Genomic DNA, 116,323 nt, shown 5'->3' on the forward strand with positions numbered 1-116,323 from the left:
CCAAATGAGGTTTCAGATGTTCGACTAGGAAGTTCCCTCCACCCGAATGGCATTCTCTCCTGCAACTCCATCCATCTGTCCTTCAAGTTTCAGTTTGAGGGTCCCTTCTGCAGTTCGGGAGCCTCAGTTATACCAAGATCCTGTTATCCATTCTCATCTCACCCAATACTCCCTTGTGAACAGTTTCCACAATTGTATTACATAGTTTTGCACAGTTTTTTTGTTTTGTTTTGTTTTGTTTTGCTCTCCCCCTTCTTCTTTTTTTTTTTTTTAAAGATTTTATTTATTTCTTTAACAGAGAGAGATAGCAAGAGCAGGAACACAAGCAGGGGGAGTGGGAGAGGGAGAAGCAGGCTTCCCGCTGAGCAGGGAGCCCAATGCGGGGCTCGATCCCAGGACCCTGGGATCATGACCTGAGCCGAAGGCAGACGCTTAAGCAACTGAGCCACCCAGGCGCCCCTGCTCTCCCCCTTCTAGAATGTGAGCCTGGGAAGGGCAGAACCCAGGAGATCACTGTGTCCCTTTGTACCTAGTTCAGGCATGGTACACAGTAGGTGCTCAAGAAATATGCCCAGGAGGTTTCCCAACAAATTCCTCTGTCCCAGTGAGGGGCATGCATTGGGCCTCAGACCAGCATCACCCAACCAGACAGGTCACTTGGTGTGTCAGCAGGATGTTCCAGAATCTTCTTACATACACATGCGTGCACGCACATGCATGCACACATACACAGAATGAGGCACCCCCCTCCCCCGACCCCAATTTCTCGACGGAATATTTTTTCCTGGAGCAGAAAATGAACCATTATTAAAACAACACGGCTACCGGAGGGAAAACCCATTTGCAGTGATTTATACCACGTCACCACGGCTGCTGAGAGAGGAAATGGGAGGAGAAGCGCGGGGTTTAAGCACTGGGTGAAGAATCGTGTTCCATCAGAGAGAGAACAGATGGGTGTTTTTTCTCCCCTCTCTCCCCCTGCTTAGGCTCCACATTAGGAATCCATGTCAGCCGTGGGTTTGTTCCTGGTGGTGTGATGGGGTGACAGGGGAGGGGGAGCCGGGCCAGGCTGCTGGGCCCCAGGGGAGGAGGGGACTCCCTGTCCCCCTGCCCAGGGCCCACTTTGTCTGCTTGGCCTGCCGGCAGCACCTGACATGAGACCCTTCCTTTAATGTTTACATTCTCTTATCACCACCTGGGATTCCCCACCCCCCCTTATTTCCTCCCTCATCCACTGGCTGTTTCCTCCAAGGCAGGGCCATGCCCTGTCCCTTCATCCCTGGCATGGGACACACTCCGTTGCTCCCACGTGTGCAGACATGGGCTAACCCACCATGACCCGATGCATCATACCCTGACATTATTGATGCATCCGCCCTCCCCACCAAACTGAGAGCACACTAAAAGAAGGGGGGGCTCTTTCATTTGTTTCACTCGTTTATCCACACCCCACCCCTACCAAAGCCTGATCCACAGCCAGCTTTGGGTGGTGGGGAGTAGAGATGAACACAACTGAGTCATTTAGCTGTTTAAAAACCATCGGTGGCTTCTCTCCTTCCAAGTTGAAACCTGTTAGCTTGGCTCCAATGGCCCTTCCCAGTTTAGACCCCAAATACCTGTTCACTTTCATCCCCCCAACGTCAGGCCCCCCAACCCCCCACTCCAGGCACCTTCTAGTCAAACCCAGCGGTCCATGTGTGGTCCCCATCTCACCCAGAGGCTTTGCGTGACCGCCTCTCTGAACATCCCGATTCCGGCACCTGGAGGCCTTGCTCCCTCCGTGTCCACCTCCTGAGCCCTGGAGTTTGACGCCCAGAGCCCAAACCAGCCCACCAATGTCATGTGTTGGGCCCTTGCAGGGTTTTTAAAAAATGTAATGAGTTGCCAGCTTTTAAATATCAGGCAACTGTTGCATAAAAATCTGTATTCCAGGCTTTCCATCAAAAGATACAGCCGCTGAGGAGCTGAGGTCACATTCCCCGCAGGGGGTGGCACTCAGCAAGGGTGGCCCCCTGAGGAGAGGGCACGGGTTTGCTGGTTCCGGGGTTCTCACGTGGTGAGTGGCTAAGGGGACTCTGGACCCAGACTGCCCAGGTTGGAATCACTCAACCTTCCTGTTCTGGAATCTTCTGTGTGCCCACCTGGAGGGATTCTCCTCACTTCTCCATCCAGCATGGTCTCCCAGGAGACTGGGCTTTGTGGACTTCACCAATGGGCTCCCAGGTCCTCTGGCTTGTGCTGGCTTCAGCCATGGAGAACCCCCGAGGTGGGGAACAGGGGAGCAAGGCTATTCAGTCCCCAGTTTGGCCCCTCACGCTGTGGCCCCTGTGGGCCCGCTGTGTCCTTGTCATAGGTTACAGGCTCTCACCATCCACATCGCCTGTGATGTCTCCAGGTTCTGACAACTCCCTCGCCTCACCTCTCAGTCCTAGGGGTGTTAAGAGCTCCCCAGTTTTATGAGCCCAAGGGGTGGTGCTACTCCTCACGGTTCCCCACATCTGCCCACACTTTGAAAATGTGTTCCTTCATTGAATTCTACTTACATTACCCACTTTGAATGTAGCATGTGTTTCCCACCAGGGCCAGCTGATACAGCCCCTGTGCTTCCGTGAACCCACCTGGTCAATGGGGACAAGCATAATACCCGCCTCTCGAGCTGATGTGAGGGTTACATGAGTTAATATTGCACAAGGAGGGCGCCTGGGTGGCTCAGTTGGTTAAGCGACTGCCTTCGGCTCAGGTCATGATCCCGGAGTCCTGGGATTGAGTCCCGCATCAGGCTCCCGGCTCGGTGGGGAGCCTGCTTCTCCCTCTGACCCTATCCCCTCTCGTGCTGTTTCTCTCTCTCTCTCTCTCTCAAATAAATAAAATCTTTAAAAAAAAAATATTGTACAAGGAAAGGTCTTCGCAAGTGTTGATAAATATTAACAATTATCATCAGTCTTCACTATGGTCCCTACCCCCCCTTACTCGCCCCCCAGCACGGAAGCTGAGGGCCACCTGCACCATTGCTGATATGGTTGGTCTTGACTTGGCTGTTTGGTGTGTCTGTATTACCTGCTGTCGCCTATGGGATGTGGCTCAGCTCTGTGTCATTGCCTCTGCTGTGAGGGCTTCCCTCCACCCCACCGCATACCCGTCCCTGACACTCTTCTCCACTGACGGTGATCCCAGCACACTGGAATGATGGAGTCCTGGGCTCGCCTTCCCCACGGTCCCTCACGGCCCTGCAGGGGCTTCATACGTGTTTGTGGCATTGAATATTAGGGCCTGTATTACTTGCCTAGGGCTACTGTACCAAAGTACCACAGACGGCGCTGCTTAAAACGAGGAATTGATTCTCTCTGTTCTGGAGACCGGAAGGTTTTCTTTTGTTTGTTGATTTTTGTTTTTTAAAGATTTTATTTATTTGAGAGAGAGAGAGAAAGAGAGCAAGCACAAGCAGGAAGGAAGGGCAGAGGGAGAGGGAGAAGCAGACTCCCCGCTGAGCAGGGAGCCCTACGTGGGGCTTGATCCCAGGACCCCGGGGTCATGACCTGAGCCGAATGCAGATGCTTAACCAACTGAACCACCCAGGCGCCCCTGGAGGTTGATATCCAGGGGTCCACAGGGTTGCGCTCCCTCCATCAGCTCTAGGGGAAGATCCTTCCTTGCCCTTCCCAGCTTCTGGTGGTTCTTGGCTTGTGACCACATCATTCCAAGCTCTACCTCTGCCTCCATGTGGACTTCTCTGCATCCTCTCTCCTTCTCTTTTCTTCTCAGGACACCTGTCATTAGATTCAGGTCCCACTCTGATCCAGGATGATCTCATCGAAACATCCTTAACCTAGTTACATCTACAAAGACCCCTTTTTCCCAATAAGGTCACACTCACAGGTTCTGGGTGGACATATCCTGTGGGGGCCACCATTCAGTGCAGGAGAGGTTCCACAGCTTTCTGGAGTCCTGCCTTGCTTTCTTCTCTCTTCACTGACTCGATCTTTGGAAGCCAGTGGATAACCGCACCCTGGACACCCACTCCTTGCCCCTGGCCCACAGTGGGGGATGAACGGGCGGTTTCCTTGCCAGGAGGGGAGACATAGGCCCAAGTGCCATCTAATGGCCCTCTGTTTCCAACACAGGCCGAGAGCCCTCAGGAAGGCTGCTTCTCTGCAGGCTGCTAAAGAGCTGGGGTGAGCCCCCTACCTTCCCCCGAGCTTGCAGAGAGCACTGGGCAAGCACCACGGATGGTCCCTTCGGCGGGAGGCTGGGCTGAGTGGCTGTCATCCCTCCTTCGTATGCCAGAACTCTCTGTTCCCTTCAACAGTCTGCCAGCCGGCCTCTGACCTGCAGCCCATTTCTTTTCAGGCCTGACAGGTTGGGTTCAGAGGGGGCGCTCCCCTGAGCTGAGGCAGACTTCTTTGCCTCTGAGCTGTAGCCCCCACTCCCCAAGAATGCCTACAGCTCCCGATCTGCTTTCCTTCAGACAAAATGGCCAGCTGGCCCGGGGCCCTGTCTCTTACAGGCTATGTGAGTTAACATTTTTTTTTCTCATAATTTCTTTTTAAGGTATCATTCACCCAACATAAGATTAGCCGTTTTAAAGTGTACGACTCAATGCGTTTTTGTATACTCAGGTGTTGCGCAACTATTACCGGTACCTAGATCCAGAACGTTCTCATCACCCCAAAGGAAACTCTATACCCATGAGCAGTCACTCCCCACTCCCCCTCCTCCAGCCCTGGTCAACCTCTGATCTAATTTCTGTCTCTCTGAATTTGCCTATTCTGGACATTTCTTGTAAATGGAGTCATACAATCTGTGGCCTTTTGTGTCTGGCTTCTTTCACTTGGCATAATGTTTTCAAGGGTCACTCATGTTTTTATGTGAAGCACATACTTCTTAAGAATATAACTTAAGAAGACAGAATTTAAAAAATAATGTTCCATCCTTGTCACCACCACCTGGCTCAAGATATAGAATATTCCAGCCTCTTGGAGGCTCCCTGAGGCCACTACCCAGTGAATGGCCCCACCCCAAAGTATCACTTTCCCAGCGGCCCTCCCCTGAAGGTGATTGTACTCAATCACACAAGGGACAGAGGTCACAACTGGCATCTAGTGGGGAGAGACGAGGGATGCTTTTTCAACATCCTCCAATGCAGAGAACAGGTCTCCCACAAGAGAGAATCATCCAGCCCTAAATGTCAGTGGGTCTACAGTCAGAAAAACTTAGGGTCCCCAGACTCCACAGATTACTTCTGCCTGTCCTTGAATGTCATGGGATCATGCAGCGCATCCTCACTGTGTCTTGTACTTTCGCTCAACATTATGTCTTGAGATTCATCAGGCACCAAGACTCTCCACGCATTCCTAGTTCGTTCCTTTTCATCACGGCATCATATTCCATTGTGTAAATATATAATTATTTTCCATCTGCCAGTCGGTGGCCACTTGGCTGGTGCTCAGGGGCGTCCAGGGTCTGACGATGATGAATGTGTGCCTTTGGGTGGGAATAAGTGCCCATTCCCACTGGGAATAAACCCAGGAATGGAATTGCTAGGTTGGAGCAATTGAACCTTAGTCGATCAGTCGGTGCTAGTTAAAGCTCAGGGAAGTTTGCACAAAAATCCTGACTTCTGGCTTCTCTTGAAGAATCTATTCTGGCATCTCCGAGCCTGACTTTGCACATGGTAGCACTCAGCTGGAGTTAAGTAGTAGCAAGTGGCTGCTGGCTTAAAAGGGGGGTGCGTCTCCAGCTCCCCACAGCTGCCACCCTCCCTCCTCGCTGCCTCACACCTGCCTCATTTCTATGTTTTTGTTCCCTGGTTGGCATCTGGCTTTGTGGCACCTGTCCTGGACCCGTGCAAGGTCAGGAATCGATTCCCACCTTCCTGTGGCCATGGCCTTGACCTTCATGGGACCCTCACCTCCCTTTTCAATACCCTTCCCAATTCTACTCCATCTCACAGAGCCTGCAGTCCCTTTAGACCTCTATGTTTCAGCCTGTGGGATCTTGCTGTCTGATTACAGGTCACTTCCCCAGAGCAGCCTTCTCTGAGCCCTCTGGCTGGGGAGGGCGTCCCAGGGGTACTCTCCCACAGTCCCTCACATTTGCATTGACAAGTCCTTGCCAGCTCCCAGCCAACTGCGACTGCATCTGTCTTATCGCCATTTGCCCACCATTGGCTCAATGCACGGGGAATACTGGCCATGGGGCATGGGGCACAAAGGGGAGAGAGGGAGAGCCCTTGTGCCAGGTGCAATATACCACTTACCTGGCCGTACCCTCTACAGAAGGGCTGGGCAGGCACACCTCACCCTCATAAGCTCCTTCCCTGGGACTGGCCCAAGAGGTCAGGGCCTGAGAAGTCTCCCCCAGCCCCGCCCCCCCGCCTCCAGTCCATAACGGTCAAGCCTGGTAAACCACAGGGCCCCTTCCCTGAGGTCCTGAACTTCCCACAGGTCGGCCCACCCCCAACCATCCCAGCCGTCCCTAAACACTGTCCAAATGTCCCCTCCCCCCACCCCCCGGTCAAGTCCCCAAGGCAATTCCTTCACCTCTAGGACTCTCCCTGACTCCTCACCTGCTCACCTGTCTTCCTTCCCCCAGCTTTGCTCTGTGCCCTCGGTGGTCTCCTCCCAACTCCGCTCTCTCATCAGAGCCCTCAGCTCTCCCCTGCTCACAACTCCTCTCCCCCAAGCATTCTGCTGACTCCTCCTTCCTCATCTTTTCACACCTCCAACCTCCCCTTGGCTTTCTCCTTCCTCTCAGCAGCCCCCACCTCAGACACGCTCCCTTCGTTCCCACTTTGTCCCCTCACCCTCCAGCCCCTCCGCCAGCTCTGCGCTCTTCCCCTTCCTCCCCGGTCCCGGCGGCCGCGCCTCCTGCGCACCTAGGGGGAAAGGGGCGGGGCCTCATCACCTGGAGGCCGCAGAGCAGCGGGGCAGCGGCCCCTAGCGGCCGGGGAGGGAAGCGCATCTGGGCGCCCCCCGCTCCCCCCCCCCCCCCCCCCCGCCCAGTTCGTACCTACCACCATTCTGGAACCAACCACCATTCTGCCTGCCCGCTGCTCAGGCTGCACCCCGTCTGCTTGGACTCTCTTCCTTTTCGGGAGTGAGGGGGATGGGGTGTTTACAGTTCTCAGTGGTGTGTCTGTCAAGAGATGACAGTTGATCAGTCCTGATTGGGGGGGGGGGGGAGTGCAAAATTTGAGCGTTCTATTGGCTCTGCCTCTAGGATATGTCTCAAATCTGACCACTTTGCTCTAGCATCCTGTTCCAGGCCTCTGTAGCCTCTCAACTGGCAGCCACTTTCCTAGTCTCCTGGCTCCTTCTCAAATCCCCCCTGTAATTTTTTAACTGAGGTAAAATCCATATAACAAAATTAACCACTAACCATTTTCAAGTGAACAATTCATTGTCATTTAGTACATCCGCAGTGTTGTGCGACCACCTCTATCTAATTCCAGATCATTCCATCATCCCAAAAGGAAACTTGTACCCATTAGCAGACAGTCCACCTCCCCCCTCCCTCTAGCCCCTGGCAACCATTAATCTGCTTTCTGTCTTTATGGATTTAGCTCTTCTGGATATTTCATATAAACGAAATCATACAATAGCTGGCCTTTTGTGTCTGGCTTCTTTAACTCAGCATAGTGTTTTCAAGAGTCATCCACCTTGTGGTGTGTGTCAAGACTTCATTCCTTTTTATGGCTGAATAGTATTCCCCTGCATGGATACCCAATCTTTTGTTTATCTGTTCACTCTTTGATGGACATTTGGCTTGTTTCCATCTTCCAGCTTTTGTGAATGATGCTGCTGTGAACGTTGGTATACAGGTATCCCTTTGAGTACCTGCTTTCAATTCTTTCAGGTACACATTCGGGGGTGGAATTGCTGGGTCATGTGGTAATTCTATGTTGTATTTATTGGGGAACCACGCCTATAATCTGCTAAACATTTAAATTGGAACATGCCATCCCCCTGCTCATAGCCCTCCCTTGGCTCCCCCTGTCACTGAGAATCCAATCCTGACCCTCCTCATGGCCCTTGAGGCTATGCCTCATGGTCCCACCATGCTGGCCCTTGTGCTCTTCAAATAGTCCGGCCTGTTGCAACTGCAGGGCCTTTGCACTTGCTGTTCACTCTTCTTGGATCACACATGATGGGCTCCTCAGCTTTCAGGTTTCAGCTCAACTGTCTCCTCCTCAGAGAGCTCCCCCCACCCCCTGCATCTGCCCCATCATCTCCCCACCTCATCTTCTTTCCCCCCCACTCCCTCCCTCCAGCCACACAGGCCGTGTCATGGATCCTTTGCCCACCCAGCATGTTTCTGCCTCAGGGCCTTTGCACAGACTGTTGCCCCTGCCCGGAACATCCTTCCCCATGACTCCTCCCTCACTTCTTTAGGTCTTTATCCAAAAATCCCAGCTTCTTACAGAAGGCTTCCCTGACTTCCCCTATCTAAAATTGCAGCCACCAGCATGCCCTCTGTCTTCTTTCCTTAATCTTTTTCATAGCATTTATCATCTGACATCCTGTATCTTTTGCTTGTCTGATTTCTTGTCTGTCTTTCTGATTAGAACGTCAGCCCCAAGAACAGAGAATCTCTTCTGCCTCGTTCACCACTGTGTCCCCAGCACCTGGTACAGTGCCTGGCACATAGTAGGTGCTCAATAGACGTTTGTTGATTAGCTGAACCCTCCCACCCCCGAAGACAGCAGTTGATGTTAATCTCCACCCACACTCTATTCTCCTGGTCCAATTCTGAGATCTTTTCACCTGGTTTTTCACTTGAGTGAAGGCATAGGATGGGATGGGGTTCAAACATTGCCCAAGGTGTGGTACAGGGAGCCCCCAGGAGGGCCAGGGGCACACAGAGCCCCACCTGCTCACCCCTCAAGGCTTGGACACTTCTGCCATCCACTTCCCTATCACCGTGCTCACTTTCCAGAGCTAATTCCATCATGCCTCCTGTGTCTGCCTTACCCACTAGAACCAGAATGCCCCTGAGAGGGCTTCCAGGCTTGTTCTTGGGGCACTAGGGCTTACTTAACGCCTAGCCCCATGCCTGCACTAAGGGCATGTAAGGGGTGCTCTGTGTCTGAGGAATAAACGGAGGGAGTGAATATATGAACCGAGTAGTAAAATGACCTGCAGGATTGTGCATCCTGTGCTGAGTGGGCTCTAGGAAAAGCCCAGCTGGGCGCGTCTGGCAAGTGGTGGAGGTCTGGGCATTGCTCAGTTCCTCCTGAGTCCAGGAACGCGTTTCATCCCCATCCACTTTGTCCCACCCACCTCCACCCCTCGCATGTGTTACGAGGTCTGGCCTGGCGCTCAGGACCTAAGCAGGCACTGAGGACCTAAGGAGCCTGAGGCAGGAGCCTGAGGCCAAGGTCGCAGAGCATTGGGGACTGGGGAGGGTGGAGGGGCGCAGAACCCGGACATGGGAATCTGAGGCAGTGGACACAACACATGGAGGGCACAAGATGGGGACAGAGGGCACGAGTGATTTGAGCCATGTCTGAAGCCGGGGTGCCCGAGGTGCTAAGGAGCGCAACATGCAGGGTCCCCCAGATGGATCAGAACGTGAGTTGCCCTCAGCGCGGGACACCCCGGGTGTGGGGGTTTTCTGGTATAGGGTGCACAGAACGTGGGGTACCCAAGACGCGGGGCACGCTGGGCATGGGAGAACCGCAGCTCACGGTAGGATGCCCGAAGCGAGAGTCACCCTGGGAGTGGAGAGTGGGCGTCCGGTGCGCCGGTACAGACCCGCACGGTGCAGGGCACGCGGCTCCCCGGCAAGACTGCGCGCTCGCGCCGACGCGTTGGTTCCCGGAGCTGAGCAGTTCTCGCAGCCTCCACTGCGGCTGCGCAGCAGAGGGGTGGGGGTGGGGGGGCCGTCAGGGCTCTTTCGCGCCCCCAGTCTCTCCCCATCCTTTGCCTCCTGAGCCCCTCGCCCGCGAGGCCAGAAGACCGGGATGGAATGGCGGCTGGCTGAGAGCAAGAGCAGCAGGAGAAAGAGGAGGGGCTGGGAGGGGGTCCTGGCCGGGATTTTTCCAAACTGAGCCGGGAGTCCCTTAAAGCATGCCACCCCTTCGTTTTATACAAGTAAAAGCCACCCCTTCTCTTAGTCCCTGGAGAACGCAAGTTAGAACCACCTCACCTCCTAGGCAAGCTCATAGATTCCTAGGGTTGCTCTTCTGGAGGAGGTGGGTGGGCTGCTCAAGGCAGGGGAGAGGGGCGGGGAGGAGGCGCGGAGCCAGAGGGCTCTGGAGATGTCCAGCTTTCTCTGAGCTGCACGTTCTTTCCCCCTTCCGATCCTGCTGGGTTTATAGAACGCAGGCACTGCCTCTCCTCCCCCCACCCCCGCCCCCGCCCCCAGCACCAAAACCTTCCATGGGTCCTATCAGGTGCTATTGATATATCTCAAAATGGGAAACTGAGGTGTGGAGAGGTGAGACACGCTCCCCCATCCCCACACCCGACAGACCCGCAGTCAAGGAACCACAGATAGATGGAATCCTTTCTGCATCCACCAACCTCTGCTTCCTTCACGTTTGTTCTCTTAAATGCAGTTGTTGGGCCTCACCACCCATATTCAAGGTCTGAGCTCTACAGCCAGAGTCCTGGTCATGAAAGGGAAGCAAACGTGGTCCACCTACCCTCTCTCCCCTGGGAAGTTTTGGGGCCTGATTGGCCCCCAGGTTCTGGGCTATGAAAATCCCTGCCTAGTCCTGAAATGAAGGCTCTCCATAAAAGGGGGTGGAGGGGAGTAGGTTGCCATGGAGGTTGCCCCTGGTCACCCAGCAGGCCTGGAAGTCTGGTGTCTCTGTTTTTCCCTATGTTCAGCCACCAGGATGCTTCTTGGAAGGGATTCTTAGAGGCCAGGTCAATTTGCTTGCAGATGTTCAATTTGGGCTTTCTTAGATACTCAGAGTTCCCACCCAAGTCTGCCCCAGGTTTTGTGTATTTACCTCCCCAAACCCTCCCACTGCTACTTCCAACCTATTCATCACCCATTCTGCAGAGCCAAGCTGGGGTGGCAATGCATTCTCTTTCCTGGAGACAGAAAAAGAGGTTTGCCCTCCTCCCCTTCCTCAGCTCTTTCCCTTCCTCTATAATCCAGATCCGGATTTGTCTGCCCTACTTCTCCACCAAACCCCACTGTACATATGCCCACTCTGGACCCATCAAGATTCAGCCCGGACTTTGGACCTTGCTTGCGCTGGCTGCTTTACTATTTAGGCCCCGCTTGAATGGATTCCCTTCCCTGAGGATCCAAACCAGGGATTTGCTCCTCCCCATCCAACAGTCCGAGAGTTGCACCCATCTTTCATAAAACGGAGCCGGCAGCCAGGCTTCCAGTGCCCATCTCCTGGAGATCCTAACCGGATCTTACCTCGCAGGACCTTCCAGTAGCCCTCACTCCTCCAGTTTTCCCCCAGCCCCCTCCCCCCCCCCCCCCCCCCGGCACTGAGTTATCTATTCAGATGAAGTGCTTATTCTTGGCCTGGGGCCCGGTTTTATAGCCCCCACTGTGGGTCTTGGCAGTGACAGTCTGGTTCTGGGGATCCAAGCCAGGTTGGACAGCCTTCCCCACCCTGGAGAGGGGGTGCGGGGCTCCCTCTGCAGCTTCAGCCTGAAACCTGCCCCTCACCTCACTCAGCCACATGCCCAGGAACCCTCTGGTTCCTTGCCCTACTTCTTCCAAGTCCACCAGCTGCAGTGTAGTTGCTGGGCTGTGAAATTCCGTACCGGGTTTTTGCTCTTGCCAAGAACATAAAATTCATTTTTTTTCTCTCCACCCTCCCCCGCCCCCCCCCGTCCGTCTCCCCTCCCAAAGCTAGACTTTTGAGGCGTTTATAGATACAACCACCACCTAACACTCCCCTCCCCGCCCCTGCTGCCCTGTCAGCTCCAAGCTCTTGTCCGGTTGCCCAGGATCCTCTCCTGGGGTCTTGTCCTGTGTCGCAGATTCCGGTCCAAGCTTTGCGTCCCTCCCCCGTCTTTTCTTGTAGGTCTAGTCTCCCAGGGTAGCGGCCTCTTCAGTGCATTCCCTTTGCATCGCCTCTCTGGATCCAGAAGCCGCTTTTACCAGCCTGGTTCGTTGCAGCCAGCGCTCCGGATTCCTTCGTGCGGGAGTCCAGCCCTCCTTTTGCCCCTCCCCCTTGCATGTCTCTGCCAGAAAGACTGGGGCAGCCCGTGCCGCCTCAGCCACTAAGCAGACCCTTCCTGAAGCCCCCTGCGAGCCCAGGTCTGGAAATTCTAGGCCAGGTCTTGCTTGCTCCCACTGCATTAGGCATGACGCATTACTCCGTCTCCCGAGGATGAATCCGGCCCCAAATTTGCGTGCCCCGGCTGCATTTGGCCCTGTCGCAGCTACCTCCCCCCGCCCCCCCCCCCACCTTCCTCCCATCTCTGTCTCTTCCGATCCGGGTTTTGCATACCCCTTCCAGAGCTCCTCCATTTCTCCCTTCGCCGGCTCCGCGTCTTTCCTTTACTTAACTGCCGGCGAAATCCTCTCCGGGTCTTCCTTGCGCCCGTCTCCCTTCCCCCACTCCCCGTTCCGACGCGGCGACCCAGCACGTAGCCTTCTCTCTCTCCGCTTTCCAGAGGGGCTGGAGGAGGCAGGGGGAAGGAAAGTCTAGTCCGGGTTTTCGGGTCGGCCCCCTGTGCGCTCGCGCTGGTTGCGGCGGCCGATTCCCGGCCGCGGCTCCGGTCCGGGTTTTGCGCGCGCCCGCCGCCCCCCTCCCGGAGCGGATGCGTCGGGGAGAGGGGCGAGCAGGCGGCTTGTCATTGCTGGTGCCCGGCGCCGGCTCGGTCCGCGCGTCCTGCGGTGCCCACGGGCCCGGCCCCGGCTCCGGCGCCCCCCCTCCGGCCGCCCCGGGGGCGCGACGCCGCCGCTCCCGCCTCCAGCCGCGCCCCCCCAGCTCCGCGCCGCCTGCCCCCAACCCGAGCCCCCCGCGGCCACTGCGGGGAGCCCGAGCCGTCGGCGCGGGAGCTGTTGGCGCTGCGGCGCCTCCGCCCCGCCGTCTGCCGAGGAGGCCCCGGCGGATGGGGCCGCGCGGGCCCCGGAGCGGCGCCGCCGGGCGGCGGGGGGCTGCAGGGGCGCTCCGGCTGGCCCGTTAACCCCTCGGCCACCGCCGACGCCGTCGGAGGGGGCTGGGAAGTCGCCTGGGCGCACACGTGCCGCCTCCGTCGGGGCCGCGGAGCTGCGGGGGAGATGCGGGCCGCTGTCGGCGCCGCCTCGGGGGGCTCCGCCTCGCCCCAGCCCCCGGAGCTCTGACGCCGCCCCCGCCCCGCCGCCTCCGTCGCCTCCCTCCCGGGAGGGGCGCGGACCCGCTCGCCCCCAGCCCCGAGCCTCCGCTGCCGCGAGGGGGCCGCCTCTGGAGCTGTGTAATCCGCTTTTTTTTTTTTTTTTAATTTTTGGTTAGTGGCGGCGGTGCTGGGCCGGGGGGAAGGAGGGGACACGGAGGCCGCCCTCGCCCCGCCACCCCTCACCCTTTCCCCCCCCGCCCCGGTTCCGGGAGATGTGCCGGGCGGGAGGCCGGGGTTCGCGGAGCCGCAGGAGAGACGCGCAGGGCCGACCCCAGAGCTGCGCTGGACAGGTGAGTGTCTGCGGGCCCAGGGCGAGGGGGACACCGCACCTGGGCCAGGTGTGGGGGCCGAGGCGGATGGGGGCAGGACCGGAGCCGAGGCCTGTCCGGGCCGCGAAGGGGGAGGGGATGCTGGAGCCGCGACTCCCCGCACCTGAGCTGGAGGGGAGTCGGGGGCGGCCTGCACTTCATACCCAACGGCTTGGGGGTCAAGAGGGGCGGCCCCCACGGAGCGCCGGGGACGCGGGGGTGCGGATGGGCGGCCGCGGGGTGCCGGCGGGGGGAGGGGACCGCGAGTGTGCCCGCGCGTGGCTGCGTGTGCCCGCGCGCGCGCCAGCCTTTGTGGGGAAGCGGCGCGGCGGTGCCTGCGTGTCCCCGGTGCGTGTGCGCGCGGGTGCTTGGCGCCCTGTTTGTGTAGGTGTCTGGGTGTGAGCGGAGAGGGTGCGTGTGCGCGCCGTGCGCGGGCCCCGGCCCCCGGAGGAGCTGTGTCGGGGGCTGGCACCGCAGGATGCTGGGCCGCGGATTGTTTTTCTCCCGGAGGCAGAGACGCGGTGGATGGGGAGGGGTCTGTCTGGAGGTCCCGCCGGCTGCAGCCCGGGGGGCACCGCTGTCAGGAGGTGTGCAGCCCGGCGGCGTCTTCTCTCTCTCCGCGGTACCCGGTTAAGCATGGGAAGCTGTGGGGTTTGAGCCGCCCCGATTCGGGCTTCGACGGGGAGAGCCCTCCCTCTCCCCCGGGTGTTCACTGGGTAGAGCTATGGGGCTTCGATGCCATCCTCGCCTCTGAGGGTCCTGGGACAGAAGCCCGGACCAGAAGAGGGTGGAGAGTGCTGTGGGTGCTCCAGCCTCGGCCAGAAAATGCCCCTGCAGGCATTGCTCCGGTGCACCCTGGCACCCATCTGAAGACGGCACCCTCCTGGCACAGCCCCCCTACGCACAGCCCTGTCCCTGCCCGTCCGGTCTAGGTCAGCACCCAGCCCCATGCTCGCCCAGCACCTCACTGTACGTCCCTGGGCCATAACCACCGCCCCCCATGACCCTCCCCGGCCGTGGCAGCTGCGTGGGTGTCCCGCCGTCCCAGTCTGGAGGCAGGTTCCCCTTTCCTCCTGGCTTCTGCAGGACCCAGAGCCTGGGTTTGTCTGCCCACATCCAAACATGTGGTGTGCCTGGGGGAGCAGGGGGAGGGGTTCAAAATGGCTGCCAAGATGGCTGGTCGCCTCTCCGCCTCTCTCTGTCTGTTTCTCTTTCTCTCTTTCCCTTTTCTGCTTGCTCTGTTCCCTTAGCTGCTACAGGAGTCACCGCAGAGAAGGGTTTGGACAGTGTGGGGACAGGTGTGGGGGACTCCTAAGGGTGATGTCTGCTCTAGGCCTGTTGACCTCGATGCTGCTTGCTTCTTGGAGAGAGGCTGTGCGTCTCTGCTCTTCTTTCCAGCACCCCAGGGGCCGGCAAGAGCTTGTAACCTGACCCTAGACTCAACCCCTTCAGCCCAGCTAACAGCTTGGGGGCTCCCTGCCCTCCAACCTGCTCTTCTAGGCCTGACACCCTGAACTGATCATTTGGGGTGTTGTGGTGCCCCATGGAGGGTCCCCATCTCTCTTCCCCTCCATTTGCCCCATGGCCAGGGGCTCAGGACTCGGGGTGGGCCTGGGTCAGGCCCCAGCTGTGGGGGGAGGTGACTTCTCCTTCTTCCCGTCTCCCCACCCACTAATACCAAATTTATTACTTAAAAGTAGGATGAAAACAGGGAGAATAAGAGAAGGAATACAACCTTCATTATCATATCGAGAAAATTATCCGTGATTTTCCTAACTAGCAATTTGCCTGCCATGCCGTTCAGAACTGACTTGCCCATTAATTACAGAGATGAAAAATCATCTGGAAAGTGGAAAAGGGAACTAATTCGATCCCTGGGTGGTGGCAGTGGCACCCATGCACTGAGCCACATATGTGTATGGTCACATGTGAGGGCCCGCCTTCCTCCTCTCCCTCAGTGACCCCCCGTGGGGCCTTAGCCTGCCCCATGCTGTGGGGGCTGCCCTCCAAATGCCCCACTAGGCCATCCCTCCACAGCGCACCCAACCCAACCCCCACGGGGAGCTGGCTTAAGGCATGATCACCCCTGCTAATGCCTGATCTTGGGCTTGGAGGCTACGCAGGGTTAGGGAGGGTGGGGAGCTGGGGACCAGCGTACCTGGGCCCTGGTGCCTGTAGGGAGGAGGTGGAAGGGAGACTCATGAAGCCCTGTTTCTATTCCCAGCGTGCCCTGGGGAGCCCCTTCTCCTGAGGGGGCCTAGGAGAACCCACCAGACATGTGGGGGAGGGGCTGGCAGGCTCCCTGGCTGCTCTGGAGTCTGCATCAAGCCGTCTGGACTCCGAGCACCCCCCCCATACCTCCACCTGTGAAAGCCACCTGCGTCTGGAGTTTGCAGCTCCCTGTACCCCTCCCTGTACCCCCCCCACCAGCCTGGCTGGTAGGAGAGCATGAGGTGCTTCAGCCCCAACTTGGGCATCTGGTGTGGGGGGTGCTGGTCCCAGGAGGTTGTGCTGCTGGGCTAGAGTGGGTACCCCAATGAGGAAGAGGAGGAGCGGGATCCCTGCCGTCCCCACCCGCCTGGTCCCCACCCGCCAGCCGTGGGGAGCTGGAGCTGCAGGGCTCTGCTCCCTCCTACCTCTCCAGCCAGCTGTGTGGCCAAGGACAAGGCTCCGGTTTCTATGTGGGCGCCTCTCGGGGATCCGATTTCCAGACGCCAGACACTTCCCCTCTTCCAGACCCCTCTTTGGGGGGTGGGAGGGGTTCCCTGGGTCTGGAAGCGGACTTGGCTGAAGTGACCCTGGAGGTGCCTGGGCTGGGTCTTGGCCACCCCCGTGAAAGAGGAGAGCAGGGTCCCCAGAAGAGGCTGCTGCTGAACAGAGCCATGGGGGCGGGGGTCTCACCACCCCCGGAATCCAGTCCTCCGACCGATGTCTGTGTGTGTTTCGTGTGTGGTTTGGATGGTGACCTGGCTAAGCCTGTGTGTGACCACGTGTCCAGCAGGCCAGCCCTATGCTGGTCGGGCTCTCCTGGGTGCTGGGGCTGTGAGTTTGGCAGAGTGGGCGGCCCGTGCGTGTCCGTGGCCCTGCACAGGAGGAGGGTCTGCGTCTTATGTGCGCTGGCAGCCGTGTGCCCAGGGGTGTGTGCACGGGGCTCCTCGGGACCGGGCTGGGGGCACTTCTTCACGCAGTCTGTGAGCACGTGCCAAGTGTCTTGTCTCTCAGGCGCTGTGCTGGCGATGCCGTGGGGACAGTGCCCTGGTCCTGTCCTCACAGAACTCACAGTCTGGCCACACGTAGCGACTTGAGTCAAGAGGCTTGTATCACAGGAGTTGGGGAGAAAGCTTATGTCTCCTTTCTGGAGTGGCCGGGGTCCCAGCTGGGGAGGGGGCAGCCCCGGAGTCGGAAGGTAGCAGCCCCCGTGTCCAGGCACTGCCACAGGTCAGGCAGTGGGGCATCTTGGGGTTTGGCCCTGCATGATCTTCCCCATCACCTCATCCCCTTCACTCCCTCTTTCCTTGCCGCTCCACCAACATCTAAGCAAGATTCCACCCCAGGGCCTTTGCACTGGCTGTTCTTCCACCTGGGACTCTCACCAGACATCTGCAGGGCTTTTGCTCCTTCACCCGCTTCAGATGTCAGCCCCCCTCCCAGTAACCTTTACCCCCGTGCAGCCTGTTTAAAATCGCAGCCTCCCACCTACCTCCTGACTTTCCCGAGCACGGATGGCTTTTCTCACACTGTAATTTCTTGATTTATTATGCCTGTTTATTTATCATCCCAACCAGGATCCAAGTGCTCAGGAAGTTTGTTACTCAAGGTTTGCTTTTGGATCCAAGATGCCTAGACTCCTCCCTGGCCCACAGTAGGTGTTCAAGGGATCTTACCTGAGTGAATGGGAGGGGGTCTGTCAAAGGACTGGAGACTCCCAGGTGAGTCCTCTGGCTGTGCATAGCAAGGACTCCCCATCCATCCTGCCCCTCTGGGGGGATTGAGGGCTGCCACTGGGGGCCTGACCGGGCCAGCTCTGCACCTGTCCGCCGTGCCCACCTGTGAGTACTCTCTCTGAGGTGGCCTCGTGGGTGCCCCAGTGGGTGAGGGTACGTGTATGGAGCCACCTGCCCATGGAACTGTGTGTGTGCTGTGGGGTTTAGAGCCTGGGGTGGGAAACATAGGGGCCCTCTGCTCAGTCAGGGGCTAGGAAACCCAGGGTCAAGGCCTGAGCAGCCCCTCCTCCTGGGGCACTGACGCAGCCTCTCTCTCTCTCTCTCGTGGGGTGAGACCCTCACGCTTGTTTCAGGCTGCGGGGGCCCTGGCGAAATAGTGGAGCAGAAGCCCTCTGCTTCCCCACCCTGAACTCCAAAATTGGGGGAAGATAAAAATTCAATATATAGACGCTGAGGCTAAAAATAGCCCTGCCCCCCAAAGTTAAAAATAGCCAGGGCCCCTCCCTCAGATGCTCAGAATACCCTGGAAGTCAGGAGTGGGCAAGCTGGGAAGCCAAGCGGGTGCCCGTGTCCCGCCATCGGAGAGGAGGTGCAGGCAGGCCAGGGGCCCGGGGCCGGCTCTCTAGGCCAGGGTCTCCCAGACATGGCAGTCCAGATATTGGGGCCGGTCGTTCTTTGTGAGGGCTGTCCTGGGTATCCTAGGACCTTGGGCAGCATCCCTGGTCTGCACCCTCTAAATACCAGTAGCATCCTTCCCACCCCCAGTTGAGACACCTAAAAAGGTCCCCAGATGTTGCCAAACGGCCTGGAGTAGAGAACAAAATTGTCCCGCGTTGAGGATCACCGCTCAGGACTGGGGTCGGCAGACTTTCTCTGTGAAGAGCCAGACAGTAAATCCCGGAGACGGGCAGGTGGCCTGGCTGCTGTCCTGCATATTCTCCCTCTGCCTCTTCCTCACAACCTTTCAAAAGTGGTGAGAGCGTTCTTAGTCCACTGGCTGTGCAAAAACAGTCAGTCGCTGGGCCCTAGGTGGACAGCTCCTGCCCCAGAGTGCCCCCCAGTTGCCCTTGGTGGTGGAAGTTGGGGGACCTGTGGATGCACCCTCCTCAGCAGAGAAGCAGCCCGTTTGGGGCACGCTTGTGCACTTACGGACTGCCCCACGCTCATGCCACTGGTCACACTGGCTTCCTCACTTGTCCTCAAACATGCATTGGCCAGCCCCAGGACCTTTGCACAAGCTGTGCCCTCTGACAGGAACTCTTTTCTCTTCCTTGGCCACCTGTATGGCTCCTCCCTTTGCGGAGCTTTGCAGGGCTTTGCCGAAGTGTCTGGTCTTTCTAGATCACCCTATTTTAAATTGTACACATGCACACCCCCCCCACAGCCCCCCCCACACACACACCCCAGAGCCCCTGTTCCTCCACAAAACTGTATATCATAGAATTGACTTTTTTAGTGCTCTTTGTGTCTGGCTCATCCACGGATGTCTGTCCAGCTCCTAGGTCAGTGCCTGGTACCTAGGTGCTCTAAAAAGGATATGTGAGGTCGCCTTATATTACTTCTAAGCCCTGTGGCCACCACGGGAGGCTTCCATCCCATTTCCCTGGGGAGAGACAGAATTCAGAGGAAGAACATGGGGGCCTCATCACACAGCCCGAAGTGGGCAGAGCTGGGATTTGAACGTAGGACCCTGGGACTCTTCCCTCTTGCCCTGCTGGGCATCATGTCCGCCTCCCTCTGGTCTCTGTATTTCCCACCCTGCCTCTTCACTGCCAGCATCTGGAGGCCCAGAGGCTCCTGCCACCTCCCACCCTCTGCCTTGGGCCGTGGCTCCTACCACTTCTTTCAGCTGTGCTCTGTCATGCTCAAAGTGCAAGGCTCTGGGATGGGCAGTGAACAGTATGAAGTGGAAACGGACCACAGGCCTCCGTAGTACCAACCTCCTGTGGTAAGGAGCTTAGAGGAGGCACCTGGCCAGTCTATAAGTCAGGGAGGGCTTCCTGGGGGAGGGGGCCTCCCAGCTGCAGCCTGGAGGGGGAAGGAGGGATAAAGTGGAGGGGAGAGAGAGTATGTGAGGAGAGGCCTGCCTGAGATCAGAAAGAAGGTGGTGGCTCAAAGGGGAAAATGTAAGCCGTTTTACGGCCAGGCGTGTAGAAAGGAGGCTGGAGGCTGGTCTTGGCAGAAGAATTGAGTATGTGCCATGAGGTGTGTCCATGGGGCTGGGAAGGCCTATGGAGGGGTCAAGGAGCACCAGACAGGATGGGAATATTCAGCGTGAGTTCTCTCTGGCTCCTGGGAGGGAGAGAACCACAGAGGGAAGCAGGAGGGTCAGGAAGCCAGCAGGAAGAGGAAGCCACTGTGGGCTGTCAAAGTGAAGACTCTGGAAAGGGCCTTGAGACATCAGAGATGGGCTGGTGCGGGGGTTCTCAAGACAGGAGTTGACATGGTTTGCTGGGTGGTTGGTAGGAGGGTGAAGAAAGGAAGCATGGGCTAAATGGCAGGATTCTGGCGTTGACGGCTGAGTGGACAGGGAAAGAAAAGGGGTGGGGGTGGGGCTCACCCACTGCTCTCAGCAGCCCCCACCTCCCCCCAGTGTAATCTCCCTTGGCAGCAGAAGGAGTCTCTGAACTGCTGAGTCAGGCCATGCCCCTCCTCTGTTCAGAACCCTCCTTGGATCCCACCTCACTTGGAGATAAAAGCCTGTCCTACCCTCGACTCACAAGGCCCTGCTAGCTCTGTCCTTTAACCTGCCCTTGCCCTCACCTCTTTCCACTCTCCCCCTTGCTCACTGGGCCGCAGCCACGCGCCAGCAGATTCTGCCTCAGGACCTTTGCACATGCTGTTCCCGCTGCCCAGGATGTTCTTTCCCCAGGTACCTAGATGGCTCACATCCTTGACACTTCTGCTAAAATGTCTCCCTCTGGGAGAGGTGTTCCCTGACCACCCCGTTTACATTTGTACCCACAGATACACCCCCACCCCCATCCTCCCCTTCACGCCTATTTTCCTCCAAAGCACTTGTGACCCAGTCGAAACTAGGTAACTATGCAGTGAATGGATGACCTGTTCTCTGGGTCTGTTTTGTCTCTGTTCATTAAACAAATTAATAAGTACTTGTTCTTGCCCAGGACTGGGCATGCAACAGAGAGCCAGATTGACCGATGATGGAACTTTCCCTGAGGAGTCCCCAGCTGGTGGGAAAGCTAGACGTTCAACAACAGAGCCAAGTCCAATTAGTGGGGACAAACGTGGAGGCCCAGTGTGCCATGAGTGTGGGAGTAGGAGAGACCAACGCAGGCAGTCCTGGGGGCAGAACCTTTTGAAGGAAGAGTGGGGGCAGGGACAGGAGCCCTAGCACTGTGTGTATGGGCAAGGGAGAGGTGTGTGGGGTGGGGGCAGGCACCTTAGGAAGCTAGAGCAGAGAAGGGATTGACAAGGTGGCTGGAGACCAGAGCCTGAGATGCCATGCTAGGGCGTCTGAGACAATAGGTAGCCATGGAGGGTGGTAGGCTGGGAAGGACATGATTGGGTTTTCATTTTACAAAGATCACTTGGGCTGGGTGGAGAGCAGATGGGGTGGGAGTGGCAGATAGATGGGGGAGACCAGGGAGGAGGCCTCGGGGGGAAAAGCGACTGCTTTGAATCGCCCCCACCCCTCTGTCGTCCAGTGCCACTGGGCAGCCAGAGTGACCTTTTAAAACTGACAAATCAGACAAACCCCACCCTGTGGCGCTGACATCTAGTGGGAGAAGGATAACAGACAGTAAAATGCACGGCTGGCATGCCGGTGATGGGTGCCATGGAGAAAAAAGCCAGGATAAGATGGAGGAGTGCTGGGACCAGCAGGGCCGCCCTGAGCAGGCGATGTTGGAGCAAAGAGCTCGAGGAGGCAAGGGCGGAGCTGTGCGGGCATTTGGGGAGGAGAGAAGAGCCTGTGCAAAGGCCCTGAGACGGGACTGTGCCTGATGGCTTCCTCCAGGAACCAGGGGCTGAGTGAGCAAGGAGGAGAGTGGGAGGAGCTGTGGGCAGGGCGTGTGCACCCCAGGGAGGACTTGGGCTTTTGCTCTGAGTGAGGTAGGAGTCATAGAAGGTTCTGAGCCGAGGAGGAATGCGCCCTGACCCAGTACTCACTGGCGCCCTCTGGCTGCTGTGGGAAGAACAGGCTGCGGGCAGCAAGGGCCGGAGACCTGAGAGGAGGCAGCAGGTCTGACCAGGGGGCAGGTGATGGGGCTGGACCAGGGAGGGCCGAGGAGTGGGAGGTAAGCAGATCCTGCAGGAGGGGCTGCAGGAGCTGCTGGGGTTGGATGTGGGGTGAGGAGAGAGGGGTCCAGGAGGAGCACTTGGGGGGACTGAGCTGTCCTCTGGGGGAGATGGAGGGAGATGGGACTGGAGTGGAAGGTTTGGGGAGGACCCTGCCCTCTCTGAGCCCACAGTGCCCTTCCCAGAGAGGGCTGCGTGCTGGGCACTGCCTGGACACTTGCCCCACCTCTGCAAGGTTTATCTGTTAGTCCCCGAGGGGAGCTGGGGAAATGCACTGAGAGAGGCAAAGAGCTAAGCCTGAGGCCACACAGCAGATTCAGACCCGGGAGCCTCTTCCGTGTACCTTCCCCGGGGGCCTGCTGCATCCTTTTTTTTTTAAGATTTTATTTACTTATTTGACAGAGAGAGGGAGAGAGAGCACACAAGCAGGGGGAGTGGCAGGCAGAGGGAGAGGGAGAAGCAGGCTCCCTGCTGAGCAGAGACGCCGATATGGGGCTCAATCCCAGGACCCCAGGATCATGACCTGAGCTGAAGGCAGACACAACCGACTGAGCCACCCAGGTGCCCTGGCCTGCTGGCAGTCCTTGGCATTCCTCTGCCATGCCGGAGGGCTTCGTGGAGGAGGCAGGCTTGTGGTGCTGGGCTCTCAGGCTGCTGGCTTTGCGGCTAGAAGCAGGAGACTCTTATGTGGAGGGGCAGGGCCGTGAGGGGCCCAGAGCCCCCTCCGTTGGTGCCCTCCCCCCCGCCCCCGGGCATTCAAACTCCCACCCACTCGAGCAGAGGGTTGCCATGGCAGCTGCACTCTAGGGCAGACTGGAGGCGCCCCCTCTCCTCCTGTCACCTTCCCCTGCCCCATTTCAGGGCACCTGAGGACAGAGCCTGGGCCATGTCACCCATCCCCAGGACCCCTGCTTCACGCCCCCTTGACTTGACACCGACGTGGGGCTCAGGAGCAAAGAGGCAGGTGTGGGTGAGGCTGGTGGGCTGCGCACGTGACCTGGGGGTTGGACATGCCTGGGGTCTAGTCCCCTTTCATGTGAGGGCAGTAGGCCCAATTTCCCATGCATTCGGTTAGGGTCACCCAAGTCTGCTGAGGCTGAGGTGGGGACAGACGCAGGTGCAGGCGCATCTGGCCCTGTGGCTGCAGCCCCTGTGGGTGTGCCCAGCTCTGAGGGTGCTGTCCTGGCCACCGGGGGCTCCCCAGCCCAACTTGGCGGGGCCAACCTGCCTGGGTTCAAAGTCCCCTTATCACTTGGGTGCCCCTGGGTCCTCACGTTCCTCCGCTGTAAGATGTAGGTGTGTGTCTCTCCCCTAACCACCCCCACCCCATGTACTCAGTGCCTGTGGGTTAAATGAGCTGTGTGTATACAGTGCTTGGAATGGGGCACCGAGGTGTCGGCTGCTGTCCTCGGCATCACGGGAGGTTCTGGGACTGGAGATCCAGCAGGCCTCCCACTCCCAGTTTGTGAAAGGCTCTCCCCAGCTCTGCGTCCCAGCCCACCATGTGTCCTGACCCCCCGTGCGAGTTTCCTAGGGTTGCTGCGACAAAGTACCGCAGACCGGATGGCTTTAACAACAGAAACTCACTGTCCTAGCTCCGGGGGCCCGAAGTCCAAGATTGGAGTGTGGGCCGGGCCAGTTCCTTCCGGAGGCTCTGAGGGAGTCTGCCCTCGCCTCCCGCATGGCTTCTGGGGGTTCGCTGGCAGTCCTTGGCATTCCTTGGCTCGTAGACGCATCGCCCCGACCTCTGCCTCTGTCTTCGCGTGGCATACTCCCCGTGCGGGAGTCTGTGTCTAAGTGTCTCCTTTTTGTAAAGACACCAGTCACGCTGGACGAGGGTTCACCCTAATGACCTCATTTTAACTTGATTACCTTTTTAAAGACCAAATAAGGTCCCATCCTGAGGTGCTGGAGAACAGGACTCCAATGTATCTTTTTTTTGGCAGCGGGGGGGTGGGGGGGTGGGCAATCCATAACACCCCCTCCCAAGGCCTCAGGGGTAGTCGGGCTCAGGCCTCCCAGGATATGGCTCCCACCTCCCCACATCTGACCTTGCCTCCCCACGTAGGTGGGCACCAGGCGGCAGGCAGACCCACCCAGGGCCGGTGGGCACACCGTCTGGCCTGGAAGAGAGGGGAGGAACAGAAGTCACGGTGCCCGGCTCCTCATACCCCAGCCCCGAGCGGGGGACAGGTCTGGGGGCGCTTGGGCCTTTCCGGGCAGAGCTGCTCTGGGGAACGGGCCTTCAGGGAGTGGTGGGCAGCCCAAGGGGAACGCTGTCTACACCGCTGAGCAATGGTGCCCAGGCTGTGTGGGTCGGGCCTGGCCCGCGGGTCACAAACACCTGTCTCCGGCTGCCCCACCCCGGCACCTTGCATTCGTTCAGTAAAGATTGGTCGTTGCCAGGGGCTGGGGTGGGGGAACGGGAGGGACTGGGGTGATCACAAAGTTTTGGAAATAGACCATGGTGGTGGCGGGGGCACAGCATGGAGAATGTAATTAATGCCACTGGATTATACACGTAAAAACGGTTAAAATGACACATTTTATGTGACATAGCTATTACACCATAATTTTTTAAAGGCCTCTCTGGCTGCCGGTGGGGAGCCCGGAGTGCGGGAGCAAGAAGGGTGGGGGGGGGTTGCTGGAAGGAGGCCAGGGCTGTCTGGAGGGCGGTTGCTAGGGACAGACAGACGCCGGGGTGTCCCGGAGGCACAGACCGAGGACCCAATCCTGAACTGGACGTTGGGGTGAGGGAAGGAGGAACCAGGGATTTTGACTCCTGGGGTTGCAGCCCAAGGACCTGCGGGGGGATGCTGGGCCCATGGACTAATATGGGGAGGGGGCCTTTGTTTTAGGCTGTTCAGGCCGAAGGTGCCTCGGAGACCCGAGGATGTAGACGGTGAGGAGAGAAGCAGGGCTGACACTCCAGTGTGGCAGTCATCACAGTCTAGACGACGTCTAAACCATGACACCAGTTAGAGCCCCCGGGAAGGAGTGTGGGTGGGGAAAAGCCTGGGGACTCCACCTGAGGTCACAGCGTCCTGGGTCCGGGTGCAACCCGGAGGAGCGAGGGGCGCCTTGCACTCAGACGCATGCTCCCCATGCCCTGACTCGCGCCGCGCTGTGGACAGCGCCCTCGGATGGGTCCCGGGCTGGCCTGTCACCTGTGCAGACTACTGTCCTTAGCAGAAGCCCGCAGGTTTGAGGCACAGAGGGAACTGGGGTTGGTGACGGGGGGAAGGACTGGCTCAAGTTCACACCACTTGTGAATGGCAGAGTCGGATCCAGACCCGTGTGGGTTGGCTGCCCCCAGGGCCTGGCACCCGGCAGCCTTTCCGGCATTAGCCAGCCACTAGCTAGTTTGAGCCCCCCTGGGGAGAGCCGGGGAGGGCAGTGTCCCTTAGTGTGGGGTCAGTGCCTCTCCTGAGCTTGACCGTGGCTGGGAGCCGAGGTGGGGAGTGGGGGGTGATGAGGAAGCCCCTGCCCCCCACAATGTAACATTGTGAAATGCTGGGAAAGGAGCCCAAAGCACCACAGGCCATGTCTGGTGGGGGAGGGGGCTTCCTGAAGGCTGGGGGCAGGGAGGGCGCCCGTATGCCGGCTGCGCTGTCAGATCACTTCCCATTTCGCGAGAGGAGTCTGAGGCCTGGGAGGGGTGTCCTGCCTAGGAGTGTGCTGTGTCTGCCTTTATTTCCTGAGAAACTGTCCAAGTTCCTGCCCTCAAGGAGCTCATGGTCTGGTAGGGAAGGTTGACCGCAGACCTGCTAATATCCTCCAGGTAACTTCAGGTGCGGTTGAAAGCTGTAAATCAAAAACCGGGCAACAGGATGGCAAGTGGGAACAGCAGGAACGTTTGGGAAGGTCCAGTAGGTTGCCCTGCTGCCATGGCCTTGGAGTTGAGCCCTGACCCGTGAAGCCATAGCAGGTGTACAGGGATCCTGGGAGAGCATTCCAGGCAGAGAGAGCAGCCCTGGCAAAGCGGGGGTGGGGGTGGGCGGGGAGAAGCTAGAGCATCCTAGGAACTGGAGGGGGCTGGTTACAGATCAGGGTGACACCAGGTCACCGGTGGCCTCTAGGCCCTGGTGAGGAAGCAGACCCCAGTGGAGAGCTGAGGGGAAGGTTAACACTCGGATCTGCGTCATTCAGTGATCCCTTAGCACTGAGTGGAGGGCAGGCGTGGAGGCAGGGAGGCCGAGACAAGCATCCAGGCGCGGCAGGCGGCTTGGTCCTGGATGCGGGCACTGGGGGCCACAAGTGGGCAGGTTGGCGAGGTGCTTTGGAGGCAGCTGTCAGGACTTGCTGGTGGAGTTTATGAAGGGGAGAGGTGGTGAAGGGTGAGGAATCGAGGCAGATTCCTAGGTTTGGGGTCTGAGATTCAACAAACACATTGCTGTGTGCCCTACCCGTTCTAGAAGCTGGGGCTAGCTGTGAGCAAAGCAATCCAGTGATCCGTATCTGTGCAGGGGCCATTCCATGCAAGAAATAAATAACTACTTTTTTTTTAAAGATTTTTATTTATTTGAGAGAGAGAGAGCGTGAGCGGGGGGGGGGGGAAGGGAGAAGCAAGCAGGCTCCCTGCTGAGCAAGGAGCCCGACTCGGGACTCGATCCCAGGACTCTGGGATCATGACCTGAGCCTAAGGCAGATGCTTAACCAACTGAGCCACCCAGGCGCCCCTAAATAGTTACATTTGAACAAAGGCCTAAAGGAGGTGAGGGGGAGCAGCCTTGTGGGTAACTGGTGGGCAGAAGATAACACGTGGAGGAACTGGCAAGTGCAAAGGCCCTGGGGCAGGGGCTGGTGTGGTCAAGGAATAGCAGGCGGCAAGAGTGGCCTGAGCAGAAATGGGATCAGGGAGCTGATGGGGCTGGTGGATAGGCTTTCGTTTGGTGGAGGAAAAACAGTAATTCGGGGCTCTGTTGAGAGATTCCAAACAGAAAATAAGAGATACGGAAGGTATTTGTTGGTTAATGGCATTGAAACTATGGGACAGACTGGGGTGGCGGCGAGGGAAGACCGAGTAAGTGGGTGTTCATACTCTGGAGGGCCGGTAAAAAACCCAGAGAATGTGTGTTTGCAGAAGTTCATGGCCATGCTGGCGCCACTGGGTCAGGGCCACTCTTGAGAACCGCGGGGCAGATAAAGCAAAGGGCCGGGGGCAGAGATCTGGATTTGCAATGCAGAGAGCATCCAGGGGAGACCGGAAGGGAGAAGGGAGGAGCAGCTGAGAGGGGAGGAAATGGGCCAGCACGGAGCCCTGTGCCCGCGGAGTTGCAGTGCCCAGGGACGGGCAGATGGGTGAGAGGATTGCAGGGGAGAGCACACAATGCCAGTCCCCCATCCCGGCCCCCTAGGGGACCGCACACCCCTCCCTTACCCCCGCCTGCCTGTCTCCAGCTTACCTCGAGGGTCCCCCCCAGAGGGGAAAGAGAGGACTCAGTTGTCCCTGGTCCCTGATCTGTGGCACCAGCCAGCTGGATTCTAATTAGCTACCAGAGAGGGAGAGACGGGAAGCAAGGGCTGGGGGCGGGGCCTGGACTCTTGCCCAAGACTGGGAGGCTGCCAGTTCAAGGCCAGGATGCCTGGACACCCCCGCCCCGCAGTGCTGGGTGAGGAAGCCAGGTCAGGGAGACAAGTGGGCAGGGTTGGGATTTGGGGATGGAGAAGAGGCTTCCAGAAGGCCTTTATCTCTCGTGAGAGAGGGTCTGAGGCCTGCCTGGATGCGGGCAGGCCTTTCACAGCCATGACATCCTGGTGAGCTGCCCCTACTACCCGAGGAGGCGCTGTGAGACCACGGGAGGAGCTTCCAGGAGGTCCCCTTTGGTCCAACGTGCCCAGATGGGTGGGTCTGTCTGCCAGCTGGGGGTGGGAGTTGGCAGTGTAGGCCAGAGGGCCTGGAGGGGCGGCCAGGGTGCAGCTTCAGTCCCATACAGCTGGCTCGGGGGGAGGTACCTTGACTGGCCCCTCTCGGGGATAAGCCCTCAGCCACCAGGAGGAGGAGAGGGGACCTGCCCAAATGCCTCTCCTCCTGGGCCTGCTGGGGCCTTGCCCCCGCCTCACTCTCCCTGTTCTCCCCAGGCTGGTGGGCCAGGCCGTGGCGCCCACCTGCTGATGCGGGGCAAGGCCCCCAGCACAGGACACTGAGCGCCCCGAACACGCCCCTGGCCGCCGCCATGGCCCGCCTGGCCGCAGTGCTCTGGAGTCTCTGCATCACCGCCGTCCTGGTCACTTCGGCCACCCAAGGTAGGTGCTGCTGGGGCTGGAGAGGAGCCGTGCCTCCAAAATGCAGCTGGGAGGGCAGAGAAAATGTTGAAATACCTCCCATGCACTTGGTGAAGAACCGCAGTCCCCAGCTCGCCCCAGGCCGTGGCGGAACCAAGCCAGAAGGAGACTTGGTAATCGCACCTCCCAGCACCACTGAGGGGTCCCTGGACCAGCCCCTCACCCCCAACACCCGGGGCAGCAGGGCCCATCCTGCCAGGGGTCCTGGAGCCTGGGATGCGGGCTGTGGCCTCCTGGGACCAGGACCGGCCTTCCCGGTGAGCGATACTCCCCTGTCTTATGTGTGTGTCTTTCTCTGTGATTACATCTCTGAGGCTCTCGCTGGGAAGAAGGCTTAATTAAAGCATGCCCGCTGACGTTTATTTAAAAACAACTAATTACGCGGCTCGGCCCTATGCCGGCCCCAGGATCCTGTACATGCAACAATTAGTGCCCCAAGCCTGCCCGCCCACCTCCACCAATCACTCAATTATGGTCCCCGCGGCGGGCCCAGGCGGGGGCAAGGGCAGGGCAAGAGGACAGGCAGAAAGAAGGGGCCTGCTGGCCTTGCCCCTAGCCCTGGGCATGCCCCCAGCCGGCACCCCCCAGCTCTGTCTGGAGAGCACTGTTGGGGGACTCTGCTCCCCAGTGTCCCTTCACTAGCCCAATACTCCCAAAAGCCACAGAGGTGGAGGGGGCATTGCTCTGCCAGGCCCCGGGGCCTTGGCCCTGCTCTGGGCAGCTGACGCCTTCTGCTCCCCCAGTGCCCACGTTCTCTGCCCATCCAGGTCCTGTCCCACTGCCCCAGCTGGGCCGGGAGGGGCCACTTCCACCCCCAGACCCATCTGAGCCAGCCCTCCACCCCCGGCCTCCCTCCCAGGCCCGGGAAGGACTAAAATTAGCTGTGGAAGCAGATGGTGTTAGAGGAACACATGTAATACTTTCCCCCAAGTGAGACTCAACTCACCCCAAAAAACCCCCGGGGCCTAGCTGCCATCCCCCTGGGGCCCCCCACCCGACAGTGGAGGGAGCAGATCTCTGAAAGGGGTCTGCTTGGTACTGCTGCCCTAGGGCACCCCTACTTCTCTGTACCCACAAGCCATAGTCCGCACATCGGAGCCTGTGAGTCCCTCTGCGTGTCCCCGCTCCCCCGCCAGCACCCCGCGAGGCCTGGCTGGGACCAGCGCCTAAGAAGGTGGCTGACCCGGCAGCTGTGGACCACGCGGAGCCCACTCTGTCCTGTAGAGACTGGCTGCCTCAGTCATTTTTTTTTAGGATTTTATTTATTTATTGGAGAGAGAAAGAGGGAGCACGAGCGGGAGAGGGAGAGAATCTCAAGCAGACTCCCCACTGAGCGCGGAGCCCAACACGGGGCTCGATCCCGGAACCCCGAGATCATGACCTGAGCCAAAGGCAGACGCTTAGCCGCCTGAGCCCCCCCCCGGCGCCCCTCGATAACCTTAATGATAGTGGACTCAGCTCCCCTCACCTCACTGTCCCCGTTAGGCCTTTGTCCAGATGTAACTATGGGGGGGCCCTCGCGCCCGCTGCAGCCGTCCCGGTGCTGTGAGGTGGGAGCGGCAGCTCCTGGGAGAAGGAACCGGGGCCACAGGGGTGGTCGGCTACCGGACGAGGCCGCCGGCGGGGGGTTTAAACCCCGGCTGTCTGGCTCCAGAGCCGGAGCTGTCGGTCCTCACACGGCATGGGAGGGGGGCTGACGTGTGACCGGGCAGCCCCACCGGGCGTGTTCTTCATCGTCACACTGACCCTCACCACACAGGGCGCCATGCCCGGGGCTTCCTTCGGGAACGTTCTGCAGCGCGTGGACTCCTCGACGCGGAGCCCTGGGCTGTCCGTGCTGATCGTACACTGGGGACGGAGGCCCGAGGAGGCTAGAGCTGGCTGTTCAAGCCGAGTGCGCGTCAGAAACGTGGGTGGGCACACAGGTCCGAGGCGCCTGGCCTCGCCCTGGAGATCCTGAGTCAGCAGGCCTGGGGGTGGGGAGCCGCACGCCGCCAGTGCTGCCGACCCCCAGGCCCCGCTGAGAAGCTCTGGCCCCACGGATGTGCCAGGCCTGTCGGCTGAGGAGAGGCCAGGCCAGGCGCTGGGGGTTCCTTCAGGACGTGAGAGCGTCTCCTCCCGAGCCGTCTCTCCCCCTTGCATGGGGTGGTGTGAGGTTAGGGAAGTAGCCCAGACCACTCTCCCCTCTGACACCAGTTACAGGTTCGGGAGTCCTTTAGACCACCCTCAGATTTGATGATTCCCTAGAAGCATTCCCCGGATTCCCAAATGCTGTTACACGCACGGGGACAGGTCGGTACGGTGAACGGTTACAGATAACGTCAGCCGAGGGGACAGGTGTGTGACCGCATGCGTGGTGTGCTGACAACCCGGGACGCTCCCCTGAGCCTCGGGGTCCAGAGTAGACACGGGTGACCACCCACATGACTGACCTCAGTCCCCAGCCCTTCTGGAGGTCAGCTGATACCCCAAAGCTCCTACTCTCATCGTTGGTGTGCTCCTTTGCTAGGGCCGCTGTAACAAAGGACCACAGGCTGGGGGCCTTCGACAACAGAATTGTATTGCCCTACAGGTCTAGGGGCTGGGGGTTCAAGACCAAGGGGTCAGCAGGGTCGGCTCCTTCTGAGGGCCGTGAGGGAGGCTGCTGTCCCAGGCCCTCTCCTGGGCTGCAGCTGGCCATCTTTCCCTGTGTCTCCACACCGTCTTCCCTTCGTCTGTGTCTCTGTGTCCAAATTTCCCCTTCTTATGGGACATTGGTCATCCTGGGTTAGGGCCTACCTTAACGGCCTCATTTCAACTTGATCACCTCTGTTTCAAATTTGGTCCCGCTCTGGGGTACGAGGGATTGGAACTTGAGCATATGAATCTGAGGTGGGGAGGACACAGTTCAACCCATCACAGGAGTATAGGCCATCTGGCCTGGCCCGAGGCCCCCAGGTAGACAAAGACGCTCATCGGGCAGGACACCCCCAGTGCTTAGAGGCACCTCCCAGGAGCCGAGGGCAAAGACCTGACTGCACAGGTGGGCACACCGAGAAGCCCATTGGACAGATGAAAGAACGGAGGTCCGTATAGCCCACGTCCCGGATACAGCCAAGCTGGAGGGGGCTTCTCCTCAGTGGGGTCTTCCCTCCCCGTAGGCCTGAGCCGGGCCGGGCTCCCGTTCGGGCTGATGCGCCGGGAGCTGGCGTGCGAAGGCTACCCCATCGAGCTGCGGTGCCCAGGCAGCGACGTCATCATGGTGGAGAACGCCAACTATGGGCGCACAGACGACAAGATCTGTGACGCCGACCCTTTCCAGATGGAGAACGTGCAGTGCTACCTGCCCGACGCCTTCAAGATCATGTCACAGAGGTGAGGGGCCCCACCCCACCGGGCTCCTGGGAGGAGGGCTGCAGGCGGTTCCTGGGGGCCCTGGGTAAATGCCCGTCCTCCACGCGGCCCCTGGCCCGGGCACCCTGTTCCCCCTCCGCCTTCCTTCTAGGCGTCCGGCCCGTTTCCTGAGCACCCGCTAGGCGCCAGGTCCCATGCACACAGCCGGGAAGACCCAGCCCCTCTTCCCCGGCAGCCCGCACCCACTAGGCACCTCCAGAAGCTCGTCCCGGGATTCGTGGGGGAGGGCGTGGAGGTCTCGCAGTGTAAAAGCAATTAGCAGGACAGGGGGAAAGTGTCACGGGAGCTGAGGGAGAGCCCAGAGGTCACGCAGGCTTCCCGGAGCAGGTGACGTCTGAACACAGATGACAGAAGTGCACGTGAGCGTGAGAGAAAAAGTGAGTGCCTGAGTGTGCGAGGCTGTGTGTGTGAGTGGGGGGGGGATGCCAGGCAGAGGGACGGTGCTTGCGAAGCTGCAAAAGCCTTCCTCACACCCACCGCCGGCCACTCAGAGCTCGTCAGCTCCTCCTCCGCGGTGCACCCAGATTTAACCCCCCCTGGCGCCACCACCCCCCGGGCTTGCCGCACTGTCTCCTGCCCCGACTTGCCTGCCTCGGGCTGTCCCCCGCACAGCAGCCAGGGGGTGCCTGTGAACACCTGAGGGGCACCCACCTCACTCAAAGCAAAAGCCTGTCTCCCCTAGGCCCACAAGGCCCCGCGCGTGCGCGTGCTCTGCCCTGTGCTCTGCTCCTGGCCTCCCCGTCTCCACGCTCCCCCCCACTCAGCCGGCTCCAGCCGCCATCGTCCGCCACAGCCTCCTCTGGGTCTTTGCACCGGCCGTTCCCCCTGTCTGGAATGCTATTCCCCGACACCCACATGGCTCACCCCTTCCCTTGCCCGTGGATCTTCTTACCTGACTATCCTCTCGGCAAGGCCTGACCACCCTCTCTAAAATCGCAGCCCCCCCACCCCGACTTCCTAGCCCCTTCCCTGCTTTGTCTTCTAGCCCAGATTACCATCCACAGTTCTGTGGAATATTTTGCCTCTTTATCATGTTTGTCTTTCCTCGCGGGGCCATCAGCCCCATGGGGACAGGGCGCTGGTCCCCTGCCAGATGCACAGCAGGCACTCACTGAGTTTTTGCTAAACGCCCGAGAGAGGGCAAGGTTCCCTCCAGGACCCAGAGCGTAGAACAGAACGAGGAGAGGAGGGCTGGAGCAAGCTCTGCAGCTCCTTGAATGCCGGCAGAGGATTCTAGAATGAGGCACTGGGCAGGGTCACGGAGAACGTCCGAAGAGTTTTGGGCAGGGGACCGGGGACCGGTGTGGTCAGGTGGCTCAGACCAGTGGGCCACATTGGGGCCACCTCGTTCCCTGTCCCCCACCTTCTCTCCCTCAAACATGCGCCCCTCCAGCAGTCCTCGCCCTCCTCCCCCTTCCCTGTCTGACACCCCTGCCTGAGAGCCCCCAATCCAGCTTCCCGGCCTTTGCTTAGGCTGTGCCCCGTCCCCCTTGGGACTCCCCTTCCTCCCACCTCCCGTCTCCAGCTTTCTCCCTGCCTACCTCATGCCTTCAGCCCCGGCCTCGGGGTCCGCGGGGTGTGCCACGGTCTCCCCAGCGGCCAGCACAGCAACTGGCTCGGCTCTGGCATTCGTGGGTTCTCGGCCCCAAAAGGGGGAATGCTGAGCAGTGTGGTTCCGGGGGCCCAGGGAGTGAGAGGCCGCCGTTCTGCCACCTCAAAGCCTGGAGGCGAGGCTCTTCATGTTAGCTGGGGTACAGCCCTGCTGCTCTGACGGAGACACCCCAGAATAGACACAGTGACCTTAAACCATATCGGAGGGAGAGACCCTCAGCCCTCGCTTCCCTCTCTCGGGGGCTCCCGCACCCAGCCCTTTTAAAGGCCACCTCGGGCCCATTCCCACCTCCCTGGCCGGAACTCGGTCACGAATAGTCAGCTGCAGGGGAGGCTGGGACGCGCGGTGTCCAGCCCTTGTCTCTTCTGGATGTTGAGGTGACAGTCACATAACACATTCGTCATTTTAAAGCGAACGATTCAGCGGCAGTTAGTACTTTCGCAGCGTGGCGCAACCACCACCTCTCTCTAGTTCCAGAACATTTCCATCTTCCCGATGGGAAATGCCATCCCCGTGAGCTGTGACCCCCACCCTCCCCTCCCCCAGCCCTGGGCAGCCACTAATCTGCTTTCTGTCGCTGCGGCCCGGCCCGCCGCAGACATTTCGTACGGATAGGATCATGAAACGGGGCCTTCTCTGCCTGACTTCTCTTGCTCCACGGTGTCTTCGGGGCTTGCCCATGCTGTGGCCCATCAGAGCTTTCCTTCTGATGGCCAAATAATATTCCACGGTGTGGACGGACCACATTGCTTAGCCATTCCTCTGTCAGTGGACACTTGGGTTGTCCCCACCTTTTGGCAACTGTGTAAATGACGTCGCAGAGAATATTCACGAACGAGCAGTTGTTTGAGCCCCTGCTTCCGGGTCCTTGGCGAACAAAGCTAGGGATGCAGCTGCTGGGTCATAGGCAATTCTCTGCTTCACCTTCAGAGGCCAGGGCTGAGGTTTTAAAGAAGGGGGTTGAGGTGGGCGGGTAGGAGCAAACCCTCGTTAACTAACGTCCTGGCCCTGTGCTAGGGCCCAGAGCCCTCGATCGGAGAGACAGACGGCAGAGGAGAAACATCTTTTTGTTCCTATGTAGGCCTCCCTTTATATGTTAGCCAGGCTCCTAGAAGTTGGCCGGGACTCCGAGTCCCCGGGGGGGGGGGTGGTTAGTGAGAATGGCTTGGGCGTGAGGGGAAGAGACTGCCCCGTCCTCACTGCAGATCCTCACTGCAGATCCTCGCAGCAGCTCCACCCAGAGCGCGGGACCCGTCTAAGGCCCGGCCGGGGGCGGGGGGGAGGGACACAGACGGGCACCGTGAGCATCCCATTAGCAGCATGTTGGCTAAGACACCGCCTTGTACGCACGCCTTCGTGTCTTACTCTTCAATGAACGGCGAGGGGCTTTCCAGCCCATTTAGGACAGATGCCAAGGACACGATGGCATCAGTGACACGCAGATGGGCTGTGAGGCCGGGGAGCTGGGGACACAGTTCATGGGGCAGAGTCTCTGGCCCAGCCCTGAGCTTGCTGCCTGGCGGGGGCCCAGAGTCGAAGCCTGGCTGGTGCGAAAGAGAGCAGGCAGGACACAGAAGATGATGCCCCCACAAGGCCCCTGGCCTTGGTTGCCCCAGTTCTGTCTCCATTTGGGAGTGCTCATTCCTCTCCTGACCCTGAATGTCCGCCCCCGCCCCCCAGTTCTAGGCCGGTCTTTTCCCAGCTCCTCGTGTCTTCTCTGCAGGTGTAACAATCGCACCCAGTGCGTGGTGGTTGCTGGCTCTGACGCTTTTCCCGACCCCTGTCCTGGGACCTACAAGTACCTGGAGGTGCAGTACGACTGTGTCCCCTACAGTGAGTCATCTTGTTCCTCGTGCGGACACGGGCCCTTCCCCCTCCCAGAAGCAAGCGAGGAGGAGACACCTTGACCTTACACACACACACACACACACACACACACACACACACACACACATAGACAGGGCCAAGTTAGGACCAGGCACGGGTGGGGGGGGGGGCAGCCGGGCCTGCTCCCTCCCTCACACATTCTCTCCTCCCAGACCCCCCTCCACCGTCAGTCCCTGCCCCACCCTACCCCCCACAGGTTCTGTCCCCATTCATAGGCCACCTTCTCCCACTCTTGTTACCCTGGCCCACTAGCCCTGCCCCTTCACATGTAGAAGGGCTCATTTACACCCTTCAAGGCCACACCCCAGAACTTGCTTGGTGCACCTATCTGTCTCCTGGTTCCCTGGACCTGGACCTTGCTGCCCTCCAACCTCTCTACCTCCCTTCCCTTTCTGATCACCCCGTTACGTGCCCACTCTTCCCTCTTACTCACTCCCCTTCTTTTCTCAACTCCCTCTCCTTTCTCTTGTCCCCCCTCACCTCTCATGTACTCCCAGGCCTGCCGCTTCCCAGTCCTGGAAGCTGGACTCCAAACCCATGGAGAGGCAGACTGCCCTCTGAGGCCTGGCGGCAGATCTGGTGTGAGGGGCTAGGGGCATCTTCCACAGATACCTATCTCCTGGTTAGTGTGCCCATGACCATGGTAGCACTTCCTGTCTGCAAGGGAAGTGCTGCCATGTTGGACTAGGGTGGCCCCCAGGAAGCCTGAGGAGGGTGATCTGGGGAGCCAGGGGCCTGGCTTTCTTGCATCCGGCCAAGGGGAACAACAAAGACAGGGTCTCTCCTCCTCAGCACTATGCTCTCAACATGGCCCTTCTTTCCTGCCCTCACTGTCCCTTCCCTTCCTCCCCACCATCCGTTCCCCTCCTCTCCCTGCCAGCTTCATGTAGCCATCCTGGAGGTAGGGCCTCCGGGCAGATGGGGGAGGAGGCAGGGCCACCAGAGTGTCTGAGTGTGGGGGGCAGGGGCAGGGGAGCAGAAGGCCCTGTGGCCCTCCCACCCCCGCCTCCCCCTCAGCCTTTGATTTCTCCTTGCAGGTGATGACCTACGTGCTGGGGAAACAGGATCACTTGTGTGCTCCCATAACCTTCTTTTACTCCTCCCCCGTTCCTTTCAGCAGCTGAGGCCTCCAGCCGCCACCTGAGGGCGATGCCCATCTGAGCCTTGAAGTCTCCCCACAGCACTGGGGACACTCTCCACCCACCCCCGTGGCCGGGGCGGCAGGGAGGGGAGGCGGGAGGCCGGGAGCATTGCACGGCAGGGAAGCCAGGCTGGGCTTGAGGCTCGGCCTGGCTCTCGGATTTTCTGACTCTGAAACTTGAGCAAATGACTTAAACTTCTCCGAGCTGCCGCAAAAGGAGGCGAGAGGCCAGGACAGCACGCGTGTGACGCGCCTGGCCCAGGGCTGGCCCCCGAGCCCACTGCCTGCGGCAGAGTGCTGGATGTAAACGCCCCCCAGGGCAGAGGCTTCGTCCTCACGCCCCAGCGCCCAGACCCGAGCCTGGTTCAGGACGTGCTCAGTAACGGTATGGGTGCCCCTCGAAGCCAGCTTAGCCCGTGTCTTCATCTGTGACGGTGGGAGGGGGGATCCCTTCCGGGGGAGGCTGCCAGGAGCAGAGAGAACGTGGGTAAAGCTCCTCGTGCGCCCCACGCCGTAGGTACATACGAAAGAAACGGTGCCCACTTTTGCCAACTGTGTGGACTCAGTTGTGTTGCTTCACTGCACTGAGCCTCAGTTTCCCCGTCTATAGACAGGGTTCTGGAAAGCCTGCCTGGGAAGTACCTACCATGGTTCTTAGCACTTAGTCACTTAGGAAGCGGAAGGCACCTGGTGGTCATTGCTTTTGTTGTGACTACTTGTAGTGATTTTTACCAGTTATTGCTGTTGGAAATAAAAAATAAAACTAATGACAGATGAGGATCACACTCCTCCTGAGACAGGTGAGATAAAGGGCAGGAAGAGCGTCCCTTGGTCCAAGTGGAGTCCAAAGCAAGTGGACACCATGCGCGTAAAGAAGCAGGACAAAAGTTAGACGGCGCAGGGAGGAAAGAGGCATAGGGACCTCCTGAAGCTGACCCCCCACCCCCAGTGTGGGCCAGGGGCGTGACCCACGGAGACCAGGATGGCCCAGGGGATGGGCAGCCCCCGTCTGACTGAGAGTGAGCCTGAGCCCCGGGGGAGGCAGGACACACAGTGACTGTATCTGGGACACGGGGGGCCACGCGTGCCCTCGACAGGCAGAACCCAGGGCTGAGGGGCTGTAGCTCCTGGTTCCAGAGGAAGGGGAACTGAAGTTCAAGGCTGACGGAAGCTAGGGCCAGAGAACAGGGAGGCGGGGCGCTCACTTGTCCCCACTGTTCGTGTTCGCTGAGCACTTCCTGTGTGCCAGGCCCTGGATGAGGCGCTGGGAAGCAGCCAAACTCTCCCCTGTGGAACTCCCTGCTTGCGCCTCTAGAGAGGTGGCAGGAGAGCGAGGTCCTGGTCAGAGATGTCCGAGGGGCCGGCGACACAGAGCCCGAAGGGGGAGCAGCCTGGGCAGCCATCTTGCCCTGAGCCTCAGAGGCTGGGGTGCCCCCAGTGCTGGTGCGGGCGAGTCGGGTGGGTGCAGGGGCCCACCGCGGGGAAGGGCAGTGGGTGTGTGGGCCTCCCCCCACACACACACAAACACACCCAGACAGGCCCGACTAACGCTGGATTTGCCTTGCAGCTGAGCACATTCTAACCGTGCCCCCTTCCTCCCCTAGGTGCGCCTGCCCACCTGGCAGCAGGCAGGGAGCGCCTGGCTCCTGGGCCCCCAGGGGGGCGGGCGGGGGAGCAAACTGAGCCACAGGCTGGCCCCGGGGGAGCGGGGGAGCGTGTCTGTGCCCCCACCTGCTGTCTGTGATGTCCCCCCCACCCAGCCTCTTCCTTCTCTGCCTTTGTCTCCCCACCCGGCTCTCTGAGGCCCAGGGGCGCTGCCTGTCATCCTGTGTCCCACTCTGCCGCCCTCTCTGTGTTGGCTTTTTCTGGGTTGTGAGGGCTTGGGGGAACTCAGCTGGACCCTAGCAAGGCCAGCACAGAAAGGGAAGGAGTTCAACATGTTCCTTCAGCTGGGGGCGCCCAGGCCCCTGGAGGCACTGAACCCCCTCCCGCCACCGGGCCCCTGGTTCTAGCAGGAGGGCAGCAGGTGGGTTGTGCAGACGTGGGGGGTACTGTGTGGCTCTTCCACCCCTACCACTCCCTCCCTGGTGCTCCCCTAACCAGAGCCCACCTTCCAGCTGAAGCTCCCCCCTCCCCAGCCCCCACTGCCCTGAGGGTGCCCCCACCCATCTGAGGGTTATGTCCACCTGCCTGTTTGTACACACACCCCCCATGTCTCTCTTGGTCTCTGTCCTCGCGTGTCTCCCCCTCCCTGTGACTGTCTCCCCGACACCCTCCCCAGAGGCAGGGACTTGGGGGCGGGGGCTGAGCTGATGCTACGTTCGTTCGGGGTTGGGAAACCAGGATGAGGAAAGAAAGGAAAAGGGGGCATGTTGCCAGATAAGAAACGAAAGCAATTTAATCTTTTTTTTTCTCTTTTTTTTCTTGCACATTTTTTTTTCAATTTGTTTTCTCTCTCTCTTCCGATGCTTAAAGTAGAAGTGGAGCAGAAAGGTAAACGCACTGTTACCAATGCTAACCCCTAACTCACACTTTGTTCTCACCTGTACCATACTTATGTGACCCGCCCTCCCCGCTCGGCCCCTTCTTCTGCCCACCCCAACTGGGTCCAGTTGGTACCCCCACCCCGGGTGTCCTCCCGGTGGGGCCAGCCCTGGTGCCGCCATGGGCGACTCCACCCGCCAGACACCTGAGGAAGCTCCTCTCTGAGCACGGGCAGGACCTTCTGTCTCTCACTCTCTCTCTCTGCCTCGTCTTCTCTCTTTCTGTCTCCCTGTCCCTCCTTCCTAGTCCCAGCCCTTGCGGGGGGACCTGGCCTTCTCTCATACTTATTTTGCCTCCTTCAGGAGAAGTGTGTAAGCCTCCAGGGCGGGAGGGGAGGGCGGGACCCCCTTCTCTGGCTCCCGACTGGGGGCGGAGTGCACCGGGGTGAGCCGGCGGGGGGTGGGGGTGGGGGTGGGTGGGGGGTCTTTCTCTTCTTCCTGCCCCAACTTTTGCACCACGTGTCTGGCTCAGGGGAGGCGGGATGGAGGGGACACCTTTGTTTTCCTTTTGGGGAGCAGATTCCTTCTATCTCTCGGGCTCCTGGCGGCATAAGTTCTTTCTGGTTTGGCATTTCCAAGGCCCAGAGCTGTTTTGGAGCACGGAGCACCAGTTTCCCCCACCCCCAACCCCCATCCTTGACCGGCCAGGGCGGGGGTGGGGGGGGCGGCAGCCCAGGGGAGGGATGTAAAGCTGCCCCCAGCCCTGGGAGGGCAGTCTGCCAAACCGGGGGCGACGGGGCGGGAGTGGGCCTCACGGTGGGGGGAGCGCTGGGTGGGGGAACGTTTTCTCTGGTTCTGAAACACTTGCGAAGCTGCAGTCAGGGTTTCTTCTGGGCTGTTTTGGCTAGAGGACCAGGGAGAAGGGGGTTGGGGAGGTATAGGCCCGGTCTGGGGACTTCCATGAGCACCGTAATTTCTTGCAGGGTTAACCCTCAGCAGGGGACCGGGAAAACTCCATGGTGGGTGGAGCTCTCCCTGGCATTTGGAGAGGGGAGGGGCTGCAGTGGAGGAACTTCCAGGGTGGGATATTGGGGATGGTCCAGACCTCCCCTGAAATTTGGGGGAAATTGACAGCTCCGAGGCTGGCCTCGGGGACGGGGCCCGGGGATGAGCCTTCCTTGCAGGATCGCTCTTGCCTTGAAATTACGGTGGTCTGTGGAGTATCCCCTTCGAGGAAGGTGGGGCGGGGTCCCTCCAAGCTGCTCCCCTCCCCCTGCCCTCCCCCATCTCAGAGAGGCCTGGACAGCCAGCCCAGGCCCCGACCCTCGCTGCCCCGCCACTCTCTCTCTCCCTGAGTCTCTCTCGCACCCAGTACCAGGCACTCTTCTTACAGGCCGGTGGTGGTTTGGATACTGCAGCCCTGGATCTTTTCTCTTCAAGGAGGGGGGAAGGGGGGAGGGAAGAGGAGGTGTCGGGAGCTTGGTGCTGGGGAGGGGTCCTTACTGTCAAAGGCCCCAGGCAGACCCTTCCTCATCTTCTCCCCCTTCCCCAGGGTAACCTCTAACCATGTTTTCCTCCTGCACACCCTTCTGACCAGGTCAGGCTCTGAGACCTCCCACCGCCCCCTCACACACACAGATGTGTCTGCTCAGGGGCCACAGAGCTGGCAGGGGTCCTGGCTTGGGGAGAGGGGAGACCTGGGCACAGAGGAAAAAGGTGGAGGCCAGGTGTGCTGGACACAGGGTGCAGGCCAACTCCTCAGGGCACTGGGGACAAGGAGATGGTGGAGCCCCAGGACGCAAGCCAGGATCCCTCCGGTTCCTGCTCACTTCTGGGTCCCAGGCTCCCCTCCCCTTCCTAAAACAAGGTGTGCTCCCGGCCGCTTTGCACCTGGGGCCCCTCGGGCCTAGCTGTCCCCTGATGCTGTGAAGGGAGAGCTAGGTATCCCCCCACCTAAGCCTGTCAGAGTGAGGCTGGAAGTGGGGGAATGAGGAGTGGTGCCTGTCCATGACCCTCTTGCCACTGGGGCGGCCCCCCCAAGCCCACACCAGGTCCCAGCCCTCCCTGTTCCCCTGGTGGCCAGCTGCTTTGGTGACAGGCCAAGCAGGAGCAGAGAATTCACTGCAAACCCTCCCCCCTGGCCTGTCTGTGGGTTCAGCAGGGAGGTGAGAGGGAGGCCCAGCCATCCTGGATGGAGGGGTATCTGGACATCACCATTCCCAAGTCCAGACCCCTACTGGATCAGTAAGGGGAGGCTAGGAGCAGGTGGCCCTGGGATGTGATGGGGCAAGGGTGGGCAGGCCAGCGGCGGCCAACGAGATGCAGTTGAGGTTTTCCTCCTTTTCAGGGAATGGGGGGGTGGGGCGGGGCCCCCCACCTTTCTGACATCAGCGCTGCCTTGGTCCCTCCTCCCGAGCCGGGGATGGTCGCAGGTAAATCGGGGTCCGGGGCAGGGGAGGGTGGGGGGGGGGGGCCTGGCTGGGGCGGGCTGGGTCTTTATCCTAGCTCCTGGTTCCCTCCCTTGCCCCCTCTGAGCTGGACCTGGGACTGCCCCCCCGAGGGACCCTCAGTCGGGCTTGGGCCTTGGAGTGAATTCTCTGCTCACCCCTCTCTCCTCGCCAGCACTAACCCTTTCTTCCCAGGTGGTCTCCAGCGTGCCTCCCTTGGAGCCAGGACCTCGCCGAGGCCCCCCACCTTGTCTCTCTTCCCTCCACGCAGCTCTCCTCCCCCCTCCCCAGCTCTCCCGGGGAGCCCCCTCCTTTCCCATGTCCCCCAACCTCCCCCACCCCTGTGCACCAGTGTCAGTGTCTGCTGCTGAACAGACCCCATGAGAGACCTTGCCGGCTGGGGGCAGGGCTGGGCACCCTGAGGGAGGGGCTGGACTTTTCCAAAAACCCTTCCTCACCTACTGATTGCGTGGGTACTGGGTGTGTGTGGGGGGCGGGCACAGGCTGCATCAGGAACTTTGGGTGCCTCCTCTACCCTGGACTCGGGGGGCACTCCTGATACCCACAGTGGGTACGGAAACATCGCTCTACCTTGCAATTTTTGCAGGTTGGGGGGGGGGTGGATGGGAAGAAAACAAAAACCTGTGTCCTGGTGTGGTTGGTGAAGGATGGGACCCTGGACCCTAGCTCTTCCACAGGGGGCTTTGACAATGGCGAAGGAGCAGGGCACTGAGTCCCTGGAATCTCAAAGCCACCAGTGAGATCTTTCCGCCCCCACTTAAGGCACATGAGGAAGTCTGGGAGGGCTCTTGCCAAACCCTTTGTCCCCAGCCTGTGGGGTCTCTAGCAGCCAGGGAAGGAAAGAGGGGCACCACCTCTCCCCCCTCCCCCCACTAACCCTGCTCTTAATGGCCTCCAGGGTTCACATCTCCAGGGAGAGGGGCAGCTGGGCAGGGCAGGGGTCCCAGCCCGGAAACCCCCTTCCCATCACCAGCCCTACCAAGCAACCGTGACTGCAGCAGCAGGAGGGGACAGCCTGGCTACCCCAGCCGCGTGACCAACTTGCCTCTCTCTCTCCCCCTCCCTCGCCTCTGCTCCTCTCTCCCCGTGTCCTCCCCGCCCCGCCGCCCCGCCCGGCCCAGTCTTCGTGTGCCCAGGGACCCTGCAGAAGGTGTTGGAACCCACCTCCACGCACGAGTCGGAACACCAGTCTGGCGCGTGGTGCAAGGACCCGCTGCAGGCGGGCGACCGCATCTACGTCATGCCCTGGATCCCCTACCGCACGGACACGCTGACTGAGTACGCCTCGTGGGAGGACTACGTGGCCGCGCGCCACACCACCACCTACCGCCTGCCCAACCGCGTGGACGGCACGGGCTTCGTGGTCTACGACGGCGCCGTCTTCTACAACAAGGAGCGCACGCGCAACATCGTCAAGTACGATCTGCGCACACGCATCAAGAGCGGGGAGACGGTCATCAACACGGCCAACTACCACGACACGTCGCCCTACCGCTGGGGGGGCAAGACGGACATCGACCTGGCTGTGGACGAGAACGGGCTGTGGGTCATCTACGCCACCGAGGGCAACAACGGGCGCCTGGTGGTGAGCCAGCTCAACCCCTACACGCTGCGCTTCGAGGGCACGTGGGAGACGGGCTACGACAAGCGCTCGGCGTCCAACGCCTTCATGGTGTGCGGAGTCCTGTACGTGCTGCGCTCCGTGTACGTGGACGACGACAGCGAGGCGGCCGGCAACCGCGTGGACTACGCCTTCAACACCAACGCCAACCGCGAGGAGCCGGTCAGCCTGGCCTTCCCCAACCCCTACCAGTTCGTCTCCTCCGTGGACTACAACCCTCGTGACAACCAGCTCTACGTCTGGAACAACTATTTCGTGGTGCGCTACAGCCTGGAGTTCGGGCCGCCCGACCCCAGTGCCGGTAGGGGTGGCTCTCCCTCGCTCCGCCTCCGCAGCCCCAGGGGTCGGGGTGGGGGGGAGCCCGCTGTGCGCTGAGAGCTGGGATCTGGAGGTGGTCCCCGGGGATCCCTGGAGGTCAGGGTCGCAGAGTCGCGCAGCTTGGGCCAGAGGCTGGTCTAAGCGGTTCCCAGTTAACCCGTTCGGTTGTCAGTTTACGAGGTAGGGAGGGCTACTACCGTTTTACAGATGAAGAAACTGAGGCACTGGGGGGCGGTTAGTTTACTCCTTTGAGGAGTAACTCTGGACCACGAAGTTGCACTGCCTCTCCCAGGGGCCTGTGCACTTTTAGCCCCGGAACCCTCATCAGCCGCAACCCTGGGTGGAAGCCCCGTGCCCGTGAAACAGAACAAAGCCCAGCTGCCAGCACTGAGGGTGAGGGTCCCTCTGCAGTCTCTGTTCGCCCTCTCAGCGGCCCTCAGCTGGCTCTGAGCAGCCCCAGGGCACTAGGTGCCTGATGCAGCCCAGCCTCATTTGCATAACGGGGAACTAAGGCCCGCACAGGGAAGGGACTCAGCCAGGCTACAGGGACCAGAGTGAGAGTAGAATGAGGATGGGAGGTGGCTGTGTTCAGACATCCCCTCCCTGGCCCGTTCTCTTTGGTTACTCTCAGACCTCAGGCTACACTCAAGTGAATTTCTACTGCCTTCTGATGCTTTACATGGTCTTGGGGGCAGAGAGAGGCCAGGGGAGATCTTCCAGACCCAGGGGGACCAGGATATCCTCCCACTTTGGGGAAGATGCTAGAATGCAAGGGACCCCATGCCTGGGCACACCATGGCGGGGCCCCAGGCATGGGGTGACCCTGTCTTGTATGCCCTCTTCCCTTCCAGGCCCAGCCACCTCCCCACCTCTCAGCACGACCACCACAGCCCGACCCACACCCCTCACCAGCACGGCCTCGCCCGCAGCCACCACCCCGCTCCGCCGAGTGCCCCTCACCACACACCCAGTGGGCGCCATCAACCAGCTGGGACCTGACCTGCCTCCAGCCACAGCCCTAGCTCCCAGCACCCGGCGGCCCCCAGCCCCCAATCTGCATGTGTCCCCAGAGCTCTTCTGTGAACCTCGAGAGGTGCGGCGGGTCCAATGGCCAGCCACCCAGCAGGGCATGCTGGTTGAGAGGCCCTGCCCTAAGGGGACCCGCGGTGAGTACAGAGGCTGCAGTCACCTCACGGGTGCTGGCTTGGGGAGGGGCCAAACCTGGTCTAGCCCAGGAAGGGCCAGGGAACATCCCACCTCTCAGCTTAGCCCAGATGCACCTGTTCGCCTCCCCAGCCAGAGTGCGGGCTTTCTGAGGGCAGGGGTCGCGCCTGACACCTGCAGCTGTGTTCCCAGAGCGCAGCAGAGCTCTCAGGGCCCGGGAGCAGCTCAGTGAGTCCCCCTGCCCTGTCCCCTCTTGCAGTGCCAGGGAGACCATGAAGGGAGCCCACAGGAGGTGACCTGGGCCCCCCGGCTTCGGGATGAGACTGCCAGTGGCAGTCCGGCGAGCCGCTGAAGTGCCAGATGGGGTGGGGCCGGGAGCACATGCTCCCAAGTGATGCGATCCAAGGGCAGGGTCTGAAGGGGCGTAAGGGAGAAGGGGCTTACAAGATGGACTTTGCTAGAAAGTTCCATTTCTGGTAGGCAAAGATGGAAGGAATAGGAGCCAAGAGGAGGAGCTTAGAAGTAAGGGGTAGCTTATGTCACCTCCGAGTGACACCTCTCTTGACTGTCTGGCCCTCTTCATGTCTGGTCTTCCGTGTTTCCTTCACCTTTCTCTCCACCTACCTGTCCCCCTGTTATCTCCTTTCCCTGCCATGGCCCCCCTTTCTCTCCTTCCCTGTGGCTCCCTTCTCTGTTCCTGTCTGTCTGTCCCTGCAGGAATTGCCTCCTTCCAGTGTCTACCAGCCCTGGGGCTCTGGAACCCCCGGGGCCCTGACCTCAGCAACTGCACCTCCCCCTGGGTCAACCAGGTGGCCCAGAAGGTACCAGCAGCAGCTGTCCCTCCCAGATCGGCACATTTGCTCACACACTGGGCCCTAGGTGGCCAGGCACAGGGCGCACTGGGGGCAGAAGAGCAACTGGGGAGACCCAATGGGCAGGTCTGGGAGCCAGGACTGTGTGGGTCCCCTCCCTGGCCTACAGAGGGAAGAGACGGATGGGGAGGAGGAAGAGGTCAGAGAGGGAGGGGGGAGAGGGGCCAAGCAGGCTGGGCCGGAGAAAAGGGAATATGTGGGAAGCAAGATGGTCTCTGAGAGTCCGGGGCCCCTGCTCCCACCTCACACAGATCAAGAGTGGGGAGAATGCAGCCAACATTGCCAGCGAGCTGGCCCGTCACACCCGAGGCTCCATCTATGCGGGTGACGTGTCCTCCTCCGTGAAGCTGATGGAGCAGCTGCTGGACATTCTGGATGCCCAGTTACAGGCCTTGCGGCCCATTGAGCGCGAGTCAGCGGGCAAGAACTACAACAAGGTGGGGCACGGCACTGGGGCCAGCGGCGGGGGTGCGGGGTACCCTGAGGGCTCGAGAAGAGTCCAGCCTGGTACCTCCAAGCTAGGTGGTCAGAGAGGAGAGGACTGATCTTAGGCATACTGGATCTTCCTCCTGAGCTGCCCTTGGATGGGCCTTAGGGTTGAGGGTCCCTTAGGATCGGGTCTTGCTCACACCCAGCCCTGGGTTGGTGGCAGCTGCGGAAGCGCCAGCTCTCCAGGGCCCAGACGTGTTGGCATTAGGAAAGCTGACAGCACCTCCATCTCCTTTCTCAGATGCACAAGCGGGAGAGAACTTGCAAAGACTACATCAAGGTGAGGCCCGGAGGGTTCCTGCCGGCCAAGGAGGGGGTGAGGCAGCCCTCATCACGTGGACACACCCCACGCAACACTGGGGATGGAGGCTGAGAGGAGGGTATGCAGTGAGAGTCCAGCCCAGGGAACTGGAGGGTGGGGGGAGATTCACGGTGCCACCCCCTCGCCTGCCTAGGCCGTGGTGGAGACAGTAGACAACCTGCTGCGGCCAGAGGCTCTGGAGTCCTGGAAGGACATGAATGCCACGGAGCAGGTGCACACAGCCACCATGCTCTTGGATGTGCTGGAGGAGGGCGCCTTCCTGCTGGCCGACAATGTCAGGGAGCCTGCCCGCTTCCTGGCTGCCAAACAGAATGTGGGTGAGTGCCGCAGTTGTGCCCAGGGCAAGTTCAGGTGCGAATCTTTTTTTTTTCCCCAAGATTTATTTGAGAGTGAGCGAGCGAGTGAGCATGGGCATGAGTGGGGGGGGAAGGGAGAGAATCTCAAGCAGACTCCATGCTGAGCGTGGAGCCCAATGCAGGGCTCAATCTCACAACCCTGAGATCACGATCAGGTACAAATCTTGAACCGTGGGGCCTGCCAGCTGGGGATGCCCTAGCCTTGGGCCTCTTGCCATAGCTGGGCCCCTGGGCTGGGGACAGACCCCAACCGCATCTGCCCTGCCATCCCCTGTCCCCACAGTCCTGGAGGTGACAGTCCTAAACACGGAGGGCCAAGTGCAGGAGCTGGTGTTCCCCCAGGAATACCCAAGCGAGAACTCCATCCAGCTGTCCGCCAATACCATCAAGCAGAACAGTCGCAACGGTCAGTGCCCAAGCTCTGGGCTGGCATCCCCGCTTCACGTGTGAAGAACATCAGTTCTTACACTGTATTGGGTTGAAGAATCCGAGAAAAGGGTGGGACTCATAACCACACACAGAGTTGTTCTCCATTCAAGCAAGCCTAACATTTCAGGGGATTTGTGGGGTCCCCCCAAAGCCCCAGAGCATAGGACACTTTGTAGTTTGCAGGGCTCACTCCTTTGCAGTGGCAGTTCTCATAGTTCAGGGAGGTCTGTCCCATTTGAGAGTAAGGCTCAGAGAGGTTGGGGATTTGCTCAAGGTCACACAGCAAGTGAGGTGGGGGCTGGGGACGCAGTCCTTATGTGTCCTGGCATACTGCCTTGCCATTTGGAACTGCCTACAACAGAGCAATGGTACGTGGAAGGGCTCCCGAATCCCCCTCACCTGGGCCACAGCCTGGCTTCAGAGGTCCCAGTGACCAGGATGGCTGAAGGGGTGCCGGCTCAGGACTGACGGCACACCCCGTGGTGCCTGTCCTCCCCAGGTGTGGTCAAAGTTGTCTTCATCCTCTACAACAACCTGGGCCTCTTCTTGTCCACCGAGAACGCCACAGTGAAGCTGGCAGGTGAAGCAGGTACAGGTGGCCCTGGCGGCGCCTCCCTGGTGGTGAACTCACAGGTCATCGCGGCGTCCATCAACAAGGAGTCCAGTCGCGTTTTTCTCATGGATCCTGTCATCTTCACCGTGGCCCACCTGGAGGTGAGCTGAGGCGTCCCCCCCCGCCCCGGGGTCCCGCCAGTTTCCGTGTCCCCGGGCTGTATATTCTCCCCACTGTGCGTTCACCCACCCCAAGAGCAAGTTACGACCCCTCCCTGGGGCACCGGTCCCCCAACCCCCACCTCACCAGCTTGGGCCATTTGCCCCCAGAGATCCCAGACTGTCACCCAGAGCCCCAGGCACTTTTCTCATGCCTGTCACCATCCCCATAGCTGGGTGTGGGGGCTGGAACGGGACTCCCTGGATCTGACTGCCCGGCCACCACCACACAACAGGCCAAGAACCACTTCAATGCTAACTGCTCCTTCTGGAACTACTCGGAGCGTTCCATGCTGGGCTACTGGTCAACCCAGGGCTGCCGCCTGGTGGAGTCCAACAAGACCCATACCACGTGTGCCTGCAGCCACCTCACCAACTTTGCCGTGCTGATGGCTCACCGAGAGATCGTAAGCTGGCCGGCGCTCCGCTCCTCTGGGCAGGCCCTCTTGCTGGCCTGGCTTTGCATGGCATCCTAGAGAGCGCTGCATGGGCAGTGCCAGGGAAGACCAGCTTCGTGGGCATGGGGGGGGGTGGCACCAGTCTTGCCCGGGGCAGGAGGCCACATGTCTGGTTCTTTCTGGTCATGGTCCCACCTTCTCCCAAGGCACTGTGGAGAAGCAAGTTGGTGTCACCTTTGTCATCTCTCCACAAGCCTCCCAGAGCATGAGGAAGTGAATGTGCCACCTACGGAAGGGCGGGGGCCATCAAGTTGGCCAGGGGGCAGAAGGCAGAGGAGCAGCCCTGGTGGTGCTCGTGGCCTGTGGCCTTGCCCGCCACTAGCACCTGGCTGAGCCCAGGGTGAGCCTGGCCATGTACAAGGCCAGAGGTGCAGAGTGCGTCCCCTGCTCCTATCCCCCAGTACCAGGGCCGCATCAACGAGCTGCTGCTGTCGGTCATCACCTGGGTGGGCATCGTGATCTCCCTCGTCTGCCTGGCCATCTGCATTTCTACCTTCTGCTTCCTGCGGGGGCTGCAGACCGACCGCAACACCATCCACAAGAACCTGTGCATCAACCTCTTTCTGGCCGAGCTGCTCTTCCTGGTCGGGATAGACAAGACTCAGTATGAGGTGGGCCAGGATTTAGGGGCAGAGGCAGGTGGGAGGAGAGGCAGCGCTGGCCTGGGTAGCCCCTCCTCACCTGTGGTGCCCCTCCCTGCTGCCCCCAGATTGCTTGCCCCATCTTCGCGGGCTTGCTGCACTACTTCTTCCTGGCCGCCTTCTCCTGGCTGTGCCTGGAGGGCGTGCACCTCTACCTGCTGCTGGTGGAAGTGTTTGAGAGCGAGTACTCCCGCACCAAGTACTACTACCTGGGCGGCTACTGCTTCCCGGCCCTGGTAGTCGGCATTGCGGCGGCCATTGACTACCGCAGCTATGGCACCGAGAAGGCGTGAGTGTCCCCCCCCTCATCCCCCGGGGTGTCTCCTGCCTGGCTCCCTGCTCAGCAGAATCCCTTGGGCCAGGACCCTCAGGACAGTGGCCTTCCTGCTCATGAGGTCTAAGGCCACAGTCTGCAGAGTCCCCAGGGGCTAGGATGGGAGGGAAGGGCTTTCCCTGCCTCTGTCTACCCCAGCCCTGCTTCCTTTATAGCTGCTGGCTCCGAGTGGACAATTACTTCATCTGGAGCTTCATTGGACCGGTCTCTTTTGTTATCGTGGTAAGTGGGAAGGCAGTACTACGTCTCCCTCCTTCACGCAAGCTAGCCTTGACCCCTGAGCCCTGCCCCCACTCTCCCCAAGCCTTGAGAGGGCTGGTTTGAAAACCATCAAAACTGAGCAGCCCACTAAGAGAACAAGAACAGAGCAGGTCTGTAAAGCTCCAGCACCAAGGCCCGTCCATCCAGGAACTGTGATTTGAGCCCCTGCCTTGTGTCAGGCTGTGGGCTCTGCACTCCCACCAGCAGGAGCCACATTAACAGACCGCTGTTACCAGTCAGCAGGCACCTGAGGGCAGGTACATCAGCAGAGGAGGCCCTGAAGAAGGGGGTGTTGAGGCTGAGACTTGGGCAGGGGTTTGCACTGGGAGGTGGGGGGACCCCAAGGGACCCCTCCCAGCCTAGCCCCTCCCCTTGTCCCACCCCCAGGTGAACCTGGTGTTCCTCATGGTGACCCTGCACAAGATGATCCGGAGCTCATCTGTGCTCAAGCCCGACTCCAGTCGCCTGGACAACATTAAGTGAGCACCCCTTCCCCACCACCCTGCCCCTCATAGCTCCGTACCAGGCCTGGTCTCTCCCAGGGCTTCCTAAAACGTGGGGTGCTCACCTTCAGTACCACAAGATGTGATTTTAAGAACAAACGTAGTATTTTATTGTGCTTGTTGTGTATCTACTTAACAAGTACTGGAAAACATGGTATTAACACATCCAATCTGTGCTTTTGGGGACGTAACTTCTTAGGGTGAGGCCAAGTTGAAAAGGTAAGTCCAATTCAGGGCAACTTAAAGAGAAACTGGCAGCATAAGACAGTTTAAGGGTCTGGAAATATGGCCTAAGGCTGAAGGCAAATGACTGACCTTTGTAAAAGCCCAAACCCAGGCTGGGTGAAAGTACCAGTGTGTAGGCAATTCCCCCCCATCCCAAAAGGCCTACTCACCCCAGGTGGGTCTTTGCAGATAGCATCCAGACCCACTTGAAGAGGGACACACAGCAGCGGGGGGAGGTTTCTCCATTGGCAAGGACTTTGACATCCCTATCCCCTCCTCCTCCCCAGATCCTGGGCCCTGGGGGCCATCGCGCTGCTCTTCCTACTGGGCCTCACCTGGGCGTTCGGCCTGCTCTTCATCAATAAGGAGTCAGTGGTCATGGCCTATCTCTTCACCACTTTCAACGCCTTCCAGGGGGTCTTCATCTTTGTCTTTCACTGCGCCTTACAAAAAAAGGTGAGGTCAGGGAAGGGGTCCAAGTGCCTGCCTTCTGTAGTGGGACCTGTGTCTGCTGTGAGGGGAGCACGGGCTTGGGGTCAGTGAGGATTTAGACAGGGGTGAAGAGGGTTCTGGAACAGAGTAAGATAGGGCAACCTGGGGGAGCAAGAGAGGAGGATGGATTTGGGGAGTTGGGAGAGCACAGGGCAGGGTTGTGGTAACAGAGGACCAACCCCCCACCCACCCACCTATGATGTGGGGGCAGGAATCAGGTGTGTGGGAGGGAGAGGACTGAGTACCACCCAGACAGAAGTTTTCTACTTCAATATTTACAAGATAAACTGTAAGTTTTGTGGTTATAAAGTTTCCTTTCCAACATCCTTACAGGAGCCCCCAGGCTCACACATTCCTGCCCAGGCCTCCCTTCCCTTCCTCCCCTCCAGCCATCCTCTCCTCTGCTTTCTCTCAAACACCTAGACAGGGGTGTCCGCGTGGCTCAGTCTGTTAAGCGTTTGCCTTCAGCTCGGGTCATGATCCCAGGGTCCTGGGATCGAGTCCTGCATCAGCTCCTTGCTCAGCGGGGGGCCTGCTTCTCCCTCTCCCTCTGCCTCTGCCTGCTGCTCTCCCTGCTTGTGCGCCTGCGCTCGCTCTCTCTGATAAAATCTTAAAAAAAAAAAAAAAAACCACCACCACCACCTAGACAAGATCCTCCTCAGGGCTTGTTTCTGTTCCTCCCCAGATATCCGCAGGGCCTGCGGCCCTATTTCCTTCAGATCTTTGCTGGGATGTTTCCTCAGGGAGACTTTCCCTGGGCTATTAGAACTCACAAACCCCAACCACATCCCCCAACCCACCGGCACTGCCTGACCCCCTTTCTGGCCATATTGGTCTGCACAGCACCCAGCAGCATCAGACATCCTACACGGTGTGCTGTTGTTTGCATCTACATATGTCTCCACCAAAATTTAGCTCTTGGGGGTAGGGCTGTGTGAGTGATGTGTTCTGTACCGTTATCCCTGGGGCCTGAACTATGCCTGGAACATAGCAGATGCTCATTAAAGATCTGTTGAGAGAGTGAATGAGAAACTCAGTGGATGTAGAGAAAGGAGGATGGCCTGAGCAGGGGGAGCGCCTGGCTGGCTGGCTGGCTGGCTGGCTGGCTGGCGGGGACAGGAGACAAGGTTTCTGAGGCTTACAGGGGCACCCACTGCCAGCTGCCTGTCCTCCTCCTCCCCCAGGTGCACAAGGAGTACAGCAAGTGCCTGCGTCACTCCTACTGCTGCATCCGCTCCCCACCCGGGGGCGCTCACGGCTCACTCAAGACCTCAGCCATGCGGAGCAACACCCGCTACTACACAGGGACGCAGGTAACGCAGGTATCCGGGCAGGGCTCCCTGGGGCTGAGGAGGCAGGGCAGCACTTAGCTCAGGTCCCTAGTGGTGCACAGCAGGCGAGCGGCCTCAGAAAGATCCTGGAGGGTGGGTAGCCTGGGGGTGGGGGGCTCACATCTGGGCTGTGTCCCCAGAGCCGAATCCGGAGGATGTGGAATGACACCGTGAGGAAACAGACGGAGTCCTCCTTCATGGCAGGCGACATCAACAGCACCCCCACCCTGAACCGAGGTGAGACCGCATCCCTTGCCCTTGGCTCTATCCCTCAAGATTCCCGGACCAGTGGCTCTGGGCCACCTTGTGACCTCTGATGTCCTGGATAGGTACCATGGGGAACCACCTGCTGACCAACCCCGTGCTGCAGCCCCGTGGGGGCACCAGCCCCTACAACACCCTCATCGCCGAGTCGGTGGGCTTCAATCCCTCCTCACCCCCTGTCTTCAACTCCCCAGGTGAGAGTACTCTGGTACAGGAAGAGGGTGACAGCCCTGGTCAGGGAGTGTGGTGGGGTCTGCATCCCGAGGGTCTCTGCTTGGGGCATCCTGGTGCTTCCTGAATTGGAGCTTGGGCTTGACTTTCCAAGCACATGCTCACCTTCTCTCTTTTCCCTCCTGGCTGGCACCTACAGGGAGCTACCGGGAACCCAGTAAGTGTGACTTGCCTGGTAACGTTTCTGAGGCCGGGAGGGGAATGCGATAGTGGCCTCCTGGGATAACCTCACTCAGAGGAGAATTCGGGTGCCCCCCCCCCCCAGATGTCACACACATACAGCTGGAGGGGGTTATGTCTGGCCCTCAAGTAGGCAATGAAGGTGATGATGGTCAGAGCACAGGAAATACAGCTGGTCACTAGGCCTCTTCACACTGCTGAGATTCTGAGCCTCCAGCTGGCAGGAGACCTAGAGGGAGCTGGTCCCCACCCCCATTCCCCCAACATGCTGCTGGGCTGGTGTCCCCACTACGAGTGAGGAAGAATGGGAATAGGAGATCCCAGCCCCCAGGGAAGCAGGCACCCCCTCTCCCACGTGCCCACACCCCGGTCACTGCCCACACTCCTCCTGAGCTGGCCCCCTTTTGCCGGCAGAGCACCCTCTGGGAGGCCGGGAAGCCTGCGGCATGGACACACTGCCCCTCAACGGCAACTTCAACAACAGTTACTCCTTGCGAAGCGGGGATTTCCCTCCAGGGGACGGGGCCTCTGAGCCACCCCGAGGCCGGAACCTGGCCGATGCTGCTGCCTTCGAGAAGATGATCATCTCAGAGCTGGTACACAACAACCTGCGGGGCAGCAGCAGCGGGGCCAAGGGCCCCCCCCCACCTGAACCCCCTGTGCCACCTGTGCCAGGGGGTGGTGGCGAGGAAGAAGCAGGCGGGCCCGGAGGTGCTGACCGGGCAGAGATCGAACTTCTCTACAAGGCCCTGGAGGAGCCGCTGCTGCTGCCCCGGGCCCAGTCGGTGCTGTACCAGAGCGATCTGGATGAGTCGGAGAGCTGCACTGCGGAGGATGGGGCCACCAGCCGGCCCCTATCCTCCCCTCCAGGCCGGGACTCGCTCTACGCCAGCGGGGCCAACCTGCGGGACTCGCCCTCCTACCCGGACAGCAGCCCCGAGGGGCCCAGTGAGGCCCTGCCCCCACCCCCGCCTGCACCCCCCGGCCCCCCTGAAATCTACTACACCTCGCGCCCACCGGCCCTGGTGGCCCGGAACCCCCTGCAGGGCTACTACCAGGTGCGGCGGCCCAGCCATGAGGGCTACCTGGCAGCCCCCGGCCTCGAGGGGCCAGGGCCCGATGGGGATGGGCAGATGCAGCTGGTCACCAGTCTCTGAGGGACCTCATGGACCAGGGGCTGGTGGCCCAGGCCAGGGAGGGAACCCTGGGTGGGGCTCCGGTGGGAGAGGGAGACTCATGGAGGCAGTGGCTGGTGGGCCACTCTCTCCAGGTGCCCTTCAGCCGTGGGCCCTCTAGGCCCCTCAGGAGCTCTGCCGTGGGGGCCTGTGGTGCAGGGTTCACAGACAGGGTTTCCTACCAGCCATGCGCACCAGCTCGATTTGGGGGAAGTGCAGTAAGGAGGAGCCAAGAGGTCCCCAAGGTAGTAAGGAAGGAGAAACTGGATGGGTGCAACCCACTCTTTACTTCCCCCCTCCCCTACCTTCTTGCCCCCTGGAGTGAAATGAGGGCTTTGGTTTCCTGGGCCCTGCTGGAAGGAACCTGTCAGCTGCTGCTCTCTGCAGCCAGAAATGCTGCACCAGGAAGGAGCAGTGGGAGCAGACGGACAGGTTCCTCTTGCACTACAGTTCCCTACTCCCCCTACTCCCGGAGACTGGGGCCTCTGGCCTGAGAGAAAGCCCCAGGGCAAGCGGAATGGGCGATTGTGGCTGCTGGTTTAAAGGTGGAACTTTCTCTGAAGCTCCTTCCCTCTGTTCTTTGTCCTTGCCTCCCCAGCAAGCCTGCCCATCAGCCTCCTCAAGTGCACCCAGCGACCCCCTCCCTTGGGGTGACTCCTGATGAAGCACAACTCCCCTCAGGGCCCCCAGCCCACAGGGGTGGCCATATTCGGGCAGTTCCCAGTCCTGTGGGCCTGGCTATCTGGGGAGCAGATTTTGGGTCTGGATCTCCCTGGGGAGTGGGTCCTGGGCTTGGATCTTTCCCTAGGGGGCCATCTTACCCCTTCCTCTCTCCTCCTCCTCCCCCATTGCTGTAAATATTTCAACAAAACGGAAAAGAAAAAAAAGACAAAAAAAAAAAAGAAAATCTCATCACTTGAAGGCACCGGGAGCCTGTGGCCCAGCCGGCCCGGGGCTCTCTCTGGAGCAGAGTGGCGCCGCCGGCCCTGGCAGCCAGGACTTCTCCGCGTATGTGTGCATCCCCAGCCGGGGTGGGCGGGCCGCCAGAGCAGCTTTTTACAATCCAGAGACAGAAAACAAAATCTAGAAGCAACAGCAAAACAAAGAACCTGTTTCCTTCCCGGCACCGTTTCTGTCGCCTCTTTCCCTGCTCCGCCTGTTCCCTGGCATCAGTCAGCCCTCCTGGGGCGTGTACCTCACTGCCTGCCCCAGGACTGGGGCCTGTCTCTCCCTCCCCTCCCCTCCCCACTGGCCCAGGGGAGGCACCCTCACACCCAAAGATGCTTTTGCCAAGATGGCTGCGCTGTCCCTTTGAGTTCCTGCCTCTTGTATATTGCTTCTGGGACTCTGGGCTGAGGAGGAAGGGACGGACTTCCCACCTAGGGCGGGTGATGGGGGAAGAAAAGTGAAGGCAGCAGGTGGTGGGAGTGAAAGGGAGGCTGGGAGTGATGAAGTTGTCTTCTCTCTTGGGGGGAGGGGGGCTGCAAAGGTGAGAGATCATCTTCCCTACTCTACGCCCTCCTGCAGGGGAGGCAAAGCCAGGTATCAGGGCCTGCAGTCAGGACACTCTTATACCAAGCGCTCTACCCCAAACCTTAGGCTCTGGAAGCTCTGGGCTGGGGATGTCTCCTGAGTACCTCTTCCAGTACCCTCTTCTCCAGCCATTCACCCTGGCCTTCCCACCCCGCCCCCCCAACTCCTTGAGTAGGGTAGTCCCATTGCCACAGTAGCCCAGCCCTGTCATTGCCATTCTCCCAGGGGTGGCCCTCCACCTCTACTCTGACCCCTTCTTGTCTCTTTTGCCCCTCTCTCTTTTCTCACAAGTGCCATGAGTTTTCAAACATCCTCGGGTCTCAGCCTGCTGCTGCCATAAACTTCTTTGGGTTAAGGGGGGAGGCTCTAGGGAGGAACTGGGGGAAAGGGACAGGTAGGTGGCTGGAGGAACCCTTTTTGCTGCTAGAAAGCCCCTCCCTTCTCTGGGGAGCTGGGGCTGGCTTGTCCCCATCAGTTAGGGGAGAAGGGGTCAGACCAAAGATGGTGGTTTGTCCCATGTAGGGAGACAGGTGTGGGGAGAAGGCAGGGTTGGGTTCCATCACTAGCTTTTTTGGGTAGAAAGGCTTAACTCAGCTGAAGACCGTGTGTAAGTCTGGATGGGGAAGAGAAATAAGGATAGGGACAGTCTTGCCCAGACAGCTCTGTGGCCTTCCTTGGCATCACTAGGCCAGGAACTCCACTGTAGGCAGGGGCAGCCAGAGGTCTGTGAAGAGCTGGCAAAAGAGGAGGGATGATGGAGTTGGCCCGGCATCAGTCCAGCTAGAGCCAGAGGCTGCCTCTGACACCAGCAAGAGGGCTAGGAGAGTAGGCTTGGCAGGAGAGTTCCCTGGGGGACTGGAGGTATACGAGGAATCCACTTCCTCGCCCCTGACCAACCCTCCTCTCCAGACACTGACAATCAAGGGGAGAGAGGGTGGGGTGGGTCCCTAGGTTCCCATTCCAGCCAAAATCACCAAGGTGGATTCCCAGGCCTCAGATCTGCATGGCAGGGCCCCCTGGTGGGGTTGGACACCACTTCAGCCTAGTGCAAAGCTACCCCCAAGAGCCCAGGTGTCCCCTTACCCCAACCAGACCTGGTGCCTTGACACCCCACCCCAGCTGGGACGGTATAGAGAAGGAAGGGTCTTGGTTTCCTCTCCTACTCCCTTCCTTGGGCTCCTGAATTCATTTGCTTTTAAATCTAGTATTTTTCTCTGGGTTGTTTTTTTTGGGGGGGGGGGGTGTTTTTTTTTGTTTCCCTTGCCTTCCTTTCTCTGTCTCCACCTCTTTCCCTGTGTCTTTCTTGCTGTCTCTATGTTCCTCTTCTTTCACCCTCGATTTCTCTGTGTCCATTCGGGCCTCCTCCCCTCTCTCCCATCCCTCCCCCCCACCCCAATCTCTCCTTGGTCTCCTTTTCGATATGCCAAACCAATTTTGGGTCGAGTGCATTTAACGAGAACAAAACAAAAGGCTCATAACAAGAACGTTTCAGAAAAAAACAAAAAGTTTAAAAAAAATTGTTGAGTCAAAAAAAAAAATCAAACAATAAAGAAATTAAGATTTCTTGGAATGACAAGAGTGGTGTGACTCACTGGGGGGTAAGAAAGGGGTGAGTGGATCTGCTCGAAGTATCCCCATTAGGCTGACACAGTGAGGAACCTGCACTGCACCATTTCGAACCCACGGCAGAGGCCTGGTGAGTCACAGCATCATTAACATTTATAGAGAACTTTGTAAGTTCCTGGGCCTGGCTGAACACTTCAGGTGCAGTTTCTCTTTGAATCCTCATAAATGTTCTAGGGTGGAGGTTATCAAATCTCCATTTTACAGATGGGGAAACTAGCTTACAGTGCCTAGATGCATGCCCAAGTCTCCCTGGGCCAGGCCACTGCCATGTCGAGTCTCAGAGAAGCCCTCCAAGCTGTATTTAGAGCAGAGCACAGGAACCGTATGCTGTGCCTGTCTCCTTCCAACAGCCATTCCTAGACTCCCACACGCGGCTGGAATGGTGCATTTTCTTTTCTTTTTTTTTTTATTTACTTATTTGAAAGAGAGAGTGCGTACACACGGCGGGGGGGGGTGTGGCAGAGAGGGGAGAGGGAGAAGCAGACTCCCCACTGAGCAGGGAGCCTGATGTGGGGCTCGAGGCTCAATCCCAGGCCCCCAGAGATCATGACCTGAGCCGAAGGCAGAAGGTTACCTGATTAACCGACTAAGCCACCCAGGCGCCCCTATGTTGCATTTTCAAACATGACAAGGTGGAATTGCATCCTGTGTACTTCACATTCTCAAATACAGCTGCCAGTGCTCAGAAAGAAAGGAATGACTACTCAAACAGTGTGAGCATCTCTCTCCACGCCTCTCTGCCTTCAGCATCTGCATCCAGGATGCCATATTCCCCTAATTATCTTCCCACCTCTCCAGCCACTCCCTCCCAGAAGTCTCTGCAGCTGGTTCCTTCTCATCTCCCTACTTCTTAACATTGGCGAGCCCAGCTACCTATACTCATTCCCTGGGAGATCTTAGCCTTGTAGCACGGTTTTAAATAACTATAAACTGATGACTCCCAAACAGAGCTGCAGCCCGAACTTTTACCCTCGAGCTCCAAATTCATACACATCTAACTACCCATTCCACATTTCCCCGAGTGTCTGGTAGGCCTTCAAACTTAACCTGTCCAAACCTGTCCCCCCAGCTCCTCCACCTCAATTAATAGCAAGTCTATCCAGAGACTTAAGAATAAAACCCTCAGAGGTTCCCTTGTACTTATGTCCTTGTTCAACCCTGACCCAATCTGACAGTAAATGCAATGGTAGTTCTAACTTCAAAATATCCACAGCAAACTAGTTCTTACCACCTTGGTTCAAGCCAAGGTCTCACCAAGACCACTGCAAGAGTCCCCTGACTAGTTCCCTTGTCTGTCCTTCAGGCTTTTCTCAACACTGAAACCGGAATGATCTTGGTAAGCATCTCGTCCCTCCTCTGCTCAGAATTCTCCAATATACTCCTCTCTTGCCCAGACAAAAGGCCAAGGTCAGCCCAACAGCCTGCAATGACCTATAACACTCTACAACATCAGATCTCATCCCCATGGCTCTGCTCCCTCCCCCCACTAGCCACAATGGGGTTCTTCACTGTACACAAACATGCAGGCAGCACCTGCCTCAGAGCCTTTGCACTGGCCATTCCATAGCACTCATTTATTCTCCTACAGGGCTTATGAAAATCAGTCTCCCAGGCCACTCCATTTAAATTGCAATTGGCCACTCCAGAACCCCCTAACCCACACATCTTGCTTTGTTTCTCTCCCATAGCACTCCTATCTAGCAAACCAAGACATTTTTGGTTTATTGTCCACCTCCCCGACTAGAATGTAATGTAGAATGGTCTGGTTTTTTTCACTACCGTTCCCCAGTGTCTAGCACAGCATCAGACACACAGTAAGTGATCAATAAATATTTGTTAAAGGATGGAAAGCTGAAATGAGTATAAGACCCGAGTGAGCCTGACATAAGAGTTACGAATAATGGGAACTATGAATCTACCACTTCCTCCACGGCTCTCAGCCCCCATGTGCCCCTCACTGCAATGCTAAGGTTTAATTTAGCATGGTCCTGAAACCTAAGCTGGTACCCAACCGAAGAAAAGGCAACCTGTTCCTATGCTGGAAGAGGAGCCGATTCTCTGGACTAAAGGAAAGACACTCTGTGAGCCAGTCTGGGGATGTTGAAGGATAATTAAATTTAACTATGTATGGTTTTAACTTCGTGCTCGGATTTTGAAATCAAGTCCCAGCAGGAGATTCTACAACACGACCAGCTCTTTCACCTCTGTGTCCTTTACTCTCCCCAGCACTGCACACATCCTTCTCTGCTAGCACAATCTAAATCTGCTGTGCCGGCTGCCTAGGAACTCAGGTGCTTGCTGGTGGCACTCGTACATACCTGAGGCCCAACCATTTGCACGTGCCCACCCACAGTAACACTTATGTGGAGATTTACCCCTTCAAAGTTCTTTCCTGTGTTTCATCTCATTTAATTATCACAGGGTATGTATTATTATCCCTATTTTTCAAATGAGGAAACTGTAGAGCGACTTCTCAACTTCCTTTCTCAACAAGGTTACTAGGCAGTTGAAAGGGTCTGCATCCTGTAGAGGCTTTCCATGCCCCAACTTAATCCTTTCAATGAAACGATGAGGCAGATGTTAGCCCCATTTCACAGCTGCAGAGGCAGAAGTCCAGGAAGGTTAGAGAATGTCCACACAGTCTCTAACCTGGCCCAGGCCTCCATCTTGGTCTTCTGATCCCAGGGGCTGCTTCTAGGGATGTCCGTACTCAGCTGGAACTGCCCACTCCTCATCACTGCTCACCCATCCCACGTGGCACACACTAAAGGAGGCTATCTGGCTCCCCACACCAGAAGAGATGTGCCCACTAACCATGCCACACCCCAACAGTCCCCATGTAGCTAGTATTAAGGCTGTCCAGAGTGGGAAGGCCTTAATGCAGAGCAACAGAAGATTCTCTTTAGACTCCCAAAAGACTAAAGGCACTGGGGGACTCTGTCCTTGAGAAAACCTCCTCTCCCCCACAAACTCCTGGAAAGGCCTGGGGGAGCCAGGCTGAGGCTAGTCCTCCATCCCCACAACATCCACTGGCTTATTCTACTCTTCTCTTACCCCTTCAAACATCAGTCATGGAAACCAGCAGTGATGACAGGCCCCTGCTGGCTTTTCCCTCCCCCATTTATAACATGTTCACTTCATCAGGACTCTCTTACCAAAGCCCTTGCAACTGCTAGTCTTTTCTAGCTATCCTGTCCCACTGTCTCCCACAGGCCTCCACCTCCATCTAAGTGATCCCACCCTCTCACAACTGAAGCCCTCACTGTAACCCAACCAGTCCTCTCCTGGGAATAATTCCTAAGGAAACACACATGCACATGAAGACTTAGCAGCAAGAAGGTTCACTGTGGTCAGGCTTCTAAGAGTGAAACACAATGAATAAAACTTCAGCATAGAAAATCATTACATAAATCATGCACACAAACAGAATGCATGTAGCCATTAAAAACAATGATGCAGAAGAACATTAACTGACATGGAAATATATTCATAATAAGACTGTGTAAAAAGTCAGACATAAAATACAAGGTAAAGAATGACCCCACCTTTTTAAAATGACATATATATGCAAAAAGTGTGTGTATAGGGACATAAAACTGTGTGCATATGAACGCATGCGTGTGTGTATATTGCGAAAAGTAATAAAGGGAAACCTCACTAAAATGGAGTCAAGAGGCCAGAAGGGGGAGCTCTCACGCCCTACCACTACAAGTCCTTTGCAGACCCAACAGAAGAGATGTACCTCGCAAGTGGACACTACTTTACTACCCCAGGAGGAGGAAGATTTTCTTCCCCCTCCCCCACAACTCCCCCCACCCCACCCCGCAATAGCGCAGCCCTCGAGACACAGATGACTCAGCCAATAAAAAGCCACTCCAAAAGGAAAAAAAAGAAAGAAAGAAAAGCCACTACGCTTTGAACTCCCAGTTCACTCCAGAGGACTTTTGGTTTGTAACAGCCATCCCAATTTCCTTTTCTCTATAAAAGAGCATACCTCTCCTTTGTTATCTAGAGTTGCCTATGGTTATGGTTTTGTGGCAGCTTACAAGTCCCAAAATGCAATTCTCTTATTCCCAAATAAATCCATTTTTGCTGGTAAAACTGATAGCTTAATTTTTGAGGTTAACATTACATATGTGTATATATACACACATATCCGAATTTAAAGCTATACATCAGAATATTAACAGGGGGTAATTTTTACTTTCTTGCAATTCTCTATTTAAAAAATTATTTCTTTAAACATATTACTTTATTTTTACTTATTTATTTTTTAAGAGAGAGAGAGAATGGGAGGGGGGCAGAGGGAGAGAGAGAATCTTAAACAGACTTCGTGCTGAGCATGGAGCCTAATGCAGGGCTTGATTTCACAACCCTGAGATCATGACCTGAGCTGAAATCAAGAGTCAGATGCTTAACTGACTGAGCCACCCAGGCTCCCCCCTCCATATATTACTTTTGTAATAGGAAGAAGTATTTGTGTATCCTACTTTCTGTGGAATAACAAAAACCAAGAATAACTGATACCTCTGAAAGAATAAAGAACAAGGTGTTAGAACTAGCCTTATAAAGACTGGTTCTAATGTGGTAATATTTAAGACAATGTGCTGTGGTGTGGGCACGGGAAGAGATAAACAGGCTCATGGAAGAGACCTGTGACTGGATGGAAACTTGCTCTAGACAGAGGTTACAAATCACTAGGGAAAGAATGGATTCATCCAGAGGCTCTCAAGGGTTTTGGTCTTGGGGTCCCTTTTACTCTCTTAAAAATTAATGAGAGGCATTTGGGATGACTAGGTGGACCACAGAAGATTTGGGGGACAGGAAAAACACTGAGACTATAATCATGGCCATGTGTCATACATTTGTCCAAATCCACAGAATGTACGACACTAAGAGTGAACCCTAATGTAAACTACAGACTTTGGGTGATAATGATGTGTCAATGTAGGTTCATAAACTATAACAAATGTACCACTCTGGTGAGGGATGTTAATGGTCGGACAGGCTATGCATGAGGGAAGGTGGGGCAGGGGGCATATGGAAAATCTCTACTTCACTCTCAATTTTCCTGTGAACTTGAAACTGCTCTTAAAAAAATAAAATAAAAAGGAAAAGGAAAAAGGAAAAAAAATTAACTCTTTAAAAAAAATTAATGAGGGGCACCTGGGTGACTCAGTCTGTTAAGTGTCTGCCTTTGGCTCAGATCATGATCCCACAGTCCTAGGATTGAGCCCCACATCAGGCTCCCCGTTCAGCGGGGAATCTGCTTAGTCTCCCTCTTTCCCTACCCCTGCTCCACTCTCTCTCTCTCAAATAAATAAATAAAATCTTAAAAAAAAAATTACTGAGGACCCAAAAAAGCTGTTCTTTAAAGGGATAGGGATGGGGCGCCTGGGTGGCTCAGATGGTTAAACATCTGCCTTTGGCTCAGGTCATGATCCCAGGGTCCTGGGATTGAGCTCCACATGGGGCTCTCTGATTGGCGGGGAGCCTGCTTCTCCCTCTCCTTCTACTGCTCCCCCTGCTTGTACTCTCTTGCTCTCTGTCAAATAAATAAAATCTTTTTAAAAAAATAAATAAAGGGATAAGGAGTAGATCTGTGTATATTTACTAAATTAGAAATTAAAACTGACAATTTTTAAATATTTAAATTAGCTAATAAATCCATTAGATGTTAACATAAATAATCTATTTTGTAGGAATAACTATATATTTTTAAAAACAAAGTAGTGAGGGGTGCCTGTGTGGCTCAGTTGGTGTCTGACTCTTGATTTCGGCTCAGGTTGTGGTCTCAGGGTCATGGGATTGAGTCCTGTGACGGGCTTGGGCTCGTGCTCTGCACAGAGTCACTTGGGAGTCTCTCCCTCTCCCTCTGTCCCTTCCCCTACTCCTCACATGTGCACATGCTCTTTCTCGTAAAAAAAAATTTTTAATTAATTTTTTAAAAGATTTTATTTATTTGACAGAGAGAGATAGCAAGAGCAGAAACACAAGCAGGGGGAGTGGGAGAGGGAGAAGCAGGCTTCCCGCCGAGCAGGGAGCCCAAAGTGGGCCTCGGATCCCAGGACCTTGGGATCATGACCTGAACCAAAGGCAGACGCTTAACGACTGAGCCACCCAGGCGCCCCAATTTTTTTTTATTAAAAAAAAAAGTAGTGAAAAGAATGGCTTTGTTTTACATTTTGTAAAGCTCCAATTGTCTGGCTTAACAGAAGAAACCTCGATTCTCACACAGGCTTCTGCAATCAATCTGTTGCAATATGCTCTCTTGATTGAAGTACATGAAGAAAATCCAGCCTCACACAGATATATAATTGGAAGAGGGAGGAATGCTATTTCCTTTTTAGCTAATTGGGAATATTCTACTTTGTTACTTATACCAAAACTCAAAAAGTAGTAGCATGTTCAAGTTAGTTATAATGAGGAATATGAAACTGTATCAGTGAACTTTTCACACTGTTACATTGAAACCCATTGGTCTATTGGAAAATACTGATCTACTGAATTACTACATTTAGCTATACAATATTTTTAAAATCTTCTTTGTTAGTATCACCACTGATCTCATTAGAAAAAATTTTAAATATTGAGAAGTTCAGGCTTATGGTGAATAAAACTTTTCCCAAAGACTATTTTGCTTGAAAGCTCAAATTTTATCATTGGCAACAAACCATCAGTTGTCCTCGAAGTGACCAGCTCACTTCATTCATTCTGAGAAAACATCTACCAAATATCCTAACTGAATCACTGCAGTCTCATTCTTTCAAGTAAAAATGGTGTTCCATGAAAAAAGTCACCAGTTCCACTTCAACTCAACTGTACAAGTGCATTACGTCAACTAACATCACTCTCAGCGTGTTGCTCTATGCAAACTTCCCATTTCACCACACAGAATGCTAGAAAGACTTGCTCACGGGGCTAAGTTTTAACACAGATTACTACTTTTCACTGCTTCTTCACAGACACTCTTAAATGGAATTGTTTTAACATTGAATGTGTAGCAACAGTGAGGAATACAATGACAACTACTACTACGGTTTGGGGACACTGCATGGACTCCTGCTAAAGCACCAGCAGTTTTACCCAACCATTGGTTTTGTAACAGTAGGGCACATGACAACACAGTGCAGATGAGAAATCCAAGTAACACTTTAGAATTATTATGAAAATAGTTTATCTCCTGGATCCACAGAGGATCACATTTTGAAAACTACTTAACTACTCAGTAAAAGAAACTGCGACAACTGGTTTCTGTCTGGAAAAAACTAAATCACAGTCCTACTTCACATCATAAACAAAAATAAATTCCAAGTAGATTTTTTAAAGGCTAAATGTGAAAAGTAAAACTTCCAGAAGAAAACACAGTAGGATGGGGCACCTGGGTGGCGCAGTTGGTTGAGCGCCTGACCTTTAGTTTCGGCTCAGGTCATGCTCTTAGAGTCATGGGATCCAGCCCCACGTTGGGCTCTGTGCTCAGCTGGGAGTCTGCCTGAGAGTCTCTCTTTCCCTCTCCCTCTGCCCCCCCTCTCTTTCTAGAATAAATAAACCTTTAAATAAGAAAAAAAGAAAAAGAAAACACAGTAGGATATCTTATCGACCTCAGGGTAAGATTTCTTAAGCAAAGCACAAAAAACACAAACTTCAAGTAGATTGATTACTCTGATGACATTAACATAATAATAATAAATCCTGAACATCAAAAGACACCAAGCAAATGAAAAGGCAAGTATCAGATGTAAGAAGAACTTCTGCACTAATTAAGATGAAGACAATGCAGCAGGAAAATGGGCAAAGATATCAAAAGGCAATTCACAGAAGACAAATGGTCGATAAACAGATATAAATAGCTCAACCTCACTAGTAATCAGAAAAATGCTAACTGAAACCACTCATGTACACCCACCAGAAAAACAAAAAATGTAAAAATCTGACAGTACCAAGTGTTGATAAGGACACTGAGCAATAGCAACACTACTGGTGGGAATAAGAACTGCAACCATCACTTTGAAGAGCAAACTGGCAGCATCTAGTAAGGTGGATATTCCCATAACCCAGCATTTCAACTCTTAGATGTGTATCCTAGGGAAACTCCTACATACAACAGTGACCACTGAAGCACTGTTGGTAAGAGTAGAAAATGAGAAACAACCTAAATATCGAGCAAGAGGTAAATGGATAGGTAAACACTGTCCAAGAAAACTTTCTGTGACCATGAAGTGTTCTCTACCCATGCTGTCTAATGTGGTAGCCACCAGCCACAGGTACCTATTAAATGCACAAAATGTGACTAAGAGTGAGTAGGGAATTGAACTTTGTGTTTAATTTTGATTAACTGAAATCTAAATAGCCACATGTGGCTAATGGCTACCACATCAGACAGCACGGCTATAGCAGTAAAAATAAATCAATTAGAGTTACATACGTGTAAATGTAGATACACTGCAAAAGCATTACATTGGACAAAAAAAGAAAGTTTCAGAAGGTAATGGCTGGGACTAGAGTGAAGCAAGCGGAGTGTATAGAGTGAAAATATTAGGAGGCACTCACCCTCAGGGTTGTGCAGGTACAGGTTGGACACTTGGGTGACCCCGAGAGTGAACACCTCCTTAAATTTGGGGCCATAGGTGCCTTGCTCGTCTCAACCTGTAAGTATCTATCAGTATGCTACTGTGTCAGCGGTCCCCAAGATCATCCCAGGTTCAATGATTCATTAGGAGGACTCACAGGATTTAGCATATAGCCTACACACAGCTATGGTTTCTTACAGTGAAAGGGTACAAAGCAAAATCAGCCGAGGGAAAAGGCACAGGGTGTGAAGTCTAGAGGAAACCAGACACAAGATTTCAAGAATCCTCACCTAGTGAAGTCACATGGGATGCACTTAGTTCCTACAGGAAAGTTGTAACAACACGTGTGAACTGCTGCCCACCAGGGAAGCTTAGAGACTCAATGCCCAGAGTATTTATTGGGCGCTGGTCAAAATTCCAGAACCCAGAAGGAAAGGAGGTATTCAACATAAATCACATTGTACAGTTTAGGCACCATGAGGCACTCTTATTTACGGGATGACAGGAACCTTCCTAAAATCCAAGTTCCTAGAGGCCAGTCAAGGGCCAACCTTGCAAACAGGCCTTTCTAAAGACAGCAGTCTCATGCCTAGAATGGTAACTTTTTTGCACAGATTTCATTTATATAAAATTGTAGAACATGATATATAATACTATACATTGTTTAAAGACACGTATATAATAAACATGTACAAACATGCACAGAAAAACAAACACCAAATCTAGGGTTGTAGTTACATTTGAGGAAATGGGGAAAGGACTAAGTTTGAGACAGGGGTACAGAAGACCTTTCAACAGAATCTCTAATGTTTGATTCCTTAAGCAGAGTAATGGGTAAAAATTTATTTTGTTGTAGCATTTCTTCTACCTTTCCAAATGTGTGTGCACCTGAGATATTACGTAGGAAGAATAAAGACTTATTACTATATACTACTAACAGTTCATGTTATAGAGTGCTTTTCACATTCCAGGTATTATACTAAGCCCTTTATACGAATTTTTTTTTTTTAAGATTTTATTTATTTATTTGACAGAGAGAGAGAAGCAGGAGAGAGGGAACACAAGCAGGGGGAGTAGGAGAGGGAGAAGCAGGCTTCCCGCGGAGCAGGGAGCCCGATGCGGTGCTCGATCCCAGGACCCTGGGATCATGACCTGAGCCAAAGGCAGACGCTTAACGACTGAGCCACCCAGGCGCCCCTATACGAATTTATTCGTTTAAATACACTCAGAGGTCTATGTGAGGCAGCAGAGATCTCTACCCTCAATCAGCTGTCAATCTACTGAGGGATGATGAGAGATAAGCACAGTCTAAAACCAATTTAAGTACTGGATCTGAATGCTACTAAGGTAATAAAACAGGGTAATATGATTAAGGAAGGGCTACTTTAAACTAGGGTGGCCTGGGAAGGCTTCTTTGAGGGGACATTTGAGTTGAACCATAAATGATGACAATGAGACAGCCATGCAATTGTCTAAAGACAGCACATTTCAGGCAGAGGGAACAGCAAGTGCAAAGCCCCGCAGCAGGAATAAGCTTGGTGTGTTGAAAAACAGTAAATAAAGCCAGCAAGGCTGGAGAGGAAGACTGAGATGAGGCCTGAGAGGTCAGCTGAGGTCACCATGCAGGGCCTCCTAAGCCACAGTAAAGATCTTAGTCATACTCATTCTAAGTATGACAAGCCTTTGAAGGTTTTAAGCAGGGTAATGACATGATCTCGTTTACAATTGAAGATTATTCAGCCAGCTGTATGGAGTACTCATTATAGATAGCCATTTTCTTTTTTCTTTAAAGATTTTATTTATTTATTTGACAGAGAGACACAGCGAGAGAGGGAACACAAGCAGGGGGAGTGGGAGAGGGAGAAGCAGGCTTCCCGCGGAGCAGGGAGCCCGATGTGGGGCTCAATCCCAGGACCCTGTGATCAGGACCTGAGCCAAAGGCAGTAGCTTAACGACTGAGCCACCCAGGCGTCCCAAGAGCCATTTTCTTCATTAGCACCAAAGACATAATGCTTGTGGCTGATAAGCTTCTCAGGGGGTACGAAAAGGTTGGGGGGTGGGGGGAAAGTTCCACAATGCAAAAAGAAAACTACGAAGCTGGAATGAATAAGTATTTAATTAAATATCTAGAAAACAACATCATGGCAACTTCATTCATCATTAAATTTAGTATTCATATAAACGTCTGAATTACATTTGGAAATAATTTGAAAATTAGATTTTTTCAGTCACAAAAATTCACAAGTATACCCAATGACTGCCAAGAAATCATAGCTGATCATAAATGGGGATTTTCTTGCAGCCAAATCATGTCAAAGGAAAAACAGCTGTCAATATTTTTTTAACCACAAAACATCTTTTTTAACTTAATGTGAAATGCAGATATACAAAAAGAAAAAAAAAAGTGTCTAGCATCATGAGGCCTTACAACTGTACCAACACCACAGAGGTGGCTGGGTAAGAAATGCTAGTGGCTTAAATTGGTGTTCAGGCCTACACTCTTTGAGTCTGAATAGTGGCCAGGGGACCGTTGCAAAGGCTTCTCTGAGAAAAGCACATTTGAACAGGTAGAACTGAATGACAAGAAGGTGTCAGCCATGCCAAGAGCAGGGAAGAAGAGGTTCTAGGTGGAGGTTCTGCACTGGAAATGCCAGGTCAGATTTGTAAGGAACCAAAAGAGAGTCTGGCCGAACCGAAGCTGGGGTTGGGAGAAGGGGGTAGTAGGAAACAAAGCATGTATATTCTGGAACACAGTATTCTTATCCCGAGAATAGAAAACCACTCATATTTAAGAGTGGCTGATCCAGTTTGTTTCAGCCCTACACTGTCCAGGAATACAGCAGCCACTTGCCACAGGGGCTCAGGAACATCTGCACGCAGTTCGTGCCACTGCAGCACAGAACTTTCCCCATCACTCAGTTCTAACTGATTAACGTTTGCACTGAAAACCCGACAAGCAGTCGAGCTCCCGGAAAACTTGTAAGTATGTTGGGAACAGACGCCGTGGGCATGCGAACCTACATTTTCAACTCTCAATTTTATGAAACCTAGTAAAGCCAGACCGCCTCTCTCCGATGAAAATGCAGCTGCAACGGTAAAACGCACGGGATTTCAAAGCCTTGGTACTTAGTAAAAGAACGGAAGATACATCTCCTTTGTATTTTTTATACCCATCGCATGTTGAAATAAGATCTTGGCTGCACTGGGTTAAAGATAACATTAATTTCACCTGGTTTTTTGTTTTACTTTTTTTTTTTTTTAACGTGCTTACTAGAAAAATGTAAAGCGAGAAATGTGGCTCGCGTTAATTTTCCACTGGTCGCGGGTGGAAGCTGAGGGTAGCTCCAAGAGGTGCCTGGAGCCTCCCGGGCAGGGCGTGACGGCGGTCCGACCCTGGCGAGGGGGTGCACAGAAGTTTCTAGTTGTATTATGCAGTCACGAGTCAAGTCCGTGAGTTTTCAACGGCCCCGTTCACGGGGCGGGGAGACGAGGCCCCGGGAGCTGAGTGGCAGAGGCCGGACTCCAACTCCCCTGTCCACCTGCAACCTCCCAGCGGCCCTCGAGGAGGCGAGAGCGGGATTCGAACCAGGCCCGACTCCTGGGGCCCCGGACCCAGCGCGCCGCGTGAGCGCCGCTCCGTCTCCCCTCAGGAGCGTAACCAACGTTCACAACGGACTCCCCCGCCGCCGGGCCAGAGGGGCCGGGAGCCCCCTAGAGAAGGTGCCGGCTACGCTCACCTGCTGACAGACGCCAGGGCGACCAACGCTCCTCCTCTCTCCCCACACGGTTCAAGCACGCCTGCAGCCAACTTCCGCTCCTCTGCCGCGAATCCCCAGCTAAGTATTCCTCTCCTCCCGCCCCGCGACCAACCCAGCCAATCACCTCTTAGAAAATCTGCGTCAGCCCGGCCACACGCCTGCCTGCCAATCACCGCGGGCGCCAGCACCGCCCTTCCCGCCCTCTTAAGCGGGCGCCGCGCGCCACCGCTAGGCGGTTGGCGGCTCTGCCCTCCGCCGGGATGCGTCTCCCGGAAGGGCGGGGCGAAGCGCCGGCCACGCCTGTGCGGGAACCTTTGGGATTGGCCAAGAGGAGCCTCGCGCTCTGCCTCCGCCCACCCCCTGCCTAGACATCCGAGTCGGAGACGCTGGGGATTGGTTCCCGGTGGGCACCCAGAGAAGCCAAGAAATGGTTCCGCCTCCCCCGCGCATCCCGGAGAGGGAGCTCCATGGATTGGCCCGAGGAGTCTCGGCGCGCGCCGATCCGCGCCTCAGGATTGGCTGAGGATGTGCTCGCGCCGCCGGAGAGCATTGACGGTGATTGGCCGGAGGGTGGGGCCGGCTATTTGAAGGAGGCGCGCGGATCAAATACGCACTTCAGTCGGCGGACAGAAGAGGCGGGAGCTGATCTGGGTAACGCCACCCCGCTGACCACAGAGGACTCAGGCGCGGGCTCTGTCCCAGCTGTGGCCTCTGCCGCAGTCCGGCAAGGCGATGGCCAAGGTTTCTGTGCTGAACGTGGCGGTGCTGGAGAATCCGAGCCCTTTCCACAGCCCTTTCCGGTTCGAGATCAGCTTCGAGTGCAATGAGGCCCTGGCGGACGGTGAGGCTGGGCCTGTGTGGAGATCCCCCCTCCCCCCGGCCAACCCCGACCTCCCCCGTGAAACAGGCCCTTCCAACCTTGATCTCCCTCCCTCCCTCCCCTTCAGCCCCAGCCTCCTTGTAAGAGACTATCCTGACACCCCATGGCCAACCCGACCCCCTCCCCACAGTTACTCCCGTTTCCCCAGTGGAGACCATCATCCCGCCCTTTTTTTTCTGTGGAGCTCCTCCTGGGCACGTATTTTCTATCAGTCTCCATTCTTTAACCTGCAGAGACCGTCAGTTACCCTGTCCCCCTTCCTTTTTTCCCAGCGGAGCCCCTCCGTTACCCTTTATGTCTGTGAAATCCCTTTCCCCCGTGGCAAGACCCTACTCGCCCCGATCTCCCCATTTGTCTCCCAGTAATCCCCTCCCCAACCTGCTGATATTTAAAACAACCGCACCCCCACCCACTTCTGATTGTTTTCTAACCCCAAAGCACATGCCCCAGAACCTGGCTTCCCACCTCCTTAGCCTGTACCCAGTTTTCCACTCTTGAGCTCCACCTGGGGAAGCACAGCAGGTTTCCACCTCCAGTCTTTCAGGATAACTTGGTTTCCCCAGCTCCCGTTCCTCCCTCCTGTCTGTGTGCTTCGATAAATACACTCATATCTGAGGGGTGGCATAACCAGTCCAGCATCAGCCGGTTCCCACTGTCTGCCCACCAGGTGCCAGCTGATCTACTGCAGAAATTCTTTCAACACTTTTGATGGTCTGACCCAGTCTGGGGGGTGGGTGGGCCAGGCTGAGCCATGATGGTATCTGACTTCAAACAGTTGGCTGGGAGTTCAGAACTTTTTGTGCATCTTTTCCAAGGTGTTTTCACAGATGTACTTATTCATCTGTGTGTTAAAAAGGTGGACATGGCTCTCATCTCACAGATGAGAAGACAGGAACCACAAAGAATGAAAGACCTTTCAAGTAAAGGTCTATAAAAATCGAAAATCTAAGGTTGCCCAGGGACTTTTGGCACCACTTTCAGGAGGAAGTACTCCATTAGACAGATTCTCCACTTGGTGGTTCAAGAAGAGGCTGCAGCTGAGGAGCTGGAGATCTGAGGGGCCATGGTGTGCTAACTAGCGCCTCTCAGTGGTAGGTGGGTGGTTTGTGGGAAAAGCCAGCCACTTGGATTAGTTTGGGGCTGATAACAATTCGAGATGTGAGTCCTTTTGGGCTAGGTCAATAGATCAGTCTCTCCCAGTTTCTCTCCTTTTTAAATTAGGGAATCTACTTGTGACTAACTATAGAATAAGCCCAGTTAAATCCTTTCTGGAACAAGGCAGGGTGTAAATAAATAATTAAAGTGTAGAATGACAGTGTGGAATAAGAATTTAATTTTAAAGCCAGGAGGAGATATAAGGAGCTAATAGGTTAAGGGATTCACAGTTCCCAGAAGGCAGGAGATCAGGTTTCAAAGAGCCTGTTTGTGCTCCTTGCATTTAAAAAGGGTTGCATGGTCCTTATCTAGTACTTCTATTCCTAGGAAAATCTCTGCCCTGTTACTTTACTGTTTATGGACTCCGAGCAGGAAAGTCAAAAGTCAACCTGCTGGTCATTATTTTTTAATAAAGAGAAATGGAATGACTTCCCCAGGGTCATAGAAGTAGAAGTCTTGGTGCTACGTCTGTAGAAGCATTGACACTAGAGTTTGTCTTTAAGTTCTGAGTCCAGAGTTCTCTACCTTTGCTATAACCTGGGAAAGAAAGAATTCATCCCTTATTTTAAGAAGTGGAGCATAAATAAGACTGACCATAGAATTTATTTCCACATCGGGACACTCTCAAAAGAGAATGAAGGGGGTGCTATTATTAATTACACCCAAACAATAAAGCTTTTGCTCAGAGAAATGCAAGTTGGAAAGCAAACTGGCCTGGAAACCCAGACTCTGGTTCTACCCCTAGGGCTGTCCATGACTTTGACCTGCCAACTTGCTTTTTGCCTCTTCCTGGCCTTCTTCCCATGGAGCAGAGAGAATCCGTTTCCTGCCTCCCAAACAGTTGGAGGGGGCCAGGCTTTAGAAGTCTCTCAGATTCTGGAGAAATCTCAGTCTTGTTTCCTTGACAGTGGCAACTGAAGATCCAACAAAAGGCCCAACCCCCAGTCTGTGGCTGGCCCTGTTTCCCAAGGGCTCTAAGCCCCTTTGGTTCTTTTTTCTCCTCGGCAACTGGAAATAGATGCTTCCAAGGCATGGGTCCACACTTAATACAGTAGGTGTGTTTTTGCCCTCTTTCATTGAGAAATTCAATAGCCACTATTTGAATAAGTCATGGAACCAGATGTTCTGTCCCACAGCTAACACCGTGGTCAGGCCACGATTCATCTATATGATTCTGAACAAAGGTAAAGTGATAAACAGAAAAAAAGCCTACTAGGTAGTCTTTGTTTTTGTTTTTGTCTTAAGGCGGGAAACATTCTCCAGCTAGTTCAACTATGATGAATTTTTACATGCCTTTAATCAGGTTAGTTTTGGTTTTGTTTTCGTACATAGTGGAAGAGCATGTTGTCGACTGTTCGATTGTAAAGTCAGGGCATAAAGACAAAATTGAATACTGTCAAGTTACCCTTGGAATTGCCTGAAAAGTTAGGTACACCATGTTATGCGTGTGCAATCATCTCCTACTTCTAAAAAATGGAGCCACTTAAGTATGCTTCTGCTTCAAACGCTTCAGCAAGTTTAAGATGATCCAGTTTGTAGGTCCTTATTTTCAAGCATCTGCTGTCTTCCATAGATGACTTTATCAGCTCCTCTAACCCCTTGAGTCAGTATTTCTCTATGGTCCTCGGTCATTTCTCTGGTTTCTTTTCGGCCTCTCTTGAGGGAGCCATGGTGGCCCATTTGCCTGGCTGCTGGTGCAGTGCATTTTCTCCGGACAGCACCCACACCAGTCTTTGTTTAGGTTTTGCCAGTGGTATTGAACATCCAGTGCCTGTGACCCTCACAGGACCTGCTCTCCTCAGTCTCCTTTTTATCCCCCCAGCACATTGGTTAAATGCACACATACAGGACTCCACGGGGGGGGGGGGGGGGGGGTTGCAGGAGGAAAGCTACCAAAATAGAGAGCTGTATTAGAAAGGTAAGGACAGAGCCAGCTTGATTTTTGTTTGTCCAGAAACGTTCTGTCTAGTCGTGTCACTCCTTGTCACAAAGATAAATCAGTAAACTTAATCGGTCCCTGCAAATAATAAGAGACTGGGGTTTTAACCCTGGTGAGGTCTATGCCACAGACCTGCTAAGGTCCCTGAGTAGAAGGTCTGGGTGATGCTGCAAAGGGACAGGAAATCAGTGTATCGAGGAAGAGCTTGGGGCTTGGGTGACAAACCTCCGTAGCTGTGGCCCAGCCTAGTAGTGTTTCCCAAGTTGGATGCTCTTGTGGGACACTGGACCAAGAAACAGGGCAACTTCAACAACAGTTTGCTTCCTGTGAAACTCATAGCTTGTGAAATTTCCGCCGGCTGCTGGAGCTGTAGGTTGTGTAATTTCAAAGAACCTAAAATAAGTTGCAGGTCTCCTGCCAACCTCCCCTGTACTAGCATGACCTTGCCCCTAATACACTTGGACCTCCTGCAAGAGGCAGCAGTCACCGGGAATTTCCTGTGCTTGCTGGGCAGGGTCTCCTTAAGCACTTTTCCTTTCACCTTGCTGGAATTACTCATGGATGAGATCCCCCTACTGGATGGGGTGCAAGCGAGTTGGGGTTTGAAGGATCACTGTACGGTGCCACGTTTGTTGACTGAGTCACTGTCACCCAAATGTCTGAGGGGAGGCATGAGTTGGTGCCGGAACTGGAAGACCTGGGGGCTGGCTGGCTCCCCCAGTGGCCTCGTCTTCCCCCTCCTGACGGCTGGCTCTCCTGCTGGATTGGAATCCGCTGCCCTGGCCCAGTTGTCGAGGGATCTATTCAGTTCGGTGGCACTGGTCCCTGTGTGTGAAAGAGGATGCTGCTTCCTATCCCAGCACCCAGTGGGCAGGGCCCTGAATGGCCCAATTCCCTGCTCTTCCCTCCTCAGCACGCCTCTGTCATGTGGCTCCTAATTCAACCTCTGCCATATGGTTCACCCTCAGGCTCTGAGATCCCCGAGTTTCCCTGGAGATGTTACCGGGCACAGCTAGGCTCACGGGAGAAATTTCCCCACTAGAAGTAGAGTTTCATGCCCACTCCAGTGTTCAGGCCTGTGGTACCTGGCACTTAGTCCCCAGATGTCAGGTATTCTTGAGAATAAAGATCTCTCAATATATTAAGGATCTGTCTACAACTCACATGAGAAGACCTTCCCCTGCCTTCGTGCTGCCCAGGTATTTCAAATCCTTAATATCCCATATCCTTACAGATCTAGAGTGGAAGATCATTTATGTTGGCTCAGCTGAGAGTGAGGAGTTTGATCAAATCCTAGACTCCGTGCTAGTTGGGCCTGTCCCAGCGGGGAGACACATGTTCATCTTTCAGGTAAGAAAGACAAGGCCTGAGGCCTTGGCACCAAGAGACATCCTCTTGTACCTGAGAGCACACAGTGCGGTTCAGGGGCCAAAAGTTGAGGTTCAAATTCTGGCTCTGCTTTCAGGAACTGTCTGACCTCTCAGAAGTACTTCATACATTTCCCTTTTCTCCACTTCTGTCATAGTTGTCACCATGAGCCACTGATTCATAGTTGATTCTCATTATTCACGGGAGTCACGTCCTATAAGGTCGCTGCGAATGCTGCATTAGCGAATTTGTGAATACCGAACCGTTGCCCCTGGAAGAATACAGGGATAGGTTCCTACAAGTCCTGTTGTCAACCAATCAATACATAATCTTGTTTCATGTGTATTTATGTTGAAAGACACCTTATTTAGTAATATTGTTGGTTCATTCACATTGAACTCCCTGCCAACAGCACTATAACTCATGCCTGAACAAAGCTTATCTAACACACGTTTTCTTCATAAAGCACATCATCACCTTGCACTAAGCACTATGCCTGGTAGCCATTCTGAACAGCAAAATTACCAGGGCTCCTGGGTGGCACAGTTGGTTGAGCGTCTGACTCTTGATTTTGGCTCAGGTCATGATCTCGAGGTCATGGGATCGAGCCCTGCATTGGACTCCGTGTGGGGTCTCCTTGGGATTCTCTTCTTCCCTCTGCTCCTCCCCTTCCCCCCTCTCGCTCGCTCGCTGTCTCTCAAATAAATAAATATTTTAAAATAAATAAATACTTAAAGATATTAAAAGCAAAGGCTCTGCTCAGTCCTTACCTATATCCCACTCGGCCGCTCCCTCCTCAATCCAAGCAACCTCCTCCCATCCCCTAACGCCTCACCCACCTGTAGCCAGGCCACCAGCAAGCCAAGCCCGTCTACTACACTCCACAAGCAGGGCTGGCTTCCTGAGCATTCAGCCCATGCAGCCACACAGGGCCCGGCACCTGATCTAATATTCTGCTGTCACTGGCTAAAACTTACTATTTGTGAATAAGGGATCCCATGTTTCATTTTGTATTGGTTTCATTTTGTACCAGTTATGTAGCTGGTCCTATCCATAACAACACACCCCAAATCTGTCCGCCTCTGTCCTCTCCCTTCTGGTCTAAATCACTGTCCACACCTCCAGGATGACCACTGTAAACTGCCGAATCTCCCTGCTTACATAATGGCCCTCCTCCCATCACAGCATCACACACTGCCAGTCTTTACAGACCATAAGAGTGATGCAGCACTTACCTCCTGCTAAATATTCTTGTTCTTCCCCAAGCCCTTAACTGGCCCAAAAGGCCCTGGGTGGCCTGGTACCTACCTGCCTTATCTTATGCCACCCTCCCCCCTGCTCACTACACTCCTCAGCACCATTTACTCCTTTGTGGCACTTGTCACACTGAGCATTTTACAGGCATTTACGGGATTGATTCTGTCTTCCCCACTCGATTAGAAACTCCCGTTGGCAGAAACCATACTTTTGGCTCAGTAAATATGTGTTGCTCGAAAATCACAAGATGGAGGTGTGGCTGTGCGATCAATGCTAAGGCACAGGGTGTGTTTCCTCTAGGCTGACGCCCCCAACCCATCCCTCATCCCTGAGACCGATGCTGTGGGTGTGACCGTGGTCCTCATCACCTGCACCTACCATGGACAGGAGTTCATCCGTGTGGGCTACTACGTCAACAACGAATACCCCAGTCCCGAGCTGCGGGAGAACCCACCCCTGAAGCCAGACTTCTCTCAGGTGGGACCTGTCTCTGCACTTCCTGCTTCGGACAGGCTGGCTCCTTTGCACCTGGGGGAGTTGAGTCATTGGAACTGGGAGCCAAGGTCACTTCTTAAGGTTTTCAAGTCATGCTCAGATCTTGCAGCTCCAGACTAGAACCAGAGAGAGAAAGGTCTTTGTTTCTCAGAAGCACGCCTCACAGAACTGAGATTAGATAGGTCTCAGCCCTAAGTCATGATATATAGGCACTCCTTGGAGTTCTACCCATAGTTGCTGATGGTGATGGAATAAGTAAGCTGTTCTTCCTGGCCTTGGGGCAGGGGCTGGGGGTGCCCCAGCTCCGTGGGAGTAATGACAGGGCATGCTGACAAGGATTGACATTCCTCTTTCTGCCCCAGCTCCAGAGGAACATCTTGGCCTCGAACCCCCGAGTGACCCGCTTCCACATCAACTGGGACAACAACATGGACAGGCTAGAGGCCATAGAGAACCAGGACCCTGCCCTGGGCTGTGGCCTCCCCTTCAGCTGTGCTCCCATCAAGGGCTTGGGTCTCCCTGGCTGCATCCCCGGCCTCCTCCCCGAGAATTCCATGGACTGCATCTAACTGTGGGAATCCAGGCCCTACCTGGGCCCAGCCAGGACTGTGGCCAGTCTCCTAGCACATCTGGAGAGGGCAGCTGGGCCTCCCACACAGTCCCATGGAGGCCATCTGGAGGACTTTGGGGCCATCAACTATACCTAGGCCAGTCAGACATGGCTCTGAGGAAGGAGCAGGCCTCAGATCTCTCCCAACCCTGACCCAGAAGGATCATCTTACCTCTACTGCCCAGGCCTGTAAGAAGCACGTACTTCAGTTTTTAATTCTTTGTGACTTGTGTCTTTTCTCTCTTCTACACACACTATAAGTTCCACCTGCAGGCCTTTGTGCCACCATGCTCCTTTGAGTACCATTGACCCAGAGCTCTTCCCACAGACCTCCCTGGCCTGCCTTGAGGCTTTTTTGGTCAATGCCTGGCAAGGCTCCAGCCCTGTTGAGCCAAAGGTTCTGTCATTCCTGTCCCTTCCCAAACATCGGAGCAAATCCACCCAGCTTTTTGGAGTCACAGGCAAGGAATCTTGGTTAGAAGGTACACTTGGACACAATTTCTGTCCTTCTCCCAGGACAGTTTTTAAGTCTTTTTAATCCAACAGCCTCTGGAAAACTCTGTTCCCAAAGGCATGCTCAGCAGGATGCTGAGGAATGATGGTTGACTCTCCTCTCAGTCACAACCACCTTCCTGTCATCTCCTAACTGGATCTGGCTTTCCCTGGAGGCTGCCATGGTGGGAAGATGGCATGCTGGAGGAGTCTGCTTTGCTCAGTCTGCCTCAGTGTTGGCATCAGGGCCCCTCTGCCTGCCTTGATCTGCCCTCTGCGAAGACCTCGTGCTCTTGCAGGCACAGGAAACCGTAGGGACCCTGAAAACCTCTCCCCTGCCATGCTCCCCGCAATGCCCCGTTCCCTTGCTGCTATGTGGATGCTATTGTGATTACAGTTTGTATATTAAAGGGTTTTTATATTAAATATGTTTGGTTGATCTAAAAATAAAAAGCACTTCATCTAGACTGATTCTGCTTTTGTCTTAAGTGGGCTGAGGCAGATTTGTCCATCTCTCGTCATGATGTGGTGAGGGGGCTCTTGCCGCAGCCAGTGGGCTGACTGCCCTTTGTCCCTTTGCTCAGCTTCTTACCCTAGTCTTAATTGGTTACGTAATTGTACTCCAGACTGAGGTTCAGGGAGGGGTTTTTCTTTGTCAAAAGTTAAGCAACCCAGCTGTTCTGGATAGAGCATAACCAGTGATTTTTTAGACTTTGACCTTGACCCACAGGAAGAAATTAACATCATGCTCCAAGGACACACAGCAACACTTTTATTAAATTTTATTTAGCCTTACTTTGTAACTGCACAGCCCAGAATAGACTGGTTTGGCTGGTGAGCCATTTCCCCATAATTCACAGAAGTGCCCTGACTCTTCCCTCCCAGAAACATGGACCTAGGAACATGGGTGCAGACAGCTGCTGGAGAGGGTGCAGATTGTATAAATCTATAGGCAGAGCAGCCAATTGGCTTGTAGACCTGAGACCAGCTAGCCCCTGAGTCAAGATAGCTGGCTCATCTGGCCCCCTGCTCCCCTTGGCAAGTTCTGTTTGGGTCTTCTACGTCAGTGGTTCTCAACTGGGGGCACTTTGCCCCTGGGGCACATTTAACAATGTCTGAGATGGCTTTGGTGGAGAAGAGGCAGGTCCCACTGGCATCCAGTGGGTAGAGATGGGATGCTGGCTAAAACTATAGTGAACCCACAGGACCGTCCCTCTCCCCAACAAAGAATGACCCTGCCCCAAATGTCAGTAGTGTGACAGTGAGAAACTGACCTCAGGCTGTGTTTTAAAAGGGCACCCAGGGGTGCCTGACTGGCTCAGTGGGTGGAGCATGCGACTCTTGATCTTGGGGTTGTAAGCTGGAGCAGCACATTGGATGTAGAGACTACTTAAAATCTTTAAAAATAAATAAAAATAAAAGAGCACCCAGAAAAAAGAGTCATCTTATTGCTCTGGAGGGCAGCTTCCCTTTGTGTTGCCCAGACAAAGGGCATCCCCCAGCCTGGCTGTGCCCCAGATTCCTCATCTGTGAAATGGGAGTGATGGTAATAGTACCTCCGTGATAGGAATAGGGCGCAATGTATTTAACAAGTGCCAGCTGGGGCGCCTGGGTGGCTCAGTTGGTTAAGCCATTGCCTTCGGCTCAGGTCATGATCCTGGAGTCCCCGGATCGAGCCCCGCATCGGGCTCCCTGCTCGGCGGGGAGCCTGCTTTGCCCTCTGACCCTCCCCCCTCTCATGCTCTATCTCATTCTCTCTCTCAAATAAATAAAATCTTAAAAAAAAAAAAAAAGTGCCAGCTGACACGCACAAGCCCAGAGTGGATGCCCAGCAAAGCGATGGACGTAGAGCCCCCTCCCAACTACCCCTTGCTCCCTGGGCCCAGCATCCTCCTGAAGCTCCGGCTGTGGGTGGAGGAGACCTAAAAGGCTCCTCGGCCGGGACCCTGCTATCCTGCGCGAGGCCTTATGAATGACGACTGCCGGAGGCCCGGCGACCTCTGACCCGAGGCGCCCGCCGCGCCCCTCCCCCGCTGGCAGGTGGACGGCGGCTGCGCCAGGAGGGTTCGGGGGGAGGCCCTGGCGCCAACCTTAGCTGGCCGGTGGCCGCTGCCGCACTAAGCGGAGGCGGGGGACTGCGGCGCGTACGGGGCCAGGCGGGCGGCCGCCTGGACCGCCTCCTGGGCCTTGGAGCGCGGCGCGGCCATCCGTCTGCCTCCGCCGCCCCGCCCGGCCGGCCAGAGCAGTGGGGCTGCATCTCCGCCCCGCCCTCTCACCCCGGGATTGACACTGAATGTTCTGCGGGGGGTTTGCCGGACAGCGCGCCTCCGCCAATTGGCGGCCTCGCTGGGCGGGCCATGGGCCCTGTCGCAAACCCTGGCCAGTCAGGTGCGCCGGCCCGCCCAGCTGAGGCCTCGCGAGCTCGCGAGTGGCCGGGCGTCCGCGGCACGCGTCACGGAGCCGAGGGCCTATGGCGGCTCGGGAGGGTTGCGGAGGACCAATGGGCGGCGGCGCGGCCCCGTCACTCAGGACGGCCTAGGCCAATGAGCGGCGGGCTGCGGGGGCGTCACGGACAGCAGCAGCGGACTTGGGCTGAGGTTCCCGGGCGGGCGGGCGCGGAGAGACGCGGGAAGCAGGGGCTGGGCGGGGGTCGCGGCGCCGCAGCCAGCGCAGCCAACCCGAGGGGCCGCCGCCGCCGCCCAGCGCGCTCCTGGGCCGCCGGCCGCCGCCAGCACCCGCCGCGCCGCAGCTCCGGGACCGGCCCCGGCCGCCGTCGCCGCGATGGGCAACGCCGCAGCCGCCAAGAAGGGCAGCGAGCAGGAGAGCGGTGAGTGCCCGGGCCATGACCCCGATCCCGGTCCCGCGCTGCCAGCCCCCGCCCTGTCCATCACCGCCTGGCCCCTCCCCCTACGCGTCCCCCCCCCATTTCTCTCTGCTCATCCCCCCCCCCACAGCGCCCCTTCCTCCTGCCTGTCCAAGGTTGGGGCCCAGGGCCCGCAGAAGACCCCTGTAGGAGCCCCCTTGCCAAAGGCCACCCCCCACTGCAAAGACTGTGCCCCCCCACACCCAGCTGTCACTGCCAACCAAGGCACGTATGACCGCTGGGGCCCCACATGGGGCCTTGTCACCACCCCACCCCCTCCTTTCCTGGCCCCTCTTCCCAGATTCTAATCCCCCCACTTCCTCACTCACCTCTCCCACTGATGGAACCCACTGCCAGACCCCGACCCAGGCTCCTGCCAGTTTGGGAGTGCTGTGGGGTCTGCCTCCACCCCGGAGGGACCTTGGCCACTTAGTGACCACACCCCTCCCCCCTCCAGCCCCCGCCATCTTTCTCCTGCCCTTCCCCTTTTCACCTTATCACAGCCCCCCTCCAAACCCACGCTGCCCCCCTTAAGCATTTCCCAGAGCCTCCTCCAGCATTGTTTTTCCCTTCTGTGTCACTTGGCATGGGGGACAGGATCTTTCTGGGTCCCTCTGCCCCTCTCTCATCCTGTCACTCTGTCACTCTGCCTCTCTGCCTGTGTTCCCTCCTCCAAGCAAACGTCTGTCCCTGGCTGAGGTAGCAGACTGTTTATGAACCTAGAGAACTGCTTCAGTGCTTCCAAAGCCAAGTTTGAGCCCGTCTTGCTGGGATTCATTGCATCTTCTTTCCTGGGTTTGGGGGGGCGGGGTGCAGCAGAGCTCCTTCCCATCTCCTGCTATGCAGTGAGCTCTAGGCTTCTTGGAGTGCCCCTAAACAAATGGTTGTTTTACAACTGAGGCTCCGTCATTCACCCAGTCCCCAGGGCTTCTTCACCCTCTCCTGGCCCAGGATGAAAAGTGGGGTATGAAGTGTCTGGGTTTAGCAGGGCTCATTCAGCTTGAGCTGGGATGGTGAGAAAGGGGACTTGAAGCATGACAGTTGGGGAGAGTAGTGACTGACATCTAATGACTTGCTTTGCCAAGGGACAAATAGATTCTGATCATTCCCAGGGCTCAGCCAGAGAGAGGCCTGTTTCCCCCTCAGCCCCCAAATTATGTTGGTGTTGGCCTTTTCCAGCCAGAGAGATTCTGTATCTGGAAATGCCTTCAGAAATGACCTCAAGCCCCTTCCTCAGTTCCCCCGGGTCTTAAATTGTCATCACTCCAGACCTATAGCTGGAGCTTAGCTAGGATCCCCTTCCAGTTACCCAGAAATAGAGCTCCAAATACGCCCTTTCCAGTTTCTGATCTCAGACCCCAGCATCTGAGTCCTTTGAATACCCTGTCCCAGAAAGATACAGGCATGAAACCCAGGGAACTTTATTCCCATACAGATTCAAATGGCAGAACTCAGAATCACCAAGCAGCCATGGGAAGGCCTGACATGTCACCAATGGGCGGGGGACAGGGAGGCAAGTGCCTGTAGCTGAGCACTTGATGACAGAGGAGCAGGTGGGTAGTGACCAAAAAAGGTCTGGGCATGAGCTTGGAGGGGACTAGGCAGAGGGGGAGGGGCTGGGGCCCCCAGCAGGTGAGGCCGGCTGGGAGGTGGAAGGTGGAGGCAAGTAGCTATATATTGCAGTAGCTCAGCTGAAAGTTGGGGAGATGACATCGTCCTGGAAAACTTTCAAGGCATATCAAACACATGCAGAGTGGGGCGGAAAGCCGCACAGGGAAAAGGATCCCCGAGAAAAAGATCAGAGAGGCTCTGGAAGGAACCGCTAATTCTCCCAGAACACAGGCCAGACACCCAGAAGTGGACTACCACAGTGAAACAGAGCTACTGTTTATTGGGCATCTAGGATGTGCCAGGCTAAATGGTCTCCATAGATCTATCTGCTGGAGTGATTTTCATAACAGGGTTTTCTCCGAATTTTCCAAACACGCTGTCTGAGTTTGACATGGACTATGTCAAAGAGGCAGGATTCACATCCAGATCCACTTACCAGCCAATTTCCTAGACCCCAGAATTTCCTGACCCAGACATTCTTTCTTAAGCTGCCTCCTGGATTTTTACTCTATTCACTTATATTTTCTTAATTTAAAATAATAAAGTTGTGACCCACTTTTGTTCAGATGTAAAGTTTGATCTGTCCTGAGCAATAATATAAATGAAATCAGGAGATTGGTATGCTAGTCATATTCTCTCTGATACACATTAAAATACAATGTAACTGGAAAAGTGTAACATCCCTAAAATCATTTTATGCCCTGCCAGTGAGACCTATGTCACACTTTGGGAGATGCCCCAAGCTGTACATCCTTCCAGAGGCTTACAGGGGCTCTTAGAAAAGGAAATAGGATGAGAGAGGAAGCCCCTTTTTGCCTTGAAGCTCTGAGTCCAAAAGGATGAAATAAGACAAAATCTGCCGTCTTGTAACCAGGGTGCAGTGGGGGTGGGGGCGGGGGCAGTAGCCAGGCCAGCCTGCAGGGGGCACCTGAATTTCATCTGCCAGCTTTCAGCCTGACCTGGGTCAGGAAAACGCCCAAGCCATAGTAGACACCAGTCAGGCATCCTGCAGCCCCCTGTACCCCTGTCTCCATGGCAGGACACAGTGTCAGCTTCCTCCAGGAGGGCAGGGATCGAGAACAAGCCCTGGTGGGGTGGGGTGGGAGAAATCTTAACCCAAAGATGCCAAAGCCATTGGCAGGGGCCCGGAGAAGATGCTAAGAGAACATATAAAAAAGACCAAGCCCTGGGCTCTGAGCAAGCTGGAGAACCGAGAGAAGGCCTCCCAAGAGGCCTGGGGACGGGCGGCCAAGTGGAGCTCAGGCCTTGGCTGGCACTGGCCGAAGGCACCTCTGGGAGCTGGCCCACAGAAGGGGCGGGGCTGGTGAAAGGGAGCCCCCAGATACCCCTCCAGGTCCCAGGGACAAGCAGATCCAGGCTCTGTGAGAAGTGCCCCCAAGAGGTCCCTGGATAGGAAGGATGGAGGCCCTCTAACATCCTACAGAAGCCTGAGAGCAGCAAGCACCTTCTGTGCATTGGCAGTTGTATGGGTGCCCAAGAGGGTCCTGCCAAGGCAGCTTTTCCCTTAGCCCAGTCAGGCCTACAGAAGCTTGAGGGTCCTATCTGTCCCTTCCCTGTACCCGTTGGTCCCTAAGTTGGCTTCTCTTCCTGCCACCACCCCACAACTCCCTGCCTCCCCCTATAGATGGAGTCTTGGGGATGGGCAGCCAAGCTGGTACAGCAGGTCTCATGAACCTTCCCAGCCACCGTAGTCTTGGTGCCCTGAGAGGAAGACTGAGTGATGGCTTCCAACCCCAACGATGGTGAGGATGAGCCCTGTTGCTATAGCAACTTCCCAGGCACTCTCTGCCCCTCAAGCCAGGGAAGGGCTACAGTGGAGTTTCAGGAACAGGTGGAGAGGAAGAGTCTGTAGACCCCTGGCTAGCCCTGGAAACCTCTCCCTGACTAACAACCCTGAGCTCGGGGGCCTGGGGAAAAGCAGAGGTATGGGTGGCCCCATTCAGACAAGGGGGGGGCGTTCCACCCAGAGCGGGGGTCCAGCCCAGTTTTAGTATATGTGCCGCCAAAGCGAGCACAGGGGGTCCAGCTCAGACCAAGGCGGTGGGGTGGTCCAGCCCAGTGTTGTGTTAAGCTCAGAATGGGGGTTGGTTCAGCTCAGTGGTGGAGTCCAGATCATAATGGATGATGGTTCAGTACAGAATGGGTGTCCATCCGGCTGGGGAGCGATCCAGTCCACAATAGGGGTCCCATCCATCCGTGTCCCAGACAAACAGGTTTCAGAGGGCTGAGTGTGCTGAGATTGTTGTCTGGGGTGTCCAAGGCTGGGCTCCTGCCTCCTGCTGTGGCCCTGGCTTTTTGAGGGGTGTCTGGGGTTCTCTCTGTTAGCCCAAATCGAATCCAGACCAGAGTGGAGGCTGGCAACCACCCCTCCATCCCTCGGGGGAGACATGGCAGGGGGGCGGGTTTCATAAGCCAGCAGCTGGCTGGGTTTCCCTTCTATGCCACTTCCTGTTGTCAGCAGGGGCCACGGGTGCTGGGCACTTTCAGAGAAGCTGCCACTGACCCTCCACTTTATTTGGGATGTGGAAAGAAGGAGGAAGATGGTCGAGGCTGCCTTCCCCTCCCCCACCCCTAGGTTTAGCCTTTCGTTTCCGGTTGGACTTTCATGGCTGAAAGCAGAGCCAAGCACAGGGCAAGGTTTGACAGAGGCCAAGGACATCCTGCGATGTTAGTCCCCTCTCTGCCCCCACATAGGAGCAAGACAAATCCAGATATACCCATTTTTCTCTTGGGGTAACAGGATTTGGGGCCTCCAGGTTCAAAGAGGACTTAGGGGAGGAGATAGGGTGGCTCTTGCGCCCGTCCCCACCACTTCTTTCTCTCCATCTGCTCTTTCAGTTAATTAACGGGGCTCTGGGGCCTCTTTGGCCCCAGGGAGCCCCTAGCTGCTGCCTGGGTCTGAACCTTAACTCCTTCCCCTCTGCCCAGTGGGCACTGCCCTGGGCACATTCGGTGCCATCCTCTGAGTAGTTCAGCACCCACTGAGGACGGCAGGACCTGGCATCTTGGGAGCAGTGAAGTCCCTGGAACAGGAAGTTAGCTTTAGCACTCCACCCCTGGGGCAGCCAGGCCAGCCAGAAGGGACACCCTCAGGAGAATCTTCCCACTGCCTTCTGCTAAGGAGGGCCTTCACAAACCTTGGCCAGCCGGGAGCAGGTACCTTTAAATGCTTCCCTGGCAACCGGCTCCTCCTCCCTGGTCCCCTGAGGCCCTTCAGAGGAAGCCAGCTCAGAGGCCTTGCGTGTTCCTGGTTTCCCTGCAAAGGGAGGATTCCAGGGAGGGCTCAGGGCAGCCTGGGATGGATGTGGGGTCAGGCAGTGGCCAGGGCAGTGACTCAGAGACCACCTTCCAGCTGTGGCTGCAGCTGCTTCTCTGGGCCCACCTGACTCTCCGTTTCCTGGGCTACCTGCACCACACCTTCTGGGCGCGTAAGCCACAGCCAGCACCCTGAGCCTCCCTGGCCGGGGTAGATGGGTCCCACATCACCCTATCCCTCTCCACCCCTCATTGCACCCTCTGCTGGAAGACATAGGAAGCAGAGGTGAGTATGGGGGCTCTGGCTGGGGCTTCCCCCATCATTATCCCTCTATCTGCCCACTCCTTCTGACTGTCCCCCCCACACACACTGTGCCCAAAATCTGGCAAGCCGATGGAACTAGAGGGGACACAGTTTGGGCCCTTTAGTACGTTGAGAGTCTAGAGAAGAGCTGTACTAGAACCAAGGCACCCATGGAGCCTCTCAGTGGGGTACCAGCAGACAGCCAAAGGCAGGCCCACTAAGTCAGGAAAAAGCAGAATATGGTAGTTCTCAGGGAGGGCTGAGAGCAAACAGGGAAGCAGGACCAGGCATTCTCCTGGATTCTTCCCACACCCCTTCCGTTGCCTTGTTAGGTGGGCAAAGGTGAAGTCCCAAGAGGGTACCCTCTCCCCCGCCACCTTCATCCAGAATTCAGTGTGTATGTTTGGAGGTTTCCAAGGAAGGTGTTGTGCATCAAAATAGATTCTGCTAGGGAAAGCACTGGATTTCAGGCTCAGAGAGGTCTCAAGCAGTTGATGGCCCAGCCAGGTACCAGCCTAGGACTCGTGGCCATTCCTTGACTGCCCGTTCTCTGCCCAGCCACTCATTTTTAGGCTTTCCTGGCCAACAGTCTCTCCTCTGTCTGCCGTTCCTGCAACCCCATGGAAGGTTCTTCCCTCCAAACGCTCAGGGGAGTCTTGGGAACGGTGGGAGTGGTGGCCACTCATGAGGCTGTGTGGGATTCCTGGCGCTGTGTCTGGGTAGTCCAGGCAGATGACAGACGATGCCAAAGTACAAGCGCGTAGGACCCCTCAGGGTGGCAGGTGTCAGGGGGTAGAAGACAGCTCCGTCTGTGGGCCACCCTGTGCACTGCCACCAGGCGGGAGCGAAGCAGTTAATCTTGTGGGCACTGAGGTCCGGCAGGCCACCTCAGGCCTGGTCAGTCTTCCCATCTGTACAAGGAGAGGAACAGCAGGTCTGACCCATTAGGGTAGGAATTAAGCACAGAAAGCATTTGGCATGGGACTGGCACACAGGAAGGGTCCCTGAACAGCGTGCCTGGCCCCGGGGGGTGGTTACAAGGGCTGGTCTGTAATGCAAGAATGCACCAAGCTGTACATTTAGAGCTTGAAAGGTCAATGTACCCCCCACGCCCTATATTTCATACCTCAGTTTTTAGAAATACCTAAAAACAAAATCAGTAATTGCCATTTATATCGCATTAACCCCATACCAGCCACTGTCCAACCCCTTTTGCCAAGATTAATTCATTCAGTCCTCACAACCATCCTACCAGGTCGTTACTAGTATTATCCCCATTTTACAGATGAGGAAAACTGAGGTCAGGTCAGTTGCCTAAGGTTGCACAGCTCATCAGAGACCAGGCTGGGATTTGAACTTGATCTTGTCCCAGAGTTTTGGCCCTTAACTGCTTTGCTGGGCTCCTTCTTGGCCTTGGCAAGAATGCCTGTTTTCAAGCCTCAGTTTCCTAGGGCGTTAAATGGGAAGAATGGATAAAAGGAAAGTTAGTAGGCAAACCAAGTGAGCAGGCCCAGTGTCCACCAGGAAGTCTTCACCATTAGCCGGATGGTGATGTTTGCCTTGGGGTGCTGAAGGGCCCGTGGGGTGTGGGCATAGGGTAAGGCTCCCCTCGAACCACCTCTGGAGGAAGGACCCCTGGACTGGCAAAGGCGGGAATGGGGCCAGCTGGGGGCCAAGGCAACAGCTGAGCCCCCCAAGGGCGCCTGCTACCCGAGCCCCAGAGGCCTCCACCCAGGGCCCGGCCTCCCCAGAGAAGGGGTTGGAGGAGCAGCCAAATCCCCAGGCTATAAATATCTTGGCTGGCGTCGGCCCTGGCCATGGAATGTCGGTCAGAACTGGGGCGAGTGGGGGTGGGCTGGCCTGGGCGTCACTCTCTATACCCCTAAGAGTAACCCCCGAGTCACCTTGCACCCCATTTGGGACAGAGTTGAGGCTATATCCCACTTCTCTGAGTAAAGGGGGCCCAGGCCCCCAGCCCAGATCAGGGCCCCCCAAAGCTGCCCTCCAGCTCAGCCAGGGCACCTGAAGCTACTAGGAAAAGGTCAGTCTCTAGGTTGAGACAGCTGCACCCCACTTTGCACAAATGGGCATCTCCCCAGGAATAGCCGAGGCCCACCCCGATAAGATGGGGTCTCTAACTAATGCTCTCTCTCTTTTCCTTTCAGTGAAAGAGTTCTTAGCCAAAGCCAAAGAAGATTTTCTTAAAAAATGGGAAAATCCTGCTCAGGTAAGCCCCCTGGATGCAGAGCCCTGAGAGGGGTGAGCTGATGGTCCCCCAACCTCCAGCCATGTCCCTGTAACATGGTGAGGATTTTTAGGGCCCTGTGGAGGGCTCCAGACCTGACCCCATTTGCTCCCTAGATGCCAGCGGGGGCTCCTGGGCAGAGGCATACAATCCCCCACTGGCACGCACCCCCACCCCACCACCCCCTTCCACCTGGTGGCCCCTGCCCCCCACGCAGCTGCCAGTAGTCCCTGGGCCCCGGGCCAGGACCGGATCTGGCCCCTGCCACCCGCCTTAAGGAATGTGTCCTTCGCCATCTTGTTTTTCCACCCCCTGTCCTTACCCCCATCATTCCACCCCCTCCCCAGGGCCCCCTCTGCTGGTGGCAGAGGGCATGCCCTGGACCTTGGCCTTGCCCCCACTTGGAGGGGGTCCCTGACCCTCCCAACCCCTCTGCCCACAGAATACAGCCCATTTGGATCAGTTTGAACGGATCAAGACCCTCGGCACGGGCTCCTTTGGGCGAGTGATGCTGGTGAAGCACAAGGAGACCGGGAACCACTTTGCCATGAAGATCCTCGACAAACAGAAGGTAAGCACAGCCCGGCCAGGAGGTCACCGTCCCCCCCCGCACCAGGCCTTGGTTCAGACTGTTCCCACAGCCTGACTGGTCTTCCCGTCTGTCATTCACCAACTGTTTCCTGAGCCTTCATAATGTGCCAGACCCGAGGTTCAGAAGCACCCATGCTGCCTTCATGAAGCTTCCCCTCCAGACCAGCCACTGATGGGGGTCCAGGCAGAGGACATGGGTTCAGACACCTAGCCTGTATCAAGGAAGCCAGAAGTCTTCCTGGGGAAAGTATTGTATTTATACAGACCTTCTTTCTTTTTTTTTTTTTTAATTTTTTTTTATTTATTTATTAGAGAGAGAGCAAGAGAGCACAAGTCGGGGTAGGGGGGTGGGAGAGGGAGAGGGAGAAGCAGACTCCCCGTGAGCAGGGAGCCTGATGCGGGGCTCAATGCAGGGCTCGATCCCAGGACCCTGGAGTCATGACCGGAGCCAAAGGCAGATGCTTAACCAACTGAGCCATCCAGGCGCCCCTCACAGACCAACCAACCTACCTTTCTTTTTTTCTTTTTCTTTCTTTTTCTTTCTTTCTTTCTTTCTTTCCTTTTTTTTCTTTTTTTTCTTTTCTTCCTTTCTTTCTCTTTCTTTCGTTCTTTCTTTCTATTTTATTTATTTGAGACAGAGGGGGCCACAAGTGGGGAGGAGGGTTAGAGGGAGAGGGAGAGGGAGAAACAGACTCCCCACTGAGCAGGGAGCCCAACACAGGGCTCGATCCCAGGACCCTGGCATCATGACCCGAGCCAAAGGCAGACACTCAACCGACTGAGCCACCCGGGCGCCCCACAGACCTTATTTCTGTAAATATTTTTGAGACCCTACTTTATGCCAGGCACTGCTGTAGGGTAGCATGTTCAACAGAAAGGTAATACAAGCCATATATGGTTTTAAATTTTGTAGAACCCCTCCCCCCTTTAAAAAGTAAAAAGAGGGGCACCTGGGTGGCTCAGTCGGTTAGACGTCTGCCTTCGGCTCAGGTCATGATCTCAGGGTCCTGGGATCAAGCCCCACATTGGGCTCCCTGCTCGGCAGGGAGTCTGCCACCCCCTCTCCCTCTGCTACTCTCTCTGTCAAGTAAATAAATAAAATCTTTTAAAAAAAATTAAAATTAAAAATAAGTAAGAAGAAACAGGTAGAATTAATTTCAGCAATGTGCTCTAATTAAGCCAGTATATCTACAATATTATAATTTCAACATACGTAACCAGTGTAAAAATACCATTAATGAGACCTCTCATTTTTTTTTTCTGTATGAAGTCTTCAGAATCCAGTGTGTATTTTATACTTACATCTCTGTTCAGATGTTCAGTTTTCACTAGAAAAACAAGAAAAAGCAGAGAGGTTGGAAAAGCAGATTCACATATCCCGCGTTGTTCCATTCAGGCTTAAAAGTCACCCAGTAACTGCCTCAGGTGTTCGTTTTTAAATTTTCATTTTAGAAACTTAAAATTTTAAACTTGGTTCCCCAGGCAACTAGCCACATCTCGAGTGCTCAGCAGCTGTACATGGCTAGTGTGGACTTACTGGACAGTGCAGGTGTAGACCTGGAGCATACAGCTGTGAGCAAAGTGGGAAAAGCCCTAGCACAGCAGATCAGAGCTGACCAAGGGGCCAGCCTGCCTGCGTGTGACATGCGGTCCTGACACTGACTAGCTGTGGGTGACCTTGGGCAAGTCACTTCCCTTCTCTGCATCTGGGTCTTCCAAAATGCCATGCTCACAGCACATACCCCTCAGGGCTCTTGTCACTATGTGTGAGGCACCTGCTGGGGACAGCTGAGGAAGAATCAGTGTGGGGTTTGAGTGGCTGTGGGGAAGGTGCTCTGGATGCAGGGAAAGTATTTCTAAATATCTCTTAGGCACCACTCTTGCTTGTCTTTTCGGTTTCAGCTTAGCTGCCCCTTCCTCCAGGAAGCCTTCTCTGACTCCCCCGTCCCCCTGACTTTACCAGGCCCCTTACCTGGGCATCCGCAGGCCCCGAGCTTCCCCCCACCATGGCTCTGACCCTTCTGGGCCATGAGGCTTGGTGACTCGTGTTCTTGCCCTGAACTGCATGCCATGCGGGGACAGGCAGCTTCTGCCTTCTCAGTATGTCCTCAGCATCCAGCCTGAGGTTCTACAGGCTGTGGTCACTCAAAGGGACCAGCCCAGCCCAGGGGGTTACTTCTGGGCATCGGGGAAGAGGAGGACCCTCTCAGACCCACTCTTACCTCCCTTCCCACCCCCACAGGTGGTGAAGCTGAAACAGATCGAGCATACCCTGAACGAAAAGCGCATCCTGCAAGCGGTCAACTTTCCGTTCCTCGTCAAACTCGAGTTCTCCTTCAAGGTGGGGTCCCAGCGCCCGGGGGCCGGGGCCACTGCTAGGTGGTACAGCCTCGGGGCTCCCAGAGCTAGGGTGGGGGCCGAGGACGAGCCGTGGCTGCCCGAGGAGGCAGGCCCACTAACGGGAAAGGAGGAGAGTCCCAGAGGAGGGATGCTGGGGGCAGGAGTCAGCCTGAGACTGTGGTAGACCCATGTTCAACTCCTGGGCCCACCAGTTTCTAGCTTGAGAACTTGGGGCAGATCACCCAACCTGGCTGACATCCCTCCAAACCACCTCTCTATTTTACAGCAAAGCACCTGACGCACGCACGACTCTAGGCCCAAACTGCGCCACACAGCCTGGATTCGAAGCGCAGCTCTGTGCTCCTCCAGGCTGTGTGATGCTGGTGCGGGACTTGACTGCCGTGAGTCTCAGTTTCCTTGTCTATAAAGTGGGGATCCCAACACTCCCCACCTAATGGGGTGGCCATGACCATTCCAAGCACAATGTGAGCACCCTCCGTGAGCTATTTTGGGTGTTATCCTAAGCTGTGACTGCAAGATCTGGGGAAAGCCATTCGAGGCCTGAGACCCAGACAGTCACAAGGGCCCCATGCCTGGTTTAAAGCTCAGCTGCTGTCATCCTAAAAGTTGTAATAATTTTTTTTAACAAGGGGCTTCACAGTTTTATTCTGGGGCCCCACAAATTCTGTAGCCCATCCTGGGCCCGTTTTGCAGGTGACAAAACTGTGACCTCAAGCTTCAGTGAAGACAGTTGCAGACGTGAGATGCCCCAGAGTCCTCTCCCCACTGGCTGGGCCCCTCCCACCCCACCTGCCGGCCCTCACTTTCACCCCCTGTGAGCAGGATCCCAGCTGCCCCTTCTTCTTCATGGGCGGAAGGAAATGAGCCAGGAGGCTCAGGGAGTATAGTGCCTGGCGCTGCGAACAGGCTTCGTATGGGAGCCAAGATTGTCGTTGTCGCTTTATTCTGGAACACCCGCCATGTAAAGGCACCAGGCCTTCAGATGGGCCCCTGATCAGCCACTGTTTCCCATAGGACAACTCGAATTTATACATGGTCATGGAGTATGTGCCTGGCGGGGAGATGTTCTCCCACCTGCGGCGGATCGGAAGGTTCAGGTGAGCTGGCCAGCCCCTGCCACAGTGGGCCCGGGTGTGCCCACAGGTGTCGTCGCATGACCAAGCCATCTGGGAGGTGACGTGGGCTCTCCAAGTCTGTCTGGATTCTTGTTGCCCCTGAGCCGAGGAATCTGTGATTTCTCAGCCCCCACAAAACAGAAGAAGCACGGTGACTTTGGTCTCACTGTTTAAGTTGGCAGTTTTAAAATTCATGCTATCATTTACCTTAGTTATGTAGATATGTGCTTTATATACGACAGAACGCACAGGAGCTTAATGTTTTGACATTTGCATACACTTGGGAAACCACCACCCAAAATACCATAGAGAACATTTCCATCACCCCAGAAAATCCCTCGAACCCCGTTCTTGGCAAATTGCCGCCCTGAAGAAAGCAGTTGTCCTTTCTGGTTTCAAACACCATAAATGTGTTTGGTCTGGGTTTGGGCTGGATATAAATGGAATCACACCGTTTATATTCTTCTGTTCCTTTCTTCTCTTGCTTCACATAATCGTCTTGACATCTAGCCACGTTGTTGAGTGTATTCATCGTTTTTCCTGGCAGTGGTGTTGGGTACGATTCCACTGTATGAAGCTACCACAGTCTGATTGTGTTCCTCTGTTGATGGACATGCGGGCTCCTTCCCGCGTGGGACCATATACGAAGAAGTCTGCTCTGCTTATGTGTTTGGGGCGGCTCTGAAGGCCCAGCTGCTAGAGCATTTGGGGGTGGGCAGGTCATGCTGGGCATAACCACCCACACTCACCTGTCCCCTCCCCAATTGTCCCCACTAGTGAACCGCATGCCCGCTTCTACGCGGCCCAGATCGTCCTGACCTTCGAGTACCTGCACTCACTTGACCTCATCTACCGGGACCTGAAGCCAGAGAACCTCCTCATTGACCAGCAGGGCTACATTCAGGTGCCCACCAGGACGGGCATGGGTCAGGCCCAGGCGGCCATGGGCTGGATCCTCCCCCTCCCTGTCTCCTTCCTGGCCAACAGCCCATTCTTGTGCCTGCAGGTGACAGACTTCGGTTTTGCCAAGCGTGTAAAAGGCCGCACCTGGACCTTATGCGGGACCCCTGAGTACCTGGCCCCGGAGATCATCCTGAGCAAAGTAGGCACCTCCCCGCCCATCCCACTGCCCTGAGGCCTACTCCACCTGCACCCCTCCTCGCCCTCCTCTCTTCACACCATACCCCCCACTTCTCACTCTAGGGCTACAACAAGGCTGTGGACTGGTGGGCCCTGGGGGTTCTCATCTACGAGATGGCCGCTGGCTACCCGCCCTTCTTCGCTGACCAGCCCATCCAGATCTATGAGAAGATTGTCTCTGGGAAGGTGAGGCCTGGATACAGGGACTAAGCCCCTACACAGACCCTTCCCCACCAGTTCTGCTCACCATGGAGCCCTGCATATGGTGTCAGAACAATCTAGAAGTTCATTAAATTAGGCCAAGCAGTGAAGCTGGGCGCACCAGCCACATGAACAGGCCAGCACCTCACACAACCTCCCCGTCTAATCCTGGACCCACACTGCTGATATTTCCAGGGCTTCCAGAACCCCAGGCCTCACCCGAACACCTTCCCTGCCCAACAGGAGACTCTGCTTGCCTCCGGTCATCCCACTGAGCATGAGTTTCCACAAGTTTCACAGCAGGAAGCAACCGTGTGCAGTTCCCGGGTGCCACTCCAGACCCTGCAGGGTCACTTAGGGGATGCAGCCCATGTCTCCTCTCCCAAATGCAGACTTGCTAACTCTTGGGGTACAGGGTGGGGTGGCAGAGCTGTCACAGAGTGCAGACGTGCTCACTGCCACACGATGCACCCTGCTCAGCTGTACCCCAGCACTTGGAAGGAGTGATGAAGCTCAGGCTTGCAGAGCATCATCACAGGCCCCAAGGGCTCAGGACAGACTGGGAACCCCGCCTCTGCCCTCAGCTCACTACCTGGCTGGGAGGACCCAGCCATCCTTCCACCTGGCCTGGGAATTAGTGGAAGCAGCTCCCAGTTCAGCCTGGGGGTGCCGACCTGGCTCTACGTCCCAGCTCAGCCACCCATTGACTTTGAAACCTCGGGCAGGTGCCTTTGCCCTTCTGAGCCTCACCTTACCCATATGAAAACTGGGGTACCAGACACTTGCTCCTCTGAGAAAGAAATCTGCTGCAACGGGTTACTAAAAAGAGAAAGACGAGGTGTCTGCCACTAGGCTGAAAAGAAATTGCAGGGAAAATGGCCCAAAGTGGAGGGGGTGGGGGGCGGGGAGAAAAGGAAAAAACCATAGACAGTTCTGAGGAGGAGAGGAGAAGATGAGCATAACTCCCTTCTTTGTAGCATTTTACAGTTCCCACGCGCCCTCAGCGGTATTCTCTTCCCTCATGCAACACTGGGATATCTGCCCCCTGCCTGAGAGGCAGGCACAGGCCCAGAGAGGGTAAGGGCCATGGCCAAGGTCATAACAGCGTGTAAAATGTAGAGCAGTGCTGGAACTTAGTTCTTGGCGGCTATACATCCAGTGAGTACTTGCAAACAAGGCTTTGGGGAAGTTTCTGGAAGAGTTGAAGTGAACCTTAAAGAGTGGAAGAGTCTTAGCTATGGAGAGAGAGGGGGAAACAAAAACAGTCATTTCTCTCCTAACCGTGGATGTTTCAGAAGTCCCCAGACCCAGAGACAGAGCTGCCTTAGGAAGCAGTAGCTAAGAATGCAAGTTCTGGAGTCCAACAGACCCAAGTTGAAAGCCCCCAGTCCCACTCCTCTGTGTGACTTTAGGCAGGCTGTTAACCCTTCTGAGCCTGTTCCCTCGTCTCTAAAACGGGAACCATCGAAGGGTTTACCTTAGAACAGCAGTTCCTAGGGTGGCCCCATGTCCAGCAGCATCAGCACGGCCGAGGAACAGGCTAGACATACAGGTTCTCAGACCTCCTGAATCAGAAACTCCAGTGGGCCCAACAAGCTTTTTTTTTTTTTTATTTGACACAGAGAGCACGTGCAGGGGGAGTGGCAGGCAGAGGGAGAGGGAGAAGCAGGCTCCCCACTGTGAGCAGGGAGCCTGATGTGGGGCTTGATCCCAGGACCCCGGGATCATGACCTGAGCTGAAGGCAGATGCTTTAGCCGGCTGAGCCACCCAGGCACCCCTCAACAAGCTTTTTTAATGGGATCCTAAAGCACACTTAAGTTGGGGATTCTCTACCTGGGAGGACTCTTAGGTAGCAAAGGCAGCATTCTGGGATTCCCCAGACTCCAGACAAGTCCCCCACCCTGACTGTGTTAACCCCCTCTTCAGGTGCGGTTCCCATCCCACTTCAGCTCTGACCTGAAGGATCTGCTGCGGAACCTGCTGCAGGTGGACCTCACCAAACGCTTCGGGAACCTCAAGAATGGGGTCAACGATATCAAGAACCACAAGTGGTTTGCCACAACTGACTGGATCGCCATCTACCAGAGGAAGGTGGGCCACCTCCTTCCCCATGCCACCCCCCCCCCTCCGCAAGCAGGTGCACTGAGGGTTTTGAGCAGAGGCCACGAGCCAGGGAGGGTTACCAGTGGAGAGATGGAAAGGGCAGTGGCATCTGAAAATAGGCCACAGGCTCTGAGTCAGTCTAGCTGAGGGGCCTTAGAGCAGTGGGGTCTAGATGGGGGTTGGCGGGGTCATTTGGCCACTCTGTGACCTTGGGCACGAGACACCCCTCTGGTGAGCTGGCTATAATGAGATTCTTAAGGTTATTAAGGTGAGTCCACACCCTTATGTTAAATTCAGGCCTGGGTCAGAGGAAGTTATCTCATGAATGTTAGGCCATTCACATTTATTGTTGTAAGGATGATTATGTTGACTATGGAGGTCTGAGTGGTTCTTGACCCCTCTCCAGGTGGAAGCTCCCTTCATACCAAAGTTTAAAGGCCCTGGGGACACGAGTAATTTTGACGACTATGAGGAGGAAGAGATCCGAGTCTCCATCAATGAGAAGTGTGGCAAGGAGTTTACTGAGTTTTAGGGGTGTGCCTGTGCCGCCACGGGTTTTCTTTCTTTCTTTCTTTCTTTTTTTTTTTTTTTTTTTTTTTTTGGTGGGGGGGTGGGAGGGTTGGATTGAACAGCCAGAGGGCCCCAGAGTTCCTTGCATCTAATTTCACCCCCACCCCACCCTCCATGGTAGGGGGAGCAGGAAGCCAGATATTCAGAGGAATGGAAACACCAGCTGCTCCCCCTCAACCCCTCCCCCTCCTGCCTCCCCCTACCACTTTTGCCTTCCTCCTCCCCAGAAGACCCCCACCCAGCCCACTTCTGCCTGTTTTAAACGAGTTTCTATGTTCCAGTCAGACCATGTCTTACTGGTGTATTCAGGGACAGGGTGTGGAAAGAGGGGCCCAAACTTAACTCCCTCCCCACCCCCCCTAAACCACAGGCATCACCCACTAAGGGCAAATGAAGGAAAGGCCAGCCTTCTCTTCAGAGCAATGGTGCCTGGAAAGGAGAGATTTTAGTGACCTGTTCAGTGGGCTGCTTGCTAGAATTAAAAAAAAAAAAAAAAAAGGTATAATCTTATTTAAGTTCCACCAGTGCCTCCCCCTCCTCCTCCCCCTACCCCTCCCAAGCTGCCCCCTTCCCAAATCCATTTTAACAAGGCTGGGAAGCAGACTGAATTTGTAAAGGAAGGAGCTGGGGTTCAAACCTCCGCCCCAAGCTGCTAATCTCCTCTGCTCCTCTGCCCACCCCCCCCAACCCTGGGGGGTCCCTTGGCAAGCCTGGAAGGGTCTCAGCCCCTTTAGGAAGCCCCTGTCCCCCTCTGCCCCAGCAGACCTTTCTTCACCCTTGGGCTTCCGCCAAGACAAAGAAAGCAGCTGCCCCTCTCCCAGCCAAAAAGGAGTTGTCCCCCGAAAAGATAGAAGGGGAGCCCCAAGCCCAGGGTCTTTCCTCCCACCAGCACTCCCCCCCAAACTCTAATTTTATTCTCAGCTAGATTTTAATGCCCAGCCTCCTCTCTGCTCATTGGGAAGGCAACCCCCGCAAAAGAAGGCAAAGCCCTCCTCCCGCCTCTTGGCCCGGGGTTCAAGGCCAGGGTTGCTGGGGAGCGGCTGCCTGTTTTATTCACCCAGCAGCCTCCGCCCCCCTCCCCCCATCCTGGGCGCTCCTCCTCTGCTTAGCTGTCAGCTGTCCATCACCCTTTCTCCCCCCCATTTGTGCTTTTTTCTCTCAACACAAAAGTGGGGAGCAATCCCATTCATCCCCGTATTTGTCCCTCTCATAACTTCTCCCCATCCAGGAGGAGCTCTCAGGCCTGGGGTGGGGCCCCGGGTGGGCACGGGGGCGATTCAACCTGTGTGCTGCGAAGGACGCGACTTCCTCTTGAACAGTGTGCTGTTGTAAACATATTTGAAAACTATTACCAATAAAGTTTTGTTTAAAAAAAAGTGTCGCTGGTGTTCCCGACTTCGGTCACCCGCCCACATACCCCCAGGGGTTTGGAAAGAGAATTTCGGACCCCAACGTCCAGGCTGATCAGGATCTGGCCTGGAGTCCTTGTAAAACCGGGCTTGGCCGGAATTCCGCCACTACCCCGCCCCGCAGGAGAAGGGGGCGCCAAACTGCCCTTTGACCCTGGATTCGGGGTCCCCGAATCTGCGGCGCGCCCCCTCGGCGTCCAGCCCTCTGCCGAGAGGGCGCTCTAGGGAGACGCTGGGGCCGGCGCGCCGGGAGGCCGAGAGGCGGCGGGGGCGGCCGTGGCAGGGGGGGGAAAGGGTGGGGGAAACCGTGCGCGCCCCCCTCCCCGCATCCTCGGCGCGGAGCGCGGGGCCAAGCGCGCCGTTGGGGCGCGGGGGCGGCGACAGTCCGAGGGTCCCCGCGGCGCCCGGCAAGCGCAGCGGCCCGGCCCGCGGGCGGCGAGTTCCCGGTAAGTGCGGTCCCGAGAGCGGAGCGCGCCGGGGAGGCGTGGAGAGGGGGGGCTGGGCGCCGGGGACGTCTGGGTCCCGCGCCCAATGGCTGGAGGGCGGCCGAGCGCCGCCTGCCCGCCCCGCCCGCCCCGCCCGCCCCCTCTCCCCTCCCCCCGGCGCTCCCCTCCCCCTCCCCCGCCCGCCGCTTTCCCCCGCCCCCGCCCCGGCGCCAACTCCACGGCGCCTCCTTAAAAAGCGCGCGGGAGTTGTAAGGGGGGGCCGGAGCGAGCCAGAGTGAGCGAGAGCGCAGGGTAAAGGGGGCGGGCGGGGGGCCCGGGCTCCACCTTAAAAGCGGGCGCGTGGGGGTGGGAGGGAGGAAGGCGGGCGGCGGGGAGGAGGGAGGGAGGGAAGGAAGGGGGGCCGGAGTGTCCCGGGCGCAGGGCGCGCGTGCGGCGGCGGCGGCGGCGGGGAGGGGCCGGCCGCGCCGCGCTCCCCTCCTCCCTCCTCGCATCCCCGGCCCCGCGCGCGCCCAGCAGAAGCGGGTCTGTGTGTGCGTGCGTGCGAGTGAGTGAGTGTGTGCATATTTTTTTCTCTCTTTTCTTTCTCTCTCACTGTTTTTTCTCTCTCGCGCTCCCTCTCTCTCGCTTTTTTTTTTTTTTTTTTTGCAAAGAAACAGCAGCGCCGCCGCCGCTCCGCCGAGGCGCTGCGCCCCCCGGGGGGGGGAGGCGGAGGAGGCGGGCAGCGGCGGAGGGAGGGGAGCCGGGGAGGGGGGCGCCGCGCTGGGAGGGAGGCAGCGCGCACGGTGCAGCCGGGCCGGGCGGGAGGCATGGCGGGGCCCCCGGCCCTACCCCCGCCGGAGACGGCGGCGGCCGCCACCACGGCGGCCGCTGGCTCGTCGTCCGCCGCTTCCCCGCACTACCAAGAGTGGATCCTGGACACCATCGACTCGCTGCGCTCGCGCAAGGCGCGGCCGGACCTGGAGCGCATCTGCCGGATGGTGCGGCGGCGGCACGGCCCGGAGCCGGAGCGCACGCGCGCCGAGCTCGAGAAACTGATCCAGCAGCGCGCCGTGCTCCGGGTCAGCTACAAGGGGAGCATCTCGTACCGCAACGCGGCGCGCGTCCAGCCGCCCCGGCGCGGAGCCACCCCGCCGGCCCCGCCGCGCGCCCCCCGCGGGGGCCCCGCCGCCGCCGCCGCGCCGCCGCCCACGCCCGCCCCGCCGCCACCGCCCGCGCCCGTCGCCGCCACCGCCCCGGCCCGGGCGCCCCGCGCGGCCGCCGCTGCCGCCGCCACAGCGCCCCCCTCGCCCGGCCCCGCGCAGCCGGGCCCCCGCGCGCAGCGGGCCGCGCCCCTGGCCGCGCCGCCGCCCGCGCCCGCCGCTCCTCCGGCAGTGGCGCCCCCGGCCGGCCCGCGCCGCGCCCCCCCGCCCGCCGTCGCCGCCCGGGAGCCGCCGCTGCCGCCGCCGCCACAGCCGCCGGCGCCGCCACAGCAGCAGCAGCCGCCGCCGCCGCAGCCACAGCAGCCGCCGGAGGGGGGCGCGGCGCGGGCCGGCGGCCCGGCGCGGCCCGTGAGCCTGCGGGAAGTCGTGCGCTACCTCGGGGGCAGCGGCGGCGCCGGCGGCCGCCTGACCCGCGGCCGCGTGCAGGGGTTGCTGGAGGAAGAGGCGGCAGCGCGGGGCCGCCTGGAGCGCACCCGCCTCGGAGCGCTCGCGCTGCCCCGCGGGGACAGGCCCGGACGGGCGCCGCCGGCCGCCAGCGCCCGCGCGTCGCGGAGCAAGGTGAGCGCGCCGGGGAAGGGCGGGGGGGTGCCGCGCGGTAGGCAGGTGCGGGCGAAGTTGGTGGCGGGGCGCGAGTCCCGGGAGGAACCGGGTGGCGGGCGGCCCTGGCTTTTCGCGTCTTTCCTGCGGGTTCGGCGCATGGTGACCTTGGCAAGTGACTTAATCTTGCCGAGCCTCAGTTTCCTTCGCTTGTAAAACGGGACTTAATAGCAGTAGCGACCCCTTGAGGTTGTTGAGCGAGTTTAGTGAGATTTGGCTACCGAGGGCTTTATTAACACAGAGCCTGGCACGGACTGAATGCGTAAAAGTTAGTCCGTGTTGGTATTAAAGGTGGGTGTTAAGCACACCACTCGGTCCTGGATCCCAGGGACTGGGCCCAGGGCCAGAACAGCTACTAACCTTTCCCGGCTCTCTCCCCGGCACCAGAGAGGTGGAGACGAGCGAGTGCTTGAGAAGGAAGAGGAGGAAGAAGATGATGAAGAGGAAGATGATGAAGACGATGTGTCTGAGGGCTCGGAGGTGCCTGAGGGTGACCGCCCAGCAGGTGCCCAGCACCACCAGCTTAATGGCGAGCGAGGGCCTCAGAGTGCCAAGGAGAGGGTCAAGGAGTGGACACCCTGTGGACCCCACCAGGGCCAGGATGAAAGCCGGGGGCCGGCACCAGGCAGTGGTACCCGCCAAGTGTTCTCCATGGCAGCCATGAATAAGGAAGGGGGATCAGGTAAGGATCTCTCTGAGTTGGGGGGGGGTATTGCCTGGTGGGGAGGAACTGAGCCCCAAGACAAAGCCACAGGCATATGTGTTTTCTTTCCCAGCCTCTGCTGCCACTGGGCCAGACTCCCCATCCCCTGTGCCTTTGCCCCCAGGAAAACCAGCCCTACCAGGGGCTGATGGAACCCCCTTTGGCTGTCCGTAAGTGGGGTATTTGAGACATGGGAGTGTCGCCTGTGTGTGTGTAAGAGTCAGAGGAGTATCTCTGCTCACTGGTTCCCTCTGTTGTGACACAGTTCTGGGCGCAAAGAGAAGCCGGCTGACCCTGTGGAGTGGACGGTGATGGATGTGGTTGAGTACTTCACGGAGGCCGGCTTCCCGGAGCAGGCAACAGCTTTCCAAGAGCAGGCGAGTTCTCAGCCCTCGGTGTACCCCTCTATGCCAGGGCCTCAGTGGGGGTCTGCTCTGACCTTGCTCGCTTGCTCTCTCCGTCCCACCCAGGAAATCGATGGCAAGTCTTTGCTGCTCATGCAGCGCACAGACGTGCTGACTGGCCTGTCCATCCGCCTGGGCCCGGCCCTGAAAATCTACGAGCACCACATCAAGGTGCTGCAGCAAGGCCACTTTGAGGATGACGACCCCGATGGCTTTCTAGGCTGAGCGCCCAGCCCCCCTCTGCCCCAACCCATTCCAGCCCCCATCTCACCCAAGACCCCCAGAGTCCAGGAGCTGGATGGGCACGCTCTCGGCCCTCGTAACAGATTCCAGTGAGGGGGCATTCCTCCCTACTCATCTCTTCCCTGTGTTTCCCCAGCATACACACATTTGGCCCCCAGCACATCCTGTACTCCATGACAGAGGAGTGTGGGGTGGGACAGGGCCTGCTCATTTCACCCCAGGAGGCCAGCCCTCCCCTCGAGTCTAGGACATTTTTGAAGAAAAAAAGCAAAAAACAAAAACGGGGGCTTCCTATCTCCCCTAGATCTTCTTCAGTTCAGCCAGATGTTTCCTATATAAATGTTTTGTTCTGCCTGTTCATTCTGGTGGGTGGCCTTTCCTCTCTCCCCCACCACCCATGCCCCATCCCTGTCTGCCCCTGGGAACAGCTGGGGTGGGGTCTCTGGGTCTTCCCTAACCCTCTCCTTTCTTTCTGTTGGTTGTTGCTCCAGCTGGCTGTATTGCTTTTTAATATTGCACCGAAGGTTTTTTAAATAAAGTTTAAAAAAAAAAATGCCAGGAGTTCGATTTTATGAATGGAATGGGGGGAGGGGCTTGAAGAGCTATGGGCCTCCTGGGAGAGTCTAGGGTTAAGACAAAATTGTTTGAGGAGGAAGACAGGTAGTGCATGGGGCTGCTTGACAGCCAGCTAGGACAGGACGTGCATCAGGAGAGCGGGAATATTTGCTTAGTTGGGTCATCTCCCGATGCTCAGGACAGTGCCCAGGCACACAGTAGGCGCTCAAATATTTGTTGAGTGACCAGCAGCTAACTAGGCTTTATGAGCATTTTCTCGGTTGTTCTCTCTGCAGCCCCATTGGCAGAGAGCTCATAAAACACCACTTTCTGGAGGAGGCAACTGGCTCAGCACAGCAAAGATGCTTGCTCAGGGTCACACAGGGTGGGGTCAGACACCTGTCTGAGTTCTTTACCCAGAGTCTTTTTAAGTGTAATTAATGTATTTGGCTTCCTAGCTGGCTATCAGCCTCGGCACGCCACCAAGAATCTAGTCTATAACGATTGGGGCGCAGGGGTCTGTTCTGGACCCACAGTAGGGTCTTCAGGCCTCTCGGTCCTCGCCGATAAAAGGAACAGGAGGGATGAGATCATGGGACCGGCACGTTTTTCCAAGTGAAGATTTTCAGGATTGTTATCAGTTGAAACAGCTACTGACATCACAAGTCCCTACTAAGTTCTAAGGCAGTTTCCCAACTCCATTAGAGTTTTTAAAAAATATATACAGCCTCTGGGGCCAGAGTCAGACTACGAGGCCTGGGCGTCCTCCCTTTATGTACCTGCGCTCCGGGTTTGGAAGCTCGGTAAAGACCCCTCTTCCCTAGGAAACTGCCTAGGAGAAAGGCGCTGGCCCCCGGGCCGCACCCCAGGACAGGGTCGCGCCAGCACCGGCCCAGGTCGCCTGTCTCGGACGCGTCCCCCAAGCCAGGTTCCGGGAGCGCGCATGTGCGCGGGGCCCCGCGGGCGCGCAGCGCGGACCGGAGAGGCGCGCCCCTCCCGCGTGTTGAAATTCAAACGAGGCGAACTCCCTCCGCGCGGCGCCGCGCCGGCAGAGAGGTCGAGGCAGGGGCGAGTTGGAAGGGGGCCGCATTCCCAGTCCCGGCAAGTCCGAGGTTCCCGGGGCGGGGTCGAACCCGCGGCCAACGTGAGCGGCGGAGGCTTAAAGAGCTGCGGCCCTCGCCTGCGACCCCACGATGGCTACCGAGCAGTGGTTCGTGGAGCCGCTCCCCCCGGGCCCGGGGGAAACACCGCCCCCGGATGACTTGGAACCTGGGGCGCAGCCCTGCGGAGACCCCTCCTGGTCGGCGTCCCCTGGCGGGCCTGGGGACCCACCGGAGGCAGAACCGGAGGACGTCCAGGGGCAGCTGCCGGAGGCCTCTACCGCTACTCCTTCCCCCGAGCCTCTCGCCCCGGGCCCAGGGCCCGCCCCTCCTCGCTTACCCCTGGACACCATGTTCAGCCCCATCACCGAACAGCTCCGCTACCTGCTCAAGAAGGCAGATGATTTCCAGAGCTACTTGCTTTACAGGTGATGCTGGACGGGGTCCTAGGTCCCGAGAATGAGACTGAGGAGAGGGTAATGGGATAGGCAACACATGCTAGGTTCCCAAACTCAAAAGCATCAGGAGCCAGAGACAGTAAATGAAGCCAGCTGATTGGGGCTCCCATTTCGAAGAGTGGTAAGAACTGTGTAGAAATTTGGGGTTAGGGAGCGCCTGCTATTATGTGGCCCCGGGGGGGCTGCCAATTCACGAGGACTCCCACTTTTTAACTGTTGGCTTACATTCTGAACCCTGGGCAGGCTAAACAAAACCAATCTGGGCCAGATTTGGCCCAACCGGCTACCAGTGTGAGGAGACCCCCACCCCCACCCCACCACCAAAGGATAGTGTGATGTCCAGCCCAGGGGGAAAGGGACTGGAATTCTCACACTTCAGTGTCCATTGGAATCCTCGGGGAGGCTGTTTAAACCCTAGATTTCTAGGCTCCACCCTACAGGAAATTTTGAGTGAAAGTCAGTCGTAGAACTCAGGTGTCAGCATCTTAACAAGTGTTCCCAATGGTTTTGATGCAAATGGTCCGGGAAGATACTCTGAGAAAGGCCTGGCACGGGGGGAGTTTTTAATAGGGGGTCCAGGACAGGGGTCCAAGTCAGCAGTGAGTAGAATGGGAAACGGGGAGTGAGGGACTCCAGGCAAAGGCCCCCTTTTCCCTTGAGCAGGGACCGAGTGCAGAAGGAACAGATGGCAAAGGCCATGCCCACCTTCTTACAGATGTGTGAGCCCTACTTTCTCTACCTGGAGGCAGCCGCACGGAGTGTGCCCCCCATCTATGGAGCCCTGCAGGAGCTGGTCCGAAAGGGGGTGTGTGGAGCAGGTTTCCTAGACCCTATGCCCTTCTTCACCCCTCAGGAGTGGGAGATGATGGGGGGACGGCGATCCTGGCAGGCCAGCTAATCTCATTATGCCCCTTCTTCCATGCAGCTGTTGGAAATCTCCCAACAGCTGACCCTGCGCCTGGAACAGCTGGTCCTCATGTATGCCTCCTTCGGGTTCGTGGACCTGGAGGAGACTGACCCCCTAAGGTAAAAGGGTAGGAGACTGGAATGGGGGTGGGGAGAGGGTGGAGTCCAGAGCCCAGCCTCATTCCCCACTCTCCCATCTCCCGCCAGTATCTCCTGTTTCTTCTGCGGGAGGTTCTCCATCAGCCCTTCTCATGAGGTGTCCATCTTCAGATACTGCGCCCCAGCCGCCTACACCGCCAGCCGCTTCCCTCGATACCTCTACAAGAAGATGCGTTGGAACCTGGAAACCACCCCAGAGCCCAGCAGCAGGGGGCAAGATTCCCATGTGGATTAGTGAGTCCCCTTATAGAACCAGAGTTCTCCCCTCTCTCTGCAGAATGCCAGTGTGGGCCTCTGAACCACCACCACCACCAAAGCATGGAAAGCCAAGCAGGAAACCAAAGATCTTTGAAAGGCCATCCCCACCTTTAAAAAAAAAAAAAAAAAAAATTCACCCTCCCATTAAAATAAAAGTCCTCATCTTAAAAGTAGGCTGACAGGGAGAAAAGGCCTCCGTGTTGAGCCACATCCCTACATGAGAATTTGAGGGCAAATTCTGAGGAGTTCTCCCTCACCCCCAAAATCAAAGCCCTCAAAAGAAGCTAGGAAACTGCTCATTCTTAACTGACACCCCCTCCCCTTCCCCTTCCAGCTATTTCCTGTGCTATCGAGATACATGGGAAGACACAGGCAAGAGTCCGGCCAATTCGTGCCCCCAGATCCAGAAGCTGTGGTCCATTGGCCGATGGGTGCCGCTAGGACCTGCCGAGGATGACCTTTATTCATGGTAGGAGTTAGGGCGATGGCAAAGTGGGTTTGGGGCTTGGAGGGAAGGGCAGAACCCCACCAAAGACCATCCACCTCCCCCAACATTGTTTCCCTTGGTAATAAGGATAGCATTTTATTGTGCCCTGAAAAGTGCTTTATGCAGACTTGTGTAACAACCCACTGAGGTCTATACTTTAAGCCCCATTTTACAAAGAAAACAGGTGCTCAGAGAGGTTAAGTTACCAGCCCAAGGACACACAGCTAGCTGGGTGATAGGCCAGGTAAGGGCTAGAGCTGTTCAGCCTCCCAAAGCCTCTAGGTTTCTCATCAACAAGGAAACCACTTTACCCCCAGGGTTTTTCCCACCCCCAGCTGAAACAAAGCCTCTTTCAGCCACAGCCTCTCACTCGAGAGGAGGGGCTCCCGAGAAGCAGGGGGCGCTCACGTCCAGGCCTGTCCCGGCCCCCAGGATTTTGTGCCCGCAGCCGCCTGGGGACTACCAGCAGCTGCTGACCATCGGCTTTGAGGAGCCCTCGCACATGCTGGCCACCGACCTGCTGGTGCAGATCCTCACGGGCCAGGCAGGCCCAGCCCGGCCCCCGAGCACGGCCGGGCTCGCGGCGTGGGCCGCGCAGGGGTCTTGAGCCTGGAGAGAGGGTGGGAGCTGGAGCTTGACAGTTCCGAACTCCAGGAGAGGGAGCAGGGGAGGGGCTCACTTGTTCTCCCAGTGCACCTCGGCCTCGCCTTCCAAGGGGCCAGGCCGAGCTGGCCAGTCCGCACCGGGTCCGGCCCGGCCGCGGAGCCCTTCACATGGACACACCAGTTTTGCGTTAAATAAAAGAAAGAAAGAGGTCACAGGCTCAGCGTCCGCTCGCAGTGCCGCGCCCCACCCCTTGGGGCGAGGGAGCCCCGCCCCCTCGCGCGGCCTTCTGGGAAATGTAGTCTTTGAAACAAAACCAAAGTCCCTCGACTGGCGGACAAGCGCTCAAGGCATGCGCAGAGGCGCACATGAAGCTCAAAGGGAAGTAGCAATGCCTGTCAACAACCGGAACCCAAAAAACCGCAAGTTTTGGGTAGCCGGGAAATTCAATGCCCAATGGGGGAAGGGACCCCGGAGCCACGCCCACTCTCGTATTTTGACCCGGAAGTGACTTCTTTTTACCGAAAAGACTTTCCCGACGTGCCCCAGAAAGGGCCGGGGGTCAGTTTCCTAAAGGCCAGAGTCAAATCTTCCTCTTCCAGCTTTTGGGTCATGGAGTGGATAGGTCGTCTTACTCCGCAGGGTGTTCGGGGCGCGCCGGGTGGGAAAGCCGTAAGGAACTCCAGCTTGGGATCTCTAACCTTAACTCCGACCTTGGACTGGAAAGGAGACCCGGGTTGAGAGAGGTAAACTCACCTATTCAAAGCTACAGCGAGCAAGCGGCGGAGCTCGAACCTGAACCGGGTCTTCCCGATTGCAGCTGGTCCCTTGCGAGAGGAAGGGTGTTCTTCCTGACCCGGCAGTCACTCATCTGCGAGTTACCCCCTTTCAGGCATGCCTTTTCGTTCCTTGTAGCATTTTTGGAGTCAGAGGAGAGACCTAACCTTTATGTTTTTGAGCAAAGCACTCACTTACCTAAAACTCCCTGGCACATTAGTATTCCAAGCCCCAGTTTAAGATGACAAAAACGGACATGAGAGGTAAAATTAATCATCCCGACTGGACACCAAAACCCTTGATCTTTTGGGGGGCGGGGGGGGTACAATTTCTGACTTCATCAAGATTGTTTAGTCTGAATGAGTTCAAGGGGATTCTGAAGCTTCCCAATACGGTTTTAAGTACACACACACACACACACACGAAGACTCTTTAGCTTGGTCCAAAAGAAGTTTAAATTGAGCCACAAGTGCGAGTCACATACGTAATTTCAAACATCCTAGTAACCACATTAAAAAAGGTAAGGTAAAAAATAAGAGCACGTTAATTTTAGTGATTTTTTTTTAAAGATTTTATTTATTCATTTGAGACACAGATACAGAGCATGAGCAGGGAGAGAGGCAGAGGGAGAAGGAGAAGCAGGCTCCCTGCTGAGCCAGGAGCCCGATGTGGGGCTCGATCCCAGGACCCTGGGATCATGACCTGAGCAGAAGGCTCAGATGCTTAACCATCTGAGCCACCCAGGCGCCCCAGTGATTTTTATTTAACCCAACATATCAAAAATATTATTTCAACATATAATCAATGCAAGAAATTATTGAGATAGTTCTTTTTGGGTAGTAAGTTTGAAATCTGATGTCTTTCATGCTTACAGCACATCTCAGTTCAGACCAGCCACACAGCTTTAGACAGTCTCCCTTAAGGCCACTTAAAACTAAAGGTTTCTGGGGGCGCCTGGGTGGCTCAGTCATTAAGCGTCTGCCTTTGGCTCAAGTCATGATCCCAGGGTCCTAGGATCCAGCCCCTCATCAGGCTCCCTGCTCTGCAGGAAGCCTGCTTCTCCCTCTCCCACTCCCCCTGCTTGTGTTCTGTCTCTCGCTGTGTCTCTGTCAAATAAATAAAATCTTTTTTAAAAACTTAAAAAAAACCCCAAAGGTTTCTGGTGCATGGTGGCAGTACTGGGAGAGGAAGGAAACAGGCTTGATTTCCTGAATCCTGTTGCTTGTGAACTCTCGATAACCATGATTCTCCAACTTTAGCATGGAATCATGTGGAGGGTCTGATTTTTAAGTCTGGGATGGGGCCCAAGAATACGTTTGTGAGGAGTTCCCAAGCCATCCTTAGGCTGCTGGTCCAAGCACTACACTTTGAGAACTGCTAGCATAAGGCTACCTACATGATGGTTCGCAAACTTAGCTCCATGTGGGAAGCACCTGTAGAGCTTTAAAAAAAATAGTGAGGCCAAGCTTCCCGTCAGATTCTGATTTACTCGACATAAGGGTGCCTCAGGTGATTTCAATTTGCAGGAAAGGTTGAGAACCCAGGTCCACACTTTAGTAGTCCTGTCAACTCTACAGGCTTCGTTCTTAGCTCCCCTGCTGGGAATTAAGAATCAGCTCTGGCTGTTTCCATTTCCCACCTTGACAGTGCTGGATCTTTGCTTTCTCTGCAGAGTCACCATCAAGTATGCACTCAGTGTGCTGATGCTGGGATCAGGTGGTTCGTTTTTATTTATTTTTATTTTTTTTAAAGACTTTATTTATTTGACAGAGAGAGACAGTGAGAGAGGGAGAAGCAGGCTCCTGGCTGTGCAGGGAGCCTGATGCGGGGCTTGATCCCAGGACCCTGGGATCATGACCTGAGCCGAAGGCAGACACTTAACGACTGAGCCACCCAGGCACCCCAGGTGCTTCGTTTTTAGACTGAGCTTCTCTTGGGGTCCAATGCTGTGTGAGCATTATTTCATTCTTCATTAGCTACTTGTCCTCCCTATGGAGAATCAAGCCTGTTGCTAGACCCAGGGCATAAAGAGCTGGACAGATCCAAGCGTTGAAACAATGATTCTAAAACATTCCTGGGTCTTCTCTGGGTCTCAGTGCCCGCCTAAGAAGCTTGTACCCTAAAACCACAGAATAAAACTGCACAGATACACTTATTCAACTTAGGGTGTTCACAGACTCTCTTGAACCCCATGAAAGGGGGGCTTGAACCTCGGCTTGGGAGAGAAATTGAGGGCTTGGGAGAGAAATTAAGGCGGGCTTGACAGTTGACAGCTACGAGCTCTATTGCAAACAGGTGCTGCTTGTTGCACCTCCTGTGCCCCACACCCAATTTAAAAAGTTTTCTAGTCACATTTTTAAAATGTTTTATTTATTTATTTATTTTTAAAGATTTTATTTATTTGACAGAGAAACAGCGAGAGAGGGAACACAAGCAGGGGGAGTGGGAGAGGGAGAAGCAGGCTCCCCGTGTAGCATGGAGCCCAATGCGGGGCTCGATCCCAGGACCCCGGGATCATGACCCGAGCGGAAGGCAGACGCTTAACAACTGAGCCACCCAGGCACCCCTAAAATATTTTATTTATTTGAGAGAGAGCACAAGCAGGGGGAGCAGCAGAGGGAGAGAAGCAGGCTCCCTGCTGAGCAGGGAACCCGACGTGGGGCTCCATCCCAGGACCCTGGGATCATGACCTGAGCCGAAGGCAGACACTTAACAGACCCACCCAGGCGCCCCAAAAGTCACGTTTAAAGTTCAGATTTTTTTTTTTTTTTTAAGATTTTATTTGAGAGAGAGAGTGTGTGTGCAGGGGGAGGGCAGGGGGAGATACAGACTCCCATGCCTAGTGGGAAGGCAGACATGGGGCTCGATCCCCAGACCGCAGATCATAACCTGAACCTAAGACGCTTAACGGTCTGAACCCCCCGGGGTCCCCTAGATTTCTCTTTTAAAGGCTGGGTTTCCCCCCCACCCCACCCATGTGCTTTTGGAAATCAGAAGCTCTGGCACCACTGAGTTCACTCATTTGTAGTACTGCTGATATGGAGGAACACTTACCTGCCCGTTGAAACAAGGCATTTTAAAGCACACCCCATTTCTCTCAATATCTGTCTGGGGTCTATAGGGCATGTGAAGTTTGCGATAGCTGGACAGATTATAAATGGCCTTGTATGCCCTGCTAAGAAGCTTGTACCCTTCACCACCACCGCCTTTTTTTAGTAGCTATTGTTTACGTCCCCAGGGCAGGAACAACCTCTTATCACCTCTGTCTAGCCCGCGCCCGGCTCCGGGCGTGCAGTTGGCACCAATAAATGTTGACGAGGTCTGGAAAAAGGAAGGGCTTGAGCTCATTTGTCCGAACGCCGCAGTTCGCTCCCGCGCCGCCAGGGGGCACCAAGACCCGGGCCGGGCCGGGGGAGACCAGCAGCCCCAGAACAGGGCGCTAAGGGGTACATTCTGTATTCTGGCCCGCGCCTCCTGCAGCTTTCTCAGGCTTTCCTCCGCCAGGCGCGCTCCAGCCGCAGCCCAGACGAAGGGACCCAGAGGAAAACAGCCTGAACTGCCCAGAAAGAAGGGGCTTTACTGGGGAGTGAGGGTAGCCGAGGCGGAGACCCTGGCCCTCTAATCGCAAAGGCCAGAGGGAGAGGCCAGTTGGGTTTGCAGGTAGGCGGAGGAGGGCTGAACAGTTTCACTGGCGGTTTGAGAATCGTAGTGTTTCCCAGCCGGGACTAACAGTTTTATAGAAGAGACTGGTCAATTTCACAGTCAGGTTCAAGGAGGAGCTGGTCGATTTCATCTTCCCCAGCGCAGACGGCTGGCCCTCTTCCAGGCCTTCAGTGGATTCCGAGAGCACTCCTGGGCACCCCTACCAGTTTCCTCTGATATGCATGTTACCTCTGGCAGGGGGTCCCAGCCTGCTGGAACCTCAAGGCTTCCGCTCCTCCTGGGGAGAGGAGGCCAGACGGAAGGCTGACTTTAAGCACCCGCGCACCGCAGGAGGGACACCCAGGCACAGGGTGGGGCGGTTTGGGCCCCGGGACTACCGCATCCTAGTCACCCCCGAGCCGTGCCCAGAACTCTGTGTCCTAGCCCAGAGTGACTTCCCAGGGGGCGCGGAGGTGCACGTTCCCTGACCCAGCACCCTGGCGCCCGAGGAGGAGGGGGGAGGGACGAGCGACTAGCGCTTGAGGCAAGAGGGGGAAAGGGGCTCCCACCTGCTCCAAGCCGCTCTCAGACGCCTTTCTGCGGGGAGGCCAGGTCACCGCCAGCTTTCCGTCGCCCCTGCTCGCTGCGGGGGAAGGGGCGCTCAGCCGGGGTTGCCCCTCCTGTCACCAGCTGGAGGCGGCCAGGACCAGGGAGGCCGGCCGCGCCCCTTAAACACACAGGCGTTTACCCTGCTTCCCATGGAAGCCTCCATTCTGAAGGAGGGAGCAACCTGAAGGAGGAGGGAGGCGAACCCAGAGTGGGGAGGTGGAAACTCGTAAATTCAGAGGGAGGCTCCAGGAGTGCCAGAACCCAAGCAGGGTTCCCTGGAACCCGATAAAGACACCTAGAATCCTCCTCCCTTTCTCACCAAGAGCCTAGGTGAGGTGGATTCGGGAGTCGACCATTCCGAGTACGGGGTGGAGCACAGGGAGTGGGCAGCCCCGAAGCGTGGGCAGGGTACGGAGAGTTGGGGGGGCTGTCCCAGGAGTCTGGGAGCCCTGAGGGGGTACCTGAGGGCCAGAAGAGAGGGCACTGGAGTTGGGCAGTCGGTGAGGGCGGCTGGAGCCCCGACAGACCCCAGCGTCAGGGCGCGCGTGGCTTACCCGTGAGGCTCGGCGCGGGCTCCTTGAACTCGGCGGTGCCGTAGACGCTGAGCCGCTGGCGCTGCAGCTCCCGCTCGCGCTCACGCGCCTCGCTCACCTCCTGCTCCAGCAGCGACCGCGCGACCCGCGGCGGGGCGCGGGCCAGCACCGGGCACCGACCCTGCACGGCCGAGCGCGGCCGGCCTCCGGGATCGGGCAGCCCCTGCGGGACGGCGCCGCCTTCAGCCGCCGCCGAGGAGCCGCGTCCCCCGGCGGCCTCAAAGAATCGCTTGAGCTCGCCGAGCGCCGGCGGCGGCGGCCGGGCGCACCGCTCTGGGGCTGCGGGGCGCGCCAGCGCCGCCTGACGGTGGGCCTCCCGCTCGATGTCTCGCTGCATCTGCGCGCCCGCCCGCGCGCGCTCCAAGGCGCGCGGGAGCGCGGGGCCGGGGCTGGGCAGGCTGAGCACCGGCCGCACGCGCAGCTCGACGAGTTCTCGGCCTGCACCGCCAGGGCTCAGGCCTCGGCTCCGGCGCAGGCTCTCCTCGCGTTCGCAGCTGCGGCGGATTTCTCGCTCGATGGGCGTCTCCATGAACGGCTCCTCGGGGGCCTGCCGGGGGGTCTTCGGGCGCAGTAGAAAATGCTGCAGGGGGCCTTCGGAATCTGACCCCGAGGAGAAGGTCTAGGGATCCTGAAGGGGACACTGCTTCGGGAACCCCGCGCTTCGCGCTTTAGACGGCTCGGGGTCGTGGTTGCCGGGCCGGAGACTCTCAAACCCCCCCAGCTGCAGACGGCCCGGGGCGTTCTGCGTCCAGCCCCGCTGATGGCCCAAGGACTTCGCTCTCTTGCTCAGCTCTCTCCGCGTCCTGCTCTGCGGAGGGCACGGAGACCTTGCCTCCTGGCCTGGGGACCTCAGCGTCCTGCTCTGCGGCAGGCCCTGGGACTTAGCTGACCCGGGGGTCTCGGGGCCCCGCTCTTCGGACGACCCCAGGGCTCCGCTCTCTGGCCCGGGGGCCTCGGTGTCCAGGGTTGGGAGCAGCTCGGAAGACTTAGTTTCCAGCGCCGGAGTTTTGATGCCCAGAGCTGAGACCACGGTGCCCGGCGCGGCACCTGTGGCACAGTCACCGCCCGCGGGTTCCAAGGCGTCGCCTATCTCGGCCGTTTCTCTGACCCGCCCCTGGCCTCCAAGAACGGCCCCCCGGGGCAGGGCCGGGCACCGCCCCCTGCACCTGCAGGGAAGACTTACGGCCCCGCCCTCGGGGCGGGGAGGGGACGGGGGCCTCGGCAGGGCACCGCATTTCGTGCTCTGACGCGCCTCAGGTCAGCTCGGGGCACCAGACTTCTTGTAAGAGGTTTTCCCTGGACTCGGCCCGCCAGCTGGGAGACAAGTCTGGGTGCCGTTCAACTCTCGGGGCGCCACCCTGGCACCTTTTCGCTCCCACGTCCCCGGCATTCCCAGGAGGCTTGACCCCAACGGTGCCTCGGGCTGGGCCTTTGAACCGCTGGCCCTCTGGCGCTGGTGTCCTCCAAAGCCATCTTTCCGGGGCCTTGCTAGCCCCGCCCAGGCCGGCGGGCCACAACGCCCCTGGCCTCGGGGCGGTCCATCCACATTCCACCCTTGCAGCGTACGGCTCAGACTGGAGGGGGCGCCAGGAGCCCTCTCCTGGCGCGCCCCAGGCTCCCTCCGGGTTTCTGGGCTCAGCGAGGCCTTTTCCGAGAGGTGTGCCACTGCCCGCGTCAAGCTCAGAGGCTGCTTTCCCTTCACCCCTCCTGGAAAAGTCCTCGAGGCGCCCGCGGCCAAGTGCACTTCCAGATTGAGGGAAGAGGGACGGACACAGCGCGCCCAGGGCTTAGCGGAGCAGCTGCGGTTGAAAGGCGGTCACCTTGGGCTCAGGCGGCTGGAAAGTCCCCGGAGAGGTATCCAGGCTTGCGGTACGGAGCAGCTCCCCACAGGTGGCGCCAGACCGTGGCGTTCAAGGGCAGGACCGACGCCCCTAAAGGCAATTTCCACTCTTCCCCAGGCTCTCTCCAAATCTGACCTCTGGCCCCACTCCACCATTCTGGGGTGACCAGGAAGAAAGATATAGTTACCTAGAGGGGGGGGAGCGCTAAACAGCCTCGGGAATAATCCAACTATCTGGTCACTCCTTCCCCCAATTCTCTGCCCACCCTGGTGACTTCCCTCCTTCCCACCCTCTCCTTCTACTCTCTCCCGGAGTAGGGAGAAGCAGTCTCCTTGCTGAGAAGGGAGAGGAGGAGCCCCATGCAGGACTTGATCCTAGGACCCCGGGATCATGCCCTGAGCCAAAGGCAGATGCTTACCGACTGAGCCACCTAGGCGTCCCCCAACCTCATACTTTTAAATGCCATCTCTGTGCTGATGTCTCTCAAATTTATATCTCTACCTCTGACTTCTCTGGGTTTTGGACTCATCTTCAACACTCTTCAGTGTAATAGATGTCAAACTGAACACTTTCAAAACTGAACTCTCGGATCCCCCCAACTCTACTCCCCACTATGTGTGGCAACTTATCCATTCTGTTTTTCATGCCCCAAACCTGGGAATCTACCTCAACCTCTCTCTCTCAGCCCTGCTCCAATCCATCCATATGTTGGATTGCTGTTGGATCTGCAGGCTCTGCCCCCCAAAACATATTCTGAATTTGTTCACATCTCTCCACCCTCATCCCAGCCACTTTACTGTCCCTCCAATGGCTCCCCACCACACTCAGAAGAAAAATCCAAATTCCCTCCTCTGACCCAGAAGGTCCTGCCCACTTCTCAGATCTCATCTTCGGACACTCCCTCCCTCACTCCTCCATTACAGCTTTTGTGCTTCCCTCAAACCCCCCAAGTGCACTCTTACCTCAGGGCCTTTGCGCTTGCTTGCCTTTTTCCCTGCTTGGAAGGACTCATCACATGGCTGGCTTCTGCTATGCAGGTCTTAACTCAGATATCACTTCCTTAGACAAATAGTCCCTGATCACCCAGCCTGCATCACACACAGCCCTTCTCCATAACCCTAACCCTGCTGTTGGCTGTTAACTTGCAGAGCAGTTACCAGTTATCACTAATTGCCTTTATTTGTATATCATCTCTCTCCTCACCACCACCAAAAGTGAGCTGCCTTACAGCATTTTCTGTTTGGTCACACCTAGACCCAACTACCCCACGCCTAGAACAGTGCCTGATACATAACAGTCGTTTAAGATTTATTTAATGATATGTACGAGGCACCTACCCCAGTGCTGGGAATAAAGAAACAAATCAGACTTGGAAGGTGCAGTTGAGTTTGGGAGACAGACACAATTATAAATAGAACAATCTTGCCTCAAAGTAGAATACAGGACAAGAATACAAAGGGAAGCCTACATACCATACATCTATTTAACAGTTGTAAAATCAAACTACAAACAATTAAATAAAATACATTCTCAGGGCACCTGTGTGGTGCAGTCAGTTGAGCCTCCAACTCTTGATTTTGGCTCAGGTCATGATTTCAGAGTTGTGAGATCGAGCCCCACGTCAGCCTCTGTGTTCAGCACGGAGCCTGCTTGGGATTCTCTCTCCCTCTCCCTCTGCTCCTCCCCCTTGTGTGCGCACTCTCTCTCTCAAATAAATAAATAGATCTTTTTAAAAAATACATTCTCTCCTCCAAAAGGTAGAAACAACCCAAATGTCAATCAACACATGAATAGATAAATAAAATGTGGTAAATCCATACAATGGAATATTATTCAGGCGCCCTGGCTGGCTCAGTTGATGGAGCATGCAACTCTTGATCTCAGGGTTGTGAGTTCAAGCCCCACGTTGGGTGTAGAGATTACCTAAAAATATAAAATCTTAAAAAAAAAAAAGGAATATTATTCAGCCATAAAAAGAATGAAACACTGACACACACTACATTGTGGATGGATCTTAAAAACATTATGCTGAGTTAGGGCGCCTGGGTGGCTCAGTCGGTTGAGCGTCTGCCTTCAGCTCAGGTCGTGATCTCAGGGTCCTGGGATTGAGCCCTGTGTCAGGCTCCCTGCTCAGCGGGGAGTCTGCTTCTCCCTCTCCCTCTGCCTCTCCCCCTGCTCATGCTCTCTCTCTCTCACTTTCTCTCAAATAAATGAATCTTTAAAAAAAAAAAAAAAGGCATTGTGCTGAGTGAAAGAAATCAGACATACAAAAGGCCACATAGTATGTGATTCCATTTATATGAAATGTCCAGAGTAGGTAAATCTACAGGGACAGACTGGTGGTTGCCAGGGGCTGGGGGAGGGGAAATCAGAAGAGATTGTGCATGGGCGTGGGGTCTCCTTTTGGGGTGATGGAGATATTCCGGTGCCAGAGGGGATGGCTGCACAACACTGTGAATGTACTAAATGCCACTAATGGTAAATTTTATATGTATTTTACCACGATTAAAAACTGATTTAAAAAGTATGTTCTCTCCTCCTATCATGGCAAATGTACTTTCAGAATGACTTAGAAGGCCGGGTTCAAATGAAAACATTTTGAATCCCTAGGAGTCTTGTACTAGAATGTGGGGCTCAGGGAGACCTCAGCTCTCAGCCTGGCCCCCTTTCCAACCTTCAACTCTCTCCTGCATAGCAAGGAGCCTTGTGCCTGCCCCTGGGGACCCCGTGCCGCATGTCCAAGCTTGATCCTCACCCCTCCGCCAGTAGCTGCCCTTGACCACTTGTCAGGCTGGAGGTGGTGGGGTGAGGCGCACCCTGGCTGTGTGGTCTGCATTCAGGAAGCACAGGACCATTTGGGCAGGGAATTCTGGGGTCTGAGTACCCCAGGTAAGATGTAAAAGAGGGAGGGAAGAGTTAGGTAGGCACATTCCCTTGGTCACATGGGGAGGGTCCTAGTGGGGGCAAGTTCCCTCCTCACTGAGGTTCATGTCAAATTGCACAGCGGGACCAAGACTGTGATGGGGGAAGGACTGGGGGCTGTGGGAGACTAGCCTGGAAAGTAAGAGATGATTTCCCCAAACGGCAAAGGGTAAATGAGGCATGCTGTCACCAGAGAAACAGGATGCTGGTCCTTTAAGAAGAGGATGGGGACGATAGAACACGGACCCTCAAGATTTGGGTAAGAAGTTCTCTGGACCTTCCTCACCACTGCCCCACCCCTAACTGTTATAGCATCTAAGGGGGGTCGGGGTCCTGGAGGCCACTTGATCTAGTTCTCCATTTCACAAAGGGCAAACCACGGCCTAGAAACCTGGGGCAAGTCATCCACAGTTACCCAGGGGCCAGGCCTCCTGGTTCGCATGGTGCTCAGCCTCTGGTCTCCAGAATCCCTTAGCTGGATCAGTGCCTCCCTCCCCACCCAAGAACCAGGGTCCAAGAAGGGAGGGCAGTAGTTTATAAGAGTATCACACGCGTGTGATGTGCCACGTTGGTGACCCTTGGTGGGCAGCTAGCTGGACTTGAGAGGCATCTGGGGTGCCAAGGACAGATGCCATTCTCTGGAGGGGTCAGTGACGCCCCATTCCCGCCCACACACTGCACCATGCATGTGAGTGTGTTCGCTGTGAGGCAGCCAAGTGCGGCAAGGAGGCCAGTGGCTGGTAAATAATTTATCAGGACAGCTGATAGTACCTCCCCAGAACTGCCCGCCAGCCCCCAGCCCCCCTCGAGCCTCGTGCTTGCGCCTCCT

General features: G+C 56.4%; 7 protein-coding genes and 1 long non-coding RNA gene across 18 annotated transcripts; 6 read left to right on the forward strand and 2 right to left on the reverse strand.

The window, feature by feature from the left end:
* The first annotated feature begins 27,919 nt into the window (after positions 1 to 27,919).
* Positions 27,920 to 56,622, forward strand: ADGRL1 (adhesion G protein-coupled receptor L1). Of its 7 annotated transcripts, none has more exons than XM_064569765.1 (23): positions 27,920 to 28,059; positions 31,239 to 31,452; positions 34,827 to 34,936; positions 40,962 to 41,046; positions 42,204 to 43,004; positions 43,873 to 44,187; positions 44,903 to 45,006; positions 45,309 to 45,494; positions 45,788 to 45,826; positions 46,002 to 46,185; positions 46,508 to 46,630; positions 47,153 to 47,367; positions 47,661 to 47,831; positions 48,284 to 48,493; positions 48,592 to 48,812; positions 49,013 to 49,079; positions 49,506 to 49,597; positions 50,134 to 50,302; positions 51,523 to 51,660; positions 51,810 to 51,906; positions 51,999 to 52,127; positions 52,304 to 52,321; positions 52,759 to 56,622. In XM_064569765.1, exons 2-23 carry the CDS (start codon positions 31,356 to 31,358, stop codon positions 53,499 to 53,501), a joined length of 4,314 nt encoding a protein of 1,437 aa, XP_064425835.1. In that variant the 5' UTR covers positions 27,920 to 28,059; positions 31,239 to 31,355; the 3' UTR covers positions 53,502 to 56,622. The 7 variants fall into 7 exon arrangements, with proteins under 7 accessions (XP_064425835.1, XP_064425803.1, XP_064425809.1 ...); XM_064569733.1 differs by lacking the exon at positions 40,962 to 41,046 and adding an exon at positions 38,607 to 38,624 and having other exon boundaries at positions 27,926 to 28,059; XM_064569739.1 differs by lacking the exon at positions 40,962 to 41,046 and adding an exon at positions 38,607 to 38,624 and having other exon boundaries at positions 27,926 to 28,059; positions 51,523 to 51,651.
* Positions 27,973 to 69,114, reverse strand: LOC123834018 (uncharacterized). Of its 4 annotated transcripts, none has more exons than XR_010404795.1 (4): positions 68,986 to 69,114; positions 50,182 to 50,289; positions 47,053 to 48,031; positions 27,973 to 28,105 (listed from the first exon to the last, which is right to left on the reverse strand). It is a non-coding gene; the product is annotated as an uncharacterized LOC123834018 (long non-coding RNA). The 4 variants fall into 4 exon arrangements; XR_010404794.1 differs by lacking the exon at positions 27,973 to 28,105 and having other exon boundaries at positions 46,229 to 47,268; positions 47,823 to 48,031; XR_010404793.1 differs by lacking the exon at positions 27,973 to 28,105 and adding an exon at positions 48,325 to 48,463 and having other exon boundaries at positions 46,229 to 48,031.
* Positions 69,115 to 69,608: 494 nt separating this feature from the next.
* ASF1B (anti-silencing function 1B histone chaperone) lies at positions 69,609 to 77,669 on the forward strand. The gene is made up of 4 exons (XM_045863856.3): positions 69,609 to 69,847; positions 74,215 to 74,330; positions 75,906 to 76,082; positions 76,463 to 77,669. The coding sequence occupies exons 1-4, from the start codon at positions 69,739 to 69,741 to the stop codon at positions 76,667 to 76,669; spliced, it is 609 nt and encodes a 202-aa protein (XP_045719812.1). The 5' UTR covers positions 69,609 to 69,738; the 3' UTR covers positions 76,670 to 77,669.
* Positions 77,670 to 79,762: 2,093 nt separating this feature from the next.
* Positions 79,763 to 96,916, forward strand: PRKACA (protein kinase cAMP-activated catalytic subunit alpha). Its single transcript, XM_045862869.3, has 10 exons — positions 79,763 to 80,029; positions 87,422 to 87,483; positions 87,944 to 88,072; positions 90,335 to 90,433; positions 91,468 to 91,550; positions 92,346 to 92,472; positions 92,575 to 92,670; positions 92,772 to 92,894; positions 94,837 to 95,001; positions 95,420 to 96,916. The coding sequence occupies exons 1-10, from the start codon at positions 79,984 to 79,986 to the stop codon at positions 95,543 to 95,545; spliced, it is 1,056 nt and encodes a 351-aa protein (XP_045718825.1). The 5' UTR covers positions 79,763 to 79,983; the 3' UTR covers positions 95,546 to 96,916.
* On the forward strand, positions 80,098 to 87,483 carry SMIM46 (small integral membrane protein 46). Its single transcript, XM_054504884.2, has 2 exons — positions 80,098 to 85,238; positions 87,422 to 87,483. Exon 1 carries the CDS (start codon positions 84,864 to 84,866, stop codon positions 85,146 to 85,148), a length of 285 nt encoding a protein of 94 aa, XP_054360859.2. The 5' UTR covers positions 80,098 to 84,863; the 3' UTR covers positions 85,149 to 85,238; positions 87,422 to 87,483.
* An 896-nt stretch (positions 96,917 to 97,812) lies between the features above and the next one.
* SAMD1 (sterile alpha motif domain containing 1) lies at positions 97,813 to 101,149 on the forward strand. Its single transcript, XM_045863857.3, has 5 exons — positions 97,813 to 99,195; positions 99,622 to 99,916; positions 100,011 to 100,107; positions 100,203 to 100,314; positions 100,408 to 101,149. Exons 1-5 carry the CDS (start codon positions 98,245 to 98,247, stop codon positions 100,564 to 100,566), a joined length of 1,614 nt encoding a protein of 537 aa, XP_045719813.1. The 5' UTR covers positions 97,813 to 98,244; the 3' UTR covers positions 100,567 to 101,149.
* Positions 101,150 to 102,235: 1,086 nt separating this feature from the next.
* On the forward strand, positions 102,236 to 105,278 carry CUNH19orf67 (chromosome unknown C19orf67 homolog). Its single transcript, XM_045863859.2, has 6 exons — positions 102,236 to 102,667; positions 103,358 to 103,502; positions 103,623 to 103,723; positions 103,811 to 103,996; positions 104,355 to 104,489; positions 104,940 to 105,278. The coding sequence occupies exons 1-6, from the start codon at positions 102,333 to 102,335 to the stop codon at positions 105,112 to 105,114; spliced, it is 1,077 nt and encodes a 358-aa protein (XP_045719815.1). The 5' UTR covers positions 102,236 to 102,332; the 3' UTR covers positions 105,115 to 105,278.
* Positions 105,279 to 105,453: 175 nt separating this feature from the next.
* On the reverse strand, positions 105,454 to 112,567 carry MISP3 (MISP family member 3). Of its 2 annotated transcripts, none has more exons than XR_010404806.1 (3): positions 110,693 to 112,567; positions 110,099 to 110,319; positions 105,454 to 109,827 (listed from the first exon to the last, which is right to left on the reverse strand). XR_010404806.1 is itself a non-coding variant. In XM_045862870.3 (3 exons), exons 1-3 carry the CDS (start codon positions 111,258 to 111,260, stop codon positions 109,810 to 109,812), a joined length of 660 nt encoding a protein of 219 aa, XP_045718826.1. In that variant the 5' UTR covers positions 111,261 to 112,567; the 3' UTR covers positions 105,467 to 109,809. The 2 variants fall into 2 exon arrangements, 1 of the variants encoding a protein (XP_045718826.1); XM_045862870.3 differs by having other exon boundaries at positions 105,467 to 109,827; positions 110,099 to 110,172.
* Between the last annotated feature and the right edge of the window lie 3,756 nt (positions 112,568 to 116,323).

This window comes from Mirounga angustirostris, unplaced genomic scaffold, assembly GCF_029215605.1.
Source record: "Mirounga angustirostris isolate CCGP_5_RB_7025 unplaced genomic scaffold, mMirAng1.0.hap1 SCAF_1, whole genome shotgun sequence".
NCBI classification, from domain to species: Eukaryota; Metazoa; Chordata; class Mammalia; order Carnivora; family Phocidae; genus Mirounga; species Mirounga angustirostris.

What these genes read in the sequence shown, in the direction of transcription:
- CUNH19orf67 (XM_045863859.2), top strand. Translation starts at nt 102,333, where the DNA reads ATGGCTACCGAGCAGTGGTTCGTGGAGCCGCTCCCCCCGGGCCCGGGG. An exon ending in CAAGATTCCCATGTGGATTA is followed by an intron (nt 103,997 to 104,354) that starts GTGAGTCCCCTT and finishes TTCCCCTTCCAG; the next exon opens with CTATTTCCTGTGCTATCGAG. An exon ending in GAGGATGACCTTTATTCATG is followed by an intron (nt 104,490 to 104,939) that starts GTAGGAGTTAGG and finishes CCCGGCCCCCAG; the next exon opens with GATTTTGTGCCCGCAGCCGC.
- ASF1B (XM_045863856.3), top strand. Translation starts at nt 69,739, where the DNA reads ATGGCCAAGGTTTCTGTGCTGAACGTGGCGGTGCTGGAGAATCCGAGC. An exon ending in GACACATGTTCATCTTTCAG is followed by an intron (nt 74,331 to 75,905) that starts GTAAGAAAGACA and finishes TGTTTCCTCTAG; the next exon opens with GCTGACGCCCCCAACCCATC. An exon ending in TGAAGCCAGACTTCTCTCAG is followed by an intron (nt 76,083 to 76,462) that starts GTGGGACCTGTC and finishes TTTCTGCCCCAG; the next exon opens with CTCCAGAGGAACATCTTGGC.
- ADGRL1 (XM_064569733.1), top strand. Translation starts at nt 27,990, where the DNA reads ATGGCCCGCCTGGCCGCAGTGCTCTGGAGTCTCTGCATCACCGCCGTC. An exon ending in CAAGCAGAACAGTCGCAACG is followed by an intron (nt 46,631 to 47,152) that starts GTCAGTGCCCAA and finishes TGTCCTCCCCAG; the next exon opens with GTGTGGTCAAAGTTGTCTTC. An exon ending in TCACCGTGGCCCACCTGGAG is followed by an intron (nt 47,368 to 47,660) that starts GTGAGCTGAGGC and finishes ACCACACAACAG; the next exon opens with GCCAAGAACCACTTCAATGC.
- MISP3 (XM_045862870.3), bottom strand. Translation starts at nt 111,260, where the DNA reads ATGGAGACGCCCATCGAGCGAGAAATCCGCCGCAGCTGCGAACGCGAG. An exon ending in GCCCGCGCCGAGCCTCACGG is followed by an intron (nt 110,173 to 110,692) that starts GTAAGCCACGCG and finishes CTTCCCCCGCAG; the next exon opens with CGAGCAGGGGCGACGGAAAG.
- SAMD1 (XM_045863857.3), top strand. Translation starts at nt 98,245, where the DNA reads ATGGCGGGGCCCCCGGCCCTACCCCCGCCGGAGACGGCGGCGGCCGCC. An exon ending in CCCGCGCGTCGCGGAGCAAG is followed by an intron (nt 99,196 to 99,621) that starts GTGAGCGCGCCG and finishes CCCCGGCACCAG; the next exon opens with AGAGGTGGAGACGAGCGAGT. An exon ending in CAACAGCTTTCCAAGAGCAG is followed by an intron (nt 100,315 to 100,407) that starts GCGAGTTCTCAG and finishes CGTCCCACCCAG; the next exon opens with GAAATCGATGGCAAGTCTTT.
- PRKACA (XM_045862869.3), top strand. Translation starts at nt 79,984, where the DNA reads ATGGGCAACGCCGCAGCCGCCAAGAAGGGCAGCGAGCAGGAGAGCG. An exon ending in AACTCGAGTTCTCCTTCAAG is followed by an intron (nt 90,434 to 91,467) that starts GTGGGGTCCCAG and finishes TGTTTCCCATAG; the next exon opens with GACAACTCGAATTTATACAT. An exon ending in CGGCGGATCGGAAGGTTCAG is followed by an intron (nt 91,551 to 92,345) that starts GTGAGCTGGCCA and finishes TGTCCCCACTAG; the next exon opens with TGAACCGCATGCCCGCTTCT.
- SMIM46 (XM_054504884.2), top strand. Translation starts at nt 84,864, where the DNA reads ATGCTTCCCTGGCAACCGGCTCCTCCTCCCTGGTCCCCTGAGGCCCTT.